Source organism: Phalacrocorax aristotelis, chromosome 6 (genome assembly GCF_949628215.1).
Source record: "Phalacrocorax aristotelis chromosome 6, bGulAri2.1, whole genome shotgun sequence".
NCBI lineage: Eukaryota > Metazoa > Chordata > Aves > Suliformes > Phalacrocoracidae > Phalacrocorax > Phalacrocorax aristotelis.
The window spans coordinates 19,891,161-20,033,024 of NC_134281.1; the positions used below are offsets into that span (position 1 = coordinate 19,891,161).

Genomic DNA, 141,864 nt, shown 5'->3' on the forward strand with positions numbered 1-141,864 from the left:
TTAGAGGGGTCTAATTAATATTGAAAGTGTTATTCTGGCAATGTATCTGTTCCTTACCCTGGTTAAAGTGAAGAAAACTTCCCATAAAATATTAATACTTTCCACGTTTATAATGTTCTTTATTAATTAAGAATGTTCTTCACAGTTGTATCATATTTGTCTCCTATCACCAAGCTTCTTTATTTGTGGTAACTGGCACTTCTGTAACAATAAGAAAATAACTGTTTCACAGCGTCGGGCACCTGAGCAGGAAAGAGCTCTTAAGTTGTAGTCTTAACTCTCCCACAAATGTGTTTCATCTTCTGCTCGCTTCCTGAGTTGTGGAGATGCTAGTACTGTTTCAGCTGTAAGACAGAGCTGTTCAATGTCTTGAAAGGGCTGTGAGGTTCTAGAGTTCTGTAAAGCATCATTATTGTTGCTATTTTTATAGCTAAGAAAAAGCATGTTTGCAGCAAACAACAACAAAGTGTTTCCCAGCTTTGAATGTGATGTATCGAAAGAGCTATATTGTTCAGCTATTATGATACCTCGTAACAGTGAAATATAGGGTGTTCCTCAAGTTGTATTACAGCTGCAAAATGTGTCTCCTGAAATATTAGGCATGCCAACCAGTTTGGATGTAAATAATAAACATGTGCATTGTTAGCACTTTAGAAGCACAGGAAAACCATTTGTTCAAGTGCCACCTTGAGCCTTCACTTCTGATGAGTAACTGGTTGTCTCTCTAGGTGCTCTGGAAATGATCGCTATTTAATGTAGCTGTGAACAGGTTTCCTTTGCTCCCCTTTAGACTATTTTCTCAAGCGAGGTTAAGGGCACTTTAGGTAGCAATGTGCCCTAAGAACAAAAAACAATTTATTGAGGGTTTCATAGCAATATTAATCTGGAGCAGGTGTTTGCATCAAAACATCATGAACTAGGTCTCCTAAAACCAAGATACCAACGCAAAATCTCTGATACTTAGCAAAATACACATTTATAGAAACCACAGAAGTGTACATATATAGTTTTTTGAGCATAATAGACATACATACTGGAGTTTTTTCATGCTTTCCTTTTCAATGAAGTATCCTACAAATTTTATATTAAAATTAAGCTGCTATTTAATTATGCAGTCCAGACACTGGAGCTTTAGTGAAAGCTCAGGTATGGTTAGGATAAAATAGGTGAGCTTTGACAGTGCCTTTTAGGGAATTTGCTTGGATTGTTTTTCCATGCTCCTTTCCTCCACAATGAATTTATTGTAATTAAAGAACCAGTGTGATGGGTGCATGGCCTGTTTGACTGATATCGTGAGTTTAGCGGTACCCTAAAAATAAACACATACAGAAACATATTATTGTGACTGGCAGGCTGTTTGGTCTGAGGGAGGGAGCAGACTTTTAGGGACAGCAGATGAGCTGTGTTATTTTAATAGGGTGGGTTTTTGCTGAGGCTCTCTGTTAAGAGTCTGGAGGCCACTGTCATAAGCAGTATCCTCTCTCCTGTGCTGCAGAGGGATAGGTTTTCATGCAGGAAACAGTGCCTTTTTCAACAAGCAAAGGAAACCGTTCTTGCCTCATTACAGGTGGATCTAGACATAAAGGACCTACAGCAAGAAAAGGCATGAGGACCCAAGTGAGAAGACACTTTTTTCATTCCACATGTGAGACCTACAGCACTGAAGAACATTAGTTAATGCACAGTGGTCAAGAAATAAAGCAAATATGGAAATGTGTAGTACTGTGCGATCTGTAGTCTTCTCACTTCTTCCACCCTCTTCCCTCAACTCTGAGCACTGATCACAGCAAAGTACTTTTTTCTTTTTTATTTTTTTCCCCTTTGCTTATACTGTCAAACCTTCCATGTTCCAAATGCTGTGTGTATGAAGCAGCACCCTGCTGGAGTCAGTGAAAAGCATCAGTGCACACAGTCACAAGAGACACTCGGCAACATCTCCACTGTAAGCTCTGTTGTGCAGGATGAAGAGACAAAAGTAAAAACTCAGGGGAGGAAAAGTATTGGATTTATTTTTAGTATCATGATGCTGGTATGGCTGTCAGTTTCCTGAAATTTGTACACATTAGAAAATATGATCTTTATGACTCTTTATTGATCTTGTCTCAGTGACAGTGATTAATACTATTTTCATCCCAAAATGTCATATCTGCTAACAAACCTGAGTTTTTCCCTCTCCATGCTACTGTTCTTCCCATCCCTGAAGAGGATTGTTATGGGACAAAACTGAAGCTGAGGGGGAATAGTCTCAAGGACCACACCACCACTGTATGTGACTTCATTAAACAATCAAGGTCCTTTATTATTGCCTCTTATTGTGGTAGCATTTTGCATCTGCTAAGTGGGGACATCTGTGTTAGGCTTTTGTATGGGTGATAGAAAAGGATTTCTTATTTCAAAGAATTTAGCACCTAACAAGCTGTGCACAGGGATAGTATCAAACTGTATACAAAGACTATTAGGACTATGCTGCTTGGAGACTGAAGTATTTTATAGGTTTTAGAGGAATATATGTAAATGCTGTGTTTATTTCAGAAGGACTGTAGATTTCATTTCTTGGAGATGGAGGTGATTGCTTTCTAATCACTAATAAAACAAAAGGTGATGCAACAGCAACACATCTGCATACCCAGTGCTTGCCCCTACTAATTTGTGTGTTGAAATGTAGTTCCTGCACGTCTATCTCTTAGTGTTAAAGCTAAGGGAAGCTGCAGTTCAGTAGTGGGTTTTGGCTCAAAGTAGATTATTCATCAGAACTGGAAGACTTGTTTTCTTATCACTTGCCAAAACTGGAAAACACATTTTTGCTTTACTTTTTTTTTAAGTTCAGGCTCAGAGCTCTATGGTATTAGCTGACTACCTTCCTTTGGAGCTTGAGGTAAACTGAGGTACCTAAATATTTTGCTGGCTCTCTTACACACCCGCTGGAGAGGAAAAATAAACATAGTGTGTATTACTGTTCTGCCTGTGAATCTTTGAGCAGTCAGAAGTCTTGCAGCTAAATTGCTATTGAAGCTGAAGGCTGCTAAGGCTTAGGCTGATTCTGGAGTGAGTGATTCTCCAAACACCAGGTGGGATACCAAGAAAGGGAAACCCGCTGTTATCAAATGAAATTATATCCCCCCAATTTCTCCCTTGGGTCAGGAAAAAACTTCCTGGAACAAGGGAATTTGGGATTCTTTTGCCTCTGAAGCAGATAGAATTCCTGGGACATAGGCTGAGAGAACCAATCAATAAATAAAATCACTACAGATGAAATTGAATGCTTTTTGCCTTTGCTCATCAGAAAATGGGAATGTTCTGGGGCTCAGTTTGCCTGCTGTTGTCACAGTTATTGCTGTCTACCAGCAAGCCAGTAGTCTTGGGTAGTATTAACATGTTGACAGGGTAATCTACATATCCATCTCCCCACAGTCACACTTGGATGCATACCTCTTAAGTACAGCTTACTATTTTATTGCTGTTTTTGCCTGTGGGTCTTAGTGAGCAATCTTAAGGTGCTGGGGTCGGAATTAACAGTCTGCATCGGAGGCTGCATCCTCAGCAGAGATTTTTCTCATTAGCTGATGATGAATTTATGTTTCCTAGTAGGTTTGTACATGCCAGTGTGGATTCTCCATAAATGATTATATTATGTGTGTATCCCCAAAGGATGTATATATGTTGTTTACCAGTAGGTGTGTAAAACTATGTTGCCAATTTTGTGCAAAAATATTTACTTTAGATACATCTTCTGAGACTGAAGAGGCAACACTGGAAATAGTTGTGTAATAATTACTCATGGAAGGCCAGTATCTGAACATGTCAGAAATTAATTTGGTGGAATGTGTGTGTGATTAGTCTGGATGCTGATGCTATCTTGATGAGTACTTTCCTTCACTTTTACTGATTCTTTTTCATGTGGAATATACAACAACCATAATGTTGAGTTAATGAAGGTTGGTTTGTTTGGGGTTTTTTTGTTGGTTTGTTTTTTTTTGAGAGCATACATATAATTGCAGGAAAATAAAACATCTGTGCAATGTATATTACATATCTGTATCTGTCCTTAATTGTCATTTTTTCCCCATGGTTTTTCAGAACTGGAGACTGTGGAGTGTTATTGAGTCTTTATTGCTTCTAAGATCCTGAACTGATATTTGGAAATAATAGTGGGCTATATAACACCACTGATCTGATTTTGATTTCTGTGTGTTACAGCTTTAAATTTCTGAAAAGTCAAGGCAGCATCTTAAAATAAGGAGCGAGCGCAGGCTCCACTTCCTGGAGCCTTTGCTCTTGTTCTTCTTTTTTTTTTTTTTTAATCTAAAATAAGTCATTCAGAATAAAAGCCTATTTTTGTTCTTTGTGGGTGGAAAAAACTTACCTCCCTCGGTTCTCGCACTGTGCACATCACCATGATATATGTACACCCAGTGTTAGTATCTGGGAGATACCAGATAAAGCCTTCAGTTAGTTTGATCTATTAGTCATGTGTTACAAGTAGGAATGAAAGTTCCTGTTGAAAATATGGAGATTTTGAGGTATTTGCAGCATTGTGCTTTCCATTGATTAGCATTTTGTAAAGGTATGAAACTAATGTGAAGGGACCACTTGAACCATTGCATGAGGAAGGCCACCCTTACTGTACAATGGAGTTTCTGTAACACATGGACATGAAACACAAGGGCATAGGAGAAGGTGTACTGTGGTCAGTTGAGGGGGCAGACAGAATTTCTAAAGTCCACAGAGGAGATATTTAAATTACAGAAATAGAAAATAGAGCTTACGAGGTCATTTCTTCCTTTCCCTCTGCTCCCCAAGGCAGAATTTTTAGTACCTAAACCATTTTTGACAGATGACCATTTAGCCTGTTCAGAAAAATTCAAATGATGGAGACTCCACAACTTCTCAAAGCAATCTATTCCAGTGCTCAACTGTCCTAACCATTTTTCACATTTAATTTGTGGAGGACACGATAGCTGTCATAGCTGCCATACTAAAAGGAAGGGACTTTTAGAACATGCAGCATCTTTAATTTCAGTGGGCTAGTTCTGTGATGTGAAAGATGGTTTCTTCCCAGCACACGGTGCTTTGTGGCATAGATTGGGCACCTGGAAGAAAGTGGCTGCTAAATCACCATTTCCAGAGCTGTCTGCGAGCCTGAGGACTCGGCAACTGACAAAACTGACCCCTCCTTGTGGTGTGAGACCAGAGCATGGGTGCCAACACATTCCTTGTTCTCCCAGAGGTTTTGTATGGCTAGAACTTACAAATTTTGTCCATTTTTCTGGGATTTCTGGACATATGCAGGACATACCCTGTAAATAAACACACATGAGACACCTACAAGAGGGCAGGACAGCAGGATGTGAAAAGCAACTGCAGCTGCAGGGATATGTAGCACCCACCTGTGATGTATGCAGGGAGGGAAGGGAGAAAAAGGGAAGAGGGAATAGAAAAATATGCTAGAAGGGCTGAAGGATATTCAAAACACTCATATAGAAGAGAGGCAAAGATGCTTGTGGAGGGCTTTAGAGTACTGGTAGCTGTATGCTGTTGTCAAAGTAGAAATGCAGAAGCTCAGTACAATTTGTGTTTGTGTCAGTTCCCCTCTGCAGAAGCACTGCTATGTGAGCTGGAAGTGCTGATGTGGTAAGCTGTCATGCAGGGCATGTTCCAACAATGACTTAGAATTCATGTTACATTTGTATATGATTTTTGAAAAGTGGTCCAACATGGTTCTTCTGGACCAGCAGCTGATAGCTTGTTTTGCAGGGCAGAAACTGTCTCTTACTTTGTGCTATGCCTTGTCCACGCTCTGTGCTGCCACCAAACAAACTGTAAGAGGAACGACATGCTTTTTTTTCTAGTGAAATGGGTTCTGAGAGGAAAACCTGCAGGCCTAGGAAGGTATGCTGTTAGTGTTTGCACTGTCACAATCACAGCTGAGGGGTGGTCAGAATTGTCAACAAAACTTGGATGAAAATAGCGCCAGCTGCACTGCCTTGCTTTCTTATGATAGTTGGACGTCTCAAGGATCAGGTAAGTGTATTTGGACAATGGCCGTCTGGATTTATTCAGATTCTGGGCTAGAGCGAATACCTGGTCTTGTGTTATTTAGCAAGCCATTGCTGGAGATTTGGAATCTGAAGCAAAGCCACCTGAGACCCTGGCTATGTGCCCTGGCTGTGATTCTCCACCCTCCCCCAGATGCACGCAGGGTAGCTGAGGTGTTCCCATTATAACTGTTGTGCCTAGTATATGTCCCGAAACATCCTTTCTTAGATGGCCTGAGAGCTCTCCCTAGCCAGTACCTTTGTTTCTCTTGGAGGAATAGCGTGTGTACTCATCCATACCTTCTACTTCTCTTGTAGTATCTACCTTGCATAAGGTGAATCGGGAGCAGCTGGGAGCTGTGTGACAGCACCCTCTATGACAGGTAGCTATTTTTGCTAATGGTTTCCTGGCATCTTGGACTAGCAAGCCATTTTCAGCCCTCAAAACTTTGTCAAAATTTTAACCAATGACTATTAAATTTTACTGTTGCATTTGGTTTGGATCTGCTGCAAATTAAATCCGACTTCCTCAACCGGTCTGTACAATGCCATCTGCTGGAAAGGATCTGAGACTACTACCTTAGCCAACCTCTAGATCGGGCAGCTTTCCCTGAGCTCTCTTTGTGGCTGAAGCAGATAAGATCTTTCCTCAGCTCTCATCCTGTCAGGTATTTCAGTGCAGCAGTAATATTTTAATTAAAATGGCAAAGTGGAGTAATTCTAACAGATATCTCTAGGTTATACAAATGCCTTAGACCTGAGCACATTTTTAGGTACAAAAGGGTTAACTGCACATGGTTTCATACTTGTGTGGAAAAAAGAATGACACCTTTTTCTTTATCAGCCATTTTGGTGCTGTCTTTTTTTAATCATTTCAGGCTTTGAACTCCTGCTCTGAAAGAGAGTCGTTCTCTCTTCATCTTCAGTGGCTGCCAGGTCTGGAGGCCTAATCAATGCAGGTTATTGATAGCAAATCAATTAATGCAGACAAAGGATCAAAATTAAGGAGCTTTCACTAAATTAATAAGTGATTCCAAGTCTTTTAACAGAGTGCTTCAGATAAGGGCAGCTCAGTCTTCTGGGACAGCAGCCTCCAGTCCTGTATTTCTAAAGACAATCAGCTGGAGAGAGAGAAAGCTCTGCTTTTAGTTTTCCCCCTATTTAAATAACCTGTTTTTTTTCAATAGGAAGTGCTTAAAATCTGAGTCTCGAAAGGCTGCCAGGAAGCATGTCCTAACTGAAAAAAGCAGATTTATCTGCATAAGGATGTCACGGTCTTGCTCAGCTGATTCAGGGAGGATCAGTTATTTCAAAAGCTAGATTTATATAAGGTACCAGCCAACACCAGAGTTAAGGCTCACTTCAGCATCAGATATATCTGAAATTGGACTAGAGATGACCTCAGAAACAACTAGATGCAGGACAGCCTAGAATAATTTGGAGCTCCTGCCAGACCCAGGCCTTCTGCTCTGTGACGTGCCCTCATGGGAGAAGGTGGGCCAGGCTCAATCCACACTCCTTGCAGTTGGTTTCCCTGCCAGGAAAGGTCAGACAAGATGCCTTACACTCCTAATACAGCCAGCATCCCTGCCCCATGGCCCTCAGACTGTCCTTGGGGGCTGGGTAGAGACCTAAAGGCTGGCAACTCCCCACCAGTTACTGCAGCTTGTCCACCATTTCTCCTGCTTCAACCAAGGGAAACCCAGCAACACTGCTGTGCAGGAAGAAGAGAGCATCTCTGGCAGTTTTTGTGCCTATAATGCTGCCTGCTATCTCCTCCTATTTTCCTGCTAAGAAGGGCCATTCTTTGAAATTCCAGAAACTTTCCTGCTGTGACAGTAATTAACGGGGGTGGAGATGGAGCTGGGAAGTAGATTACAGGAGTGCAAATACAGTGTGTAGCTCACTGAAGATGAAGAATTGTTCAGGTCACTCCATGAGTCCTCCACTCAGTGTGGTGGAAACAGTCTCCCGGTTTGTGCCTAACTGGGTCACATCAGGTCCTGGTACCACTGGTGCTTGGTGCAGGCTGCACAGGGTTGGATGCTGTCCCCAGGTGCTGTGTGGACCAGCACTGTGCTCTGTGGGCTGAGCAGTGAGGGTGAGAGCAGTCTGCTGGCACCTGCCAAGGGACTACGAGAAGAGGTCCAGCAGCCTCGCCTTGTTTAGACACTAGATCCCATGATGCCAGGGCAAATTCTGAATTAAATTACTGTAGGTTTTGATTGTAAGCCTAATTGCAAGCCATTTCGTGTTAAAGAATAATGCTTTTTATATGCTGTGTGAAAGATTCCTTATGACTAAAATGGCTGCAGCTTCTAAAACTTCTGACTAGAAGCTTATGCCAGAGGTGCTAATATTTAGATGAATACATGGAGATTTACAAATGTAGCCCTTGTCCTTGCTGATAGCAGAATTGTTCCAAGCTTATTGGGTCAAATTTCATGTAATCAAAGGATCTCTTCTTTCTGCTACACTGTCTACTGCTCTCTGCCTGGCTGTCTGTTGCCACCCATTGCGTATTCTGTTGCTGGCACTGAAATCCAGTCTGTTATCTTCATCTGCCTACCTCTGGACTTAAAACAGCAACACAGCTGATGTTTTTTGATCTAATCTACTGGTGATGATCTGCTCCTGCCAAAGAGTTACAAAGCTGAACACATAGCATGGAGGCCAATGGACGTTGTATTTGGCATTGCAGCCCAAAGCTTGGGTCACATCTGCGAGAAGGACTACATTAACTTATTGCCCTGAATCAGATGGATGACTTGTAATACTGTGAAAAGTGGTTCTCTGAGGATACAGTGCTGCCGTTCTTTGTTTCTGTGCCTGTTGGGGGTGACTGTCATGGCTATACTGCATTTTGCTTACTGCAGGCAGTGTTGCAGCCCTTAGATGTGCTCTGCTTTGCCTGTCTTCCACTGCTTTCAGTTTTCTCCTACAAATGCCTGTGCTGACTGCAGTCTTCTGCAGCCGCATGTCTCAGTAGCTGCTTAACCTAGAAATCCATTGCTAAAAAGATCTGACATCATAACACCCTGGAAGAGACTCCTCCCTCCCCCCTCCCTGGTCCTCTTTTCCCAAGGTATATGAAAAGCTGTAACTAACAAATCAAAATCTATTTGATTTTTGTACTCCCTTGATAACCGGGCAGCTGATCTCTATCACCCGGCTAAGGCTTATCTACTGCCTCCAGCCTCCCTGCGTTAGCAATTGGCTCCTGCGGGGACAGCACTGGGTTATAAACTGAGACTGATATCATGGTCAGGGCCTTTTGCTTTTCAACGGTGACCATTGTTGATGAGATGTTCCTGAGCAAGTGGCTTGGTTTTTCTGGGAAGACTAGAAGGAAGAACTGGGCTTCTGGGATTTAGAGGTTCAAAGATATATTTTTAATCCTTTTTTTTTTTTTTTTTTTCCTTTAAGTTGTGAAGTGATGTCAGGGAACGTACAGGGTCAACAGCATAGGCTAGAGCCAATGTAACGGGTTGGTGGTTTTGCTTTAGCTCTTAAAGTTCTCAGGTGAGATCTTTGCCTTGTTAGGCAGGCACTGACCCACATGTGCTTTGTTCATTTTGGCCTGTTCTGAAAACATTCCTAGTAGAAGAAAAAATGGCAACTGCTGTACTTAGTATATTACTTGCTAATTTTTAATTGTAATTTTTCTTTAACTTTTGAATGAGCTTACCAGGGTGTTGAAGAGGCTGTAGATCCATATCTGCACAGCTGGGTGTAGGTAGCTCCCTCCCAGCTACATAACACTAGTAGGATGTGGGAACAAGAGCGTTCCCACCCCATCCCTTCTGGCTCAGTCATGTCCTAACTGCAGTGAATCAGCTGTCTGGAGCCACTGGTAAAGGCTGCACTCATGTTAGCACTTTTTAATAACCAAGATGGGAGATGAGGAAGCAGGGACTGCCACAGACACAACCATGCTGCCATTATTTACCCTTTTCAGCCATCATGTGTACTTAGATTTCTGTTTCTCTAACTTAGCACTAGCCTGGGGTAAGAAGGAATAGAGTTAAACCAAAATGCCTTTCTTCTCTGGAACTGGGCAGCACATGCAGCTTTTTTGGCAGGTTGGTTCGAGATTAGTTGGCAGCATAGATAAAACTGTATTTTGCTGTCCCAAGGAGAAAGGTAGTTCAGGGTAGTTCTTGTAATGGGTGGTTTAAGAAAAAAGCTGAGTTAGGTGAAGTGAAGCATCTGATAAGCCTCAGCCAAGTGACAGAGATCAGCTACCAAAAGTATGAAAATCAAAAACTGAGGGAGGAATTAAAGCAGCTTCTGGGAGAGGCCTTCCCTCCACATGCTCATTGCCAGCAGAAGTCATTGGCCTATATACCCTGTCCCTGCTTCAGCAACAGCCACTTGGGTTGTATAGGGCTCCAGTGGAATACAGAGGGTCCACAGTCATTCTGTCATCCTGCCCTTCAGATCTTCTGCACAGCTGCTGCTTTGCTGAAGTGTAAAGACAACCCCCTACTCTTTTTATTCTGCAGTGTTGTTTTTAAAATTAGCACAGCCAGGCAGGCAATGTGTGTTTCTGCTTATAGAGGAGGGTGAGGTGGAGGCTTAACTCTTCACTTTTCAGTTTCTCCTTCCCTAGATGTGTTATCATGGTGATACTCTCACCCATCACTAACAGTACCTCCTGGCACAGCGATAGCCAGGCACCGGCAAGCTGCCTCAATTTAGTGGCATGTATATTGTCTGATTCCTCTCTTTGCTGGGTTGGTGTGCCATGTACACATACAAGCCAATCTGTTCATTTCACAGGTTAGCTCATTTCAAAAATATCTTATATGTGTCTAATAAGTAATACAAACAAAATAGTGTAAGAGTTGGCATGTTGAGTACTCCCGGACTGGCTGCTTGCTGTATCAGGGTGTTCTCCCTGATGTGAATTTACACAGGTGAGTTTTAAACCCTTCAGCCAGGCTGATAAATATTATTTTGGCATTGCTCTGAAGCACTCGCATTGACCACTGAGATAAATGTAGGATTTTTTTTTGCTTTCAAGTGGGCAAAACTGTTCCAGTTGCTGGTCTTTGTGTTTGCAACAGCTTAGAGCAAGCCAAAGTCCTAATGTACTGTAGGACTCCATAGCTTGGCTGTGATGCTGATACTCAGACATCCAGCAGCATCGCCTAGATGTGTCTGAAACAAGGCCTGCTACTGAGTGGGTTACAGGCCCCTTTCTCTGAACCTAGGTCTTGGTCAAGGAGGCATTGCGGTAATGATTTGATACACCCTGTCAGTTTTATGGTTTGAAACAAATTCAGGAATAGGTGTTTGCAACAGAGCTGTTCTCAGGAAAAAACCCAGCAACTTCATACATCTTCTCTATAGTCTAGGGTGATTATTTTATACTGTAAGACTGTAATTGCAAGTTGTCAAGATACCAAAGCTCAGCTTGGGCAGTGAACGACCATGCACACTGTTATCCTCACTGAGCAGTGAAGTGCCCTTGTTTAAACCACCAAAATGAAGAACTACTACCTTCCCAGTGATTTTAAACCAAAATGTTCTGTTCTGCATTAGAGTTGAGTTAAAAGGGTGTGTATAATATGTTGCCACAGCCGAGCAAACACAGAGTAATTTGCTAAGCCAAGGAAACTTCACTGTTTGCAGTCACATGGCCATGCCATGTTTCTCTTCTGGTTGAATTAAAGTAACTTGATCACAGCTGCATAAACACTTGAGTTTTAAAAAGCCTTTTTAAAAGCGTGTGCTTGTATTTGACTGCACGTATCAGACCTCAACACTCAAATGCAGGAAGTGGATGTGAAGGCATACTGGCTTCGCATCTACAAAACAACCCATGCCCATTCCAATAGCATATATGTACCAGGAGGGTGCCTCAGATATGTGCTCTTTACCAATGGATTTCTGCAGCAGAAGTAGGATAGTAGGCCAAGAATTGCTGCCATTTGTTGCTGTCTGATATTGCTGATCGGCAGTGTTATGTGGGTAACAGTGAGAATCTCTTCCTGTGAGAAATGTTATGTACATGCCTATTTCATCCTGTCACCCAATGCCTTCTAGGTCCAGTGTAGAGACCACTCAAACTCCAGAGTGTGCTGTGTGGAATTAATTTTGCAGGGCTCATAAGGGGCAAAGCCTTCTGGGTTACAACTGTGATTGAGCTTTCACCTTCCTGTCCTTTTCCCTTCACAACTGGCACACAGATGTCCTTGTGTTCATCATCTGAAAGCTTGTGGAGAGCTGAGACAGCCTTATAGCCCTGACCACAATGAAAGGTCTGAACTTCCACCTGTGTTTAGAAGTGAACATGCATAGTTCAGCTACCAGAAGTGAGTCCTTGCTGATTGTCTGTTTTCACATCAGAAATGGCAACAATAAACTCCTGAGACTTTGTTCTGCAAGTGTTCCCTGGTGGGCAAAGGGTCAGCTGGTGGTAGAAGTGCCAGACAGCTCACGGGGTGGCCTGTTTCTGCAAAATGCAGTTAGGCTCCAGATCTAGAGAAATACAAATCATTGCATTACTCTGCTCCTGGAAAGAGAAAACAAGGTCTAACAAAGGCTAACAGAACTCAGATGCATTCCACTGTCATTTTCTTTCTGTTGTGGATACCCCAAACAGTGTTTTCTTCCCATTAAGGCAATGAACTGAAGTCTGCAAAAGGCAGTAAAATTATTGTAATCAGGATTGTTGGAATTTCTGTAGCGTGGCAGCAAGCCATTGTAGAGCAGTTGACAGAAATAAAACCATTTGTCCTTAGAGTATGGCATCATATACTGTCTCCAGCCAAAATGCAAACTCTCATCAAATAGATGTGTTGGGTGAAAGCTAGGAGGGGAAGGGATGGCACAGAGACAGTGGCAGAGCTAAGAGGAGGCTGACCTTGCTGGGCTGCTGCTGTAACAGCCCTGCCCACTGGAAGGTACAGTTTTGGCAATGGCTGGTTAGTAGGCAGCTGGGCATTATTTTATATCTAGTGTAATTTGAAAGTAGTCAGGATCTAAAAAGCTCTCAAGAGCAATGATATTGAGCAACTGGCACTGCTGCCAGCATTGATAGAAGCACAGATTTGAGCTGGCACTGAGAACAGGAAATGATGCTTTAAAAAATATGTTTGGCATCAGAAAACAAAGAGTTTGCTGACATAGTCGTACTGGGTCAGGTAAGAACTTATCAGGAAAAGCTGAACACAAGTGACTGCTACAGTCCAGCTGCTGGACACCAGCATTGTCTGTAATGGAAGCAGTTCTGATTTTTGCTGGTTTAGCAGTCTTCTCAGTTTTGCTTGCAGGAAAAGGAAAATAAATGAAATAACTTCCCCACCCCCTGCAGTGAGTGATTCCACATCTATGGGTCAAAAAAACAGTGTAGCAAGAGACTGGGCTGGACTTGTGCAGGGTTTTGTTTCTCAGGCCCTGGAGAGTGTTGCTGAAATCCTCAGCACTGAAAGCTTTTTTACTTTATTTGCTAGGAGGGGGCAGGGGACAGTCTTCTCTGTTCACTGTCAAGAACAGGAGGGGAGGGAGCTGTTTTCAGGTGGGTGGGTGATGGTAGCAGTGCAATTAAAAAAAATAATAAAATCAGGGACAGAATCATGCCCTGCATAAGAGTATTTTATAGTGCCTGAGATGAGCAGGAACACAGGTACTCTTATGCCTTTGAGACACAAGGAACTCCCCATTATAAATCCTGCTTTTCTGTCTACTAATGCTTTTAAAAATACCACTTTCCTCCTCTTCCCACTCCTTGCAGAAACAGCGTCTCTTCATTCCTTGTAGAATACACACACACACGCTTCTTTTTGCAAAGTGCACAATCTCTCCTTCCCCTTACTAAATTGAAATTCAAAATTTCAGCCTGACTTCCCAGAAGAGGTGGTGATGCTCAGTGTAAGCCAGTTTATTCCATCTAATGGCTTATTATCATCACTCATTCCAGGTTTCTCATTTATCTCAAAGCAGTTGTTAAAGGAACCAGTGCACCCTCACCATCCCTAGTGGGCAAGAAAACTCAAGTCTCTTTGTTTAGCAGCATAGGTTTTACTAAGGCTATCATTTCAGGGCTGCATTTAGAAGAACGTTCACTATGGCCTGAATAAAGGCAAAAAGTGTGTAGTATGTGTACTCAGAAGAGCTCTGCAGGGACATCCAGGTGAAGACAGAAGGACTGGGGTGGAAATGAAAGACCCTAAATGTAGCCTGGCCCAGTTGTGGGTATAAACTCCACTCCTAACAGAGAAAGAGAAGGGAGCTAAAGCCTGGGAGAGGTGAAACTCCATTTCTGATCTGGATGAAAACATCTAGAACATATATCTAGAAATATGACCTCCCTTTCTGCAGGGGGGGAAAGCTGAGCAACAAAGATGAGGTGACTTGACTGAGACAATGTGAGATAGAGTTAGGAACAGGAGTCAGGAATTTTGTACTTAAGTCTTTGGCTTTCTGACAAGATCACCCATCTGTCATCGACAGACTGGAAACATATAAATTGTGCCTTTGCCTTTAGGAAGAAGAGATTAAATCCAAGTGGGTTATTTCAGTTTGGTCTGAAAGGCTCAGTGGCTGGTGTGAACTTTCTGCTTCCTGTCATCCAGCTCTTAATTGCAGTTTCTTTGCTGTTTGGTGTAGTATTCTGAATTGCAATTACATTATGCTACAGCACGACCATAGAAACATTGCTTTGCTGCTGTCTGGTACCAAATTCTTCTTTCAGGGTGGATCCATCACAGTGTGCACTGCTAAACATGACTGAGTGTCAGGGCTTGACTGCAAGTGTGGGGGAACTTGGTGTAACTAGAGGTGTGATATGACCTGACACTTGCTGCGTGCAAAATGGGTGACTTTAGGCATGTGTGACTTATTGCCCTATTCTCCTGACACCCGTGCAACGTTGTGAGCTTTTCTATAAGGGGACAGGAGGTTGTATCCCCTTGCCCTCCCTCCCCTAGGTGAAGAGAAGGATTGAAATGTGAGTTAAGGTTTGCAGTACAGCCTATCTTGCTGACTCTGTTCCTCTCTGATGGAAGAGGTTAACAAGGAAGAGCAGAAAGCAGGTGATATGTCCCCAGTGATGATATGGGGACTTTTGGAAAGAGAAGGAGGGGAGAAGGAAAAAAGCTTTTCTTAGAGTACTCTGCTAAAAGGTCTGTGCAATCATCACAGCTGCCTAATGCAAGCAGTCACTCTGGAGACATTTGCTGCCCTGTGTTCCCTGAGAAAACAGGAATGATCCCAAGAACAGTGGTCACTATGCCTAGGAAATGCTTGAGCTGCAAATGCTGCATGATCAAAAAGTTTCTTCTGTTCCTCACTCGCCCTGTGTTCAATGGGACAGCTTTTCTGGTGGGCAGAAAATGGAACACTGGCTCTTTGCTAATACTGACAAGGTGTCCTGGAGCACGGGGGTATGAGGTGCTCAGGATCCCTCAGTGTTTCTAATCTGGACTACCATAGTGAGACTGGGCTGATCTCCATGTAAAATAGGTTTTGCTGGTGAGGCAGCTTGTTTTAAGGGAAAGGGAGGTCCCATAATCTACAGCAAGGGTCTTATCTCCTTGCCCTACTCCAGTGGAAGCTGGCGAAATTTGTTGTGGCTTCAGGAGTGTTGCTGCAGCCTTAGGCATCTGGCTACAAAGGAAGGGGAAGAAAAGCTGTGATAGAATGAGTGAGAGGAAAGGGGCAGGAATAGAGATTGAATCCAGCTCTGTATTCTACAGGGGGAAATTAACATTTCTTTTAAGCCAGTGAGATCGTAGAGCCTGGCTGCGCAGAGATAAGTGTGTACAGCAGCTGCCCAGTGGGATTTTACAGGGTGACAGTGTTTAGCATGCTGCATTTAACAGTTTCATAGCCAACATTTCTCAGTGGTGTGACACAAGTTGAAAAATCTACAACGGGAAGGTGAAGTGCGTGTGCTGAATCCTACAAGAAATGGTTTCTCCACTCTGTGGCCTAATGAATGCCTGGATGAAGGAAGAGGTGAAGCAAGCATGTGTGAAAGACAGGTAGTTCATATCACCTCTGTCCAGTGAAGTGACAAGGAGTTTAATGAGGATACCCTGACAACAGACTGTGTATGTGCTGTCTGTACAGGCAGATCAGTGCTGTCATGAGTTAGCTGCTTGGAGTTTGCATGTCTTAAAGATGCCCACCTCTGAGGAGGTGAACATGCCCCACTATTTGCAGCATTGAGGCCAGCTGTTATACTCCTGCCTTCTTGGCTATTTGTTACGACACAGTAAACTGGAACACTGGAATGGTTTGGCTTAAAAAGAACTTTTTCTTCTTGGAGGGGTGGGGGGTGGGAGTGGAGAAGGGAAGTGTTATTCTCAGTGGTATCTGTAACATCTGGGAACAGGGTTTTTGTCTTGCTGCACCTGAGGTGGTTCTGAACTTTGCACAGAGATGGGAATGAGGATCCAGAGGGTGATTGAAGAGAAGCTTCCCCCCACCCCTGATTGTGACCTCCTTGAGGGCAAGGAAGAGTGTTTCTGATTTTAAGAAATGCATAGCTTGCTTTGAAATTCTAGACAGACATTGATAACTGGGCCTGCATAAATACCTGAGCTCAGTGTATTGCTTGGTGTGGGCTACTTGTGCTCACAGTACCTTAGCTCAAGTTCATTTCCTCTACTGCATCCAAACAGGCTGTGGTGACCTTGGGCTCACCAGTTTTCCTATGTACCCTGGCTCCTGCCAGCAAGAGGCCCATGTAGCACTCGGATTTTACCTAGCTTAACTTGATTCCTCCAACTTCATTTTCCCAGTGGAATAATGAGGTGGGTCATTCTGGTGAGACAGAAAGGTGGGGACAAGATAACTAGATCTGCTGGAATTCCTTTGGAGGATCAGTGTGAGCTGGCTGGAACCAGACCACTGTTGATCATGACAAACGGGATTAAGGTTTATGTTTGAGCACTGTTCCACCACCACTTCCCCATCTCACATTCTGAATTTGGCTTGGGAGAGGAGGACGGCTGAGATTGAGGAAGAGAGACCTTGGCTGGTGAGAGAATGCTAAAAATTTGACTCAGATTAACTAGCATTAACTAATGCATCCTAGGAAAAGGTACTAGAGAAGATGTGTTATTTAAGCTAAAGGAAAATGCCAGCATAAGAGGCTGTATAATGTAGTCCTCAACAAATTGAAGCTGTAAATGAGAAGAATGCTTCCAACCATGAGAGTGAAATTGTGAAACATCCTTCCCAGAGGAGGAGTGGAGAGAAAAACTAATTGTCTAGGATGTTGCTGAAGAATTGCAGGGCATGAGTACCAATAGTAGCAGGGCCTGGACTTGGAAAAACAGAACATCCCTTCCAAGCCAGGTCCCTGATCCATGGTTCATTTTCCATGCTAAGATCCAAGCCTTGTGAAAAGTAGTGAGAAATAAGCTTCACCTCTACACTCAGGTTCTCTACCAAGGAGTGCGGTGAGACCACATTGAGGCCAAGAATTTAGCATGGAAGCTTTGAAGAGGAAGAGGTGTTTAATGTTAAGCTTTAGTTTAAACCTGTTTTATCACCACTGGCTTGCTGTGTAAAGAAATTACAAGATGAGGAACTATCTGCTTTAAGTACAAATAAGTATATTTTGCATGTACCTTTTTTTTTACAGAACTGCAGGGCAATATTGATAATCTGAAGTTAGTCTGGGCAGAGGAAATGAACCATCAAATCTCAGCTGAGAGGGTGAAGACTATAACGCTCACTGCTGAGAGCTTTACAAGATCTCTCTTGAATATAAAATGATGATGAGATATTTTCACAGGGTGGATATGCAAAACAAAACAGATACATGGTTCACAGTGAAACACTGGCAGGAATACTTGGTATCAGGAAATCACCTTAATATCTTCTAGGATTCTCCTAAATTAAATGGCTGATGTTTTAGAAAATTGACATGAGTTATTTCAGGGATGTTTCCCCAAGTTTTAACTACCATGCAGTTAGGAGAATGTCCTGGTCTTCTGCAATTAAACAAAGATGGGTAACTGTTTAACATTCTGTGACTGAAGCCAGTAGCTGTATTAAATTACCGTATGTGCAGAAACAGATACCATCCATAGGAATGGAAGTGGCCAAAATAGGATAATTAAGAGGAATGGAGTGACTTACTGCCTCCACTAGATTAGCAGCTGAACTGTTTGAGAAAGGGAAAGAACAAATAGCAGGCTTTGCTTTAACATTTTTAATAGAAGTACTTTTTCTCAGCTCTATTCCATCTCAACTTCTCTCACTCTTCTTTTAAATTATCACAGACAACCTGTACATGTTAAAAAGCCTCATGGGGTCAACAACTTTGTTGCTTTTTAACAACAAGTACTGTGTAAAAGGGACTTGTCAAGCTGGTGCTCTCTGGTGCAGTTGTTAGTGCTAAAAATTTTGTATTGTGTTGCTGTAGTTAATAGCACATCTCGATGTTTCCCTGAGTCAAAGGCTCCCCCTGTGTTGTTACTCGTTGCCTCTCTGCATAGCTATAAAGAGATCTCAGCAAAATTTAGTAGTATCCTTCCAGCGTTGGGCCTGCCTGCATACATGATCACCAATAATCAGCTGCACCGTACCACCTTGTTTTTTGCTATGAGACTTGTTGGAGATGATATATGAAGAATAGTGTGAGATGTTTTTCTTAAGCTATGATAAGCCCACTGTGCTGACAGCAGCAAAACAGAACTTGTTTTGACAAGCAGTTGAGCTGACATGACACAAAAGCTAAATGCAGGAAAGATGAGGATCTCCATCAGACCCTGGTGATTTTTTTTCTTTTCTGGGTCATTTTTAAAAGCCTTTCCCTGGCACTCTCCTAGGTTCCCAGGGTTTATTTTCTGAGCTGTCACCTTCTCCACAATGTGAAAGGGACTCCCTGGGGTTTTTTCCATTGGTCTTTATTGCTTCCAGCGCAAAGGCTTGAGATTTATTTTGAGACTTATAGATCATTACAATATTGGTAGTGTTGCATCTTTATGTGGTTGTGATATGTCACCATGAGTTGTTGCTTCCAAGGAGACTGATGGAGTTCGACAGGAGGCAGACAATGTCATGTCTTGTGACATGTTTCTTCTCCACCATGGGACATATATGAGGAGTTAGGACCCCAGCACAGATGGCTTAAGCCTGTAATCACTCTATGTCTTCTCTCAGGCAAGCATGGGGAATTCAAATCATCTTCAGGGCATGGATCAGAAAGGACTTTCTTTTACTGTAACCATCAAGGGGCAATTGTTACCCCAACAGGTCATTGAACCAGCTCATTCTGCCACAGTCTGAAAGATGGATTGCTTTAGGTCTGGCATTCATGCTGAGATGGGTATGAATAAATTCTGTGCTCCAGTGTGTAAGCTGTTTGCATAGCAGAGGTTGGAAGGGTCCCATTCTCCACCCCCTCCAGTGTTTCATGAAGGCTTTGCATTACTCTGAAGGTTGAAATATTTGAGGTTACAAGAATCAGGTTAATGGGCCCTAAGAGTATGCGACAAATACCGTTAATGCTTTTCTGTTGATCACCTATACTGGGGGATCCTATTGGTTTATTCTGGGGTTCTCTCTGGGCCTGCCTGAGTTCTCTTGCTAAGGGAGGGATGTGAATGCTCAGGTATCTTCCCAGCATGATGCCAGGAGGCAGCCATGTTCTGCACTCAGTAACCAGGGTTGCAGACCCAATTGCAAAGCTTGCCTATTCCATAGTTTAGATTGAGTGAATTTATCTGGGCCAGGATTTCCTCATGGTGCTGGATATTTTGGTTTGAGTTTGGTTGTTTTTTTGGTTGTTTTTGGTTGGTTGGTTAGTTGGATTTTTGTCTATGGGTATTTTCTACTGGGTTGTCTCCTCTGGATAATGGGCTTGCTGCTGCTGTGTAGCAGAGAAACCACAGTGGTACACAGGAGCTGATCTTAACAATAAGGAACCACTTCAGTGTTGGCTGGTTGGTGAAGGTGAGTTGAAAAACTGCATGCTCATAGAAGTGTGCTATGAGAAGTCTTTCTCCCCCAGTAGTTGTTGTTCAGTGTTCACCCATCACCAACATGCGATAACTAAAAATCAGTCATCCCTGATGCCGTGGGGTTTGGGTGACAGTCCAGTTCCCAATAGCCAGGTAACAAATTGGTGTTATATCAGTAACTGGGAACCTGGGAACCCTTCTCCAGGGCTGCATGAGGCCTTGTTCCCTGTGAGGCCATCCTGACCATATTGTAGTGAGGTGAGCTAAAATAGTGCTTCCATCTGTTGTTTCTCTTCTCAAACTGCTGGTCCTCAAACAAGATACTGAGTAAAGTGATAAGTTTTGCTAAAGCTGGGAGCAACATTACAATTCATTAGAATAATTTAGAAAACTCTTTGACCTTCATAATGCCGAGCCGCTTTCTGCTTTCACTGAAAGCTGCAGAGCTCCCCTGACCTCATCTGTGCAGGACAGAGCCAGGAAATGCAGCACTTGTCTTGCTGCCTTGCCCATGGTGATGTCAACAGCTGTCACCAACTGTGAACCTGCTCCTGGCAGGTAGATAAAGGAAGGAGGAGTCCCTTAATCTGAAGGAGAAATGATTAATAAGTTTAATAATGTGTTGTTATAATAACCAGCTGTTTGGTTTTTGCCTATGCGTGTCCATGTGCTTGTGTTGAGCAAGAGACAGAGATGAATAGCAGAGTGCATGCAGCAGCCAAGGGGTCAGTGCAAACCGCTCTGACGGAAACTGTCACCAGTGTAGGTAGGAGCTGGGGAGAAGCTGAAGCCTTGGGGAACAAGGAGTAGGGTGGGTGCAGGATGTCTGCAGAAAATTAAAGGGCTGTGGCAGTTATGTTGGGATGTAGCATAAATGCTAGAAAGAAATACAGCCAGAGGCTCAGCTCATGCAAATGGACCAAGCTCACAGGTCAGTAGAGTCCTAGCAATTTACAGCAAATGCAATACAGTGTGCTGCAGTGAGAGCATAGTCTGAATGCTATCCAGTGCTCCTCTTGGGATCCTCAGAAGACATCACTGTCTCAGCTGAAGGACTAAAGTAGGGAAGAGTGTAAAATAGCCCTCAGAACAGTGAGTCTTACTGTTGGTGGAAGAGCCAGCCTTCTGCTCAAAGCAACTTCTATGTGTGTACTTCATTCAGCTGGAGTTGGTCTATTATTTATAATTTTGTCCCACTTACTCTACAGTCTTATTTTTCTATAAAAATTTTATTAGAACCACGTGTTAGGTTATAGGATGTGCAGGTACTCTTTTACATACTTTTCTCCATCTCCAGCTGAGGTAGGAGAGAGCGAGACGTTTCTCACATATGCAGAAGCTTTGGGGTCAGCATTGCTGTCTCATGCAGGACTGGGACTCAGGGCCATGGCAGTATTACTCTAGGCTTTGCATGAGCACATGGATATGCCTGGATGAAAGAAAACATCTTCAGTAAAATGGAGATCACATGAGCAACCACTTCTGAGTGTGAGAGGAGTTGCTAATATTGTCATAATTGCTAAAGTCAGAGTAACATAATTTCTCAGGCTGAAGATGTAATGGGAGATGAGTGTCAGGTGACCGAGGTAATGGACCTGAATCATCTGAGGTGGCTAATTTGTTGAATGGACCTCTACAGGTGTTCGGTGAGGAGTTGGATCTGCTCCATAGTGTTCTGAAGGACTGTTGTACCCATCCAGTGTTGTCCTACAGGGCATGCAGTTTATGTGAGTATCAAAGACTTATTTTTTCTAACCCATGCTTTCCACTGTGGTAAGGGAGTGTATGAGATGCAGAGCATTGGGTCTCCCTGTCAGATCCTTGTGTGCGGTTCAGTGAAGGACCTCACACCCAGACCAGAGACAGATTATTCCACCTTTGTGGTTATAATAAACCTCCTCTCAGTGGCCAACATAGTCTTACGTTTGACAGTTGCAGCAGTATCACACACAGGCTCAATACTCCATCCAGCCAAAAGCCAAGTGATAAGATAGGATGCTCTTAGCTGTGGTTTCAAAGAGACTTTCACCCCTGTCAGAATCACTCCAATCTCCCTAGGCATTTTCAAATAGCACATGTGTGCAAGAACACACGTGCTGAATTGCATCTCCAGTCTTGCTGAGAGCAACTAGCTCCACATGGGAGTTTGACATGGTAATAATAGATTTCTTTTGTCAGATGAAATTAATCTTGGATTATCTGCTTCACCAATCCAAATATAGGCTTCTACATTAGTATCCACTTTCCTTAGGCTTGAATCTTTCAGGAAATAGATGCAAATTGGAAAATCTACGTAAATTAACTGAGGTTGTAAATCCCAGACACATCACATGTGAGCCCGGGAGGTAGAGAATATCTTTCAAACCACTTCCCACAAATTGAGTGTGAGCACCACACTCATACATCTTATTAAAGCTGTAGTGAGAAACAGGCTTGCTAATACAGTGCTCCTGTGCTTGAAGCAACCACTCCCATTTAAGGAGCAAAAAGTGCTGTCATCTACCTCCAGCCAGCAGAATCCAGATTAACTTCTGCCCTCTGAGTTAACACACCAAAACTTCATAATGAGTCACTTGGGGCTGCACTCAACAGATCTGACACAAGCCTGCTGTGTCAAGAACAATATGGTGAATCAGAGGAGCACATTTCTCTGTCTCTCATTCTCCCTGCCCACATCCCCTGCGACATTTGGTTGCAATTTTGGCTGGTAGGTCATTCTGAGGAGAGAAAGTGTGAGAGGGTGTGTAGTGAGGAGTGTCAACACTGCACTTTGCAGTGCAGAAGTGCCTGAGCTAGCAAAGAACCATTTAGAACTGGAAGCAGGATTGCCAAGGTGAAATATCTTCATGGCTGGACTACTCAGATGTAGGACGCTCTGGCGTAGCTTTATGGATCAAACCAAGATATTCTGTCCTTTGCGGTGCTGTGTGAATGTTAACCGCTTTGTCTTTGCACTGCATCATTGCTGAGCGTCAAACATACCCTAATTGCCCAAGATTTATTTTCAGGAAATGCCTACATTCTCCTGGTTGTTTCCTCCCCCTCACTTTTTTTGCAGTTCTGACTACATCCCTCCAACTGAAGCCTTAGAAACTTTGGAACTGTAGTCCAAGCATGATTTAAAAACATGCTAGGAGTGGAAATGCAATTAAGGTACCTTAACCGCCTTTACTCTGCCCTGCAGGAATGCAAAGGAAAACAATTTGTTTTTAAAGGTTATTGTAATCTAGAGCTTTAAACTCTGCCATGCCTTAATCATTGCCGAATGGTTATTTAAGAAGTTTACCTTGGTCACAGTCATAAACAACTGCTAAGTAAAAAGCACCTTTTACATTCTTATTAGGCAAACAGCACAATAACAATGGTCATTGTGGCCATTTCGTAAAAGACTCTCTATCTAATCTATCAGTTAGCAAATGAAAAACATGTCAAGTCTCAGCTGACACTATTAAATAGTGATAGTCATAGCAAGCACAGGTATGATGCTCCCTACCTTTTTTGGCTTCATCTGAAGGAGGAAAATCAGTGTATCATAAGCTACATTTCAGTACAAACTGCAAGTTTCAGTCTGGTCCTGCAATCACCCACTCATGTGCTTAGCTTGATATTCCTGGGGACTACTCACATGTTTAATGTGAAGACTGACATACGTGTTTTTATAGCAGTCTTCTGTCTTCCGAAAGCTTCTCTTTCATTCCATTTTGAAGCACAGGGATGAAGGGCAAAAGAAAGGTCTTTGCTGGGTGCGCAGCAGGACTGATATGCTAGGACCATACGGGACTGCACTCTGGGTAACTGTTACCAGCCTGTCCTCGCCTGATCTTCCACCATTTTGCTAATATGGTTTGGTAGGTTGTACAGGACCACACAAGAGAAGAATCCACCCCTTAAGTTGATTTACCTTAAGGAGACAGAGAGCCTGGAGTGCATGTTTTTCCATTTTTAAAAGGTGTTTCAAGACAAAGGAAAACATGCTATCTTTCTCAAGGGACAAGGTTTTTAATTTTTTGAGTAAAGTTACATTCTTCATATTGCATGAATGTTTTATCTCTGTCTTCACTATTATGTATCTTCCTGCTGATACCTGACTTATGGTATCACTGTGAGCCCATAGGATGAGGATTTCAAAACCTGTCACTGTTGGTCTTGACTGTTGTCTGTGGTGCAAGGAAAGTTGAGCCAATCACGTACTTGGAAATTTTCCACCTTTGTAGGAAGGGAAGGACAGAATCCAGCGTGGATCTGTGCTGCTGCAAACCTTTCTGCTGGCTGTGCTTGAAATCCAGTTGTACACCTGCAGCTCAACTGTGCTGGGTAAGGGGGTTCATTACACATTACCCTGCTTATCAGGTGCACCATTTTGTCAGTGCCTGAGCTGCCATAATCTGACACTTCATTTGGAAAGCATTCGCTGTCCTCTCCTGACAGCATTCTGTGATCCATATTTTTTTACAGCTGGTATAATCTGAAAATCAAGTACTTCTGGCAGCTTTTGTAGCTCCATATAGAATACTATATTCATCTGAGCAACTGCCATTTGCCTTTAATCTGTCCAGATCCAATTATTTTAAGTATCCACAGGTGAAGCATTAGAGACCACATGTCCTTTCCTTTTAAAAAAGGGAACTGTTTGTTTTATCTGTCATGGCTAGAAGCGGGAGCTCAGTTCCTGGTAATCCACTGGCGTGTGATGTGACAAGCGCTTCTCTGTGCCTCAGGTCTCTCATATGTGCAGTAATACTATGCCACTCCTCCATTTATAACATGGCTAGAAGTCTACAATGTGCTTTAATGTGACCAGGGGAGACTTGTACATCTGGCCTCTTTCATTCATTCAGTCCAGTTTTACAGGAGAACAAAAGTTTATTCCATATTATCTTCCTTTGGAAAGTAAAAGCAGTGATACTGGAGTCTTCTGTGGCAGGCATTGTCTGGGCTGGCACAGTTGATGAAAGTGAGGAAAACAGAAAAAAATCCGTTGTGTTTGTTAGCTGAGTGTTCCGCATGTTTCATGTTGGCAATGTTATTTGAAGTGGTAATAATAAAGTTTAAACTCTCCCCTTGTAAGCTTGCTGTGCAAGTGCACATAGGTACGAGTGGTAATGGAGTTATGCCAGTATAATTGCTTTATATGTTTGTTTTAAGAGGCTGGCAAAGAGCCCTTGGCTATAAAGGGTTAGGGTGTGAAAGGAATGCAAGAGCAAGATTTCTTTTGCCTGAGATAATAGCTGCATGTTCAGCATTTCTCTAATCCTCTTTTCTTCCCTGGACTGTTTCTTGACTTCCTTGGCAGATTTTGATCCACCAGTAGAAAACCCCAACTGCCTGTGGAAATACACCAGATGAAAACCTGATTGCCAACACCTCTGAAATCTTAAGCCAGTCTGAATGAGAGAAAGGTCTCCATCTCTGGTGGGTTAATACATTGCCTCAGTTTCCCCACTGCTCCTCTGATCTGGCTGCAGTCTCTCCTGGTTTGCAGTGCTCAGCTATTTGCAGGTAAAGGACACAGTGCTTGTTTCTCAAGTGGCATAAAATGTCCCAGCAGTTGTTCCACTCCTTTGTAAGGCCAGATGGACTGGGGGTTGCTCTAAAAGAAATCTAACATTAGCATGTGTGCACGCTGTAAGGAGGACCACTGAAAGACAACTTCTCAGTGACTTGCTGTGCGTGTGGATGTGTATATCATAGCAGAGGTGGCATCCTACAGCAGTGGCAGTGCTAGAAACACTCAAAATGTACAAGCATGGTGAGATGCCTAATTTAAGCAGTCTTGTTTCCTGAGCTCTGCAGTGGTGCTGGGTCAGTTATACCAGTTAGAAAATACTGGCACTTCTCTGTGGAAACAGAGCAATGCCTGGAGAGAGAGCTGGGAACTGGACTTTTTGGCATCGATGTCCCCACCAAGAGTCACAGCCTGTGATCAGCTGATAGAGGCTTTCTCCTCTCAGTAACTTCTGATCTAGCAGAAGTTAATACTTTCTCTTTAGGGGCTATTTGGTGATATTTGGCAAAAAAGGTTTGTGGTCTCAGCTGTAAACCAAATAGGCCATTTACCCCCTCACAGTAGTAGCTACCACAGTTGGCAGTACTTATCCTCTTAGTGACTCCAGTCACCTCTCAGCCAGAGAGCTGAATTGAGGCCATGGAGACAGAATTATACCCTTGCTCTGAGACATTTCTGCTGGCCCAACCTGGGAGCTCACCAGCAGCATGATAGAAAGTCGTTTTTGGGCTGTGTCTTCTGGTGCCAGCAGAGCTCTCAGCCAAACACCTTTCACCTGCCTTAGGTTGTCAGTACATCTTTAAAGAGGAAGAGCCTATGGCTTTGTCTGCCTGATGGCTGTGTGGAGGAGTTGAAAGAACTGGGCAGCTGTTTGATATGCCATCACCTCTGCTGGCTGCCTGCAAGGAGACCCAGTAAGTCCTGGACATGCTCAGCCAGCCCAGAACATGTGGGCGCTGGGCTGGCTGAGGGAAGCACCCACCCACCCGGAACAGACAAGGCCCATTAAGAGTTGATGCCTGCAATTAGAAATGAGCTGCAAGAGTTGGAGGTTTCAGAAATATGGCAGTGGGTGTGAAACACTGTAACATTCCCATTAATTTGAAATGTCTCCTCTCTGGCCAGAGAGAAGTGCCCAGATTTTTTAGTCAATATTAATTTTATACTTGGCACTGCAGAGGAGTGTGAACTGCTGAGCTCACAAAGGGTCCATCTAATAAACAGACAATACAAAAATCAGAAAAGCAAAGATTGAGTTCACTTGCCCAGGCAATGAGGGTATAATAACCGTGAGGGCTGCAGAGGGCAATGGAAAATTCTGAGCTGTAATGAGGAGTCACAGCAAGTGCCTGTGCTGTGGCTCTCTGGGTACAGGTAGGAGCAGTGAGAGAAGGTGGGATGGTATAGCATTGTGCAGGAGAGAGGAGCTCTTGGATCTGGAATTAGAGGCAGATGATGAGGAGGACAGCATGTCACAGGTGTGCTGTAGAAATGGAGAGCAGGTTAAGAAATGCCAATTGTTTCCCTGCAAATGAATCCCAAGCCTGATCTCCATCTGATTTCCTTTAGAAGAGAGTTTGACAGTTCTAGATGGGCTCCCATATGCATCCCTGCTGCCTGTCAGGTCTGCTCTGCTCCTTCCTCTTTTGATCACCTCTCTGGCCAGATTACTTTAAGCAAGCCATTCCTGTCTTCTGGTGGCCTGCAGAATACTAGGCATCAGGCTTTCAAAGATGTGGTGATTAGCCAAGTAAATACTGCAGCAGTAAGGGATGAACTTGATTCCAAAGAGCCAAATGCTACTGGCTTTCTAATAAACCCAGAGTAAAGTCTCCGGGAACAAAACATAATTATGAGAAAAACACATTGCTTTGAGGGACATGTTTGCCTGCTTTCCTCAACTTTCAAGCAGCCCGCAAAACAGCCAGAAAAGTCTGCAAAACTAGTTTATTTATTCAATCTTGTTGCTATCATGAGACTTTCCAAAACCAGAACTACTTCATTTCAACAGTTTATTGCAACAAACCCATGGGTACTTCAAGCTTATGTGTGTCCTTGTGCTTCATGCCTCGGCCTCTTCTTTCTTCCTGGGATAGCAGGGTCCAAAGCTGGATAACAGACTGAAGATTCCATTTCCTGCTTTGGCTGAGATGATATTTCAAAATAGAGCTGCATTTCAAAACAGATTGATTTTTCTGCAGAATTGTTCTTTAAGTTTCTTTTCCTTCTTAATGAACATTTTTTATGTCTGTGGAATCTGAATTCTAGCTTGATTGAAAATGCACCACTGCTATCAAAATTCGAAGCCTGTATCTCAAACCCCAAGCCATTGAAATCCCTGACAAACCTAGCACCTGGTTAATGAATACATCTTGAGGAGCCCTGATACCTTATTTTCTTTTCTTTAACACTGTTAGTGTTTTTGGTCTGGCCATTAAAGAAGCAAGGTGAAAGAGGAAAAAGACGCCTGTCTCTGCATTATGGCTGTGACAAGCTGCACAGTGGATGATGGTGCATCTGATCAGCTGTAATATTCAGGACTGATTTCTGGATAGAAAGGCACTGACTTTCTTTAAGATCAGAAGAGGGAAAAGAGGTGTAGCATTTTCAGTGTAGAAAGCAGTTGTGATCCTGGCAGTGAGACGAAAAAAACAGGAAATGCAGGGCATGCAAAGTCCTTGGTAAGAGGGAAAATGAAAGCCCTGGTAAAAAAACACTGAGGGAACAAAATATGGTTAGACAAAGGAATAAGGGGATACATGCAAAGTGCATGTGTCAGAGAAGAGAAATGGGGCAAATACACTCCTTTGAAAGAATTAAGAACTCCTGGAGCCCCTGGTGTGAGAAAGGAAAGGGAAGGTTTGCAGATAATTCCTAAAATGTATGGGGAATGAGGATAGGGTTGGGAGATGGAGAAATCTTACAAGGGCATGGAAGCAGAGTAGCTGGATGCAGAGACCTCCTGTGGCATGAGAGGTCCCCTTCTCTCAGGGGTGGCACGGCACCAAACACTGGAGAGCTGTGCCTGGGCAAAGCCTGCAGCCTGTGTGAATACCGTGGACAGATGGCAGAGTAAACCATTGGGCCCAGGTCTCCAGGCTATCTTGTCTGACATTGCAGCTGCTCAAGTCCTTTCACCTTTTCAAGCCCCCAGGTGTGTTGCTGAAGTTTTCTAGCCTACAATCTACAAAAAGCCTCATGCAGTCTGGAGGTTTTACTGCATTTTCAGTCGAGCTGTAAATACTCCACCTGCGGCAGTCTTTTGGCACCCAAATTTGCAACACCCATAAGCAACATCTGTTTTGAGGTGGGAGTTAATGCCTATTGTGCTTATCTTTGCAGATGCCCTGCAGCTGGTGCATGTCCTTCCCCTGCTTCTTGTTCCTGCAACCCAGGAGAGTCATCCTGGAACTCTTGGGGTGTGAAACATGGACTTGGACCTCTAGTAGCTGTGTGGTCCTGGAGGACCAGTAGAGCTGGGAGTGCCAGCTGCTTTGTTGTTGGTCTATCAGCAGGAAATCCCACTCATAGGAGTGAAGTGCAATACAGGGGACTATTTTTTAACCTTCTTTCTCACCCTGTTTATGAAATGTCTGCTTAAAGGCAACTAGTTATTTTGTTGCACCATTTAACTATGGGGCTAGCAGTGCTGATAGTGGCTCTATCTGGGGTGATGAAGGGATAAGGAAGGCAAGTAAAGCTCTGCCTGTCATCAGAACTTCTGCCCCAACTGTCTTGGTATGCAAGTAGAAGTTTTCCCATCTGCATTTCTGCAGTGAAGTGCCACCTCCTCTTTCAGCCCTTCATTACGTGAAGGCTTCAGAAACAAAATATCTGTCTTCTTCCTTTTCTTTTTTCAAGCATGCTCCCTTTGTCTGTTTATGTTAGCACCTCAGTGTGGGGGTTGGAAAAGACCACACCAGGGCCCTGCTCTCTGACATGATTTTGATCAGGCTAGAAGGGTTAACCTGAATGGTATGCATCTGCTCCAAGATAACCTACTTAGTAAAATGATTCATTTGGCCAAATGGATGGACAATTAAACTACTTGAAAACATATCCCTTTTGTGACTCACGAGCATGTAGAAGCTACTGCTCTGCAGTGGAGCACAAGGCCTTGGTGTGGATTGGTATGGGGGAAACATCATTTATTTTCACTGTTACTTCCTGAGTACAGTGATCATTGATACATTTGTAATGAGGTTCACACCCCTGCTAAGGTATGTGAGAGGGGTTTGTATAGGAGGATGTATATGGGGCTTTATTCCTAGCTCTCACTAGACTTTTCATTCTGAGCTCTTTCACCTGACTGCTTGGTGAGGGTGTTGATAGCACCTCCTTACCCCCCCCCATTCTGTCACAGAACATAAAATCTTGGTAAAACAAATTTGTGATTTGGATCCAGAATCCAACATACGAGTAGCCTTGAACACTAACAAATTACCAGGACTGGAAGGTTTCACCTGAGGTCTGAGGAACTCAAGGATGAAATAGCTGTATGGCTGTATTTCTCTTAAAAATTTCTTGGCATCTGAAAATTGGAGGGTGGGTAAATGTAATATCAATCTTTAAAAAAAGGTTTTGGGAGGATCTAGGAAACTAAAGGCTTGTAAGCCTGGCATCTGTAGTACATAAACTAGTAAAAGCTGTAATAGAAAATGGTTTATTTGACAATGAGATAAACACAATCAGTTTTGGAAAAGTCAATGTAATTTCTTGTCGTGGTTTAGCCGGCAGCTCAGCCCCACACAGTCGCTCGCTCACTCCCCCACCGGTAGATGGGGGAGAGAATCAGAACGGCAACGCTCGTGGGTTGGGATAAGAACAGTTTAATAATTAAAATTAAAAGAAACAACAATAGAAATGCAATGTAAAGGAGAACAACGAGAGGCGCAAAGCCCCGGGGGAAGGGGGGAAGGGAGGGGAGACGAACCGCACGCGCCGCAGCCGCCCGACGCCGCGCCGCCCCCGCGCTGCCACTGCCCCCCCTCAATATACTGGTCATGGTGTCACATGGTATGGAATGAACCTGCCATTGGCCAGTCGGGGTCAGCCGCCCCCACCATGGCCCTGCCCCTCCCAGCCCCCCCGCCCCGCCACGCGGCAGAGCGCGGGAAGCTGGAAAGGTAGCCGACCCCCACAGTGAGGAGAATTAACCCCTTCTCAGCCAAAACCAGCACATTTCTGTAAAAGCAAGAGGTTTATCTTGCAAACCTCTTGGAGTTCTTTGAAAAGTGTGTACATAAGAGTGAATCAGATGATACTAGATTTCTATAAGACTTTTGGCAAAGTTCTTTTACAAAATACCTTATTGGGAACCTGAGCAGGCATTGCCTAGGAGAGACGGTCCCGAGATGATGTATAAATAATTGGCAAAGAGATAAGAAACAAGGTAGGAGAAAATGGGGGAAAAGTTATCCCAAAGGAAGGATGTTACCAGGGGTGTTTCACAGGTTGGTGCTGGGATCTGTAATTTTAAACGTATTCAGGAATGACCGTTGAAAACAGGGAGAACAGTGAGACTTCATATTTGGTGATAAGACTAAGTTATTCAAGACAGCAAAGACAATGGTCAACAGTGAAGTATTGTTGAAAAACCCTATGAGACTGAATGGCTGGTGAGTAAATGGTGGATGAAATTTCATGTGAATAACTGTAAAATAAATAAATGTAAATAAATGTGAAATGAGGCATGCAAAGAAAACAGTGCTTGCTGTGCATATAAAATCATGGCCTTTGGGTTGACCATACCACTCTGAAGCAAGATCTTGCTTCAGATATGTTAGATAGCTCCATGAAAGCATCAGGTCAAGTTTAGAAGAAAGACAAATCACGTGCTAGGAGTTAAGAAAGGAATAAAGAATGAACCAGAAAACACTATTGCACTGTTCTGGGTGGCGGGGGTGTGTGTGTATGTGTTCATTTTTTGTTTTAGTGTTGGTTTTGGGTTTAGTGTTGTTCTTGGTTTTTGGTTGGTTGGGCTTTTCTTTTAAACTAAGCCTTTAATTTTAATTAAAGCCTGGTATACTTTCACCTTGAATACAACACATGGTTCTGTTTTTTCTTTATCCTCAAGGAGTATACTAGACATGTGAAAATTCCAAGAATGGCTTTTGTGTAGGACTGAGTGAGAAGTTGTCTTCAACTTGGAGGAGGCATGACTGAGAAGTAAAAGAAATAGAGATGGAAAAGCATGAATAGGGACTGACTGTTTATCTTCTTCCCCTAAGCAAGAGCAAGGGTTTTCCAAAGAGAACCTTGGCTGAACCTTCACAAACTTTCTTACCCCTTATATTCTAGAGTGATTTTTCTCATGTACAATGGAATTGCCTCTCCTAAGGAATACTGCTCTCCTATCTGAGTTTCTTTCCTGCAAAGGGAAGACAAAGTCCTCCTAGGTAAAATCCTGGGTGATAATTGATGGATTCACTATTCTGGCCCAGCCTCCAAATAGAGGTTTGGCTGTGGAGGGGGTTCCCTCACCCGGGTGAATCACTGTTACTGGTATTTATGACATGCATGTCTGATAATCCTTTTGATCTCTGTAGGCGTCTGGGATTCTTCTGCTTGGGTAACTGGCAGCTAGCCTGGCTTACATGAACTGGCAGCTGCAAAGGTGGAGACTGATCAGAAATGGCTGGAAATTGATAGGACCCTTTCTGGAGACCCCTCTTCCCTTTGTACTTTGAAGGTATTGAGTGCCCTCTTGCCAGGTTTTCACCATTACTTATAGACTCAGCTTTGTCATCTCTGTCATCATAGCATAAGACTTTTCACAAGAGCTGGGTAAGTGGGCAAGTGACAAGGTGGAGATTAGAAGGGGCAGGGCTCAAGGTGTACTTAGAGCACCTGCATATTTAGCTGTAGTCTGTCTTACTGGAGGCTACATATACATGAGCTGCACTTATAAATCCCAAACAATCAATCTGTGGCTTAAAGAACTTGGGGAAAAGCATTGGGGTGGACAGATATGTTAATCACCAGCAGGCTGGCTCCCACCTGCAATAGCACATGGTCCCAACCAAAGGTCCGTTAGGAGGGCTGAGCAAGACTTTTTACATCATGTAGGCTTCCCCTCTTTTATGTGCATCATTACAGACATCAGCTCTGATACCTTGTCTATGTGCAAGGTATGTCTAATATTTAGTTCATAAAGATTAAGGCTTGTGTTTGTCCCTGAACATTTAGCACTTAAGGAGAAAAATGAACGCTTATCAGGGAAGCCTGTGTGAATGGCTCTTGTCCAACCCATCCCTGCTTTTTCATCACTTCCCATTATCTAGTCCTATTTCCCTGCCACAGTCCTATCAACACACCATTGTTGTCACCTTGAATAAATTCACCTGTGAAGCGTGTCAAGCAGAGAGCTGTTTTGGTGGATGTGTATTTGCTTGGGAGTCCTTAGGGCTTTTCCTCGGGGGAAGCCATGGAGAGTAAATGATTTGGCAGAGTTTAGTCGTGCGGCCAGTGTTATGGAAGACAGAAGTGCAATGAAGTACCTGAGATCTCAAAATGGATAAGCCAGAATGTTGAAGTGCAAGGGAGTGAAGTGTGCAGAGAAGAGGGTGGGAAGAAACAAAACAAAACTAAAACCCCAAATAAAACAACAAAAAGAAAGATCCTACAAATAGATTTACCAGCGATTTTAAAATCAGATTTTCCTAGTGTTTGGTTTCTAAGAACTTATCAGGTAATATCCATAGTGTCAAATCAGGTGTTTGACCATGTTTGCTGCTTCCAAGTTGCATGCGTTTCAGTTACTGGTGGTTTTTGAAAACCCTGCCTGCTCAGTGGCATTTATGCTCATGGGTATCTTGGTAATGGGGAAAAAATCCTGCAGATTTACCTCTGGGAAATGTGTGGGGAGAGTGCCACTGTGTGGTGACACAGAAAATGTCATCCTTTTGACAGAAGGTTTAAAAGAGCATCTCTTTGAAGTTAATGCGGGCATTCCTCATTTCTCCCAAGGATTTGAGTTGTGCCTGGTAAAGGAGCAGGAGCAACACGTTAGGTAGTTGTATTTTGCTTATATATTCTTCTTCCTTCCCTTCTCTCTCCCGACAGCTTTTTGACAAAGGTAAGGCAAAATATGTTCTTTTCCAGTCATGTGTTAACATCATGTCTTTCCTCAAGGGATGGTGAAATAGAGGGATAAGAACAGGATGCATATAGATAATGTATGGTGCCCTGCAATTTTCTCCAAACAATCTGTTACAAATTGTCTCAGGCGCGGACAGCACAAGTTCAGGGACTTAGGGCTGTGCTTTCTCATACCTGTGCCAGTGATGCTGTGGCTGTACTGTGATCATTCCTCTATTACAGCATGCGTTCTGTACCCCCACAGTGCTGAGACTAAAGTCATCTTAGTCCCCTGTCCTGGCATCCTCATAACATGGTCATTTGGCTGTACTAAGTAGTCTCACACCTTAGTCTTGCTTTTCAATGCCTTTTAGTGCTAGGTCCTTAAAAATTAAGTCTATGGCCAATTTGCTTCGGCTCTGCTCTGGGAAGGGAATGCTTCCTTCTGAAGCTCAGTTGCTTCTTATAAGACTGAATGGAAAAAGAGAACAGTAAGCAGCAGCCACCTTACCAGGGGCATAGCTTGTATGCAGTACCAGTACTGTAAGCCTGGCACTAGCTTTGCAGCTACTCCATCAGTATACTTATTGGTTCTTTGCTGACATCTTTCCAAAATAGCCTGACTTCATGAGCTCTCCATCCTCATCATAAGAAATATGGTAGTATTTAGAAGTATATGTGAGCTTCCCCCTTTTACTCTTCCCTTCACTCTTTTAAGACCTAGAAGGATTCAAGTAATGGTACCTTAAGGCTGCACATGGGGGATACACATTGCAAAATCAGAGAAGAAAGCATGGTATGCACTGCCACTGTTGTTCCTTTACCATGAATCTACCTGACATAGTGTCTGGGACACACCTCTGATTCTCCTGCTGAGACACAGCACCCTTTTGTCTACCTGATAACTTTCTACAGGAGTGTTGGAAGGACACAATCCCTACAGGAGCATTGAAAGGACACAATCACTTCAGGAGCTCCGCTGAGATATATGTTGCGATCTTCAGAATGGCCATATTCAGACACTAGGAGAGACAGATTTGTCTGTCTCACACTGCACCTCTCTTACAGAAATTTGGAGCATCCAGCTGGGATGCTAGTAAAAATCCTTTTGCCAGCAAAGCACCTTTGGGTAGCTGTAAGTATCAGTTCATGAGGAGTTACTACATTTCCTTTAAATGCTCCACCTTCATGTGGTGCTGCTGTGCCACTCCTTTGGACGCAACCTAAGTGTTAATCACGGGCCTGAGCCGTCTCCCACCAAAACGCACATCTTCCTCCATATATACACCTACCTGCCCAGTATTTGGGATGCTGCTTGCTATGCCTGCCAGTCTGCCCCAGCCATAGGCTTCCTGCTCTGCCTCTTAGAGGGTAGTCCTCTGATATGAGCTGCTTGCTGTGGGTCCCTCTGCTGATGCACTTGGTTGCCACTGGTCACAGATGAGAATTATCCAGCCTTTACTTTTCCATTGGGATCTAGTCCTCATTCATATTCAGTTATCTGCTGGTGGAAGGTTCATTTTGTGTTACAAAGGTCCTTCAAGGCCATCTCCAGGCCATCATTCACAATGTCTCCATGCAGCTTTATCGAACAAGGTGTGAGCTCTTTCTAATTCTAGCTGCACCTTTCTTGCCTGCAGCAAAGCTGTTCCCTTTTCTCATTCTTAGCTGTCCCACCTTCCTCATCTCCACAGTGTCAGGAACAGTAACTGTCTCCTGCTCTAAAGGTAGAAAAGGGTCAGCTTTCTTATCAGCTGATAGTGTTTATGGTGTTGCTTTACCAGGATTCATCCTTCCAATTGCAAGAGCCAAATTCTACCACCTCTGGTAATTAATTGACAACATTTTGGGTCTGAAATAATGAAATACCCTTTAGCTTCTCCCATGTGAATCCCAAGTTTTGTAGCTGTAGAACCAGCTGGATTCCAAAGATTCTAAAGTAATACCCAGCCAGGTCAGGAGATTTTGCAGCCATGGAGAATGGAGAACAAGTAGCAATTAATTCTAGTCCCTATGAATCAGCTATTTGGGCCTTTTAGTACATACAGTTCTACATGAATGTACTTAACCGCAGCCTAGTTAGAAATTTCATGTAATAGAAAAGAGAGCTGTGAGGCAGCCTGAGTAGTTGCCAAACATACTTAATTTTTAGGGGGAGCCTTATTACCATCTGTGCCAATCCTGGTATGTGTGCGTGACCCATTTTTAACTTCTCCATGGGTAGAGGCTCCACAAACTCCATAGCTTGTTCCACTGCTTTGCTTTCCTGACCATTAAGTCATTAGACTTTCCTTAATGTTCAACTTAACTTTCCCTTCTGCATTTAAACTGAATTTTTATCCTATCCACATGTTATTACTTTTCTAGATGCCACATTATTCTGTGTATTTAAAAGCTGTTATCATGTCCATTCTGTTCTATCTCTAGGTTTAACAACCCAGTTCCTCATTCTTTCCTTACAGGTGATGTTTTCTAAGCCTCTGATTTTTGGAGGCTTTCCAGCAAGTCCACAACTCTCTCAAAGTGAGATTTTTGTAACCCTGCATCATCTAGGGAGTTCGAATTGCTGTTGAGCATAATATGACAGAATTAAGAAATATAATATTATGGAGCAGACTTCCATTACAATGATAAAATAGAGCATGGCAAATCTATTTCTTATCTTGTAGAAATCACACCTCAGCCTAATCTCCAGCTAAAATATTCATTAATACAGCCTGAATAATAAGCATGTATAGAACAATTACTATGAAACTAGCTTTCATTACGCTTCCAAGATACAGGTTTGTGCACATGAGAGGTTCAGACAAGATCAGGATAGCAGTGAATGAAGCTCTTTATATACACCTGTCTAACAGAAAGGGATTATACACAAATGAATCTACAGTTGGTGTTAGGCTACATATATCGTGCTATACCACAGTGACCAATCTACTTTCTGGAAGAGTGAAGATAAGGACTAGAAATGCAGGCAGAGATTTGCACTGCATTGTGGTAAAATCTGGATGTTTCCTAAAGGAAACCAGTAACCATCTTGCAGGCAAGCTAGCTCTTCTGTAGGGCAAGTCTTGCTGCAAACACACAAAACCCTCTCAGAACATGAGTATCTTAGCAAGTCACTCAAGAGTGGAAACCTTGCTTTATTTTATTTTATTTTAGTTATTTGTTTACATCCAGGAAGGGGGAATTTGAAGGACTCCTGTCCTCTAGATTTGGCTGCTGCTGTTTTTCTGCTGATTGATCCAGCTCAGGCTGCTCCTCCTTCATGGGACCTCCCAAAGAGAAATTTAATCAGAAGGTGCAATTGTTAACAGGCTTCAGCCCTTGGCCAGAAACTGCTTTTCTCCATAGCAGCTTCTCTGAGGTGCTCTGGGGATGGAAGCAGGATAGACAATGTCGAGGCAGTCCTGTTCTGCATCTGACAATCAGGATCCAGGTCTCCGTTTAGCACAGCATTCTGTCAGTTTGATGTACACTGAAAACAGGCAGCTCAAACCTTTGTCTTTCAGAGGTCACTTCTTGGCATTGAGGCTGCCCAGGGGAAGAAATCGTGGCATTTGAATGCAGGGGTAGAGGGAACAGGGACCGGATCTACCAGTCTGCCCAAGGGAAGATTTGCTGTTATCCTCAGGTACCTAGCTGGATGGAATCAGCATGTGGTAAAACTGTTTTGCTGGCAACATCTTACCTAGATATTGATACCTATGATAATAATCTTAATTCCACTTCCTTGCAAAATACACAACTGCTATTGCACCATAGTGTGTCAATGGACACATTGGTTAATTCATGTTTGTAAAGCAGTTAAATGGTGTGGTAAAGATGGCCATTGTAAAGTCCAGGGAGAACAGATAATTTTACCTTCTGAAAAGGGTTTCAGAGGGAAGTAAAGAACTGGCCAAAAGGATAAAAAGAAACATCAGTGTTTACTGGATGGAAAGGACAGTTTGTGAAATGAATGGGAATGCTGCAGGAAAAAAAAATTGTGTTCTTACAGGGCTCCTGTGATCCTTGGCTGTTAAGCCACAGGAGTGGAAAAGAGGAATTAATTTTACCTCTGTTTTAATGGCAGTCAAGGCAGCTACTGAAGTAGGGCATGCTGCTTTGGTGCCCCTCTTCTTAAAAGGTATTAATATTTGATTATGAGGAGAGGGGCACAATTTTATTATTTTTTAAAGCTTTACAGTGTGAGACTTAAGCAGTTCAGTCTGTTTAACTTTTTAGAAGAATAGTGTGAGTGGACTTGATAACAGTGTAGAAGTATCGTTGAGCAGGGGAGGTAGGGAATATGTAGGCTGGGTGCTTATCTGGGAAAGTACGATAAGAACAAGCACCTGCATTCTGAAAGCACATGAATCAAATTGTAAATTAGGCACCCTTTTTAAAGGGGATTAACCACTGGAACATGTGTCCAAGGGTAGTGGTACATTCTCCATCCCATGATATCTTTAAATCAAGAACACATGATTTTCTGGGACTGATGCTTCAGTCAAGTATAAAAGTTTTGGCCTTAGTCCAAGGATAATCATGAAATGACAGTCATTTAAATACAGAATGATTGAATAATTTTTCTTGGCCTTAAATGCTAATGAAATTATGAAGTGTGGATATGAAATTAAAAGACACTATCCTCCAATATATGCCCAATAAAGATTAACTAGGGCTCCATGTGCCACTTTTATATCTGACATTTCCTAACTAGAAGTTTAATTTCTACAATATTAATAATGTTCTTTAGCACTTGTGGACAGCGAACCATCTCTGTTTAGTGCTGTAGAATCTAGCTTAATATTTCCTTGCCAGGAGGTTTTTGTATGAACTGCAGATTTATTCATTTAATACAAAACATAACAATTCAGCTTTTGACCTAGTCACTATGATACAATATGGTTGTACAGCATGCATACAACTTTGCCTCTAGTGATATTTTAAAAAGAGTGTTAAATAATATTAAAATATCTTTCATTAAAAATTAAAGAACTTTGGGAATTTCCATACAATACAGTAGTGTGTATGCAGGAGGATTTTTGATAGATTAGCTAGATATATTTAAGCATTTACATTAACAGATAATGATTTTCAGGTACTTGACTTCATGCACTATTTTACGATTTTTGGATTAGACTTTCTTGTAGGCGTGATCAAAGGCTTTTCTTAATATTTCATGTTGATTTTGTTTTGTTGGTGATTAGGAGCACCAAATAAAGCTTGAGCCACTTTGCCTAAGACTTATGTATCTCTTCTGAAAGAAAATATTGTCCACATAAGAAAGATGTTACCTGTTTTGTGTGTTTTCCCTGCCTTACATGTGGGAAACTCAGTACAAAGAAAAGGTGACTTTCCAGAGGTCATGTAGGAGGCACATGGCACCCCCAAGTATTGGACACCTTTCCAGAGCCCCATATACATCCTTAACCAGGAGATCATCATTCTCCCATTAATAAGGTCAAGGACAATATTTTCCAGGCTGCAGTAAGTGATTTAGGTGCTCTACTGACATTTTCAGAAATTACAGAGGAACTCAAGTCATTGCAAATCTTCTATATGGACAGCTCTGAGAAAAAGAAAAAATTAGCCTTCAGTTTATTCAACTTTACTGTCACTGTGAGCAATTTACTACTTGACATGAAGAAGAGTCCTCAGACTTTTTCTCTAAGATACTGTAATGAGTTTTATATGGGTGAAGACTGAGATACTTTAATTCTCTGGTTTTGTTAATGGTGATGTGCCAAAAACCCCAATATGTGTCTTAAATACACACCAAGTCAGTAATATGAAAAGTTTGCTTTGCAAAATACTTCTGGGGACTTCTACCAGCTCTAATGTTTGTTCACATAATTAATATAGAATACCTAACTTAGAGTCATGCAATATCTCCTTTCTAAATACATTTATGCTCAACTGAAGTTAGCTTCCCATTTTTATTGGCGGCTTGTAGTAAATGCCTGAGTGCATTTTGCAGTCAGATTAATAACCACTTTGTCATCACAAGATTTCCTGGGACTACCCATTTAATGGGGTTTTTTGTTGTTGTTTTGTCCTGCATTTGGTTTTGTATTGTTTCATTTTTTCTTTCATAAAACAAGCAGCATGATTCTTTCTAGCATTTGCAAAGAGGGAAGTCTGAAATGATCTGTCCTCTTTATTCAGATAATTCATTTCACGTTTGGAAACTGGCCTTATTTTTAGTAAGCTAGGCAGTGGTACAACCTGCCTGGTGTAAGTGGTCTAGTTGGGGATTTTTCTTATTTTTGGTTGTTGCCAGTTTAGTGTGAGACTCCAGGCAGGTTGAAGTGAACTCGGTTTCACTTGCTGTCACTACTCAGGACTGCCATCAGAAGGAGATCACTGGCAGTGCTCACACTGCTTTCCATATCACTAACTGGGAGCACAATAAATAACGTTCGGCTCATTGTAAGGCTCCTGAAATGAATGTGTGCAGGGACTTCGGCTAGCTGCTTCTTTCCAGTGCAGAAGGGGTGTCAACTGCTGGATGCCTCTGTCTTTCTCTCCTGCCTTCATTGCTAGGTCTGCTGAGGTCGGGTCAAGTGGCACTGCCCAACTTCTCAACAGGTAATCTTGTTCCTTTCTTACCACATTAGCAAGCCTGCATTTGAAATGCATATGCAGAGTTCATCTGCAAGACGCTGGGGTTTATTAAGGCACGGGGGTTAATAAATTGCATCTCAGTAATTGAGAGAGACTGTTTGGAAGTAGGTTAAGGTGCAAAACTTGCTGCCCCATATGTCTCCATGCCAGACATGCCTGTCCTCACCAGGAAACGCAGAGGGCCGTTTCCTGGTTTTGCACAAGTGGTCAGTGTTTTGCAGATGTCAGTAGTTGGGTTGAACAAGATAGTAATTCCACAGAAAAATGGAGCTTGATGTTATCTGAAATAAGAGATGACTGTGATTTTTAATTTTGTTTTAGTAACTACCGATTTCTCCTTATCCTTATATTTCGCTGTAGTTACTGTTGTTTTTTTCTCCACTGATTTAACTCTGCAGTGCTTGGTGAGCTTGCTTTTTGGTGAAGGTGTCTGGATGGAGACTTTAAAAGAAGACAGGGTCCTTTAGCAAACATTTGGGTCTTTGGGCAAATACCCTAAGGGAAAGTTTTAGCAGGCTCTTCATGTGTAATGCTAGGGAGTCTGCAATCCACAGAGAGGCATTAAGTGTCACTGGTCTGGCTTGATACTTTTGGAAGAAGTGCTGGAAGGTGTCTAAGACCTCAGGCAGTGGCCTCAAGGCTTGGGGTCCTAAGTTTGGTTGGTGAGTTTCCTTGGGTAGAGACAGTGAGCTGGGCCCTGTATCCCCTGCCTGCTCTGGTTTGGGAGTGGGTGAGAAGTGCTGTGCAGTTCAGCTTCAGCAATGTGCTGCAGTTCTGGGGAACCATAATTCACACTCCAGTGCTGCTCTGTGCCACGTTCCCAGGGCAGGGAACTCCAGCGTACAGCTTTGGGCCAGATTGGTTCCATAAGCCCTCAGCTTCCTCGGGGAAGAGGGCAAGGGTGTGTTTTGCTGCTCAGCAGGATGTGGCTAATCCTGGCTGTACTTCTGTTGCGACAGCCTCTCCTTTGTGCTCCTGAACACGATGACATGGGGGAGACTGCTGGTGCAGTCTGCTAATAATGCCTTACTCTGTTCTCTTCTGCTGGGGGTTCTTAGTGTTACTTTACAAATAGGAATGACTCAATCCTCAGGCCCTCCACCCCAGGTTGCGGGCAAGTGTTAATACTTCCAGTGTTATTCCAAAAGATTATAGACAGAAAATGTGAAGTGCAGAAAAAAGATTACATGACTTGCCCAAGGTCAGAGTCAGGAACAGATTCCAGATCTCCCTTCCTCTCTGGGAAAAGCAGTGCTTTTCCACGTCATCCCTGGGATGGCTAACTGCCTCCTTGCTTTGCCTGCTCTGACCTTAAGAAGCCTGGGGTCTGGGACGGGCTTGGAAGCTAATGGTGCTGAGGTAAGATTGAGGTTGAGCCCTTCACTGTGGGAGTATGTGGCAACCTTCAGGGAAAGTCCTGCGCATACAGAAATGAACAGGGCCTCAGTGCAGCTAGGACTCCATGCATGGCCTGACTCATTCCACAGGCAAGTGCAAAGCCTCACTTTTCTGAGGAAGGAATGAGAATATTTTAGGCTAGCTACAGCTGAGCCGTGGTGGTATTTCTATGATCAGTTGTGGCATGGATTAGGATGAGCAGGGTATTCTCAGAGTAGTAACTGGTTCAGGTATCTGAACAGAGAGAGAAATAAGTTGGCAGCTACTGCATCAGGCATAGGTTAGTTCAAGAGAGTGCTCTTGTGTATTCGTGTTGTGCTCAAGTTGGGCGCTTAGGATCTGGGAAGTAGAAAACAGACTGTTCGTGCCCACATCATTACTTGAAACTCAGTAATCAACAACCCTTCCCCAATGTAGCTGTGCATGTCTCTAATGAAAAAAAAGAAGAAAAAAAAAACAAACCAGAAAATCTTCTGGCACTGTTTCCTAGTAGATAGGTCCTTAGTCTGTGAGCTCCTATCCCAGCTGGTAGCTGTCTGTCTAAGAAGAACAGGCACAGACAGGATGGCCTCTTCCTGCCTCACTCAGATCCTTTCCCCTCAGCCCCATCACCAGCATAGCTCAGTAGTCAGGGAACTAAGCACCATTTTGTGGATGGGGAACTGAAACACATGAAGGCACTTTCACAAAGTCAGAAATGTAACTGTAGATAGAGCTACAGAAGTTCCCGTTCAGGCCTTGAGCTGATCCGTAGCACTGATGTGAAACATGGAAGCCCATATGGTTTCTGGTGGAGGGTTGGTTTCTTTGGGTGTTTTGGTTTTTTTTTTCCTCTGTAAGCTTAAATACTTTGTCTTCTGAACTTGATATGTTATCAGTCAGGGTATGCTGGAGGGGGTGAAATAGCTTTCTGGTTGAATCAGTTTGGAAGCTCATGCTATTAATGTTACACAGGAACTGAATTTTTCATACTGAACTGTTGCTTAGCCCATGCTTCTCAGGTAAGTGAGGTTAACCTACTCAAGCTGTCCTCACTGAAAATAGTTTTGAGAGTAAGACTCCTTATCATGTTCAGAAGTGTTGAGCTCAGATTGGAAAAGGTGTAAATGACAACCAAAATGATCAAGAGATATGATCACATCCTAAGAAACTGGAACACATTGGCTTGTTCAGCTTAGCAAGATGGGGGAGATCAGATTAATGCATATATCTGGTAGAGTGGGTTTAAAAATGGAGCAGGGAGAAATGTTGCTGCTGAAGGACTCTGGTGATGTAAGAACACATGACAATAAGTTGCTCATTTTAAAAAAAAAATCTAACAGACAAGGACCTGGGAGACTTCTAAGCATGAGACCAAAGAATGCTTAGACTTAGCCACTCAAAGTAGTTAGGGAAATCACCGAGATAGGTTATTTATGTTTTTGAGATGTGATTCATGAGACTGTGGCAGTTACCTGCTCTTGCCACAAGCTTGATTTAGTAGACCATAAGTTCCTTATTTCACAGAAAAATCTGGCAGAAAAGGTGCATTTTTCCAGGGTGTTACTACCACTGCTGTTTCCCAAGGAGGGTATTCCAGTGCTTGGCTATCCTGCTTTTCTGGTAGAACAGTCCATGGGGAACCATGACAAGCTGTGGTATTTCTTGATCTGCTGCGAGATCTGAAAAGACGTGAGCATTTGATTTCTCGGAAGGTGAAAGTAATTTCTCATAATGCAAGTACAGATTGTTATTGCTACAGTTATTGGAATGAAAGGTTTCTGTCTGCCTGGCCTTCTTAGTCCCCTTCTTTAGATGTCTCTACTAACAATGTCTTCTATCTTCCTCTGCTTGATGTAGGGCTTGGGCCATATTTTTACCTCCCTCTTCTACTATAGAGACTGAAGAGTGACCACACTCACGTCAGCGAAGTTACCCTGGGTTTGCTTTGTCACACATGACAGCAGAACAATGACACTGTGCTACTAAGTGGGAGTTGTGCTTTGTGGATATTTTTTCCTATTATTCTAGAGACAGCAGCAGAGTTAAGGATATAATGAAGGGTCTCTTATAATCACACCCCTATTATGCTTTGAAAAAGCTTTGTGAGCTTTGTATTTTTTATGTGGGTACTGCTGCTAGACAATCATTTTCTGGCAGCATTTGCTGTGAACCATGCACACAGTTTGGGTGTTTTAGTACGATGTCTCAAGTATCCTTGTGTCATATTTTATTTCTCCCAAGGACATAGACTAAAATTTAACCTCCCTGAGGAAAGAAACAGGAAGGGGTTCTGCCATTTAATTTACCAGCCCAAGTCAGCAGGCTTATCCCCAAGGCTTCCTCTGTAGTCTGTGCAAAAGTCCCTCAAGGACACTACACAATAGCCTGTCTTAGACTACAGCTACAAAGCCCCCAGGAGGAGCTTTGCTTTCCTGAGAATTTGGTATGGTAGAAAAACTGGCTTTGTACAACTTAGCACCTAAATCAGGTGCAAAGCGTTAAACTGTGATAATCCCCTGCCCACTGCCAGGTGCCTGCGAATGCTTTTGGGACACGAGGTGCTTTGTTTTAGGTGATGTCTTTGCAGTATAGCGATCTGAATACTGCCAAAAACATGTATTCACATATCTGCATCATTTGCAAAGCTGTGTATATTACAGAATCACAGAACATTAGGGGTTGGAAGGGACCTCTGGAGATCATCTCATACAACTCCCCTGCTTGACAAAGTACACCTAGAGCAGGGGGCACAGGACTGCATCCAGGTGGGTTTTGAATGTCTCCAGGGAAGGAGACTCCACAACCTCTCTGGGCAGCCTGTTCCCCTGCTCTGTCACCCACACAGGAAAGAAGTTTTTTCTCATATTGAGGTGGAACATAAAGGTGATCTAAGGCCCACAAGCACTTGGATAGGATTTTTAGATCTTGTGCCCTTGTGGACAGTGTATAGGACTGGAGTCCAGCCCTGCTGGCTCCAGTCCCAGCAGGGAGTGCAGTGACCCCGGAAAGCATACATGTTTTTTGGTCTACAATAGGACTTGATATTGGTTTGGGATTTTTTTATATATATAAATGGAAAGCTATTGTTGAGAAATCTGAAATAAAATTGCAGTGGGTGCTTTTGCTTTGTATGCATCTTACCTTGAATCATGTAAATGTTACAAAAGCCTTAAGGACTGATGCTTGTATAGCTTTACTTGTGGTCTTTTTTTTCTTTGCACACCAAGCTTCGAGAAGTGTGTGCCTTCGGTGGGTGATGGGAAGGTGGAAGAGAGATGTACAAAGACAGTGCTATCTCATGGCAGTCTTTGTACATTTGTCTGCAGTCCTGACTGTAGAAAGCTTGCCAAATACATGAAAGACATTGCAGAATGTATCAGTCTAGCAAGATTTGTGCAAGAACTGACTTTCTTTGAGTTTGGGGAAAAAAAAATTCTGTACACTGTGGTTGGTCCCACTTGAATGAGGACATGGAAAACATGGATTTCTGTTACAGTGAACTCATGAGAAAGGTTGTGTCAATAATAGCAATGGCTTCAGTGTCTGTCATGACTGTTTACACTTTGTTACAATATGGAGTGAAGGCTTGAAGTTTTCTTGCTGCATCTGCCAGTGACTTTTTCAAATTCTGCATGTCCAGCCTGAGGTGACCAAGCAGATAGTGCAATCCAAGATTGAAAAATAAAATACAAATACTTACCTCTGTCCTCCTCTTAGGACAGCCTCCTCCAGCTATAACTACATCTGTTTCTTTGATGATACCCGCTATACCCCATCATTCATCCTGTTCCTTATGCTTCTTTATCACCATGGAAAAACATGAACATATGATACTTTTCAAGGACATGTTTATATTTCCTCTGGAATTCTTTCCCACATATTGTTAGCATTAGGACTTGAATACCAGGGGACACTGAATCAGTGCTTTCATATTACTATGAGCCATAGGTAGAAGCTGTGTTGTCATAGCAGCCTTTATCTCTTCTCAGGGACCTGGCTTGGACAGCACTTACACTTGTTCATTCCTATGGCAATGTCTATTCCCTTTCTGCAGGTGGCTGAGGGGAGGCTCAGGCTCAGGAGGCTTCAAGCCACCTTTGCAGCACTCTGGGCTAATCCAGCAGCAGATGTGTCAAGCACGAGCCAGGGCTGGCTTAGACCTGCTTTTGGAAAGAGGCAGTAAGGTGTCTCTGTTCCTAGGGCAGTCCAGGGTCTGTGTACCTCAGTGAACTCCCTCCTGCCTCAGCCAGCCCCAAATGCCAGGACCAGCACAAGCCCATTTGAGCCTCTATTCTGACCAGTAAATGCAGATGCAGGAAACAGTACTTGGACCAGAAAGCAGAATATTTGTTGTCATCTTCAGTTAAGGCCCTCTCACCTTTGGAACTTGAACATCTGATCAAACTGCAAAGCTCTGGTAACAGTTTCTAAAAGCACAGCTCTTCTCTGAAAGAGACTGCAAGAGTGTTTCATGCTTGTATCTCAGGGACTTGGTGGCAACTGTGTGTGACTTGCAAGTACAAAGAAACTTTTTTTTTCCTGTCTCCCCTCCAGATGCAGCCTGAACTCAGAGATCTGAGCAATGGTCTTTCCATTGCCCTCTGATCAGAGGTTTTGATAGAAAAGCTGAGTGTGCAGCAGCACCTGTGAGCTGGGTTCCAACAGTGTGCACAAAGGGACATCCAGGGAGTTCACTAGGTAGGGTTGCTCATGCATGAACTGGAACTGAACACAGCTTTTGCCCTCCAGCATTATTTTGAAGAAAACGGTCACACTCTTTCATGTGATGCAGCTGTACTCTTGCTTGCAATACTGCCTTTATTGCTCAGGTACAGCCTGCCAGAGGGACTTAGGGACATGCAGCACTCAAGGCTGATGGGACAAAGAGCTGTTTAAGCATGCTGTTGTTACCTTTCATTTAACAAGTGAGAAAGGAGAAACTAAACAGGTAGAGCAGAGAGCTGCAAAAAAACATTTCTCAGGTGGAGGCAGAAGAGCTTCTACAGGCAATGCAGATTACACCTGCAATGCCTAGACGAGAAAGAGAAGGCAATGGCTTTGCACGGAAGGTAGAAATGCATTGTTCATCTAAATACTCCTGCTTTCCTAAGCAAGCAATGATGTTCGTTTCCCTGCTGCACTATTCTCAGCTATTTATTTTGTGATAAGAATTACTGACAAAAGAGGATTCAGCCAGCACTGCTGACCCCTGTCCAGCCAGACTCAGTCCCCTCAGCCCCTCTCATCTTCTTGAGCCCTCCCTCCTGTGGAAGAAAGGAAGGAGGGACAAGGTCTGGGGAGTTTGCACCTTTTTCAAGCAGATCAGCAAACTTGGAGCTGAACTCAGAACCTTGGATAAGGTTTACCTCACACTTAAACAAGACCAATGACCCCCACTTCTCTTAATGTGCCTGGGATTCAGGTGCCAGCTGAGCTTCTAGTAAAGCTCTCTCTTCCCTCTCTTCTCTTTGTGCTTTGGGATGTGAGAGTGTAAAGGTTCACAGTCAGACTGCCACCTTCTCTGGCAGACAATGCCAGAGGAGAAACCTCAAGCAGAAGCAAGGAAAGTCATTGGTTTCCTATGTACTCTCAACAGCTCATGATCTTGGTTATTTCTTAGAGCAAACAAGTCAGATCAGGGCTCATTTCAACCACAGCAGGCACTTAGTAGAGCTTAGGGACAGGGAGGAGGCTAACTAGCAAGCCTGATGATGCAAAACTTGCAGCAGACAAACCAGTGCTCAGGATCCAAGCAAACTCCAGGTCTGAGTGATTTCTTTTGTCCTGTAGGAAAGAGTGAGCTTTGTGCAGGACCAGAGGCTGCGTGCTCTGAAACGGGGGTCATACCACCTCTCCAGAGGAACAAACTCTTGAGGGACAGCTCCGGCGCCAAATTCACCTCTTAAAGAGCTTGTACCCTGATACTTGCTCTCTCAAGCATCCTGATATAAGGCTGTCTTTGCTGTGGATTTGGATCTCAGGATTAGCTTTGGTATCTGGTGCTACAGGAGCTCACCACCACCACTTTGCCTCCCACCTCCTTCCTCCTCAGGCAAAGGAAGCCTACAAAGAGGGGAATTCAGAGAGCTGAAGACATTGTCTTTGTCAGTTTGGATGAAACTGGCCAACAAGGGGGGAAAGGTTGATGCAGGTACCAACATACTCTGGCACCTGGAGTAATCAGCTTCTTTGGCCAAAAGCCCCAGAAAGCTGAGGAATGGGCCATGGAAGAGAATGGTTCAGTAATGTTTATAAAGCACAGTTATGCTTCTAAATATCTGCTGTGTCCCAGTCTTTTCTAGCTGATAAAAACAATAGCAAGCTGTCATGCCTGATTCTCTCTCACCATTTCATCCTTGCAGGTAGAGGAGAATCCATAACAAGATAGGAAAAGAAAGAGGACACAAGTTTTCTTTCCCTGTCCATGGAAAAATAACCTGTTGGATTATTGTCTGGAAACTGTGGAAAGTGCCAACATGAGCAGTGAGAGGCCAGTGAACCCTGACTCATCTACACTTATTGAGGGCCTGAAGAGAAAGAGAGGAAGACCAAAGAAGCAGCCACAGGTGAGGGCACATCCTGAGAGGCTGTCTAGGAGTGCTATGGCGTTAGCCTGAAAGGATTTGCAGGAAGCCCTGGGAAGCATCTGGTAACAAAGAGCAAGAGAAGCTAAGGTGTCGTGTGGTAAATATTATTGCTCTTCAGGAAAGCCACAGTATGTAGACCCTGGGACATCTCAGCCACTGGCTTCAGAGATTCCTTTAATGTGGCAGGCCATGACTGTTCAGGCCAGGAAATGGCATGAGAGGAGCTAGCCAGATCTCTGTTCCAGTCTGGAGACTTTCAGGTGTCATCACCCTCTGTTTCTGCACCAGTGGAGAAGGCCAAGGCCTTTTCTCTCCCCATCCAGGCACTATGGTCAGAGTCCTGGGAACTTACTCATTTCCCCAGCCCAAAAGACAAAGGGGTAGGGGTATTGCCGGCCATCTTCTAATGTACTTCACAGCTGGAAAAGCAGAAACAAACACGTATTTTAGTGGTCTGGGTGCTATTATTGGTATTAGATGGTCTAAGACACGTTAGAATGAGAAGCTGTAAGTTCCAGGGGTCATCCTGCTTAAATGATTTTCTCCTTTTATCCCAGGAGGAGGCTGTGGGACCATTGCCAGTGAAGAAACCACGAGGAAGGCCAAAAGGAAGCAAGAAAGTGACTACTGTATCTGGACAAATGGTAAGAGTAAATGGCTTGTATTCTTTTATGGGGGAGAGGGAAGCTGGCTGTTCCTTCTTGAAGCATGGCTAAAGTGACAAGCAGGGAAGCTTATTTTAGCTTAAAGATAGACAGTGAAAGTTGCCCCTAATTCAGCTCAGCTTTAATTGCCACTCTTGGACAAACCAGTTATTGTGGTTTTAGTCCTAACGCACCTCCCAGCCTTCCTGTGTTGCCACTGCCTGTTCAACAGTTTCCTTCTAGCATTTCTCCTCCACCAATGCCAAATAATCACAACCAGTACAGTCTGGCAGGCATGACTTCCTCAACTGTCTTCTCTCCCCAGCTTTCACATTTTCTGATACTTGTCTCACAAGAACTTTATACAGAGGTTACCTTGGACAGGTTCAGTGTATTTGTCACATTGTCCAGTAAATATGAGAGCTGAAAATACTTTTATCCTCTTTGTTTTCAATAAAGGTAGAGCCTTCTGCTGGGAAAAGGCCAAGAGGGAGGCCCCGCAAGTGGGTGAGTACAGTGTTTAGTCCTTTTCTTCTTCTCCAGTCACAGATCCTGGGGGATTTTCAGTTGTGTTTGTTCTTCTCAGGCTCTCTATCTGAAAGGACATTCTTTCAGCCTAGGTGGCCTGGAAATCTAACATGTTAGGGAAGCTCTGACTGGCTTTCCAGTCAGCCCTAAGATTCAGCTCTTGAAGAATTCTGAGAGCACAGGAGAGGTGCTATACTTAATTCAAGACATACTAGTCTTCCATAGTACTTTCCCAGGCTTGGAATGTCAGACCAGATATTCCATCCTTTCTAGGGCAGAGGGTTGTATTCCCAGGAGTCTTGAAAGACTGAAGTGATTGCTTAGCATGTCAGTTTGTCTCAAAAGAAGAAACTTAAAATTAAACAAAAAGAGAAATTTGGTGAATGACAGAACCTTGAATCCTGCCAGCAGGAGGCTCTTTTATGCAGCAAACAAATGAACGGTAAGAATCAGTAGGTGAAGACAGAACATTTCAGACATGAAAAAATGATGAAAGTTTTTAATCAGTAAGGATATTCAGTTCTGTGAACAATTCATAGCATGTTATCTATCATTAAGAGTGATTAAAAAAACCCCGCAACAACCACAAAGCATTATTTGGTGTGTATCTGTTGCCACAAAACATTCTAGACCAAACCCAATCTGTGCACTTGCTGCAGGAATCTGTAGCAGGAATCCATAGGTTCTACAGCTCTGGTGCCACAGGAGTGCTTAGGATGGAAAAAGACACTGTCATGTTCAGCAGAAACAGAGGGATAGAGGAGTCTGTGAGGGATACACAGGAGGCTTGGAAGAAAATCTTCACGAGGGAGGAAGTGCCAGGATGTGGCAGAGATTAGAAGACATTTTCTAACATGACAGTGACCTTGGCATAGAAATCTTACTTGGATAGTGGTGGAGCAAACCTGTCTGCAGACCCAGTGCAGAACTGAATCTCCCAGACAAGAGATCTACTCCATAAATCTGTCCAATTGCTGTTTCTTCTTTGAAATCCAGATGAGAAGGTCACAGACTAGTTAAGCACATAGCTTTTGCTTGAAAGCCCATTGCTTTTTCTAAACCCATTTATATTATCTTATTAAATACACCGCATAAGGAAATCTGGTATCTTACCAGTGCTTAAAGCAACCACCTCTGCAAATTGGGATCTTCAAGCTCCATGGAAAAGCATTGGAGGTAGAAATGGTTGTGTCTTAGATACCAAAACATCTTACCCAGCTGATACCCAGTTACCCTGCTGGTGCCATTCATGGGCTGACAAATCTCAAAGAGAAGCAGGAGGACCTAGAAAGACATGAAGAATAGTGTTATCCCTTTCAGTAGTAGTAGGGTGCCGTGGCCAGGTTGTTGTGAAAAGCCCAAAGTTAATTTGGAGGAAAAAGAAATATCTCAGGGCTGCAAAGTAGGAAAAGAAAAAAAAAAAAGATGCTCTTCTATGAATTAAATGCAAGCAAGCAAGCAAGAAAACTGACTTGAACATGTATAGCTCAGAGAGATATACACTAAAGCCTTGTGCATTGGAGAGATATCAGAAAGGGATAAGGAGGCTCAGCCAGTCCTAGGGCTTGATTCCCTTTCAAGGACAGATTGGGTCAGAAGGAGCTCAGAATCTGTGGGGAATATGTAATTTTCCTGGCCAAAGACTCTATAAGCAGGGATACATAGACTGCTCCCTGGACCAGATGAGGAGCGTAGTCCTGTTCTAAGCAGAGTGTCCAGGACAAAAGGGACTGTGAGAAGGGAGGCATCATCATCTGCTGATAGAGAACAAAGCTGAACATTGCTGAGCTGGACTGAAAATGCCAGGGTAATACAGCTAAGTGTGAGACACAGCATCGGCCTGAACTAGGGCTGGGGACAGGGAGGGACCTGTACAGCCAGAAACCATACATCTGACTTCCCAGGTAACATGGATCAAAGCTAACTTTATAAAAATAAAGTAAAAGATAGCATAGGTGTTCCCTCAAGGATTGTGACTGCAGTGTTCTCCCTGTTCTGAGAATTTGTCCTGAATGAGAGGGTTTCTCACTCCTTCATGGAAGAGCTGGATGCTTGCAGTGTAGTCTTCAGATGTGGTGGAGACTGTTTGATAAGTTATGAATTGCTTTGCAACAGAATTTTAGACAGACCCCAGAGGCAAGCAGATAGAAGTTTCAGGGAGCTCAGAAGCTGACCGTTAGAAGTTACTCTGAAATTGCAACCCAGCTAGAAAGCAATAGCTAGGAGAGGAATATCTGTGCTAAAACGAAGCACTGATGAGAAGAGAGCACCATTGCATGGCATAGGCAAAAATAAGAGTCAGGGACTGGCATCCGGATGGCTGCATGAGGGCTAGCAGACAACTTGAGTAGTGTGACAGTCCTTCCTTGGGAGCAGTGGAAGGTGTCAGGGATTTGCAAGTAGCTTCAAAGCAATATCCAGACTGCTGAATTTGAGATGGGGTAAGAGGGATGTTCATTGGCAGGTGAAATTTGACCTGGCCATGTGCATGAGGGGAGGCAGAGATTGAGAAGAGTGGGGGGAGGAGCCTCAGCTACTACCTTGTCTTGGACAATGGTACAAATGGATGTGTCCTGTATGTGTAGTCATTAACTATAGTGGGTAAATGCAAATGCAGAGGCCAAAGGACTCCAGAGGAGCTGGCAGGCAGTTTCTGGCACTTGTTTATGCATTCTTCATCTACTCTGAAATAGGCAAGTTTAACCCTCAGGAGTGCTACAGTGGCTCTCTGCTTGCTGCCTGGTAAGGGAAAGAAAAGGCAATGAAATTATGTGGGAGGAATGGATTCAGTCCCAGCTTCTGCTGTTGCCATGATGCAGTCTGAACTGGGGCAGAGAAGCCTTGGCTGTGAAACTCTTGTTATTGTAGGGTTCAGGAAAGCCAAAAAAAGTAAAGTGCATACTACATAGAGCTGAGGAACCTATGCAGGATGAGTCTGAGAGAGGGTTTCAGAGCAAGGGATAGTTTATGAAATACCTGCTGGTAGGGCTGTCTTGTGGTTGAACTGACAGTAATAGTGATAGAGGAGATGGCTTTAGCCCTGCTTTGTAGCCATTCTGTGTGACTGACATGGCTGCACAGAGACCCCCACCCTTCCACCCCGGGGACAGCCTCCTGCAGTGGAAAAGGAAATGGGGGCAGCCAGGCAGTGTTGAGAACATGCTTTCCAACATCATGTGGGGCACAGACACCCATGTGTGTGCTGTCAAAAGCTAATGTCTGAAATAAAGCTAGCTGGGATAGTTTTTACAGAATCACAGAACATTAGGGGTTGGAAGGGACCTCTGGAGATCATCTCATACAACTCCCCTGCTTGACAAAGTACCCCTAGAGCAGGGGGCACAGGAACACATCCAGGTGGGTTTTGAATGTCTCCAGGGAAGGAGACTCCACAACCTCTCTGGGCAGCCTGTTCCCCTGCTCTGTCACCCTCACAGGAAAGAACCTTTTTTTTCTGATGTTTAGGTGGAACTTCCTGTGTTCCAACTTGTGGCCATTGCCCCTTGTCCTGTCATTGGGCACCACTGAAAAGAGTCTCGCCCAATCCTCCTGGCACCCACCCTTTAGATATTTATAAGCATTGATAAGATCCCCCCTCAGTCTTATCTTCTCCAGGCTGAACAAGCCCAGGTCTCTCTCAGCCTTTCCTCATGGGGGAGATGCTCCAGTCCCCTGATCATCTTGGTAGCTCTCCACTGGACTTGCTCAAGCAGTTCCCTGACCTTGAACTGGGGGGGCCCAAAACTAGACACGATACTCCCTCCAAATGTGGCCTCACCACTAGGGCAGAGTAGAGGGGGAGGATAACTTCCTTCGACCTGCCAGCCATGCTCCTTGTTATGCTCACTCCTGTCGTATGTTCTCTTTTTTTTTGTGCGTAGAAGTGCAATTTTAAAAAAAAAATCTTCCATGAAAATTCTTATTTTTCTGTAATGATAATCTAATTAAAACACTTCCTTATGAATTCAGTTGGCACTTTATTCTTCCTTGAGACCTTTGTGCCACACAGAAGAAGGAAGACAACAGTTTGGAGCATCCTGATAGCTCCCAGGATCTACTAATAGTGGTATTGAATGTCCTGGCATCCCTCAGCTGTGTGTGTTCCTACACTTCCTTTTATTTTTTTAGAATCATAGAGTAATTTAGGTTGGAAGGGCCCACTGGAGATGCTTTAGTTCAAACCACTGCTCAAAGCAGGTCTAAGTGGATCGGGGTGCTCGGGGATTTGCCCAGTCTATGAACACCTATAGCATGCTAGAAATAATTTATAGCCATCTCTCATCTATAACAGGCTGCATATGAGGTCAGAAAAGACTCTTTCGGCCATTCTCTTCTGTAACAGATTGTAGTAGCTACAGTTCTAGGGTTAGGCTTGGCGTTTTGTGGTTAAATTGATTGACTTGTGTGCCAGAGCTGTGAGTTAGAGTGTTTGTTACTATAAACAATAAGCTGCATAGTAATGTGTAAAAAAAAAAAAAAAAACAAACAAAAAAAACCGAACCAAACAAACAAACGTCTTTACTACGTGCCAATTTATGGAAGTTAAAACTTTTTGTGCACTAGCTCCTTTTTCTTTTTTTCTTGTTTCAAAATGTGTCATTCTAACTTTGGTTAGTAAAGTATTCTGATGTTTCCGTTCAAAATTATTTGTTTTAACAGCTGAGGGGGCAAAACCAAAGCAGAGGAAAAAGAACAGCCATTTGGTTTTTAATTTTCAATGGACAAAGACTTCAGGACAGAAAAATATGTTGAAATATAGAAAGTGTTCTCAAGGATGAAAGAATTTCTCTACGGCTGCATAATGGGGAGATTTTTTCAGTGTGGGGTGTGTGTCTTATAAGACTGGTCCTATGGTGGCTTATTCTAGATTCTGAGAACCATTCAGAGATGCTTGTGAATGTGTGCAGAAACCAGATGTACTGGTGCTTGCTCTTGAGTATGGTTGGTTATAGGAAGTGGTGGTAAATGGGCATACTTTCAGGGCTGCACAGTCTTACTTAAAAAGCCTTTGCTAAATGTTATTTGCTTTCGATCTACTTTGTGTATTTGCAGTTTTGCCTCTTGATACCTAATTTTATGTGGGGGTTTTTGTTTGTTTTTCATGTTTTTTCTTTGTAGCCTCAACTAGTGGTCCAAGAAGGAATGTCCCAGGAAGGAAATCCTCAGGGAAGCAGTGACTTGAATTTGAATTCTGCGCCAGCCACACAAGGTTTGAAATTACATAATCATAATTACACAAGACTAAACTGTGCAGCCACGCTCCTGGCAAACCATGCATATACCCCCAAAGCTCTAGCACTGGCAGCAATCATTCTGGTAAATCCTACAGAGGAGAATTCAGAAGGTTTCCAGGCACATTACAACAGGAGGGGAAGCACATTCTTTTCATCTAATTCAGTTGTGACTACTTCAGCAGAAATGGAGAAAGAAAAGAGGGATGGGAAGAGAATCTATATCTCTGTCTTTCCCAGAAGTCACGTATCTGGGGTTCTGGTCACTGTTATAGGCATGGCTCAGTGAACTTGTCTTGTTATGTAGGCTGTGTTATGGAGGAAGTGAAAATAGTCTATCACAAATGTCTTACCTTACTTGAAAAAAAAAAAAAAAGAGTTTAAGTTCCCTTGACATTTGGGACATCCTTGTATTCTGGATTAACTCCAGCATGCCTCCATGACAGTCTTGCTCTCTCCTTCCTGCTTTGTACTCTAAGGCAGTGCTCTCTGTTAGTGGCTGTCACACCAGCAGAGATGCTAGTGTATCAGCAGCACAGAGAATGATGACACTGTAAAGTTTCTATATAGGTAGGGCTGCAAAGTTATCTAAGCTTCTCTCAGATGAGATGCCAGATAACTGTTATTGTTGGCATAGGAACTTACAGATGCACCACCTAGAGCCCTAGCATGCTGGGAAAGTGCAAATCCAAGTCCAGCCTCTACCATTCAGGGCTGTTTCTGAGGTAGATGCCGGGAGAGCTTGTGTGCAGCTGAGTCCTACTTTCAGTGAGCATGGTAGGAAGCTATTCGTTAAATATTTTCCCTTGAGTGGGAGGAGGAAGGGGCTAGCAACGCAGGAGAGGCAGCTGTTGCCCTGTTTTGCCATGTGGTCAGCACAGCTGCTCCCTCATCCCGTTGCCGTTAGCGCTGTTGAGCATGGCGTGCAAAGCGAGCTAACTGACACTGGGCAGCCAAACCCAACCTCAAGGTTCTTAGAAAGTCCCTGGAAATGCCGCATGATAAAATGCCAGAGTAGTTAACCTCAGTTGCTCGACTCAGTTTCCTCTCAGGCTCCCGCTCCTGTATCACTTCCTGCCACCGAGTTGTGTGATGACATCAGCAGAGCCGCAGGTTCACGGATGATGAGCTCACCTCCGGCCCAGTCGCTGCCTTTATGTAGTATTCTTAAGCATCGCCCAAAACCACAGCCGATGTGGGTACTTTCTTCTTCCTTTCAGTTTGAGTGGGACTGAGGCCAGTGACATGAGGAATACGTTGCCCTCCTGTCACAATGAGGTAGAACCAGATGTGACAGGATAAGCGGATGCTGCGGTCAGTGGGAGACAGCAGTGCTGCACATGATACTGCAGTGCAAACCGCTCCGTGCCTGCATGCTTAGTGCCAGGGATGGAGAAGGGAGTTTTACTGTTGGGGAAGGTGTGCACTTCTGTAAGAAAACAATCCGTTGAAAATCAGTGGGGATAGGCATGTACAGCATGAAACTTGGCAATCCTCTGGAAAATTCCACAACAGTTGTTATTTGCTCAGGATCTTGAGATGGAGTGGTAATCCTGTCTTAGAAATATATGACTAAAAAGGGGAAGAGGAGACTTACTATTCTGACTTACTGGAAACTACAGATCCTGTGGCTTGTTTGCAAGGGACCTGCAACTGTAGCAGCTTTCAGACAGGTATCTTCTGGATGAACCCATTCTGTGGGTCTGGGTTTAACTTAGATATTATGCACTTGCAAGCTTTTGTGCTACTTGTGCAGGAGGTTACTGCTCTGAGACTTGTTAGCAGGAGTCTGCAATCACATAACAAGGCTGTAAAGCAGCCTTGGTTTGTTTCAATAACCTAACTTGGCTAGTGGAGTATAGGTGTGAGAGGGAAAGAGTTTGCTTTATGGCAGAATTTCTAAGACCCAGTCCAAAACCAGAAGCAGCTTTGGGATCTGCCTGTTTTTTGTCTGTCTTTCCTTCCTTGTGTTCTTCTTTTAGTACATTGAAAGTTGGAGCAGCTGCAAACTCCTTTGTCTTGCTATGTTCCTTCTTCTGCCCCAATGGTCACCTCAGCTTTCCTGAAACCAACAGGTTAGCCATAGATCAGAGCAAGCCTGTGTAGCCAGAAAGATTCCCCACCCTGAGGTAATTTTCAGACCTGTGCATCTGCTTTCCTGATCTTTATGACATTGGGTATGGCACTGCTGGTACTTTGTGTCTTATGAGGATCCAGGGTGGCAGTTGGAAATAAATTTAACTGCTCACAGCAGAGGTTGATCATGCATGTTTGCATAGCAGAAGCCAGAAAATTCCACACAGACTATAACTTCTGGGCTCTCAATAGCCTCACACTGAGGCTTGCTGCCAGGGAAGCCATTTGTGTCTGCTTTAGCCTGAAGCTGGTACAAGAATAATGGGAATGCTGTTGTGAAGACCTTTGGTTGTTTGGGCATGGATCCTTGCCACCTTTCAACCTTGTACTCTGTAATGGGGCATTTGGGCAGCTAGGCTCCTGGACCAAGAGCTCTAACCCTCTCTCTCCCATGATCTTTCCCTTTAGGCATCACTGGAAAAGATGGTTCCAGGCCTGGCAAAACTACTGGTCTTAGGAGATCTCTGAGTAACGTCCCTGCCACAGCTCAGTAGCATGCTACCTGTTCATGTTTTGCTGAAGCCAGAGGACTGGAAAGCAAACAGGATTTTTAATTTCATATTTCAGATTATTCCTTTGTGATAATTTTGGCCAAGCTTTCTCCCCTGTTGTCTGCTGGCTTGCCCCAAACATCTGAACAGGGACTTAAGGGAAGAAATGGCAAATGCCTTCTCAGGGAGATGCCTTTCACAGTTTGCAGTATATCTTTTGTGAGGATATTAATCTTTCTTAAAAATACTTGGATAACATGGTGCCTTGCCCTGCCACAGACAGCAATAGTTCAACAGAAACATAGCGGTGACTCAGTAATGCAGATACAGTAAAGGAGATCTATTTACACAGCTAATTGCTGAACTTATATATCATATCGCGTCTGGTAGATTGATGGAGCTGTCCCAAGAGTTAAGTTCTGCTCAGTTGCCCAGTGGGATTACATGTGAAAGAAAGTCTTCCAATCCTTTCTTTACTATATCAGAAAGAAAAGCCTTAATGGCATTTCCAGTTTACCTAATGCTATTGCTCAGTAACTTGGATGCTTTAGAGGACCCTGATTTAGAGACCCTGATGTCTTCTGGACTGATTCTGAATTTTTATCCTAGCATTATCAGCTCAGGGCTACCTCCAGTAACTAGCTTTTGGCCTGGTAGTACTCCCCTGAATTTGATAGCAACTCTGAATGCACAACATTTACAAGCTTAGTCACAGCCACGGGATTTCATCACTTCAAAGGAGTGTCTGTAAAGAACCAGTTACACAAAGGTTGCTTCCTTGCAGAGGCTCAAGAATCAATTTAAATTAGTTGTACCCTCTGTCCCTAATGTGCGTATGTGGTGTCCTCTAGTGTTGCAGCTATGCAAATAAAAGCTTGCTGATACAGTTTAATTTTGGGAGACAGCAGTATTCAGTCGGTCTGAGATTGCTCCTGGCTGCTCTCAGTCTCACATTGTATACAGATTTGTGCTCTCAGTGTCAGGGCTGATCTTGCTAAATTCTGATGAATTGAGGGTATTCCCAATACCTGCAAACTGTGAAATCCCGGTGGTATTTTCCATCTCATGGATGCTCTGCCTGCCTATTAAAGGGACAAAGTGGGTATTTCAATTATCTCTGACAAGATGTAAAATTGGCTAGCTTTACAGTGTTAAATATTTAAACAGACATAATTGGCTTTAAATTTATGGCAGTGCGTAGCAGAAACCCATGAAATGGCAGTATATATCGAGCTCATTAATTATCCTTTCATCAGAGGTCTGTTCTCTTAGCAGGTATTTATTTAACACAAGAAAATGTATGCAGAATTAAGAGGAAGGGCTGATTGGAGAGAGATAATAGGGAAAAAAAAAGATTTTCTCCTTCTAGGTCATGTTGTCCCATCTGCCCAGTTTAGTAGCGATCAGAGTCCCGATACTGTTCATTTTGTGCATTGTCTGGTTTGCCCTAACGGTAGTTTCTTGTGTATGGAGTTTGGTAGTCTCAGCAGAAAACTGCATCACAGATAACCTTTGTGCCTCCTCTACCACAGAGAAATCAAGGATTAAATGGATTAGATCTCAGGGACCGACCTAAATCTTATGCTGTAGGATGAGATGTGCTGCCAGGTAGGAGAAGAATTTGACCCCCTTCTGCTGTGTGGATAAATCTAGGTGGGACATCATGCATGCAAATCTGTAACTGTTGATGGTTACATGAGAAGATCCAACTGGTGTTCCTCTGAATCCAGGTTAGGGAGCAGCTTTTCTTCAGTGGACACACAAGTTCATGTCGGCATTCAAAAGCCACTCCAGTGGCAGACTAAGATATTTTACCAACTTTACCTGATTTACCTGATTTTTCAGGTGAATTGGCAGGTTTAGTACTCTGTTTGCAAGGCTGTACTAACCCCTACTACCTGAGAGTAACAGCTGTTACAATGTGAGACTGGAACTTCAGCTTCTCCTAAATGGATTAGGGATTGCATCTCTAAGAGACTCAAGCTTTTCTTATGACCTAAGTGAGGCCTTTCTCAGCTGGTGGCATGGAGTAGGGATAGAAACTGCCTCAGCTAGATAGTAAATCCATTTGCTGTAGGTCAGCAGTATTCCTCTGGGACATGCATATAAAGTACTTATCTTTCAAACAAACAAAAATCTAGTCTTTGCTACCTCTTAATTACTCTATTGGCAAGCCACAGTAGAAAAACATGTCTCCATAAAAATATAAGTGCTCAAGGGGAAGCAGAATTCCACACTCCTAGGAGCTACTCTGTGTGTAGTTGAAATCCCAATCCATCGCTTCAGCTTCCATGTTTATGCAGAGACTTGGAATGAAAGTCAATGCCTATTAAAGGTGGGCAGAATTCCAACCATCTTCAGAGAGCTAGGATCTCACGCTGGCTTACTTGGATTTTCTTTTTTGAAATGACAAACACTTCTTATTTCCCATAGAGTTAGTTATGTTTTCTGTGTAGCCAAATCCTACCTCTAAGCAAATGCATTTAAAGTGTGTTTAAGCTCAGAGTGTTTTGGTCTGACTCAGTCAAAAATAAGAGGTCATTACAGTTGGATCAAAACACAGGAAATGAAGGAGGTTTGTTATCTAGCGAAATTTGGAAGATCTCATAAATGGTTTTGGTGAAGGCATAAAGAGTGTTGGCAACTTGCGAATTAGTCTTGGAGTTTGTTTTTAATAAAGGAATAAAATGTAACACCTCAGGCTTCTCCTTTGCCTCTACCATGTGCAACAACCTTGGCACACATGCATACCACCAGACAAGGTGAGTTTCTCTTTATCTGAATTGGAGTTTTGGGGATTATGAAACAAGATTTGGTCATTCAGGAGCACTCGCAGATCTATGTGAAAACAAGGAGTAATGAGCATGAGGAATCGCACATGGAGGAGAATCATAGAATGTTTTGAGTTGGAACAGACCCACAAGGATCACCAAGTCCAACTCCTGTCCCTGCACAGGACAACCCCAAATTCATACCATATCTCTGAGAGCATTGTCCAAGTGCTTCTTGAATAGTGTCAGGCTTGGTGCTGTGACTGCCTCCCTGAGGAGCCTGTTCCAGTGCTCCACCACCCTCTGGGTAAAGGACCTTTTCCTAATATCCAACCTAAACACCTCCCCTGGCACATCTTCCTGCCATTTCCTCAGAAAACAGATAGGCCCTTAAACCTAAATGTTGGTACCTAATTCCATCCTCTTGTATACCTTTTAGTACCTCATAACTGGCTTGATTGGAACACCAGCCAATTCTGCTTCATGTGTACATCCAGAAGTCTCCACAGCAGAGTCTATTTATGCCCCACATTGTTCTCTGTGCCATACAACTATTTAGCTTTCCATACAATTAATTCTGTTCCTGCGCATAGCCTCTTCAGTTGACCTCACAGCTTTCCTAACTAGTCCCAAGTTTTGGCCCCCCACAGGGCCAGAAGCTGAGGCAGAAAGCAAATCTGAAATACACCAACACTACCACCATGGATCTACCGATGCTGATGTCCACAATGTTCACTCCAGTGGAGGCAGGCTATCATCGGCAGGGCTGTGGGTGAGCTGATGAACCTTTAATTTGTCCAGGAATTCAGGCAAGTTGGAATTTGTCTTTCTGCACTCTGGATGACCAGGGTCTGCTAGGCTGGAAGCTCCTGCCTTCCCAACTTCTCCACCAAGCACCAAGCCTTCCTGAAGAGGTCTGAGTTCCCATGCTGTGGAGCACTAAACCTTGACCCCTGTGAAGCTTATCCTTCTAAATTTTTCACACTAACTTCAGTCTTTGAAAGAGTAGGAGAATTCACTGCATACAGATTACCAACAGGTACAGAGGATATACTCCAGCAGTTTTCTGTGGAAAATGCAAATGATGGAGGGGGAAAGACAATCACGCTAGATTTCATGTAAATAGTTTAATTATATTTCAATGCTTAAAACACAGAAACACTTGAATTAAATTACATCATAATGCTTCTGCTAAATTGTACATATACTTCCAAGAACTGTGGCAGGAGGTGCTATTGAACTAAATGAATACTCCAGTACAAGCCCAGCAAATACCCATAATATTCTTTTAGTCATCTTATGTGTAATTTAATCTAAGGCCAGTCATCACTGGACAAAGCCTACCATTACAAGAAGAATGGTTAAAGAGAATTCCTCTGTAGGTGTTTGCTATATAAGATATATCTCAGCATTAACGTGGAACAGGGGACATGTTTTTGCACCTGAGCTGGCAGATGTACTGTTTGGCAGCTGCCTGTGCAGCACATGGAGCTGGGTAAAGAGCACAAAGTAGGCTGTTGGTTTGAGGAAACAGCTCAGCTTGCACTTGCCTTTTATCAAGTTTAAAACAACAAATGAAGTGCCAATCCTAAGCGTTCTAGGGGAAACATTGCAATTTAGGACAGCCGTGCACCCCTGCTGCAGCTTGCATCCGTGTCCTGCTGCAGAGCGCAGGAGTGTGATAGGCAGCAACGTGCCAGCTGTTGAAGGAACAAATCTGATGTCTCTATGACTGGCTGCCTTCTGTGAGCACTTGGAGGAGATGGTAGTGTGCATGTGTGTGGAGGGAGTTCAGTTGGTCATGTAGGCATAACCTCTGGAAGACCCACAGACAGTGCCCAAGTTCTAAGGACCTAAGACAGATTATACTGAGTATTTGTACCCATGCACCTTCCTTCCAACAGTATCCCTGGAGTGCAAACACCAGCAGCAACCACCAGCCTGTGAGTGCCTCCTGCCAGATCTCCTGGGTGTGGAGGATGGGCTGTTTTCCACAGGTGATGGCACAGCTAGCCCTAATACCCTCCCAAAATGCCCTGGCTTTAAAAAGAAAGAGGGATACTGAAAAATTAAAGCAACTTAGCCCTGCAAAACTGCCATGAGGGCAGCTGTGTCAGTGCAGGAGGGAGGGCTGGTAAGGAACCGTGCACTGCAGGGGTCAGTGGCACATGCCCAGGAAAGAGTCTGTATTTGATGAATATGAGGGAAAAAAAATCACAGTGGGGAAGGAAAAAAAAAAAAAGATTTGGGAGAACAAAAACTAACTGGCAAGTCCAAACTTGCAACAAAGCACATTATACATGAATTGCCACTCAGTGAAACATCTCCTTGCATAAAGCCTACCTTTAGGTCTGCATTCAGATTTTGGCTTGCCCTGATGCCCTTTTGACTGGTGCTGTGGATAGAATATGATCCCACTGATAAGTGCATGCACTGCAAAAAGATCAGGAGGTGATCAGTGCATGGCTGGGCACTGATGCTTGCATGCAGGCTCTGCTGCTGGCTCCTGGCCACTGTGCTGGCAACCAACAAAAGGCTCTGCAGAGGACAGCCACCATGCTGCACTACAGCCCAGCAAGGTGTCCAGAGACCCCTTCGCACCCTCTCCCTCCTGCAGCCCTGAAGGATGCACAGGCAGAGGGATGCTTCAGGGTTACAGGGAAACTCCTGGCTTACCTGTCTAGTCCCACCTTCTGCATTAGTAGGTAACGTGAGCAAAGGCTAACACAAAGCTCCGTGTTTCCTTCAGCAGGAAGAAGAGAAGGCTCTAACTGCAGGTCTGGCAGGTAAGGAAGTACGAACAAGCTGTTCAGGCATGTCTGGGGGTAGACATGGGGCTGTTGTAGTGTTGAGCCAATACATGCTGTTCCTTATTTAAAAGAAAATACTTCAAGCCTTAATTTTTTTTCTGGATAACACTCTGCACTGGAGAAACTGCCCTGAGCCAAAGCAGGAGGGGGATACATAGTATCAGAACCCCATTTCTGCTCGACCTCTCTCTGTGGTGCAAGCACCATTAATAGCTCAGTGGCTAAGAGTCACTTTGCCAGACATGGACACCCCCTGCCTCTAGCTGTGTGAATTCCCCTCTGCCTACACAGCAGCCCTAATTTGGGATATTCAACCACTTCCTCAGTTAAGATGTAATCAGTCAAATGTTCACCATTTCAATTCTCAAAGCTAGTGAATTGCCTACACTTCAACATCACCTCAGGTGCACATATATCATCAGCCCACATGCCACAAGGGGGATAAGCCCATGGTCTGTGCTTTCCCTGGCATGCCCCATATTACCACTCAGCTAAGGAAGTTAGCTCTCCTTGCTCAAAGGGACTTTGCTGCCAGTCACCCCTGCCCAGGGTCTGCCAAGGCTGTGGTTGCTGTACAGAAAGGCTCATTCATTGCTTTCCTGGGGTCTGGTGGCACAAAGCCAACGGGGAAGCTCTCTGAAACATGCACCTCTCCTTCCCTGATCCAGAGAGTGTGCACACATGCTCTGACAAGTTAATCTACAACAAAGAGGCACTGTTCCTAAGCATGCAGCTTGGTAGATGGTATCATCAGCAGTAACCCAGAAACTGCAGCTCATGACCTTTCAGTGGTAACACATGCACCAAAAAATCACTACTGCCATCACAAACACTTTGCTTCCCAAAGTGACAACAGTTCCCAGTGCTCGTGCCCATTTGTAACACAAACCAACAGGGTGACCAGCTGGGCTCAGTGGATTGGCCATGCTTGCAGGAAGTCACTGGTTTGTTGGCTTCATCCTCCCCAGTCTCAGCACGATCCCAGAGCAGGGGCAGGTACTGTTCAAGCATTGATGGCATTGGCAACATCTGTGAACACAAGACGGCTGGGTCTCTGGAGGGCTCCTTGACTTGTCAGCAGAATCTGCATTGAAGCAGTGAAACATGAGACCCAGCAAGTCTGCCTTTGCTAAGGTGCACGTGCTTGGGCACAGACTGCACAGTATTGTAACTAGATTCTGCCCCTTGCTAAGGGGAGGCTGGCTGCCGTTAACAAGGCTGTGACAGAAAAATACAACAGGCCAGAAAGCAAGTGAGCACATCCATGCCCGTTTAAAATCGCCACGTCATTGGATTACTGGGTCTCACTATTTATATATATGAGGCAGCATGAAAAGACCTGAAACACCAAGAAGGCCTGGAAATATGCCATAGACTGAACTTTGGCTGTTGTTTTAGACTCTCCCTCTCTTACTATGTTATGCCTTTAAACTTGCATACTTTCCAAGCAGAGGTATCTGTGCATTAGCCAGCTCTGGAGGGGTCTGAGTTATCCCGCTGGCCAGTCCCTCTATAGGAAGGATCTGATATTACCGTGCTAAGTTTAACTCTAGCCTTGTCACTTCCCCCTTTTACTACCTGAAGGGAAGTCCTCTATGTGCACTAATAGAGGGATCTGATGTTTTCCCAGTATGTGCTACTGACAGGACAACGTGAGTAGCATTGCTTTTATACAACAGTATTTCTTGCTTTCCCAAACCAGTGTATGGAATATGTTGACTATCTTTCTTATTCCAACACACGCATCTCCTTTGTGCTTTTTAGCAGGTTGTGAAGCACACCTCAAGGTAAATATTTTGTAATTACAGTTGTATTTTTTATCTCCTTTTTTATCTCCTCTTTCCCTTTCTGCCCACACCAAGCTTGCTACAGATTATCTGAAGGTATAAGGTGTGTGGAAACTGAGAATTGTTTTTGAGAACTCCTGCTCCTGGAACTGGAAAAGGAAGGGAAGACAGGGGCAACATGGAGCAGCTGGAGAGGAATTCAAGAAAGGAGACGTCTACTCTAAGGGGAAGCAGCATCACTGGCTAAGAGACGTACCTGTTCCAACCATCCTGCTGGCTCTGTCTTTCAGAAAGGCTTTTTGTGTGGTGGTGGTGGTGGCAAAGGAAACAGAAAACACTGTGAAGCTGGCTACAAACAATGGTGAGATGCCCTTCTTCCCTATTTCTCCTACCTTCTGGTACACTGGGGAAGGAGATAGCCTCTTGTCAAAGACCCATCTGGACCATTAACCAAAAACAACTGGCCAAGCTATCAAGCTCTTTCCTAACTCACAAATGTAGTATCATTTCTCAGCACACTGCATGCCTTTGAACACTCAAAATTGGTCAAAGCAAGGCCTTCTTCCCCTCTCCCCAAATTCAAAGAGAGAGCTCTTTTCTCTTTATGAGCCATGCCTGCTCTGCTCCCAGCAAGGTTGGCCTGGAAGTGCTGACAAGATCAGGTGTGCCATGCCACAACAATGTGCAGGCTCTTCTGCCTGTATTCTTGCAGCACAGTTAACTGCTACAACTACAGGCTTCCCCTTAGCAAGACCTTGTTCCACACTTGCATCCTTAGGCAAAGCAGGGATACCTTAAAACTGGGTGGAGATTATTTGCTTTTCAGAGCCAGGACAAAGGAGCCTCAGTGCTTTGTGGACATTGAAGCCCCATTTTCCAGAAAAAGGCACTCATCCTACTGCTCCCTTTTGGTGCCCTGGGTGGTAAACTGTAGGAAACTCGCCCTTAATTACTGAAGTTGCCCTTTTCTCTCTCCTAGTTGAGTTTGACTCCCCAGGTTCTTCATCCTAGTTACCTGACTCTTCAGTCCATCCTAAGCACTCCAAAATGCTCAAGCCCCCTATCTCCAGGGCTGGCAGAGATGGGGGAAGTCCTCTTGAGGTCTTACATGGTTTCCTTACCCTACAACCCTACAAAAACTCTTTGTAACAAAAGCAGTGCAGGTACCAGTGGTCGTAGTAACAGACTCGCTGGCCCCTGCTGCCTACCTTGCTCTGCAGTGCCTGAGAAGATGCTGCATCTCGCCCATGTTCCAACAGCTCCTGCTCCAGTTCATCCTGTTCCTCGGTGGGATCAAAGTTGTACATGGGCATGAGCTGGTGCCGTAGCTTCTCCAACCTGCCCACGGGAGGGAAGGGAAAGGGTTAGCTGAGAAGGAGAGATGCTCAGGCTGCCTTCATCACCTCACTGCTGAGGCTTTCTGCAGGCTGTTTCTCCTGCTGCACAAGGGATTCTGCTCTCGTTGCTCTTGCTGGATAAGGGTCATGTCCTGACCTGTAGGGATGAGGATAAGAACCTACTACATGCGGCTGCAGGAGTGGAAGATACCCAGAGTGCAGTTACAGGGATTAATTGCCATCACTAATCTGTGTTGGCAGGCATTATGCATAGAGGAATCAAACAGGGATTCAAGTTCCTGCAGACATTTAAAGATCAAGCTTTATGTGGTGGGACAAAAGGGACGGTGGAACATACTGGCTAGGCATTTTGTGTTTCCTCCCCCGTCCCTCTGCCCACAACAGCCAGTCCTGCCATGTCACACTATGTCTGCCAGCAGAAGTCCACCTTTAGCTTCAGTGGCCTATGAGTAGTACTTTAAATCTGGAATTGAAGTACATAAATAGAAAATAATAAACAATAAATAGAAAATAGGAAAGAGGTAGATTCTCATAGGAGGCTGATGCCTGTGGACAGACTGTTCTTGTATCATTGCTCCAAGTGACAGAGCTATGAAGTGTTACCCCAAGGGGTCCACCTAAATACTGGGCAGCTCAGAGATGGAGGATGGGTGGGCGGGCGGGCATGCTCCTGTGAAAACACTGAGCCCTGCCTTAGGCTGTAGCTGAGTTTTAGGGGGTGGGGGAAGTAAAAACACAAGCAGTTACTGGAAGTGTCACCACAAACATCTATTTTGGCAAGTGTTAGGATGACGCATTTGCCAACACAACCATTATCTCTAGCAGTGCTGTATTCACAGGCCAAGCGTTAGCTGTTCCTGTGGCAGTACCCAGAACTGTTCTTCAGGGTCCGGCTTGGAAATCTTACGGTGGGCAGCAGCACTTCTTGAAAGTCTGCAGCCAGGCCAGACCTGCCACAAGGAGTCAGGCAGGGAGGAGGTACCACATCTAATGGATCTTCACCAGCATCTCTGCCATCAGAGATGGAAGAATCAAGACATGCCTCTCCCTGCGCGCTGCTCTCTCTATTTTCAGCCAGGAGCTTAACAAGGAAATTAAGACACTAAGTCTTAGGCTACAAAGCTGCATCTCTGCACTGTGCTGCTGCCAGTTGCTGTGACTGCAGCTAAAGAGACCTTCAGCCTTGCAAGGCCAGCGTCACTGGCCTGGGCTGTTGGAAAAGAAAGGGATCTGGCAATGGCTGAAACACAAGATCCACACCTCTCATGACAGAGTTCCCAGCTTCTTTATACACTCATAACCCTTTCCTCTGTTTTAGTGCATCTCATAGATGAAGCATGAAGAGTTTGCAGGATCCCTAACCTCTTCCTGCTCAACCATGTTTTTCTTGCCAAAGCTGTGGAGGAGTCCTTGAAGCTCTGATTTTAGAAAGTGGGCCAATACTAGGAGTGCAGTGTCCCTAGCCCTGCCTCATTCACACACAGCTGATTCCTTATAGGCTTGTTCTCAGACAGCCATCCCTTACACTCTCCATCTCCCTCTCTCATCCCTAGCGCTCTGTGGATTTTGAAGCGCTGAGTTCCCTTCAGCCAACCAAACATTACTTACCTCTTCCTCTTCCTGATATACAGAACCTGAAGGAGAAAGAAAACCACCATTACAACAGTCCCAGTACAATGGGTAACAGCTGAGAAATTTTGGGCACAAGGCACACAGAAAGGAGGTGTAGCAAGTCTGGTGTCACTGCACACCAAAGCAGGGGGGAGAAGTGACAACTGAAAATGAAATTTCATATGCATCAGTGTAAGCTAGGGGCACATCATGTGTGACACTAAGTGCTCAAGTGGCCTGTTACTAGGTGTGTTAGGAAGAGTATTAGGTGCATTATTATTATGTGTACCTCAGCATATTCCTGGTGGCTGCAGGACATACATTGCAATTTAAGAGTGGATGAAGAACCTTCCCTTTGTGGTTTTCATCTGTAGATTTCCTACAGCTTAGAAGTGCTGTTACCCCCTCCCCAGTATAAAGGCAAGAAACAAAGAGGGCATGCTCAGTGACTTGCCTTGTGTCAGCCAGGAAGAGTGGCTGCACCAGGAAGAAAGCGAGGCTTTTGGCCTCCAGAGCCTTGTTCTGAGAACCACAAATGCTGGCTGTTGCTCTTGGGAACTTATGACTGTCTCCAGTATAATGTTTGAGGTTCTCTTAGGGGCTTTTGGAAAAACTCCTCCTTGGGCCTGCAAAGAAATTTTGCAGTAGTCCCTTTCTGTAGGCTCCTTTGATGGTTGTATTAGTGAAGCTCTTCCTCACACAAGGAATGGGAGCTTGCCACTACCTTGTTTTCTCTTGGCAGATAAACAATCTGGTTATATTTCAAAAGAACTGCAGCACTTGCACTGCCATGTCAGGCCCAGAACTATAGTTTCTGAAAGCTTCTGCCTACAGCATTAATAGCAAGATTAGTTACACAGCAAATCCTCAACGACTTTGCTGATACCTGGCAAATAGAACCTTGGAAATGCAGTCCAGAATGAGTCTAGCTAAAATGGATTCAGGCCACTTTAATTCAAAAAAGCATGCCCACGGGGGAGATTAACATGGTTTCCACAGTCTGCTTGAAAAGTTAATTTGGATGAACTTTCTTGTGGAGCCCCCATGTTGACAAGGTTTAAATCAATGAAGCTGTTCCAGTTAACAAGTCAGAACAGAAGTTGCTTTGTGTTCTTTTAACTGAACTTCCTATTGCTATTAAAAACAAATACTGATACTATATATGGCTTCCTCTAGGCCTGCTGAGCATCCCATTCAGACTAGACCTCAGGGAGACTGCAGAAATATTGGAGCACTGAGTAAAAGCCTTAAAAAGAAAGGCATCTCAGGAACTATCAGTTCTCAGCAGTTCTGGGTGAGCCTTTAGCAGAGTGCAAATAGGTAAGATTATTCAACCCAAATCAGCCCTTTGCCACCCTCCACCCTCAACAGCCAGGGAACTATTTAGCAGGGCTCTCTTACCATAGCTACAGCCAACCCAATCACAGTAATGATCCCAAAGGACAACAGCATTGTGCTCATGCTGTGTCCAGTGCTGGCCACATCTGGGATTTTGGTGCTGTTGAAACTGGTAGTCTCAGTGCTTATGGTAGCTGATTCTGGCACAGTCACATCCAGAGTTGTTCCTGGGTCTGGCTTGGCCGTGGTGGTGGTGCTGTGATACAAGTCATGCACAGAGGGTGAGCTGTAACTCATCCTGCCAGCTCTTGGTAGCTTCTTTTACCAAGCTGTTGTCCTCACCCATCAGCTACAGAAGCAGAGAGCTGCCCTTTGTATCAAGGACCCTCTTGCGAGACCTATCCTCTACCATCATCGCTGATGGTTTTTCTTCATACGAACCACACCTATGGTTTCTGCCTAGGAAAGAATGAAAACAAATGAACAGTGCAGAGCTCTTAGAGACAGGCACAACCTTTTGCAAAGCTTCCCAATTCCCTAGTACAATTTTGGAGAGCAGCTCACAGATGCCCACTCAAACTAAGAAAAAGATTTTTCAGGGATACTGAGAACCCCCAAAGTCATGCCTGATTCACCTGAAGTCAGTGATACACTCTCCCCTCACTGCTTCAGCTCTGCCTCCTTGCAGGCACTTGGCAGATCCATGTGGGGACAACCACAAAACCCTGGTCTTTGGTCTGCTCCAGGCTGAGCGAGGTGGCCTCTATCCGCCCCATGAGATACAGCATTTTCCTGCTTCTGTCTCTTGCTTTTAATTTTTGAAGGTTACATGGATCCCCTTACCACATCCAGTAAAATGGCACTCAGTTGTAAGGCATCCATATCTCTGATGCTTTTTATTGAATCCAAAGTCAGACTCTGCTGTTGTGGTAGTCACAGGTGACTGATAAGTCACTGTGCTACCCATCGCCCCACTGTCGCATGCACTCTGGAAAGGCAGCTTCCTTAAAGCAGTGGGTTGCACCGATCCCCCATCTGCTACTAAAAACAGTTGAGTATTTCTTAAGTTCCCCATGAAAGCACCCACTCAAGCTTAGTCATGCACTGGTAATCACCAATATTAATTTTAATGCAGGTCAAATTTTGGATTGGAGTTGTGAAATTTGATAGATTTATTTATGCTGAAAACATGAAAGGCTTTAATTCCTTCATGCTTCTATTGTGCAAATGATCAGGGGTTGCAACACACCATGGGATGATCCTATGGAAAGTATTTGCACAACTTTATAAAACCACTGTATATAACATTAGTTCAGCAATTGCTTCTGTGAAAATGCAGCTACCTCTGGACTAGACCAGAGCCCAAAAACTACTGTAGCAATCCTCTGATAATTTCTCTGCAGTTAGCAGACATTACATCTCTGGACTGGAATGCAGCCGGGACATAGAGGTTAATGAGCTCTGAACAGGAAAAGTTGTGCCTGCAAAGAGAAATAAGCCATTGTTCTGGTCTGCTCCGTTCTATTCCAGGCAAGGTTATTGTGCATTTCCCATCACTGATGCCTTACTGCTGTCCATAACTGCATTAAGCAGTGTGATTAACATCGGTCACTAACAACTGAAGCAGAGAAATCACACCAGGCAGCCCTGTGGTCACTCAACAGCCCAAGTAGCCACCTTGACTTGCACATCACTTGTCCTGCATCCCTCTGTAGGCACCTCGACTCACACAGCCCTTGTCCTGCATCTCCCTGACAAGGTAAATCTCTCACCAGACATGCAGCTTCTTGTGAACAACTCCATGAAGCAGGAGTTGCTGGGGGATTTTGAAGTGCCTGGGAGACAGTGAGATCTGTCAATCTCCTATGAGTTTCTAGAGAAATGTGAAGATAGCAGTTCTGGTCTGGTCCCGCCTAACATCATGCCGACACATGAGTTCATTACAGCTGAAAGGGACCGTGTCCTTCACTGACCATCAAACTGTGGATGCCTAGTTTAAACCATGTGGCACCTGGGTTTCCCCAGCCATTACTGACCACAATGGAGCTCAGCTGTAGTGCGTGCTTTGGCACAAAGACAGCAAATTTGAAATCTGAGTGCCACAACAGTAGTAGCAGCTACAGCCCAGCAGGGAAAGGGAAGGAGTTGTTGAGCAGGTATTGGGCAGACCAAGCAGCTGCTCAGAGAGACTCATCTCTTCATGCTATTCAGGAAAATTCTCCATTACAATAATTCACATTTTAAAAAAGCCAACACCAAGTAAACAAAAAGTGACAAAGAGCCTAAGTGAAAGCAGTGAAGCAGGCACAAGAGCTTTGCAAAGCATGGCTCTAGATCTCAAACAGCTCCTCAATTTTGGAAACAAAATGGGTTAGGCCTTCATCTCAATGCAGTGTCAGTTTTGGAAAACCACTGAACTTGGATGCTGAAGCTGATACCAAGCCTTTTTGTAGGGACTATGCACCGTGCTGCTGTGCACTGCTCCTCTGAATAGAGTTAGGCTAGGTTAAAATTAGCCAGCTGAAAATCTGGTCCAGTGGGAATAGGGGCTCTCGTTCATGCTCTCAGGGTCCTGTCCATGCTGAAGTGTTCCCAAGCCCAGAGACCTAGCACTACAAGCAGTCCTGTATGAAAGGTTTCTGACATGGCTTAGACAACCAATTCCTGGTCCAGATGAGGATATTTCTGTTCCCAATCCCCTTCTGGTCCAGGTGCGGAGGGCCAGATGGGGAGGCTGAGTGCAAGTATGGCCCAGGGCCCACAGCTGACAATGCTGGGCGTGGATGATCTTCCGCACCACCTTGTTTTCCCAGTTGTCATTCTGGGGCTGGGAGTTTGATCTTTAGGCTGGGCACACTCCAATTCTCTGATAGCTGCTCTAGGGCCAGGGATAGCTACTACCTATCACTGGCAGGTTTCAGCATGGTCCATGCACGAACAGAACAGAAGAGGAACCAGATCCTCAGCTGCTGTGAGCTGGCATTCTTCCATTGCCTGCACCAACATAGCTTCTCACAGAGCCAGGGCTGCTCTGTGCTGGGCTTTGCTGGGTCTGGGAATAAGGAGAACACGTTTGTTTCTCTCCCAAGCCAGCATTTCCAAGCTGGTCTCTGATAGGTGCTGCGGTGGCCAACGCCTCTGAGATGCAGAACATGGTGTCAGGCGCAATCTTGAGGCTGCTGGCTTTTCTGAGTCTTGGTTTTAATCTCTCTGTGCTGCAGCTTCCTCTCAGGTATGACAGGAATAGAGGTTTGTGTCACAGGGATGAAGATGGGTCACGGGGTCTCTGGATGAAGAAGGCAAATAATAACTAGTATTTTTTCTGCATTACTTCACCAAGATGAAGTGTCTCTAGTAATTCAGCAATGCAAGCGGCATTGGGTTGTTGTTGGCTACGGGATGTGGCTTCCCCTCCCCCTGCTGCAGGGCTGGCCGGGCCCCAGCCGCGCCTGCCCGCTGTCCCGGAGCACCTCAGCTGTCACCCTCCCGCTGTCAGAGAGGTGCCACGGTCCCACCCACGCTGGCACAGCGATGTCACCGCTCCTCTGACTCCACACAGACAGAAAACTGAAATGCAAGCTGCCGGCCTGAGCCCCTACCCGCCCGGGCAGTGCTACCCCACGGCTGCCCGGGGACTCTCTCCCTGCGGGAAGTTACTCCTTCCCCGTCCCGGGGAGAAGTTTCCAGGTGGATAATGGGGCACACGGCCCTTCCCGCTCCCTAAAGCCGCCCAGGCGATGGGGGCTCAGCCCGGGGCCAGCCGCCGCCTCCCCGCCGCAACGCTGCCTGCGCCCGGCGCCCGTCGCTCCGGCCCCCCACAGCGCTGCGCTGCGCCTCGCCCGGCGGGGCCGAGGAGGCGGGGTCGGGCACGGCGCGGGACGCCGCCGCCCTCCCTTCCCTGCCGCCGAGGGGCTGCGGCAGCCCCCGCCTGCAGCGGGACGGGACGGGACGGGACGGGACGGCCGGACGTTCCCGCGGCCCAGCCGCCGCCGCCGCGCCCCTCCCCAGAGACAGCCACATTTCAGCGCCGCGCCCCCCCCGCCGGGGCCGGCACTTACTGAGCGCTCCCCGCTGAGGCGTCCGGTCCCCCCGGAGCGCCGCCGGCGATGGGGCCACCGGGGGACCGCGCCCTCGGCCGCGGGGGCCGCTCACCTCCCCGCGCACCGCCGCACACCCGCCGGCCCCGCCCTGCCGCCCCGCGCCCCAGGCGATTGGCCGGCGCCCGCAGGGCTCGAGTCGCGGTTGGTCAGCGCGCCTGTCGCTCACTCGTGTGGTGTCGGCGGCGCGGCAGTTCATTCCCCCACAGCACCCCTTCCTAAGCTCCCCGCCCCGGCTGCGGTGCGGGAGGTGGCTGCCCACTGTCCCGGTGCCCGCGTAGGCCGGCCGCGCCTCCAGCCCCGCCAGCGGCCGTAGCCGCGAGGTGAGGTGTCGCCGTGCGGGGCTCGCTCGCCCCTGAGGTAAAGGGATTCCGCGCCAGCGCCGCGGCGCAGGCCCGGCGGGCCGTGTGTGTGCAGGGAAGGCCGGGCCAGCTGGACGGAAAGCCGGGCCCCGGCAGCGTTCTGTGGAGCTCCTTGAAGTGAGGCGTGGGTGGGTGCGCGGACAGCTTCCTGGCTGCAATGGGGACCTGCACCCCCTCCCTCGGTACGGCCGGCGGGGCTGTGCGAGGGGCCGGTTCGGCCGAGCGCCAGCCCCGCACCGGGACGGTATCGACCTTTACGGCGCAGCCCCGGCTCCTGCCCGAGCCTGAGGGCCAGGCGGGGAGTGTGGGACAAGCCGTGCTTTCCGACGGCCACCAGAGTACGTGTTGGGCTACAGTGAGCAGGGAGCTGGGGGTTGAACGGGCCAAACCACAGAGCTGCAGGAAAACAAATGTGTTCCCCACCTGTGTGCAGACAGGTATTTGCAACAAGAAGTAGAAGGGGCCTCACAGCAGTAGCTAGTCTCATTTATTAATAGCAACAGAAATGGCAGTATTGTTCAGCCATGACTGATTAAAGTCTTATCTGTCTCCCTAACAACATTAACAGTTTACGTCTTATTCCTTTAGTGCTCCTCTTGTGGCAGTATCCCTGAAACAGGGCCTTGGAGTTGGGAGCTGCTCAGGTAAAGGCTGTAGTTATCAGACTGCTTATGCATAACATAAAGGCAAGTTTTGATAGGGACTGCTTATCTCTGCTGGGGGTAATGAAGATGGTAAGAACTGGATCCTTGGTCTCTTAGAGTGCCTGCCCCTTTGTCAGGAGGTAGCAGGTAAGCCAATCTTGAGATCTTTGCTGCAGGGTATTCCCTCTGTTGCTTTCCTGGGCTCTGTTTGGTTTGATTTTTGCAAAGGAGGGCAGTGGAGGCCTGACTTCCTACAGTTTCACTGTGCGGCAAGAGCAGGGCGGTTGTGGCCTCTCCCAGACAGTGATGAAAAGCAGCCATCAATAGAGGAATGGGAATGGGTGCCCACAGGGGCTCCAGGGACTGTGAGTCAGAAGGAGGGGGCCCCCCATTCCTGATGGATCACAGCAGGAAAGCGGGGTGGTTGTTCTGTTTCTCTCCATTAAAACACAGTTCCAGGTGTGATATGTAGCAGCTGTTTTGTAAAGTTCCATCTCCTTTGTCTCCTGCAGTGGTCTTGTTTTTCTTCCCTCTCTGTCTGGCTGTGACTGTTCTCTTTTAAGAGACTGACTTCCCTCTGGCAGGGTTTGCCTTTTCTGGCCTTTGCATCCTTCCAGTGTTTCTCTTCCCTCTAGTTGTACCTTGCTTGCTTTTCTCCTTCCCCTGCTCTTAGCAGCTCAACCCTGGCTCTGTGGCCCCGTGACTGCTCTCTGGGGATGACCCCTGACCCATGGAGTCAAGGTCTTCTGTGAGCACACCCGCTAACCCAGGACTTGTGGTTTATGAACAGAGAGGAATAAAAGGAAGAATCTAGGAGAGACTGAAGGTCTTCCTGCAGGGAACCAGGGTGACCCACCCATGGGGTGGAGAACCAAGGGCTGGAGCTGAAGGTTGGTGTGTGTGGTTTTCTGGGACCAAGGACAGGCAGGAATGCTGTGCCTGTGTGTAGGCATGCTTGCTTCTGCCCTGCCACAGGAATGGACCAGCCTCCTAGTAGCTCTGGCCTGTGGAGATGGGCAGCTCTGCAAAGAAATGGATTGTAGTGGCAGAGCTGGTTAGCTGTCACTTGAGTCTTTTCTTGGGGTAATTCTTTGTTACTCTTAGGGTGTGAGTATTTGGTTTTATACCTGTGGGCTGCGATTAGGGCAAACAGTCTGCATTCTGTCAGGGGGGAAGCTGTGATTTGCTAGCCTGAGGCATTCAGGCTGTATTCTTGCCTCCTTTTCTAGACAAGAACAGCTGCAAAACAGTGCCATTTTCATGCTGCCCTGAGGAGAATCCACTGACTGCAGTCAGCTGGTGCTTAGCCACGGTGGCTTGTGGTAGCACCAAATGTCCTGTGAGTCTCCGCACTGACTAGATCAGCTGATGGCAACAAGGAACACATGTGGAAGCCCGGACTGTTTTCACAACAATGAGATGCCTCACCCACCCACTGCTCAGGAGGTTGTTGGGTCTCTCGCCTCAGCGCATGCCAGGGGTATTGACCCAAAGTCCTGTCCTCAGTCCAAAGTGCTCATCTCTGAGGCAGAGCTGCAGTACAAGACCTGGGCTCGTGACTGCCACCGATGTGGTCAACTACTGGCAGAAGGTGTTTGAGACAAATGGGATCCCTGAAGCACGAGAATCCAGTGAATACATAGTGTCATTTGTCCTGGGAGCAAAAACAGTTAAGTAACAGAAAAGAATAAAGTCTCTATGTGCCTCTCAGTCATTTTGGTTGAATCCCTTACCTTTCTTTTTATCTCACAGGAAGTAGAACAACTTTTCCCTACCTTAGGTGGCAGAGAGGGTGAGGCATAGTTTATTAATGCCAGTAGAACACTTGGGGTCTCTTAAATGCCTTCTTTTGCAGAGACTGAATATACACCCACACTGTACCCTGACTTGCTTGGTAGAATGATTCTTAATTTTATTTATTATTCTGAGCCCTGAAAAGTAGCAGAAGAACAGTTGCACATGTTTGTTTCTAAACGTGCAAGATAGGTTCTCCTAATCATTTGTGGTTTCCAACAGTCCCAGGCATATGTTTGTCAACATGCTGAGCCTCCCTGGAGGATGCTCTTGGGAGGGTGCAGAGGACACCCAAGTGGCACCAGTGGGCAGGTTTTAAAGTGACCTTATCTTCAGTTTCAGAGCTTGAACTCCAAAAGCCTCTGCACTCCGCTTACAGCAGTGCAGCAGGAGAAGATTCAGCAGCTGAGCAACAAGCGTCTAGAAAGGTAGGAGCCTGCTGTTACAGTCCTTCCTTTAGAGGGTTTTCCTTCAGTCTTAATGCAGCCAGAAGAATACTAGCAGAGAGAAGGCAGAAAACCATTAGCAGCTGACATCAAGTAATAGCGTTGTGTCTCATGGTGACTCAAGTGATGGACATTAGCTGTTGTTGACAGGTAGCAAATCACCTGTCTGGGAGCAAAGAGGGTTTAAGGCATATTGCAGAGGAGCAGGAAATAGGCAATACTGACTCTGACTTGGGTGCATTTTCATTAAGCCCTTCTGTGCTTATGAAATTTAGTCTTGTTCCCTTCTGTCTGATTCAGCATTTCTTCAGCTGCCAGTCTGCTACTGGTCTGTGGTGTTGCTGTGCTTTCCTTTCTAGACTTTGACTGCAGGGTATTTCCCTGGTGTTTAGAGGTGTCCATGGCTGTTACAGCTTTGGTCTCCATTTGGCCTCTATGTGCTTGCTCTGTGTGAGGGGTTGTCTTAGCGCAAAAATTAAATGGCTTTGGTGTGAAGGAGCTGGTGAGGCTTAGGCTGGGCCTAGCAAGTAGTGTGTGAGGAGAGGAAATATTCAGGAACTTGGATCATTTAGGAGGGTGAGAGATGCCTGGGAGCATGTTTGGAGGCAGCACCTTCCTCCTTGTTTATATGAGTGTGGTTATGATGTGGATCCTCATTTTGCTGTACAGATTAATTGTGCTATGTCTTATGCAGAATAGGATGTGAGAGTTTTTCAGGGAGTCAGTGTGTTAGCAGTGGTTACTCTTTGTTTGATCTGAGTGCCTTCCCTGAAATTGTTCTGCTGCTCGAGTCTTGTGCTAGGAGCAGAAATTCAAAATTCCCAGAGCTGTCTGACTTGTGAATTGCTCTGTCTTAAGTGCTGTTAAGGTTGCAACAAATGTCTGCTGTTCTGTGTGAAGAAGTGAGGTATGGTGCCTCACAGTAGCTGAAAACTTGGCCCCAAAATTCACAGAATCATGGAGGTAGACAGGATCCTCTGGATATCTATTTCACCTTCCCTGCTCAAAGCAGAATCAGCTAGAGCAAGGTGGTCAGAGTCAATGGCCAATTTGGTTTTTAATATATCCAACGGTGGATACTATGTAACCTCTCTGGACAGCTGCTCCAGTGTTTGGCCACTGACACAGTGGTGGGGGTGGGGGGAAGGGGTGTGGTTCTTAGGTTTAAATGGAATTTTCTGTTCAGTCTATGCCCTTTACCTGCCTTTTCACTGGGTACCACTGAAAAGAGTCAGGCTCAGAGAAGGGCAACAAGGTTGGTGAAGGGTCTAGAGAACAAGTCTTATGAGGAGCGGCTGAGGGAATTGGGGTTTAGTCTGGAGAAGAGGAGGCTGAGGGGAGACCTTATCACTCTCTACAACTACTTGAAAGGAGGTTGTAGCGAGGCGGGGGTCAGTCTCTTCTCCCTAGTAACAAGCAACAGGATGAGAGGAAATGGCCTCAAGCTGCACCAGGGGAAGTTTAGGTTGAATATTAGGAAAAACTTATTCACCGAAAGGGTTGTCAAGCATTGGAACAGGCTGCCCAGGGAGGTGATTGAGTCTCCATCCCTGGAGGTATTTAAAAGAAGGGTAGACGTGGTGCTTGAGGATATGGTTTAGCGGTGGACTTGGCAGTGATAGGTTAGCGGTTGGACTCGATGATCTTAAGGGTCTTTTCCAACCTTAATGATTCTATGATTCTTTATTTCATCTCACCAGATACATATGGTTATTGATGAGATTTCCTGCCCCTGCCCACCCCCCCACCCCCCCCGAGCCTTTTCTTCTGAAAGCTAAACTGTCCCAGCTCTCAGTCTCTCCTTGTATGTCAGATGCTCCAAACCCTTAATCATCTTAATGGCCGTTTGTTGGGCTTACTCCAGTATGTCCATGTCTCTCCTACACTGGGAGCCCAGTGCTCCAGATGTTTCCTACCAGTGCTGAATAGAGGGGAAAGATCCCCTCCCGTTGACCTTCTGGCAATGCTTTGCCCAATGCAGCCCAGGAAGCCACTGGCCTTTTTTGCTGCAAGGGCACATTGCTGGCTCATGGTCAACTTGTCCATCCAATCTCTAGGGCCTTTTCTGCAAGGCTGCTGTCCAGCTGGTTGGTCCCCAGCCTGTACCGGTGCATGGGGTTATTCCTCCCCAATTTATACGTCTTTGTGTTACCTTTTGCTGAATTTCATGAGGTTCCTGTCAGACCATTTCTCCAGCCTCTGAAAAGTAGCGCACCTATATGGTCTATTAGCCACTTCTCCCAATTTTCTGTCACCTGCAGACATGCCAAGGGTACTCTCTGTCCCTTCATCCAGATCATGAATGAAGATGTTATACTATATTGGCCCCACTGTTAACCCCAGAGATGCTCCACCAGTGAGCAGCCTTCAGCTGGACTTTGTGCTGTTGAGCGCAGCCCTCCAAGCCTGCCAGTTCAGCCAATTTTCAGTCCACCTCATTTACTTAGTCCATACTTCGTCAGCTTGTATATGAGGATGTTATGGGAGACAGTATCAAAAGCCTTAGGAAAGTCTAGATAAACAGTATTGATTGCTCTCTCCTCATGCACTGAGTTAGTCATTGTGTCGTGGGTGGTTATTAGGTTGGTCAGGAAGGGTTTCCCTGTTTTAAATCCATGCTTACTATTCCCAGCTGCCTTCCTGTACTTAGTACGTTTGGAAATTATGTCTAGGACTATTTGTTCCATCACTTTCCCCAGTATCAAGGTGAGGCTGACTGGCCTGTATTTCCCCAGGTCCAGTGCTTGATAACAAACTCTTTTGTGGGAACAGAGCTCTTACAGCTCCCTTAAAGCGCACCTGCACATTGCACATGCAGTTGAGAGCCTCAGGGGTGCCTAGCTGCTCACCCTCAGAAGGGTTATGTGGTTAGTAATGAGGTAAGCATAGTATTGAGAGTTCTTCGGTGTTACAGAGCATAGTCATCAAGTGTTCACACTTCCTTTTGCCTTCTACAGAATGCCAGTGCAGTATGTGCTTGGTGAGTGGGACTTTCAGGACCTGACTCTGAAGATGAGACCCCCAGTATTTATTCCTCGGCCTGAAACAGAGGTATGAATGTGGGGAATGTGGCAGGGGCAGGCTTGAATCTGTGAACTACATCATACAGTACATTCATAGCAATGCTATGAAGGTGCCCTGTATATTGTGATGTTGTAGTGATGAGGAGGTCAGATCACTCCACTTCTTTTAGAACAGAGGGAGGATTCTAAGCTTGGGATCTGGAACTGATGCTGGTGAACTTTGCCTCCTGGCTCAGAGCAAGAAATGTTGCAAGCTAGTGCATCGCTTAATTACACAGAGATCCATCTCCATTGATGGAAGGACTCGGCTTTCTTTCCTTATTTCTGTTATAGTAGTGACCCTTCGAAGTTCAAAACCTATAGTGCTTTATCCTAGTGGCTTAGTACTTTGATACAAGGGTAAGAATCTTGAAGTTGTCCAAAGGTTGTTAGCAAAATCCTGCAGCAGTAGAAAGCTGCTGCTGAAAAACAAATGGTAGTGGACTCCAGAGAGCTTGTTTGTCCACGTGCAGACTAAGACAGTACAGGCTGGTAGGAAACGGTACCTACCACCTGTGTGATGGCTCCACGGTGGTTTCTGGACAAACATGGGAAACTGGAGGGTTGTTTCCTGAATGGTAACAAAATAAACACTGGAAATTGAAGGGTAAGTTCTGACCTGTGTTGGGATGAAACATGAATGAATGTCAGTCATAAGAATGTAAAGGACAGCCATACATGACTAAGCTAAAACTCCATTATTCCCATTCTTCCTGCTTCTAGGGAAAAGCCTATGAACTACATGGTGACGCTTTCCCTGACAGTAGCCTAGCTTTCAGCTCCAGGACCATCCTATCAAGGAAGTCTTTCTCTTTACTAGCCTTCAGGAGATTTTAAGTTTTGTTAGGGTTTTCTTTCGTTTTGGGCTGGTTCTTTTTGTGTTTGTGTCTTTTTTTTTGTTTGGGTTTTTTGATTTCCTTTTCTGAGAATTTGTTTTGTTTTGGAGCCTGAGATAACTTTTGGAGATGAAGTGCTCTCCATAGCTTGTCCATTTAGGAGTTGCAGAAGCTTAAACCTGTTTCAGCTTAATAGTAATTTCTTCAGTTGTTTGCCTGGCATTTGGTGACTGTTGTAATGTGCTGGCAGCCCCCTGCTCAGGTCCCTCTAAGTAGGGGCCCATACTGTAAAAAGAATTAAAAGGCTCATTCAGACAGAATGTCCTCTACCAACAATGTCAGAAGAGTTGCCAAGGACTGAGTGAGCTTTGGAGATGGGAAGACCACCTTTGCTTTTTCTGGGGAAGGGATAACATTGGGATTGTATGAAGAAAGCAGCAGCTCACTAAAGAGAGGATGCAGTCTGCAGAATCCTTCATCTGACACCTTTTATGACACAAAAGTTTAAAGGCAATGACAGCCTGTGCTTCTGTTGTGCCCTTTGAAGAGGAGGGTGCTAGTGAAATCCATGAGAGGGTTCCAGGCAATTTAGTGGTAATGAGCACAACTTAGAAGACATCCTCTCATCTCAGCCTGTAGAAGAATATTCAGAGTCAGAGTCTTGATTTAGTGTGGGGCATCAACAGCATTTCAGAATCGCAGAATCACAGAATGGTAGGGGTTGGAAGGGACCTCTAGAGATCATCTCATCTAATGCCCCTGCTTGACAAAGTACACGTAGAGCAGGGGGCACAGGAACACATCCAGGTGGGTTTTGAATGTCTCCAGGGAAGGAGACTCCACAACCTCTCTGGGCAGCCTGTTCCCCTGCTCTGTCACCCTCACAGGAAAGAACCTTTTTTTTTCTGATATTTAGGTGGAACTTCCTGTGTTCCAACTTGTGGCCATTGCCCCTTATCCTGTCATTGGGCACCACTGAAAAGAGTCTCACCCAATCTTCCTGACACCCACCCTTTAGATATTTATAAGCATTGATAAGATCCTCCCTCAGTCAAGCGTGATCTTCCCTTGGTGAATCCATGTTGGCTACTTATGATAACCTTCTTGTCCTCTCTATGCCTGGAGATGACCTCCAGTATGAACTGCTCCATCACCTTTCCGGCGATGGAGGTGAGACTGACTGGCCTGTAGTTTCCCAGGTCCTCCTTCTTGCCCTTTTTGAAGATTGGAGTGACATTTGCTGTCCTCCAGTCCTCAGGCACCTCTCCTGTCCTCCATGACCTGTCAAAGATGATGGAGAGTGGCTCAGCAAGAACATCTGCCAGCTCCCTCAGCACTTGCAGGTGCATCCCAGCGGGGCCCATGGATTTGTAAGGATCCAATTTGTATAGGTGATCTCTGACCCAATTCTCCTCAACCAATGGTAGGTCTTCCTTTCTCCAGATTTTTTCATCTCTTCTCTGGGGGCTGAGATGCCTGAGGGCCTGCCTTAGAAGACCAAGGCAAAGGCGGCATTCAGTAACTCTGATTTCTCTGCATCCTGCGTCGCCAGGGCCCCTTCCTTGTTCAGCACTGGGCCCACTGTATCCACAGTCTTCCTTTTACTGATGATGTATTTGAAGAAGCCCTTCTTGTTATCTTTGACATGCATTGCCATATTTAATTCCAAGTGGGCCTTGGCCTTCCTTGTTGCAGATCTCCATACCCTGACAACATTCCTATATTCCTCCCAAGTGGCCAGTCCGTTTTTCCACACTCTCTTTGAGACCCTGCTGGGCCCTAAATCATGGTGATGACACTTGCGTCCAGAGAAGGTGTGAACTCTGTTGTGTCTGGGTTTGATCACTCTGTGGCGATTAAGTTTGGAGATAGGACTCTAAGGAATAGTCTTGCCATTTGGAGCCCAGCGATGGTTGGCTTTGTTACTGTCAACAGTATTTCTGCTGTGGTTGATTCAAGAGGGTATTTCCAACCTTTAACTCCCCATTAACTTATGGATGCCACATAAGCATTAAAACCAGGGAGAACTCTCCATGCAGTGCCAGGCTTCAAAGGCCTATTGTGTGGAGTGGAAGCTAGGCTGGCTAATGCCTGAGAATATTGGTAACTGCACCTACACGTGTGATTTTGGTAAAAGCATCTCCAGTGGCCCAAACTGAAATGCAATGCTGTGTAACATGCTGTATTTGAAACCACCTAACATACCCTGGTGCAAAAATGTAGCATAAACAGTCTAGCCCAAACCTGTGTCTCTGGGAAAGCTTTATTTGATGTGTTACGGTACTTCTTATGAAGGCATATTTGTAACACATTTATTATGGAAGGCCAGAAGTTTGTGATGATAGCTTAGGAATGGAGCTCTGTTGGCAACTGAGAGTTTTCTTGTGATACGGTGCTGGAGAGCTTACTTGGACAGGAATAGCATGGGTACAAGATCCAGCTATTTAGCAGCACCTGGCAGGACATTGTGTCAGGCATGTGCTGCTTCCAGGAGCTGTGTACTGTGTGTAACCTGTTGCACAAAGTGTGTTGGTGTCCGGATCCTTTCCTTTTGATAGGAAGGAAAAAATGGTCATCTCTGACTCAGAGCTTTGTGGGGTGTGTTTGGGTTGCGGTTTGCCCATGTTTTGTTTCATGAGAGTGATCTTTCCAAGCTTCACTGGACTTTAAAACTCCAGTGGAAATATCTCCTTTAAAAATATTGAAGTTACTTGCATCTGTTGCTCTCTTTCTGTTTAGGATTTGTCTACAGCGTCCTTAAAACCAATAGTGTTGTAACTTTTCACAAAATAATATCTGTAAATAATCCTTGTTCTTTAGGAAGCAGTTCATTATCAACATTGATATCCCAGGTTTAAATTGCTTATCTGTGGCTGCATACACAAGCCACATGGCGTGTCTTGTCCTTGGCTGAGTAAATGTGACTCCCTAAATTGACTTGTTAGTGCAGATACACAAGCAGCTGCAAAATTTTCTTCCTAGTTATATTTATGTAGCTTCTGCCAATACTCCTGCTTGTTGATTCAAAGTATGAGAAGAAGACAAGCCATCTTTATTGTATGGTTACAACAGAAGGGTTATGACTCTTGCTCCCAGACACGTTGGTAATGGCATGAAGGCAAACACAGTATGACATAAACCACCAGCATTGTTTCAGTCCTGGGGACAGAGACACATGCAGAGTTCAGTTGTCTGCTTAATTTTGCTTTTTGTGAAATTTGCCCCCTTTGTAGTATGGTTTCTTCTCTCTGGTAGCTGAGCCCTCTCCCGTTTGCTTCCTCCAGGAATACTTTTTCAGCACATGTGGCTTCATTCTTCTCTTTTGTGGGAATCTGGGTGGGGAGGGGACAGGCAGCCAAAATCAGGAAGCTAGCAGGTCCTGTTTAAGCTCTGAGGGTGGGATAACAAGGCTGATTGCGCTCAGCCATAACTTCTTGGCGTGCCAGGCTGATAGATACTTCTGTGAGCATAGACATACTGCACTGGAGGAGAGTTTTGTTAAGCAGTCCTCAGTCTCACCTTCCTCCAGTTACCTGGCCCTCTGAGCGAAGCTTTGGACTTGCTGCTACAAGCACTGACTGGTTTTGCAAGGGCTTGCAGAACCCAGCGTCCTGCATGCTTTCCTCACGTGACCACCCCAGCCAGGTTTCTGCAATGGGGAGGTGTTTGGAACAAGGTTTAGGGGTGTTCTCGGCCTCGTGAATTATCTTTGGTGTGCAATTATTATTGTAATGTCAAGGAATCCCTGTCTCAACATTGCTAAGCCACTGTATAATAGAGAAGAAAGTTATTTTCCCAAAGCAAGGTTTTCTAAAACTCTGGCTGTGTTACCATCGCAGCAGCACTGCATATCAGAGGTAAAATAGGACAAAGAGAAGGATAACTCAGTCAGCTATGGATAATTCCTTTTTTTGTACAGGCAAATACAGGCTAAATGAAGCCTCACCGTGACTTCGTTAAGGAAAGTTTTAGCTTGGTCCAGGACTTCCCTGAAGTAGTTTGTGGTGTGCGGCTCACCCGTCTTTTACCCCTAGAGGGCACTCCAGGCTTAGGCTCGCAGAGTTCCTGATGGCTCTATTTCCTACTACTTATAGGATTTCCGGTGGTTCTGATCCCCTCCTCTCTCAGATGCTGTTTTAAAGCAAATGAAGGCTTATTTGTTCAGTGGAACAAAAATGGTCTCCTTTTATCTGTTGCAGCTACTGTGCGGTTAGAGTCAGATTCTTGGACTCTTGGAGTTTTTGTTTTTGCTAGAGAAAAGCTGCTGGGAGAGCTCCAGTTCTGCTTGGGAGGATTGTCACAGTCCCGCCATCCCCGCTGACCCTCAGGCCACCCAGTAATCTGGTGAAACCTCCTTGACCTGCTGTGACCTCAGCATGAGCTCAGACCCTACATAATTTTTTTTCTGTCTTGGTTTTGTTGTGATGGCTGTGTCATGAGCACAGTCTGTTGTCCTGTAAGGTGAGAGGAGGCACACAGTAGGGTGAGGATGTGTGCTTAGCCTGGGAGACATCTTAGGGAAAGAAATTACAAGTCTGTGCCATGCTGAACATTTTTAGTAGTCGTGAAAAAAAGATCATGGCTGCAATTTCCTGTGAGAGCAAGAAAAAAGACTTAGTGGGTCAGACTATATTGGTCTGTGTAGTTCAATATACTGTGTCTGATTGGGGTTTGTAGCAGATGGTGGGGGCAAAATTACAAGGGAAAAGGTAGGCATGGAAGGATCCCCCTTTCTTTTGACAGTCAGCAGTTAAGGGCTGTTCTTAGCCAAAGCTGGATTTGGGGCCATCCTGCTTCATAATAGCTAATGGATCTGTGCACCATTAATTTGTTAATCCTCTTTTGAGTCTGTCTGTGTCTAACCTCTGTGACATCATCTGACAGCGAATCTTTCTAATTTTGTATTGTAAGTGGGAAAAGTATTTTCTTTGCTTCTGGTGCTGCCTGCTCATTTAACAGGAAAGCCTTACTTCGTACTGTGTAACACATAAACCATTCACGCTCTCTATAGCATCATTTGTAATCTTTAGTCCTGTTGCTGTTTTTCCACCTATGATTTTTAAGCTTTTAACTTGTTTCCCAAGATAAATTGTTTCTCTCCCAAGACAACATGCTCAATACACCAAAACCATTGCTGTCTACTTGCATCAGTCAGCTGAATGACAGTCTTTGTGCTGGGGTGTTCTGTGAAAGCACTTTAGGCAAAGATTTGCCCAGAGAAACCTTTCATGAAGTTTAACCTTACTGCTAGCTAAACATAATCATTAACCTCTCAAGAAGGTCAAGCACGCAGAGAAGGGAGGATTTTTTATTTCGTGACATATATATGCAAATATACAGATTGCAAGGTGGGGCCTTTTTCTAGTGCTTTATTTCAAAGCAGTGTACACATTGGCTGTTTTGATCAGTGCTAAAAGGAAACTTTGGGTGGAGAATGGCCTTTGATTTCCTTAATTCCATTGCACAGGTCATTACTTTACAGAAAGGTCAAAAGGTAACAATATCTAGTGGAGTACAGCCATGGATCAGGAGTCAGGAGATTTGGCTTGTATATTATTTTAATGGTTCTGCCTCTGACCAGTTGTCTCTTCCAAGGAAGGCTGTTTCTGCATCACTGGCTTCTCATTTTGGGAAATGAAAAGGATGATGGTGCCCTATCTTGTACATAGCTTAAGGTCCTTTCTTGAAATATGTATAGATTCCTATAAGGTATATTGAACACATGCAATAGGGCATTTAGAGATAGATCTAGATTTATTTTTGATCTATAAATTACTGGTTTATAATACATATCTATAATAATAGATTCACTAAATCCAATATTAGATTAAAAATTAACTGCTATCTGTCAAAATGTAGCTGTAAACAAATGTGCTAAAGTTGGAGCGTTGCTGTTGTAGCCTCACATAGATCAGATTTTGCCCATATGGTAGGTAATATTTTATCAGTATGTTGGAGGAAAACGATATTTTCTGAAAGTGGGCTGCGGCACAGATACTGGGGAGTAGAAATTATGAAGGGGACCTGTTGTTTCTACAGAGCAATTGGAATTGTCCTTTGAGCTAGGCACGGGTGTTTAATAGGATCATATACGCAGAATTAATAATGTAGCCTGTGTTTTGTGGCTGAGGGGCTTCCCCTGCCGTATAAGCTTGGAGAAAGATTTGGGACTTTTACAGATATTGGCTGGCCACAAGCACCCATTTTCAGAGGGCTGCCCAGCAGGCTAATGTGATCCTTGCATCTGTTAATAGGGGACTGCCAAGTACAAGTAGCAGGATTAAATAATCTGTGTACTGTAGTAGTGGAATAGGTGCAAAAATATTACAGCCAGTTATGTTACTGACTGGGTTAGAAAGAAATAAAAAACTGGGTTTGGAGAAGAACCAGCAGGTGGATTAACAGCTGGAAAATCTACCTTGTTGTGAAAGACTGTTTAGCTCATCAAAGGCAAGCTTAGGGCTAATTACCTGGCACAGAGAGCAGAAACCTGATCACTGAAGTCTCTCTGGTTTCATAGACAAGTGTATAACAAGGACTATAAATGCAGGCCAGAAGAAAAGATGTACATCTCTAGCAGAGAGTGTAATTAATTACTGTAACAGCTTAGCAGGAGTCTATTGCTGGCTACTTTAAAATCAGGACAGGATGTTTTCCCAGGACAGATTTCTTCTTGTTCAAAAGGAAATGGAGAAACAGGATTGTTCCTGGCTAACCGGCCAAGATGAAGATGAACTACTACTGGCAGTAGTTTTTCCTGGCTTCCAATGTAAGAAAAAAAAAAAGTTGCGCTAGTTCAGAGGATTACTTCAAAGTTGGTGATTTCCAGGAGAGACTCAAAAATGTAAATTTTTAAAGCTAGAATCTGTGCTGAAAGCAGGAAAAGCAACAGCTGTTCTTTCAAGTCATGCACAAACTTGTTCCCCAGGTTAAATTTTACAGATTTTCCTAATATGTTCTCACAGATCTCCACAATGTTGATGTCTCTATTTTTTTTGGCCATAAAAGAACTCTATGAAGTCTTCAGCTCTTTAATCTCCCTTTTCTGATTGAAAGAGGATCTCTGTTTCTGTGAGTTTCAGCTGAGTAGCTTAGCTCGTCAGCAGTTAGAGCAAGATTTTAGGACTAGAACTGGGGAAAAACAAATTGTAGAATGGCTGTAACAGGAGGATGGGGCTTAAGGGGATTCTCACATGAACAGGGAAAAAAATATATTTCTGCCCCATGCGCTCCCCGACCCCACTCCCCCAATCATCCCTCAGACATCTAAGTAACTGGAATTTCAGAGCTAGGAATTAGTAAGCTGGACCAGCACATCTGTCTAGACACTGTACCTGGCAGTGGTCAATACCAGTATCTGCAGAGAAGGAAAATGCCTTGATTCTAGAGAGGTGTGCCTAGATAGACGTTTGTGCCGGAGACCTGAGGTACGGCCATTTAACAGTGACTTCGATCCACTCATTTTGCCCATCTTGGGCATGGCTAAGTTTAGACATGACAACTGTGGTAATTTCTCTTGGCCATGAGCGCATATGGGTTGCAAAGGTTGCTGCCTTTTGGTAAAGTAATTTCTGGGTGCCGTCACAGCCTCTCCTCCAACAGAAGAAGCAGCGCTTGGCTGTGTTTGACATGTGCCCTGACACATCAGGAGCTGCTTCTGCTGTGTGACAACAGAAGCCAAACCTCTTCCTCAGTGTTAGATGTGCCTTTACCCATTTGTCTGTCACTGCTTCTGCCTAAAGCTACCTTTTCTTTCAGGATCAGCAGCTCCTCTGGAGTTATTCTGATGTTTTGCTTTCTAGACACATATACAGGGAGTTCGACGGGCTTTGTGCAACATTTTCTCTTTCTACTGTGGTGCCAGGCAGAAAAGCCCAGGTCAAAAACACCACAGCCTGACTGCCACTAAGCACTGGGCTTGGGTTTGGAAGGAGGGTACGTGGCAGTGATCTTCTAGGGCCATAGCCATGGAGTTAGGTTTCCAGCTTGGCTTCCTGGTGTTTTGTCATGTGCTGATTGCAGCCAGGTGGACAAACAGGAGGGGAGGGGTGATTTGGTTAATATCAGATCAAGCTCTATGGAAAGTCCTGGATTCTGAGAACAGAAGTTTCTGGAAAGCACACAAATAAGTAAAACATTCCCAGGAAGTGTGCAAGAGCAGAGAGAAGGTTACCCAGGTTTTAATGTGTCTTTTGCTTTCCTTGTCCTGTTTGCTAACCTGGGAAGTTAAAGTCTTTTGCCATCCTGGCTTGTATCCCTGGGACCTTGTCTTCCCTGCTTTCCCCAGAGCATGTGGGGCACAAAAAAAGGGTACTTCTAGGGAACACTGTGAATTTGTGACCTCCACTCTTTCCTTTCCCTTTCCTCCCCTTCTCTTGTTTTTCTTAGCCTTGTACTTTAAATTGCAGAAACATCAGATGGGTAATTCACTGCAGTTGGACTGCAGCACATGATTGCCTCAACTCTGGACTTCTGCACAGCTCTGTAGCTGCCATTGAGCAGCGAGAATCTCTGCTGTTTCCTCCTGACTGTCTTGGTGCTGAAAGCAGCCTGACCTTGCGTTGTCTGCTGGTTGGAACTGTGCAGCTGTGGAGCCTGTGGTCTGGGTGCTGGCAGACGCTGTCCTCACGCTTTCTTTGTGCAGCTGCGGTTCCAAGAAATACAGTGAACTAGAGACCTGGCCACAGGGTAATACCAAGAACCTGTCAGAACATGAGTGTGTGCTGGGGGGGGGTGGGTGGGTTGGGGAACAGGAGCTGTGGGTGGAAGGGTGAGGCAGAGGCTCATGGGAAGCTGGAGGTGTTCGCAAAGTTTTGCATTTGTTTCGCTCAGCAGAGAAGATTGGGGGGAAACCAAACAAATGACAGCGTGAACTTAGGGCGAATCTGGCAGTGAAGCAAGACTTCCTGGAATCGCAAGGTGAGAGCAGGCTGTGAGTGGCTTGGCTAAGAGACAAAAGCTTGAGAACCTCTGAGTGCTGGAAATGAAGTAGCATGGAAAGCAAATATTTTTGTCCCCTGTATAAGGAACTGCAGGTAATATGTTTCTTGTAGTCCTTGCAAGCTCTTCCTTTGCTAGTCAGGACCAGCTATCCTTCTCCCTCCCAAAGATGTCCTGCATTTTTCCCTGTAGATTTTAAAATTCACTTCTGGCAAAGACATAGAGGGTCTAGATACCTTCTCCCCACTCAGTTTTGTGCTAAGCAATAGAATGTAGGGCCCTGAAAACCCATTACTTGATGCCTGCATCACCTCCAGCCCAGTGCAATGTAGAAACTCTTCCAGATACTTTGCTTTGCACCTAGCTTCCCACCCTCCTGAATGCACAGGTTTCAGAGGTGGCTGGTGCTCTTGACATCCTCTTGAATATTTATTTGAGCAAAACACTGTAAAATGGCGGAGAAGGGGAAATTCATTGATTACTGCTGTGCAAGGGGAAGTTTGCAACATGCAGAGAGACTGGGATTTAATCATACTAGTAACTCTGCAGAGCCGAGCTGGCCCTGTTCCTAAGCCTAGCCTATTGCCCTGACTGTCATACTGTCTGTCTGTAACAGATGACAAAAAGGCCATGGAGCACACTGGCGTTGCTGGTGTGCCCTGGAAAGGTGCATGGCAATCTTGCAAGCTGCTGGGAGACGACAGCTGTGGGGCAGTTTTAGCCATACATAAAATTTGCTCCAAGAGACTGCAGTGGTTACTGAGCTCACCTTCCCATGTGACTTCCAGCTCTTCCTCTCGCCTGCTTGAACACCCCTGTACACCCATCTGTTGAATGAAATGTGCAGTCTGCCCCTGCATGGGGGAGAGGTCAAGAGCTCCGTGTCATGGGGACTGCCCAAGCCATGGCCGGGACCCTCCTTCCCTTCTACCTTGATTCCATTGCTAGCAAACTCAAAGAGAGGATTCTAGTTTCTCTCTGGTTTTGTCTGTTTGCCATTCAGTCTCTCCATTTCTTCCAAAGCTCACTTTTGCTGGGGGAAGGAGCTTTTTGCAGAGACTAGGGGAGAAAAGATCTTCAAAATGTTCCATTTTGAACACAAATATCACACAGGTATGTGTACGCTGGGCTTCCGGATAAAAGTAGTTCTGCCAGTACCTCTAGCACTGGTCAGCAGGATTTTTAGTGCAGCCTGTTTTGTTACTGACAACAATGACACATACCATAAGCATTAGTTTGAATTTTAATAACTCCACAGTTGAGCATTCATCCTGTCCAGTGTTTAGCATGCTGTGGGCAAATATGGAATCAGGTCACATTTCTAAGATGCTTTTTTAATTCACAATTTTACTTGCTCCTTAATACATTTTGGATGTATCCTTAACCCATCCTTAATGGATTTTTTTTAATATTTACAGTTTTTTTAGCTACAACAGCAAAAACAAAAAGGCAATTCAAAAGCAGCCAAAGCATTGTTTGTTTAGATGATGTGGGAATCTGTTTCTGATCTTTGTAAGTTCTGCTTTTCTGTTGGAGGTCAGTTGCCCTCACGGAACTGTAGACCTGCCTATTCCTAACTGGATTTTGGGAGACTGGTTTCCACAATGTAAAGTGGTGTCATTGGAAAGGTGCAGATGAGGCTTCTGGAGCTGTGGGTTCAGTGCTCTGCTCTGCTGTAGTCCTCCTTCATGGGTTTGGGATAGTCACTGTTTTACAGTTGCTCATGTGGAAAAATGGGAGTTGTGAGGATAAAAAGGTACTGAAGTGCTCAGTATGTTGCAGGGACAAGGCACCTGAGCAAGCTAATTAATTTTCCTGGTTTTAGAGACTATAAAGACACACTGATTGTTAAGTCTTTGTTTTATCCAAAATAGCATTTTTCTGTAGTGAAGGACATTTCTCTCTCTAATGTATTGAATCCTGTAAGTGGTGTGAGCGAAAATAAGCCCTTTTGAACAGCCTGCCATTTCAGTTTAGAGTGCCTGATTATGGAGAATTTACCTAACATATTCCAAAGGTTAATTACCTAGGCTGCCGAAGTGTTTTCTCTTATTTCCAAGTGGAATATTTGTAACTTCATCTCTCAACCTTTAGAGCTAGTGATCAAACTGACAGTTAAGATGGCTTTTAGCAATGACGGCCTTATACTTGCAGGTGTGTGTTTGAATCTGTTCAGTCTGAGAAGATGTGGGGTATCCTACACAATAAAGACCACAGCCTTTGGCTGTCTGCTCTTGTCCCAGTTTCTCAGTGTCTGGGACTGGCGTTTCTTTTTAGCACCTTCTGCCCTTTTGTTGCTCGTCCCCCACTGTGGCTCTAGGCGGATTCTTGTATTGAGGTAGGGAATGTCTGTCTTGCGAGGTCTTTTGTAGTCTTTGTGTGAACACTGTAATGCATGGCCAGGAATACTTCGTCTCCCGAGATGTGATTTGAAAGTGGTTCTGCTGTGTTCTGCGAAGTGCTATAATTTATCAGTTTACAGCGGTGACATCTTGGAGATGATGGTGTGCTTGAAAAAGCACAGATTTTGGCTGGATTCCATGCTAAAAGATGGAAAATACTGAGAAGAATATGAAGAATACTGTTTCAAAACAATTTTGGATAACTTAATTCTTCGTTATTTCTGAAAAGGAAACCTAATGGCAATGGCAGTGAGCTAACTGGACATACTCTGTGTCATGGTTGCTGGGTTTTCCTTATTCTTTTGCAGATGCTGGGGAAACATGATTTTCATGTGAAAGCTCTAAGTCTTCCATACCATGGTATCACAGCCAGCTAATGCGGAATTACGAAATGTCTTATTTCAGTGCATTCTGTTGTGTCTTTACATCTTGCTTTTAATAGATACATAGTTGCAAATTTAAGTCAACATAAAATAATCTGTGCTAATAATTTTTTCCCTAATTTGCCAGTTAGAATACACCTTCTGTTTTGCTTGCCAATCAAATTTATTTCATAAAAGAATTTTTCATAATTATTAAACTTTTTTATTTTAGTGAGATACTAATGTCTGGAAAAGTATGTAGCTTCTTTAGATTGTCACATTATTTTTAATATCTTTTAATTTTCAATTATTATGATAAATGTGTATTATGAGTGAACTAACCTTTGCCTCAGTAAGAAGTATATGAAATAAACAAGACAATAAGGCAAGGGAGTCAGGAAGTAGGATACAAAGCCAAAGTAATACCAATATCCCTTTTTTAACATACACGTGGTTAAAAACTGAAATGAATCATATTTAAATAAGAGCTTTGGGAAGCACTCTAAAAACTCTTTCACTGTGGCATTTGTAAAGTAGATGTTCCATTAAAAACTCCAAGCTTGAAATTACTAATGATCAACTCTAAGGAAGTTAGTAAATGGTGTGACAGTAGTTCTACTGTATGGAAGTTACATTTGGACATTTGAAATCAGTAACTCGTGCTACTCTGTGGTCAGCCATGGAGACAGAAGGTTCTCCTGAGTTACTGGAGAAATTCCCTAGGAATATTTGTAAGTGACCAGAAATGGCTGGTATTTAAAAGTGATTTAAATTAGGCTGAGCATAATTTTTGGGGTGGTGGTTCTTCGGTGGTCTTGGAATTGTCAGCACCTGCTTCCCCAAAGCACCTGTAGTTACAATCCCTTCCATTACAGAAGTGATTTCATACTGATTCATATGGAGCTGTTAGCTGAAAAGCAAAAGCCATTTTCAAACAAAAGTGGGTAGATAAGGTGTTTATTTTTGCCTGTTGTTATCTGAGTGCTGGTAGTCATCTAATGGTTCCCCACAATCCTGATGGGAGCCTATAATAATGTTTTCCTCCATAATTGTCTAGGAAAGGAATCCCAGAGCAGCAACAAGGTATATGATTTTGGAGGCTGTCAGCAAAACTCCCTTATGAGTGCAGTGCCAACAATGATATGGTAACCCGGGTAGGGCATTGCAGCATGGCTTCTCATACCTGGCTGAGGCTAGCTTAGGTATTAGTCACCAAACTTAACTTTGCAGTGCAGGCACACCTCTGAGAGAGGCCTCTCAGAATAGCATCCTCCAGCCTCTTGTTCCCTCTTGAGCTTTTGGGTATGAGCACAGCAGAGCTCATTGCTGAGGAGCACTGAAAGCTGTGGAAGGCAGAGGGCACAGTCTGGAGAAGCACTAAGGCTGTTGTCATTGAGTATCTGGTGAGTAAAGGCATGGGCATCTCTGGCTCTTTCCAGCTCAAAAACTGGAGGAGGTTTGAGAGAAAACAATGAAAACAGTTGAAGGTACTTGTTGCCCCAAAAGGCTGTGGCTGTGAAAAGGAGCCTAAAGGAAGCTGAGGAGCCAGTGGCTCCCAAAAGGCTATTGTTGGCAGAGCCAGAGTTCTGGAAAAGCGGCAAAGCCTAACACAGCTGAGTTGAAAAAGGCAAAGGCTCAGAAAAGCTGATCTGAAGAAGTAGTAATGTAACTAGAGGAAATATGGAGTGTTTACACATTCAAATAAACCAAATCTTTCCTTTTTGCCTATGCTTTTATGCTCTTTCAGCAGGAGGAATCAATAGGCAAAGGGTTCTATTAAAAAGGAGCAGTTCAAAGCTGCCTGGCTTTACAAGGCCCAGACAATGATGAAGTACACCTATTTCTCTGTCCCAGACTGTGAAGTAGTGCAAGCTTCACTTCTCTTTGCTATGTGCTGGGTGTGTGCTTGCATGCAGGGGCACAGTACTTTAATATGTTTAAAAGCAGATCATGTCTTGTGGGAAACCTCAGAAAATACTGTCTGACAAAACAGCCCATGTCTCAGGTGCTCTGCTGCTGGGGATGTTTCTTTGGAGCTCACCTACCCTAACACTTCATTTTTACACCTGTTTGCATCCTCCCTCACTACTTACTGCAGCTACAAGTTTTCCTAGCATGAAGGATGACCTACAGCAAGAAATATCTTCATAAAAACTCCAGGTTTGCACAAGGCATCTATTACACTGCACCCCAGTTAGGGTGATATATCCAAGGAGGGGTTTATGCCCTTAGTACAAGCATACCCAGTTTAGGCTCCTGAAAACAGCCATTGCTTTACTAAAGAGAAGCTGACCTGCCTGCCAGGATGTGTTGCTTTTAAATACTCCTGCTTATGCCAAGAACATGCAAGATTCCTTGTAAAAATGGAAGGCTGGTAATGTCTTTAATTTTTAACTGTTAGCAAAATCAAGCCAATTATTCTTTCTAAATTTTGTTAAGCTTTCTGGATTTATGGGAGAGGTCAAAGAGCAGACCTCTCAAGTGAAATAACCTAGCCATCGTGGGAGCACCTTGGGCAGTAGGCCTTGTTTCTGTACTGTTGTGCCATGAAAGCACAAGGATTGCAGAGAGCTGTGAGCACCTGCTGAATCTGCTGATGCACTCAAGGTGTTTACAAGGTTTCTGTCTTACTGTTTTCTCCAGTGAATAGCACGGGAAGTTCATGCTGCAATCCAAGGGAGGCACATCTGTGGTTTCTCTTGTAGCTAGTCACTCATTTTCACAAACCTTAGAACTGTATATCCTTGAGACATCTCCAGCTGTATTGTATTTTATATGAAATTGCAAAGGGATTTAAAAAAGAGGAGATGAATGGGAGGGAGGAGGCGTCGATGGCAGAGACGCATACAGATCCAGGAGCATGGATGAAAATCTTTTCTGTGTGACATTATACCAACAAAATGTAGTGGGAGTCCACAATCTGAAATCCATGCAGGATGCTGCTCATTTGGATCATTTAGTAATTCATTACCTTTCCTTTTCATCTGCAGGTTGGGTTATTGGTTTAGATGCTGTTAGGAGCTGCCCCTCTACTTCCAGGATACATACCATCCTGAGACTGTGTGCAAATCTTAAATTTTGAAGCTTACAAATTCTGAAAGAAGGAATTTTTGAGTAAATAAAATGGTGTTGCAGAAGATAATGTGCTCCAGCTGTTTGGTTATTGTTTTTCCCAACAGTGCTAGAAGATTTCAGAGGATCTGTAGGAAATTATATCCTGAGGATTTGGTTACTAATCAAAGCACCCTGTGGGGGAGATGGAGGTGAAGTGGATTCTGGCATGTCAGTTCCATTGCTGCCATCTGTGTATTAAAAATTAGCAACAGAAATACATTTAATTGTGCTACAGAGTCAAGAAATTTAAACTCCAGTCCTCAGACTACAAAGGTGTGAGTCAAAACAGCTCCCTTAGAAAATTTTCTTGTTTGTTTGTTTTTTGTTAGGATCTTGTCTCTTTAGTTGTGGAGGAAGAATCTCGGAAATGTGGGAAGAATTCAGGCCTTTACTTCCCAGTTCCTGTCCCTCATGCTGTGATCCTGGAGATTGGCTGTGGCTCTGGAGCAATTGCTCTGAGTCTGTTGTGCAAACTGCCACAGGTAAGCTTTTTCAGTGCTCTTGGTACAATAGATGCCCATGTTACAGGACAATCCCACTCTACTAGTCTTCACTGAGACTTCACAGACAGACTTGTTGGTTTGATGGGACTTCAGCGGCTAAGGTCTCTGACAGTCAGCCTGTGTAAGGTCATGCTAGGTAGAAGAGGGATATTTAGGAATTGCTCTCCCCAGCTGTCTGCAGGAGTAGCAGAGGCATAGTTAGAATGGAAGAAGCAAATGTGCTCATTCTTCAGTTGCTACAGCTCGCCTTAGCTTGAAGCACTGGTGGGTGTTGGTTTAAGCTAATATCCTGGGCTGTGGACAAGAGGGGCTGAGGCATGAGCACATGCTCTATTAGTTGAATATATGGGGCAGTCATCTCAAAAATCACCTTGTTGTGAATCAAAAGATCTTGTCTCTAGGAGACAGAAGACTAAATTAATACAGGGAAGGGATTACCACAGAAGTGTTAGTACTTGGGATCAATATGACAAGCACATATCACACTGCCACAACTGCTAAACCACTTTTTTTTTTTTGAAGTCTTTTGTTCCCTAATAACAACCCACACCTTTTTAAGAGTGAAAAGAGCAGGAAGGGGACTGAGATCTGGGTGACCAAAGCCTTTCTTGCCCTTCATTTTTGTGGCATGTGACATGCTTACTGTTTACTTGTTGGTAAACAGAGAGAGAAATTAATCCAAGATCTCATCACATGTGGTTGAGGGAAAAATGTTCCCCTTTCCTCAGAATTGCAGACCAGGCAGTTCCTTCTCATGAACAAGAGTTGCTGTGGCCAGCCCCTCCTCTTGCAGAAGTATAAGACTTGGTGTGTAAGAATTAGAGGTTGATGCCTATATTCCTCTTCCCAGTGACCTGATAAGGTTCATACTTGAGCTTCATGACTTCAGATTACTCTGATTTCCTGAGCTGTACTTCATGCTTTTTTCCTTGCCTGTTAAGTTAAAGAGCTGTGTCAGTTTGTCCCTGTAACTGATAGCAGTCCTTCCCCAGCTGACTAACACAAACTGCTCTGCCCAGAGAAATACAGAGTCTTGACTGATTAGAGTTCATGGTAGCCACACTGACAGCTAAATGGAGTTTATACTGTATGATCTCTGTAGTGTTTGAGGCAGAATTTGGCACTAGGGTACTGAAAAAACAACAGCAAATTTTCACTTATGGATTCAGCTGTGTCCTTCAACTGAAGGGTCAGCATCATGTGTGTGGGTACTAGTCTCAGGCTGTGAAATGAATCCCCCTAGGAATGATGGCTGATCACACCATCATCTCAAAATGCAAAGCAGTTTCTTTGAGTGTGTGTTCTCTATGTAAATACTTACCAACATCTGTGTTTAGAAAACATTAAGCAAAGCAAAAACAAGTTGGGCCTTTGCCTTCAATTTCCTAAGGTGGAATGGAAGGTCAAACAAATCTCTGACTGTGTAGTCCTATCTTTTAATGTTATGCTGGAGGACTCTCAGATACTTGAGAGTCAGTCAAGTACGTGCAGTGAATGTGTGTGGACTGCAATGGAGCAACTAGGCAAAAGGTGTCTGCATAACAGATGGAAAAATATCAGAACCTCTTTCCAAGTGGTTGTGTTAATGCTGGGAGGGATTCTGTCCACATTAGAGTGGAGAAGCCTAGGTCATGAGCTTCCTTTAACCTGTGTCTACCCCAGACCAGCCTGAGTGTTGAGTCTTACATTTCCAGGAACTATAAATGTATGGGGTGATGTGAGTCAGTGTGACTCTATTGTTGTCAGCTGAGTTGGTCTGGTCAGAAGCCGGCCTATTTTGGTAGACTGCTGGCAGTGTTGCAGAGTGCCCTGAGATACATTCTTCATGAACTATTCCTTTTAGGAGCCAAGAGTGAACATTGAATCATCAGTTCTTATCTTGTGTGTCCCTTTTGGCAAAGCATGTCTGCTCAGGAACCTTGATGTTGTAATACTTGTTTGTTGTTGTTTTTTCTGTCCCAGAGCCGGATAATAGCCGTGGATAAAGAGAAGTCTGCTGTGGATCTCACCAGGGAAAATGCACATAGGTACAAGCCCACATATTACCCATTTTTTGTAAATTGTTGTTTGAGAAAGACCAAAAGTCCTCAATATTTGGGCATGTCATTCATGTTTATCACCACAGGAAACCAGGGGATGTTCCCTTGGTTTCCCTAGGTTGAGCTCCTATAGCATGTAAGAATTCAGAAAAAAAAAATGCTTATTTACCAGAGCATTTTTTCTTTGACTTGTGAATGTGCTTTGTAAAGACAGCAGCCTAAATAAAACAGTAGTACTTAAATGCTCTCTGTATTTCAAGGATTTTCAAAGTGTTTCATGGTAACTACTCTTACCTGTTTCTATGAACTTGGGAAACTCAAGGCAGCAGGTATTAAGACTGTGTATGTCACTGAGAAGGTTAAGGACAAGTATAGCCTGAATCTTTCCCTCTGGCTGCCTATATCATTATTGCTGTGCTTGTTTCTGTCATTGCTCCTCTAGATATAAGCCTGTACATTCAAATAGCACCTTTGCTCTGATGTGCTAGTGTGGTATCTCTCAGCATCCTCCTTGCAGATTTGGGTTTGGTGAGAATAGCACTGTTGGGTCCTGTGCTGTTTGCTTGACACCTGTATTGTGGCTGGATGTACAGAGCTGCTGAATCATAGAAAAGTTTGGGTTGGAAGGAACCTTTAAAGGTTATCTAGTCCACCTCCCCTGCAGTGAGTCAAGCATCTTGTGCCTGAAGTCAGAAGAGTTCTTTGTCAGGTTGACCTTGTCCTTCCTAGAGGCACCGCTTCCTCAGCTGGTTCTTAACACAGGTTATTCTGGACTATCACTAACACAGCAAGCACCAGAGCTAGAATCTTGGTATGCTTTTGAGCCCAGGATCCCAGTCTCTGTAGACACTGTAAAAGGTACTGAGCTCTAGTATGTATTCATATCCTCAGAAACCGCTGGGCCCTAGGCATTAATTAAAGCAGTCTCGGAAAGGATTCCTGTTGCTACCTCTTATGGAGTCTAGTACAGCTGTGAGTTTGGTGGGTGCTCATTAACTGACATTTCTGTCCTCAGGGCCCACATACCCTTTTTTCCCTAGCTGCTGCCAGCATCGGGGCTACAGAGACAGGCTACTTCTGTTTCTGGCTGCACTGAGCTGCTCTTCAGTTCTTGCAATCGAGTCCCAGCTCTTATGTGAGTCTGAAATGATATGTAGGAACAAGCCCTGCTCAAACTTGTCACCTCACTATTACTGTTTGCCTCCTAGTCCAGTTATAAGGAGTGGGGAGCAGAGATTTCCTTCTGATGTGTCAGAACTAAGTTCTGTTGCAACTTTTCATAGATATAATTAAAGCAGGCCAGATCTTTGCCTCCTTGGTAGATTATTGCTCTGGCATCTGGAAAAATAGTCTAGTTAATAACATTGCTTGTTGGCTCAAGAGTGGCTGAGGAAGTGTAAATGCAGGGCCAGAGAACCTCATATTTCTCCATGGGTATTTTCATTGTGTCCTTGAGATTTTGTCCATGGTGTGGTGCCCTGTAGCTCTTGGGAGAGAAGCCAGCAGAATAAGATGTGTTACTGCTTGACTGAAGCCAGCTTGGTCTCTGCTTTCTTTTCAGAGCTCCCTTATCACAGCTGTGTTCTCTAGATGCTTAGATGAATCTTGCTCTCACTAAATCAGTCCCAGTGCCAGGTGGCCCACCTGGGCACATTGCAGATGGATGCAGGAATTCCTCCCTTTCTCGATGCCTGTGTATGCTGACAGGGCAGTACCATAGGCCCTCAGCAAAGGCAAGCAGGGCGTGGGTATAATGCCTTTGTCACAGCATGCTCTAGGAACCCTGTTGGGTAGCCCTGAGGTGTTACACTGAAGAGATGGAGTTACACTCTGCCACCGTGGTGGGTCTCCTGTGAAAGGAAAGACCATGCTGGGAAGAGCTGGGCAGTTTTGTTTTCATTAGACATTGACTGCGTTGAGGTCAGGAGTTAGGGGACAGCACAAACTCTGCCACAATGTGCTGTTGTGGTCAGGGAATGGCATCTCCTGTGGAAGGCTTGGACTCTTCCTCCACCTGCAGATCTTGACCAGCCTTGTCTTTCTGACTTTACAAAGTGCTTCCTCTGATGTCGCTCAAATGCCTTCACAAAAGCCAGCGGCAAACCTAGTGAGAAGAGAGGTATTTTGGCAGATGGACCATGTAGCCAAGGAATTAGAGGTTCTGTTCCTTCCTTGCTGTTTCTTTCTCTGTTTTCTGACCTCTTCTGTAGTATCAGGCTGTCACCAAGCACCAAGGCTACTTTCAGACTGGCCCCTCTTTCCTGTCCTAGGAGCATCAAGACAACTTTGCTCAGGATTCCTAAGGTTTAAGGGGATTGCTGTCTCAGTTATTTTCCCCTGGCAGGAAGCATATTCTGTAGCAAGCTGGGAGCAAGGGATGGATCATGCCAGGTTGTGACAGACTGGAGCACTGTGCAGTGGCAATCTGGCAGTCTCTAGGCTGTTCTGCCTTGGATTAATGCAGTGAGTCAGATCAGAATCTTGACCCAAGATTTCTCCCTAAGAAACACCACCGTGTTTTTAGACCTGTTTCTTAAAAACAGCAAGCCAGCAAGCTTACTTGCTCACTTGTCACAGGTAAAGGAGAGGTGTTTGTGTCTTAATGTGCCTTTAGGGGTTCTGCTGGTGTGAGCACCCTGGGGACGACTGGCTGCAGATGAAAGGCAGTGACCATAACATATGCTTCCCAATTAATGTGCACAGAGGTGTCATGGGCAAGAAAGATCATAAGTTAGAAACTTAGCATCTGAGAGATCCTAATGTGTATTTTAAATACATTATACTGTAGCGTCTGTGCATGAGCTGTCCCCAGAGGAGTCCCTTTTCCTAGCTCTGTCTGGCACAGGGGTTCTAGTGCACTGTATGTGCTGGCCCCCCGGTAAGGTGCAGCAATGTCTTGTCACCTTAACATTGGTATGTGAGATGAGATCCAAAGATGCCTAGAAAATATGCTCAGATGCAAGAACACTGTTAAGATCTAGATTATCAAGGATGCTGGAGAAAACATGCTCATATTTACCACATTCTATCTCCACCTACAATAGCAAAGTTTATGTATTTGAAGCAGGTGATTTGGTTTTTTTTGGGGGGGGAGGGTTGGTTGAGTTTTTTTGGGGAGGGGGTGTTTGTTGGGTTTTTTTAGTGGGGTTGTGAGTTTTGGGGTTTTTTTTGTGTTTGTTCCGCTCCCCCCCCCCCCCCCCCCGGAATGCTGAGCTTACCTGGGGGAGGCCTTGGAGATGTAGTTAATGTGCAGCAGGGTGGGGGAATACTGCTGTATGTATGGCAAAAGGTGATTCATATAGGTTTTGGGAGCACAGGAGCCAAAGCCTGGAATCACCATGGGTGCACAGTGAGCTCTTTGCTTTGAATTTTGTTGCACAGGCAAAGAACAGGTCCTGAACTTCCCTTGCAGCTGTTCATGAACCCACACAAACATGCCTCCTAATCTTTCTTCTTCCTGTTCTTGCATTTGGAATTTTACAGGCTGCGACTCCAGGAGAGGATCCACATCCTCCACCATGATGTTTCATACAGTAAGTCTTTTCACTGTTATAAACCCCTTTGTCCTTCTCCCTTTTTACTTTGATGGGGAAGGAAGGTGTGAGAGACAGCCAAGGGACCCCCTTGGAGTACGGCCATCAGGATGGTGTTGAAGTTGATAGGGAAAAAGGTCAATAAGAAGTCAGCCAGTGAAGCTTTTCCCTTCAGGTATTTCCAGGCCAGATCAGCTGAGAGAAGTCCCTAACTACAGCAGAAGGTGAATTGTTCCTGGCTTTAGGTGTCTAAAGGTTTTGTCTGAGCTGGTAATCCAGATGTTCTCTAGTGTTACTGGGAAGAGGCGAATATATACAGAGTGTAATTCATTCCATGCTGACATGGATGCTGTAGATAAAATATATGTGCCTGTTTCTCCGTTCATGTTAGAGGGAGCCCAGGTACTTAGCTTAGATTAAATGCCCTGCCTTATTCACCTGAAATTAGGTGAGATGAACCAGGGAAGAATACCTGTTGTCTTCTCTGGATCTGGCTGAAACCAGTTAAAACTGTCATTTGGTGAGGCTTAACCAGTTAGGTAGATACATGCTCAGCTGTTTCTCAGCCAGGAGCTGTGGAGCCAGGAGCACCAGCACTGTAGGTTCATTAGTGCGCCTTTCTGACACTATTATTTTTGACACTGTACTACCTCTTAGGGGTTTGTCTACACAGGCTTCTATTTGCAAATCTGAGTTTGTTCTGCCCATACTCCAAACAGCAGTTAGCCAGCCAGCTCCAGCCCAAAAGCCATGTAGCTGTGTTGGCATTGCACCTGCATGGGTAAGCCCTGTGCCAAGAGGCTGGCCTGAGGACAGTGCCATGCTCACATGGTTACATGGTGTCTGATTCAGGGCTGGTATGTGTCAGTCCAGACAGCAGTATGACCATAGCAAGCTGAACCTTGTCTGCAGAAGATAGAACCATTAGATGGTTGATACTGCTGAGAGGGCCTGGCTCTTGCTCATTAGAGGTCCTTCAGCAGCTCTGATAAGGGGAAGGATATACATCCTGACAGCTAGTCTAAGCTCCCACTTAGGCCTTTGTGGGATCTCTCAAGTTCTGGTTATTGCCTTAGATCCAGATGGACACAGAGCTCTAGAGCATCAAGGTCCTGTGCTTTGTAACGTGTTCCACTAAGTGGGACTGTTGATATGAAAAAATAATACTTTTCCTGTGCTTAGTGTCACTCTTGCATTCAAGGTGGGAGAGTGAGCAGGCCAGGCTACCATCCTCTTCCCCCCCCCCCCCCCCCCCCCCCCCCCCCCCCCGCAAAAAATAGGGTAAAATTTTGTTAGAGAAAAGCAGGGCCAAACACACATGTTTGTGTCTGGAGAGACAGAAGATTTTGACACTGAGGTTTATAGGGAAGATTGCTATGGTTGAGAGCTGGTTGTGATTCTTTTTCTTTTCTAGGTTCAGCCAAGCAGCTGCTACTCTGGGGCCCCATAGACTTTATAGTCAGTAATCCCCCATATGTCTTCCGTGAAGACATGGCTTCCTTGGACACAGAAGTTGTCCGGTAATAGATAAATGGATTTTTCTTCTCCTGTTCCTTAAAGCAAGGTTTTCTGCCTGCTTCTTTATACTACACACAATACATGCAGGTGTAATATACGTGTACATAGTGTAGGTGTGTTTATATGGTTTAGAATAACACAGTGTTACTTTGATACTGCTTACAGGTCTGAAACAATATTAAAGTATTTTAAATATTTATAAAAATGAAGAAAGCATACATTTTGAAATAAAAGAGTTTCCAATCCAAAACTGTTTCAGAATGTTTTTCCTATTAGATATTTTTTTGTTAATAATTGGTGTGACTCTATGAAAGAAAGTACACGTAATCTGAGCAGTTTTTTGTGATGGAAAAAAAACTTGTGTGGAAATGCTGTGACCCATTCTTATCCCAATACTTGTCTTAAGCAAACAAACCCACACAAACACAAATAAGCTCTTTTGGGATGTGGAACTACTTTGTGTGTGCTGGTTCTTCCTCAGAATTTTGTCATGTATATCAGGACAAAGTCCTCCACCCCCCTCTGTACAAGATGTGCACCAGACCAGATTCTGAAAGCTGAGCTTTCTTACATCATAATTCGCTTTGCTCAGTCAGAAGGCAGTTCAAACTGGTTGTTGGCATGGTTGAAATAAAGCAAATGATCCCTTGCTGTACAACCCACTCTCTCCCAGTCCAGCTAGCACAGAGAGAGGAGATCCATGTTTTGGAACTGTGAGATCCTGGCTGCAGTTGGCATGTAATTTTCAGGAAGAGTTCAAGGGATGTTTTCTGATTGTGCTCAATGTGGAGTTTCTCCGCCTAGTGGTACCTGCCTCCTTAATCTCTGTCTTTTACATAAAAGCTATGAGTGCTGTCTCCTGCTATAGGAGTACTGGAGTTCAGGTGTGCTAGGTGCACTCTTCTCCATGGATTGTGGGGCAATGCATCCTCAAGGGCATGGCTCATGCCATGTGAATTGCTGTTAATGTCTTTTTATTCCCACACTCCAGCTATGAGGACCTTGATGCGCTGGATGGGGGAGATGATGGAATGAGAGTCATCAAAACAATTCTAGCACTGGCTCCTTCTCTTCTGAAGGATTCTGGGTAAGCACTGTTCTCTGAATTTTATGTCTTTTGTCCACTCACTTTTATAACTTCTATTGTCTTTTCATACAGGAAGGTACAGAGGGAAAACAGTTGCAAAAATATCTCTGTCCCCTGCATTCCATCTAATAATAGCAGTTTAAAGTGTGTCATGTGTATAAGCAAAATTAGCTTGAAATTGGTGAATAAAGAGATATGTTCCTTCCTTGACCAGTGGTAGTGTTTCATAGTCATTAGTGAAGTGAAAATCTTCAAAGGTCAAAGCAGCATAAAAAGAACACGAAAGAGAGAGTGAAAAAAAAAAAAGGAAGCTTTCTAAGCAGAATAACTGATTGAAGGAGAAGCAATATAGAGCTATGTGAGAATGAATGTAGATCTCTAGTTCCCTCCCACCCTTTAATTAGGGGAAATTTGTTTATTGTGCCAGGATACAACGCTGGATATCCCAGGAGAAAGAAGATCAGCCGGGTATAGTTTCTTAAATGTTAAATTTCTCCATGGTTAATACTCAAGACTGAGTGTTCCTATTCTCAGTCATGTAGGATCCATTGTGGGATCCATTTTGTACTTAAAGATCAATATGCTGATACCCAAAAGTCTGTTGTGCCAGAGTATTCATGTATCCTGTTAAAAATTCCTTACATTTTACCAGCATAAGAGAGGCATTGAAAATCTGCTGTTTTGAGAAGAGGAACAGGAATATTGAGAGGCATGCTGCTTGCAGAAGAATTAATTTCTCATGCTTTGCTTGACCACAAGAGCAGAAGATGCTCATCAGAACTTCCAAGCAAGAGATTGGTCCTGTGGGGTTGTTTGTTAGGATTTTTTTTTTTCCCTTCCCTTTTTGCTTGGTTTATAAGATGGAGCCCCCATTGAGGAGTGGAAGTTTTTTAAGGTCAGGAATGAAGTCCACACCCAGCTTGTAGTTAGTTTGGTGAAATTATAGGGAGTATCCTGTTTGGGACTTATTAGGAATTCTCAGGAGAGCATATGATAGAGCTTGGCCTCTTGTTCTTTGCCTGTTAAACTTGTATCTTGCTGTGCTCTCTCAGGCAGCATGTAACCTGCTGCATCATTTCCACATGCCTGTAAGCTAGGGTGGTTCTGCCTCCTCATGGGAGTGGAGACTCAGAAATGGCCCAGTGTCATAAAGCCCATCTGCAGCAGAGATGGAAATAGCCCTGTAGTGTCCAGGCCTAGTCCTGGTGCACTAACTGAGGTTGTCTGATTACTTCCCTTATCACTGCTGCACTCTCCTTTGTGCAGTCCTCCGTGTAGGTCTGAATGCTGGTGGTGTTTTCATGACTGACTTATGGAGACATTTACTGTGGGGGAAAAAAGCGTGTACTAACTTGTACTTTCTGACTCTCACTACTGGGACTTATTATCACCCTGCTTGTACAAAGAGAAACTTCATGCTGCCAGTCCAGTGCTCAGTGTTCATGTATTTGCATCGTAAAACTCGATTCTGGCCTTAAATCTTTGGGGGCTTCAGAAAGACAGACCTGGCAGTACCTCTGCATGGCGTTCAAAAGGGATCCTTACATCTCAGTACAAGGGTTTAACTGCTCAAACAGGATTACTATGAGAAATCCCCGAGATCAACACTTTCTTCCCCTGAAAGAGGCAGTTGGGATCTGCATCTTAAATCTTAAAGCTCTGATCTGGTTTAGGATTATTGGATTGCAGTGTGTTTGCTGACCTTCTCATTTCCTGCACTGGTAGGAGACATCCAGAAAGACACCTCAATTTTTATCAGTTTAGCAACCTAAATGTTTGCATCTCCCCACTTTCTACTCCCAAATGTGTCCTTTCAGGAGTGTGTTTCTGGAAGTTGATCCCAGACACCCAAATATGGTGGAAAACTGGCTACAGGCACACCCCAACTTACGACTTGGCATTCATGCCATTCACAAGGACTTCTGTGGCAAGTAAGTCTCTTTTACCTTCAGATTTTTGCTTCAGATATAGGTCTGTGTCCTTTGTAGGTTAGGTTCCTGCACCCTGATGTACTGAAAGAACTTAACCAGCGGAAGTCCACAGCTGAAGCCAATCTTTAACAAAATAGGGCTCTGTTCAAGTATCTCAACCTTCTCAGATCCTGGGGTAGCCTGGAAAGTGTTTGAGTCAGAAATTCTGAGGCAGGTAAGCATTTCTGATGGGGTGACTAGCTCTGGTGAGATTATCGCCATTGGAAAATTGCTGCTTTTATAGGATGGAGGTAGAGTCATGTTCCCCATAGCAAGAGTTAAAGCTCTGATCATTCTTTTTTCCAACAGGGCTAGGTTTCTGCACATCCAAAAACAAAGCAGATGACAACTCTACCAAAAATAACTCTTCTTGCAGTATGCTGGTGAGTCCTGCTGAACAGCTTGTTGAAAACTGCGTGGCAAAAGGAATCTCCACTTTGTTCCCCAGTGCATTGAACACTCTGTGCAGTCACAGTCCCCCTCATTTCCTGACAGACTTCATCCAGTTGCAGAAGTTCAGCAGAGCATGTAGAAGTGTTTTACCTTCCTTGGGGAACTGCACGCAACTCATTAATCACAGGACCCAACATGGAAGAGTTCACAGCTCCAGATATTTCATTAAAAATACAACTTCTTAACATGTCAGATCACCTATTTGACTTCGAAAGAATTTAACGTCTCTTTGGTTTTTTTGGCCTTGAGATAAATTTTATATAAAATGTGACCAGATTGGATGATAGGTCCAAACTCTGGGTTATATTGGCACATGGATATGCTGGTATAATGGGACATGACTAACCTGCATATTTCAAATTCAGTTCTATTCCAGGATCCTGATGCTCTGGAGTAGATCTCTAACAGCAAAGCAGCCTTCATTTCCCAGTCCTGCTGAGTGACATGTGTTTGAGAGAACAGTGCACATGTTACACCATATGAATCTACAGCACCTGTCACTTGGTGGATGCTGGCAGAAACAATGAAAATTTTGTAATATAGTGCTTCAGATCAGTGTCCTTACAAGAATTGCTGTGCAATTACGTTTTCAAACATGCTAACAGACCTGAATAAACATCTGGCATCCACATATTGCTTCTCATAGTAATAGAAGTGCCTAACTTCCCTGTAAGCATTTAACTGCAAGACTTTACAAAGAAGGCCAGAATTGCTACTCCAGTTTTGCAGATGGAGAAGCTGAAAAATCGGGAGGTGGAATGACTTGTATAAAATCTGACAACAGGCTAAGTTTGGAGTAGGACCCAGTCTCTTGACAGCCATGGGAATAGCTGAGGTCTGTTTCTTTGGGAAGGATGACTCAGAGTAGGGTTGCCTGAAGCAAAACTGAGAGAAGTCCCTGAAATGGACAGTCAACATCATGACATTATAAATAGTGGAAGGATTAAATTCAAGCTGCTTCTTGTTGGTGGTGTTGTTTCCAGTGTTGCAAGTTCCCTCCCTGACCATAGCTAGCCAGGGAAGGAAGGAATGAAAGCAAACCGAAGGATCTGGTCTACCAGTCTGAATGGAAGTACTTGCTGGGCCAGTGGAGGTGAGTGCTCAGTAGAGAGTGGGAGTGTCCAGACAGTGACAGGTGCTATCAGACTCTCTGTCCAGGCTGAACTGGGAGTGCACAGCCAGAAACATTAGGTAGGAGTTGTATCAGCAAACTGCATCTGTTTGGAAGGCTGCAGCAGACTCTGAGAACTTTACATGAGCACTAATGCATCTAGTCCCTTTCCCCTGTACCTCTCTCACACTCATGCTACCTGCTCTTTCATTTGCTTTTTAACTCTTGAACTCTGGCCTTGCTTTTCCACAGATACCTGTGTGCTCTCTGATATACGAGTGTTTAGGTCTGCAGTCGGATCCTTCCCCCACTCTCTGGGCTTTTGCCGCTCTGTTCACAGACTGGCCTTTCACCCCACTGTACCACTCAGCCCTGCATTTGTCCTCCCCACCACTCTATGCACCTGGTAGTTTGCCATGTCCCGTGCACTCTTGAAGTTATGAGCCTTCCCTGGACTGCAGTACCTACCCTGGTTAAATACAGTAGAGGAAACTAGTAAAGGAGAGAACTAAAAAAGTTCAGTTAAAGCACACTTGAAACTAGGTTTAGAAATAATGTTCCAGCACAGCTGGTTTCTGGCAGTTTTGCCTGCAAGAGCCATGAGTAGAAATTGTAGTCAAAGGCAGTTTTTTGTTTTGTTTGGGTTTTGTTTTTTTTAAATACTACTTCAGGGTCTTTTTTTAAAGTTCAGTTTGTCAGACTTATTTCTCTAAATTTAAACTTTTAAACAGTCCACAGATTTCATCTGGGTGTTGGCAGCGCTTATGTATGAAACAGCAACACGCACAGCTTACTTCTTCAGGATGCTTTAAAAGCTGGATAGTTTACTGGCTTATGAGAGTGTTCAGTGGCATCATATTGCATTCTGCAAGGCGTAAGCTGATTTCCTGCAGCAGGCTAGAGTTAGATGTCCCTCTGAGAGTGCTGGTGGCTGAGCTGCAGAAAGCAGCACACCTTTTCTCAGAACCGTCAATCAATCACTTGTCAGCTCTGAGTGGGACACTTTCTCTGTGAGACAGACTCTTGGTTTAATCTAGTAGGAAAAGTGTTAAATTCCTATATTTATAGCTAAAGCAATAATTAAAATGCTTGCATTTCTGTGGGTTTGTGCTGCATAGTAGATACATATCACGGAAAACACATGGTGCTACTGACCTTCTCATAAAGACAAAAATGGATAAAAATTGTTCTTCCTCCCAAGAGGCTGCATTTATTTGTCAGACTCACATCTGAGGGTATGTGCTGGTGCCGTACGATGTGTTCTTCAGTGCTTTATGCATACTGGCCCAGACTCATTTTGGTACAGAAGCACTGCAAAGCTTTTTGGAGGTGGTGGTTTTAAGGAAGCACAAGCACTCCTGTCGTCCTTGCTAAAGCACTGGACCGTGTCTGTGTTGTCTTTGTTGCCTGTGAGCCGGAGGCTCAGCTGATGCTGGCAATATACTGTGCACGTGAGCTCTCTGCAGAGGCATAGCTGCTTTCAGAAGCCACAGAAGGCTGATGCTTCAGATGGCATTTTACGTAATCAGTATCTGACATAGATTTAATTTTCTGGGACTTACTGGGTCTTTGGAACTGTATCAAAATGGTGATTTGTTTCCTGAAGTGCTGCTCTCAGAAAGGGGCATTGTTTTCCTCCAGAAATCTGAAGGGGGGGAGGGGGGGGGTGAGTGTGTGCATGTGCAGGTGTACTCATGTCTGTTTTGGAGAGTTATCAGGTGTGAAGTATCTACTAGGATCATACTGGCCTTTCCTGAGAGGAGTTGGTAAAAGCTTGGGTCTTTGGCAGAGCCCTGAAGATGGTGCTGTGGTCTCAGCTTAGCTGTGTCTGTGCAGAGAACTGTCCTGCCACAGGCCTCCTGCTGTGAGGGGAGCACGGCAAGGTACAGTCACCCAGTGAGAGAACTTGGGTCAATAGAGGGCTTCAGTGTAGATGCAGCTGCAAGGTAGGTCTTTAATCTCTATTCTTGTGCCACTAAAACAGAGTTTTGGTGTGGGGCTCATGTGGGGAAGCTGGGAGGGGACCTCGCATCTGTGATACAGGACTGGGGTTGTACCTCATATTGTTAATGGGAGGCCTGAAGCTTGCATTAGTCCATGGTTTTGGACAATCTAGTATGCTGGAGGACAGAGTACCATTCTTGTTCTGGTGTAATTTCAATGTAACTACCCTGAAGTGCAAGTACCACCTCTGTTTTCAGTCTTCCACCTGAGATGTGGGGTGAAAAGGACTTTCTCAGGGACTTTAGAAAGTCTAAGAAATGCGCTTATCATCACAGTGCTCTCAGCTGAACCTGTGTTCTTGTAGGGATGAGACTCCTTTCCAGGCAAGGAACTGACAGACACAGAGTGACTCTACTAGGGTGACACAGGAGATCTCTGGGGACCCATGTGACTGAATGTGTGTGGATTACTGGCCAGCACTCAAGTTAGTTCCTTGATGCAGGGCCATAGATCAAAATTGGTTGGAAGAGAGTTTGACAGTCATCTAGCCTAATTTCCCTGTCCAAGTAAGAATCAACTTGGCTTACATCATTCCTGACAAATGTTTGCCCAAGCTGATCTAAAAAGCCTGCAATGCTGATAAGGACTTTTGCATGGAATCTGTTCTAGCTCTTTGTTGTTCTTCCTGCTAGAAAGTTATCCTTTGCACCTAGTCTTCCTTGCTGCTGTTAAATCTGAGTACTTCTTCTCCTGTCCTGAGGAGGAGATGAGCTGACCATCTCCTAGCAGCTTCCATGTGGTAGTCTGTTCCCATGTTTCCTCACAGTCTTTATTTCTGAGGAAAGAACACCAACATTTTATTGTTTCTGTAGGCCACTTGCACATCCTTCCCTCCCTGCTTGAGAGATGTAAAGGGGGAGCAGGTGTGCTGAAGGGTAGTGTGCTTCAGATGTGTTGCAGGTGATACTTGTGCCTATGGTGATTGGAATAACAGAGCTGCTACAGCTCATCTTATTACAGGGGAGGAGTCATTTCCCAAGCAGAGAAGACCAAGCCAAAACTTTAATTAACATTTTGCTTGTCTGGGCAAGTTTTCAAAAGCTGTATTTAAGTTTTAATAAACTACTATTTCTACTCTAGGTTGCTTCCAGAGGGATGAATATGCAGTGAGAGAAGGCTTCTCTCACAGTCAAGATGATGAGATACAAAGAGAGACTTTCTCCAGTTTTTAGCCTATTTCCTCTTCCATAGATGTTTTGATATGTTTTGAGTTAAATATTGGAAGTTTCAGATGTTCCTCCCTGTGGAGGGTCATGTCATAGTCCTCCTCTGTTTCTCTTGCCTGGCAGCTGCTTGCAAATCTTAGCATGGTCCATCCAATCCCCAGTGAATGCAGGAGGCTATTTACATGCTACCACCCTGCAGTCCTGGGATCGTGGCTGAAGCATGCTCTGCATTCAGCTCGTGCAATTGGGACACGTAGCAGAAGTTACTGTAGCCTCAAGGATGTTCTAAAATGTGCCCTAGTTTCTGAATCAGACCTTGTACCCAGCTTTCTCCTGCCTTGCAGTCACCTCATTGGTGGTTGTGCCAGATGGGCTTACGCTGGCATACCCAGAGGTGAGTCTGTATCTAAACTGTTCCCAAGATTTGCCCTCTGGCCTGTGGTAGTGTTTTGTAAGGGTACGTGCAAGCAGCAGGTCGTGTCTTGTGGGATGCTGACCTGTATGATCTCTCTGGCCCTGGACTCGTTGTTCTCGCCTGTCACTGCCACAGCGGGTCTGGCAGAACAGCCTTTTGAGGGTAGAATAAAAGTACAAGCTGTTTGCTAAATTTCCTGCTCATGTTACTTGAGTTTTTGACCCCCTCTAGAGAGAGTACATAAGGGTTATGTTACCCCCTAGGTAGAAGGAAAGGAGAAGACCAAGAAACATGCTAGTAGTAAGAGATGTGATGATGCTAACCTCTGTGTGCTGTAACTGAATACCATGATGGTTATACTTCTGAGCTGGATCCTGGGACTGGGCCTTTGGGGAGTATGGTGTGTGCAGATGCACTGGAGTTTTTGCAAAATCAGCTGTTTTTACAGGGATATGCTGTCAAGCAAGCTCCTTTAGATTTCTTTCTCTCATGCCTGAGGAAAGAAATCTACATGCCCATGGATTTCACTGTGGGGACTGAATGGGTAGGGATGACAAAGAAGGGGGAACCTGTTTGCAGCAGTTGCTGTCCAGAAGCAAGGCCTGAGTAATTCCAGCTGTGCCCAAAAGCAGGTGTACCTTGCACTCTTCTCCATCTGCTGTTGCTAGGTCAGAGGCAAATAAGCTGTCATTCCACTTTGCTCCCTGTGGGCAGATTAATGCTTCATTTGCTGGAACCTTGCCAGTGGTTCCATCCTATACTGGGATTCACCAAATCTGGATTTAGATCCCTGCTGTGTGACAAACTGCAGGCCTGACCTTGGGCGTATTATTGCTTACTCTGTTCCCTGCTGTTATGGTTGGAATAATATCGCTTTCCTGTCTTTCAGCCCGTTGTAAGAGTACCTTATATAGAGAATGTGGGGCACTCAGTTACTTCAGAAAGAACTGAGTGCCATATGGCGACCTCTTCTTCAATTACATCCAGAAAGAGCAAAGGATGAGCCAACTCTTATGAAATCCATCTCATCTGCTTCTTGGTGACAGGGCACACCACCCTGCTGCAGTGTGATAAATCAGACTTGCTTTGCTAATTTCCAGTGCTGCTAGTGCAAACCAAAGGATGTGGGAGTAAGCTAAAGTACCAGCACTATTTTTTCTGCAGCAAGTGCATTTCTGAGCAGGATGAGAGCATGATGTACAGACAAATCAGCCTGCTGTGGAGTGCTGAGAAAGGGCATCCTGTTCACAAAAGCACCTGGGGCTTTTACAGTGCATGAATATAAATCTGTTGCTATTGCAGACAGGTCGAGAGAAGTGTTGCCACATGTTGTGGTCTCCATGGTTTGTCTCCTTTATGTGGCTGATGTCAGAATTGTAGCTTTGTTTAAGTGGCAGCTTCTAGCTCTAAAGATCTGCTTCATGTTCTCCTTTTACCAGCAAACCTGAATGATCACTGTTCTGTGTCTTGTGTGCTCATCCTAGCATTTTGGGCAGAGTGGACATCAACACGTCATTTCAGTTGCAGTATTATGATGATAATTATGATGATAACCGTGGCTATGTCAGCAAGGTTACCACAGAATAGAAAGCCTTAGAACAATTGCACATGAGCAAACTGCTGCCTGGGGAGGATGCGGCCTTGTCCCCATTAAATACTTGCTCTGGGTTCAGCTTGCTTCAAAGGGCTACATAAGTAGTCTTGTGCTTCATCCTTTCTTTTGTGACAGCTGGGTTGTTCCGAGATCATCCTGTCCATGGCAGAGAGCATCAGGAGACTCTGTGGGGATTCTCAGCTCCCAGGCTGCAATTTGCAGCATTGCAAAGAAGAGTTTGCCATCGAAATATCCATGGCCAAGAGGTGTGGCGAGAAACTGAGGCACGGCAAAGGAGTCACAGGAAGAGCTTGAATGCTCTTAATGGCAGTTCTGGCAACCCAGCTCTAGCTGTACTTGTTTCTCCCTTCACTGGTTCTTTAAATAGTAGTGCCAACCCAGCTGTCACTTGGAAGGATGATAGTGCCTTGAGAGTAGGAAGTAGTTATTCCTTCCTGTTTGCATGAAGGAAGGATGAGAGAGTGTGACTAGAAAAATGTTCAGTTTCAAGAGCCTCAGTCCTGAGATATGACTTGAGGGTAATCTTCACAGTTTGTGTACTGGCACAGCCATTACTAAAAACTGCAGGACCTGGACATACACAAATGACAGATGTGATGGAGGAGGATGGGAATGGTAAAGAAACCATTACATGAAGTTCATCTAGAGAAGACAAGATTCTTGAGAAACAGTGTGTTAAAATGAAGCTGAGGTTTTAGGAGGGATGGCCTGTGCTGCCTCATTCTTGCTTTGCCACTCTGAAATCATAAGTAGAAGTGTGGGGCTGAGTCTTCATAAGGTACAAGTTGTACATAGGAGGCAAACTCTGAGCATCTCTGCTTAACATCTGTACTTCAGAGAACAAATGGAGCCCCTTCTTCAGTGTGGATGGCTTTCTGGTGGACCACAGGCGATGGGCAAGCAACAGCAGGCAGAGTACAGGACTTTGAGAAGCCTTTTTGATCGAGAGCAGAGCACTGCTCAGAGTTTGTCTGAAAGATGCCACTTGCCCAAGTTTCTAGAAACACCAGTTGCACAGTTACGTATCAGTATATGGGAGGCAGAACTCTGCTTCTAGTGGAATTTCTTCAGCAATTCTTATATGGGAGATTTTGATTTCCACTTTATGCTATCTGCTGCCTATAGTGTTAGCTCCCCACCTGCTGCTTCTTCCTTTTTTGATGGTTAGCTTGTCTCCTGTATTTTGTATGCATGCTATAGCATGTGCACAGTGGGGTGTGCCCATCAGCTTGATAGTAGAGTGACTATTGCAGTGGAGTCCTTACCTGGCAGCCTGAGCTGCTGCAAGAGCTGCGGTACCCAGCAATGCTGATAGCAGAGTGGCTTCTGCCATCAAAATCCTCACTGTTTATCTGAAATATTCATTCAAGATTGTTTAGACTGCTTGTGTTGTTGAAAAAGGCTTGAATTATTATAAAATTCCTGACGAGGCACTTGGCTTATGATTAATTACTTAGGTTTGCATGGTGCGTTTGTATTGTCACAGTGCTTAGCTTTTTTTCACAGGTTGCTCCATCTCTCTCTAAGCTTTCAGTAGTCTATTTCCTTGCCAGTGTCTTGTGTAATTCTCCCCCTGCCAATATTATTGGCTTACATGGATAAACTTCTTTGTGCTAGATAACTTGGAGTAAGCTTGTGACAGAAAAATCCTCATTTAAAAGACAGTTTCATCTTGTACTGACCTTCTCACGATTTTGCTGCTGATGGTTTTTGCTGGGGTGGGAGTCATGGTCCTGGCATGTGCTTGAGAAGAGCATATTAAGATCATACTTTGTGCAAACAGGCTTCTTCATTTAATGTGTATGAGCAACAAGTACTCAGGCTGAAAGTAGATTTTTGTACTTCCAGTTCAGTGAGTTTTTGTCTCATTTGTGACAGCAGTCTGTAGCCCTTTGTTCAGCATCACAACTTTTTCCACCTCAGCAATGTGCACGCAAACACACACATGTGGTGCAGATCCTGAACTGTGCAATAAACTCCACAGTAACTTCTATAAGCCCAGCGAATACATAATCTGTTCTGCTTCAGGGCTTGATTGTGTGCCCTATTGGCCAGCAATAAAGCCAAGAGTATGGAGGGAGGTAGTTATTAATTTATTTTGGCTTTTCCATCCATCGTTGCCTATGTAGGAAAGAAAAGCGGCATAAACAGGAGTTAAGGGGCATAAAAGGAGTTAAAATTGTGTCTTTGGAGAGGTGGCCTTTTTAACTTGTGAAAGCTGGATAATTTAATGAAATTAGTCAAGTATTAAATTAAGTATTTAATTTAGTAATTAAGTAACTTTGTTACTAAATAGGGCCAGGATTAAGGGCAGGATGTGAGTCACGGGCACAAAAATTAAAAGATTAATGCATCCAGATGAATGCCTTGTAGCCTGTTGTTGGTATCTTGATCACAAAATAACTGCTTGAAAACCTGTCTCTGCAGCAGTTGATGCTTGCTAGCACCCTACTCTCTCATGCACAGCCTGGAAAAGCAAGAAGGGAGGCACCATCCCAGAGCTGATGGCATGCCTTTTCCTCTAGAAGGTGTGGTCACTTGCCAGTAAAGCCTTGAGCATCCATTTAAGGATAGCGCTGTACACCCCACACAGGAGCATGACGCTGCTTCTTCTCAAGGTCTGACCTGCTGCTTTTCTGCAGACAGTGGGCAGAAGAGTGAAGGCAACCCCCTCTTGACTTGCTCTTCTAATCTGGTAGTGCCTTACTCCTCCACCAAAGCTCTGCTCAGCCCTGGAGTGCTCTCACACCCAGCTGTGCCTGACCTCCCATAACCTCACAGAATTCCCTCCGTCCTGATCCTCTTGGACTTTGCCCCAGCAAAAAGTCTTGCTCAGGCTTCTCAGAATTAATGCGCATTAGCCTAACTCAGAATTGCCTTTTCCTGGGAAGTTCTGACACTATAAAGCTTGTTTGGGTGTTTTTTTTTTCCACCCTCCTTAATCAGACTTAAATAATTTATTTTTAAAATTTCCTGTGAGGACACCATGTCCCAGATTTTGAGCTTTAGAAATGTTTTGCTCTGGGATTTCTGAATTTTTGTTTTGAGTTGTATCCATTTTAAGTTTTTGTACTGTTTATGCTTACTGCTGATTTGCTAAGTAAAGACTAGTAGTAGGTCACAGTATGTATATTATATAAGAAAAAGCAGTAGTTTGTTACCTCTTTTTTTAAGTTGATAAGAACAGTTGCTGCTCAATATGACTGAAACATGTTCTCTAATCCTCTAGAACAACAAGTCCCTTGTTTGTAATCTAATGAAAGTCTGGCACTGCCATTACAACATCCAGGAATGCCTTCGTCTAGAAAAGCAGGTAACATTTCATTCTGTAGTAAGTAGCAATCCGTCTTAATGATCTAAACAGTAATAAAATATTTCACTACTTCAGGCATGTTAGGGCAAGGTAGTAACGATGCATGTGGAATAAAAACTTCTAAGATAAAATATGTAGAATTTGGAAGTTCTGAAATAGAGCTTCTGAACTGCCAGAAACTAAGCTCTTTCAAGTAGCTTTGGCAGGAACTTTTATCAAAATCAATGCTCTTTCAAAAACAAATTTAAAAAAAGATCTGTTCTTAAAAGAAGTTCTTCCCAAGAGGATGTTTTGATGGTGCTTTTCTGCTAGCTGTCTTTCTGTCCCAGCAAAGGCACTCTTTGTTATGCTGCTTAGCGTTGTGGGAAGACTTAGATGTTTCTCACTAGGACTTAAACCCAAGTGTCCGTAGTCAAAGTCCTAAAAATTCCTTCATTGCACAAGCTGCCCTTCTCTGGCTCCCACATGGCTTTTGCACCACTTGTAACACATCACATCGGGTGTGAAATAATTCTCCTTATCCTGAGGCAGGAGCATACTGTTCAAACAGCTACTGTCTTTCCTGCCCTTCGCACAGGGAAAGGACTGTGTGCTCTCACTGTTGGACCTCTTCCATGGAAGCCTCCCTCCACATGGACAAAATGGCAAATGTTGTCATGCCTGTTTCTCTCTTCCAAGGTGCTGCCCAAACAAGCAATGCAAAGGAGTTCCAAAAAAAAACCCAGGATGGCCTGAGCAGGTAAGATAGCATGCATGACTGGGAGGCCGCAGGATTAATGGAGCCAAAGTTTCCTTTCCCATCATGCTTTGCATTGAGGTTTGATGACTAGCATGGGTGGGCCTTTGCTGCTCTTGTGGAGGAAGGTGTTCCTCTGGTTACCTTTCAGCAGTCATCACTGCAGACAGTGGTGGGAAGCCACAGTTTCGGGAACTAGATTCCAGTGTGATTTACAGCAGAGGTGAAGAGTTTATCAGCCTTAAATCCATGCAGCTATTGCACCATATAGTTTTAAGAAAACATGTTCAATTTGGGAATAGCATCCACAGTGGAGAAGCAGATCTGGGCTGTAGCATGGCAAAGGATTCCTAAGTAGGATATTTTCATGGGAGTTGGTACACAAATCCAGGCATCAATAGTTTTAAGATATAAAGTATCCCAGCAGAGAAGCATGAGTCAGCAGTGTGCTGTCAAAACTGGTCTGCCCTTAGCAAGACATAGCTGCCATGTTCACCCCACTCCACTGATTTAAAGACTTTCTTTTTCTTAATAGTATTAGTGAAAGGAGCACTTCCCTAACAGGGAAGACTAACCTCTCCAGAAGTCAGAACTAAAGATGCTGACAGCTTTGTTGCAAATGCAGAGAATATGAGGATAAGTGACAGTTTTCAAGTTAGTGTAAAACAAGCAGATTTCATGAACCGGTTTATGCTGTGCAACCTTAAGGCCGTTATTACTGCAAGGATCTGGGAGCAGTGCATGAGTGAAGACAGGGTATGAGGGCAGTTTCTGGAACCATGCCACTGAAATAACACTGGACAAGTTCCCATGGGTGTGCTTCTCTGAATTTTATTTCCATAAGAAAGCAGATGTCCCCATTTGCCCCAGTTCACAGAATTAGATTGAAGGCTGAAAAACAGAAGAATTCTTTATTCCCTAGTCTAAGATCTGGATTTAGCTATGTCCAAATTGATTCTTTAAGCAAGTATGAAAATGGCTTTGCTTGTTCTTAAATTATGTTTTGTATGTCATTTTTGCCCTGTCTGGCTTTATACTGAAAGTGGATCTTTGAAAGGCTGTAATCTGGGAGACATCATAGCTATGTGTATGACACTAGAAGCTACAGGGAAACCCCAATGTAACGAACTCAGCAGGAATTTTGCCCATGAGCATGGAACTGGTGTTTCATTAGCAGGAAAGCCTGAGCAGAACTGGTCTATGCTAAGAAAAGGTTGTTCCTGTTGCTCATGGCAGCAGGGAAAGTTGAGTGGATGTATCTGGCCATTCTGAAGAGGTTGTCTGGCTGCATTTTGGAGCTTCTAGAGTCTAGGGAAGGGCTGTTTACTTCTGAATAGGATAGAGGTCTTAGATTTGAGGGCCTAAGGGAGGCTGTCATTCTGCCACCACTGACTGAGCCACAGAAGATACAGGATTGAAAGCCAGAGAATCAGTGGTGTTCAGAAGAGTCTTACCAAAAAGGGAAGGAGGGCCAGGGGGCATAGGATCAGGGGAGTCTTCTGTGGGACTTTGATTGTTTGTGTGTGTAAGAGCGCCCTATGGAAGCGCAGAGAGCGCAGGACTGAGTGCTGGCACCAGCTTCAGGCCATGTGCATCCTCAGCCACTGTGGGAATGATGTGCATGACATGCTGGCAGGTGGGAGTAGAGGAAGGAACGAGCTGAGTGCTGAGGCGGCTGCTGGATGCAGGAGAGGAACTTTGATAGTGATAGGAACATATGGTGGAGAAGTGTCAGGGCTGATAAGGTTGTAGGATAGTTTCAAGGGGACAGAACTGCTACAGATAGGGAGGTTTAAAACCAAGATACAAGACTGTGCCAAGAACACTGTGTACGGTTCTGTCAGAAAAATGTACTCACCAAGGAGCAGGTGCAGAACAAGGCTAGGAGGATGAGTAAGGGACAGAAAGCTTAGCAGATGAGAGAAGGCTAAGCGAGATGAGTTTGTTTTGCCTAGCAAAACAAAGACTGAGAGAGGAATGTGATGTCTCTCTGTAAACACTTCCTTGCAAAGTAAATACTAGAGGGGAGGAAAAGGTCTTTGCAATAAAGATCAATGCTGGCACAAGGACAAATTGGTACAAATTCTCTATTAATAAACTTAGCTTGCAAATTAGATTTTCAACCACTAGAGGAGTGAGATTCTGGAGCAGTCTCTCAAAGGGAGAAATGGAAACTGAAGGAGCTTTGTGAAGAAGCCTGAGGAGCCTGCGGTAGCAAAGGTAGAGTAAATTAGACCGAGTAGTCTAGGCAGGAGGGCAAGTTGCAGTAAAAGGTGGAAGCAGCAGTCAGCAGCCATAATTAAGAATTGATAACCAAGTTACAAGTCAGTTGTAGGAGATGGGGTGTTTCACGGTACCTGAGCTGTGCAGATATCCAGCTTTGACTGTACCTAGTGTTTAAGAACAGAGACTTCACCAAAATGACTAAGTTTAGGGCCTTTTCACAGCATATTTTAGAATGAAAAGTTGCACAGTAGGACTTTGCTAAATCTTCCCTCTCCACTTCCCAGCTGCTGCTCCATTCTGGCACAGATCTACATTGTGGCTGTAGTAGGGTAGCTTTGTCTCTGCGCACCTAATTCCTCGTTCATAAAAGATTAGGCTATGTTTTAGGACATATTTTGAGAATGCCCCAAATTTTGCTGTAGACTTCCTAAGAAAGCCTTTTGGCATGACGTTGTAGAAGGAAGTTAGCATAGTTTAGCAGAGCTGCCTTTGTCAGAGGAGGTGGTAGGATACTTTTGCAAACAAGCCCGTTGGTTTGCAACAAGCTTGAAATTGTGTCCGTAAATTTTTGGATTAAGAGAAAATGAAGTAATTTCTTGAAAGTGTTTTGAAAATTGCAGTGTTATCCCAGGTCAGAACTGAGGAGCACTCACATATAGGACAAGCTGAACTTCTTAGGCTAGAAAATGAGATGAAAATGCAAATAGATAAGCAAAAAACCAAACAGCTAAACCAAGAATGGTGGTACACAGAAATGGCAATTCTTTGGAATTGGGATGAAGAATGCAAGAAGCAAGCAATAACTAGAAGATACATCTGGACAGAAACATGAGGAATAAAAAAAGGGACAGAAGGGCAGGCAGAGCAAGTGGTCTTTTTCAGCTCCAAATCAGACATGAGCATTCAGGCTCAGGCTGCAGACCTGGAGAGCATCAGAGATATATAGGAGAAAGTTGGAGGAGCAATATATTGCCCATCTGAAGAAAAAAATCTGCTGCTGCTTTGAATTTTGCCACAATATCCGTGGTGTAGCTCTGCTGAGTTTGGTTTTCTGTGCAGAATTTTTCTCTTACTAACAGACTTTACTTATTTGTCCCCCAGCATGATCCTGACTTGGCAGTAAAACTAAGCAGAGCATTGGAAAGTTGCCATTAATCAATGGAGCCAATGCATTGGAGGGACAAAGTGAACATAAAAATTGCGTTTCCCAGAGGAAGCTTTTACCCGATGATATGAGAAGTCATAGGTCTTTCAGAAATGGCCAGCTTCTCTCGCCTCCAGCTCATTAAAGCATTCTGTCCTTGCATTTTCAAATGATCATGGGACCAGCAGGGAATTTTGGTAGGAAGAAGGGAAATCATGAGGGACTGACACAAGTGATTTAATAGTTGGCAAGGTCAAGCCTATTCCTCCTCTGCAGCCCAGGTTGACTCCTACAGTCCTTATGCAGAGCCTTGAGCTCTTAGCTTACTCCTTTTCCATGTCGTTGGACCATTTGGCCTACTTACAGTGAAGTTAACTGTCCTGTGCACATGCTGATTTGGAACCTTGTTTTTATATTAGTCCTTTGGTGCACAGAAATGGTGTGAGTAAAGCCAGGCCTCAGGAATGCATGACCTGCAGTTGCTATTGACTTTGAGGGATGTTTCTCCCCATTTGACCTGATGGGTCAAGAGAGACAGGATTGAATTCTGGTCTTAGCTACTGTAAATTAAGACAAAAAGTTGCTCAGAACTGTAGTCTAACATGTTCTGTCTGGAAATGAGCGTAGGCTTACCCTAACTCTTCCCAGCAGTGTCTTTCAACGTTACAAAAAAAAAAGTTATGATCAGAAAAAGTTACCAGTCAACTGGCACAATAAGCTAAGAATGTTTCATCAGCTGAAGGTTATCAAATTCAAGTTATCTGAATTTTTTAATGGAATAATTCCTACAACATTACCTCAATCTTCTGAATATTTGGGGTGTTAAATATTCCAGATACCATTGTGATAAATCTGAATTCCTGCCTGGTTTCCAGAATTTAAAAGCTGTAGTAGGATTCTCTGACACCTAGGTCTGTAGTCTGCAGGAAAAGGGGATTTTCTTTCACTTTTCTTTTTCTGCAATATCTGAAAAATGGAGTTAGAGACTTACTCTGTAAAGACAAAAGTTTTGTCCTCAGTTGTCTAAACAATGCCTGTTCAGATAGGACAAGAATATCTCTGTTCCAAGCTGCCTTAGGATGTTTGCCTGATCAACATAGAGGTGTTTGGAGGAAGCCTACCTACATGCTGAGTAGCACACAGATTTCTCTCATGGCAAACAGAAGAGGTGAATACAACAAATGCTGTTCACTAAGAAACGGAATGCCTCAACAGACTGTAATTAGGATAAATCTATCTCCTTCTGAGATCTCCCAAACTCTTTTGTACTTTCTTTCAATATAACCTAGGGGATAATGAAAACAAATTTCTGTATTTCTTTCCATTTGTTTTCCTTTCTTCCTCTGCCACACCATTCTTTATCTTCTTTCCCTCACAGCTTAAATTAAACCAAATAAGGTGCTTGGTAACTGTTGTACTGTTTCAATTCCTTTTCTTTAACTCTGTTAGTTAATGTAGGAAACTTTTGCACATTGAGGACCTATTTTTTATTATATTAGTTCCAGCAAAGCAGCAATAACAGAAACAAAGAGCTCAAATCTTTGCTTTCCTTTTTGTTATTGCTTACTCCAAACCAGAGCAGTGGATGTAATTGCAGTGGATGTACAAGAGGACTGAAAGAATTCTGAAAAATGAGTGGTTGTAAACTTGTGAATTTTGCCCTGAGTGCATGCTCAGTTTTGAACCTTACATTTTTGCAAGGTGTTTGAGCTTAGAACAGTGGGTCCTCAAGAATTTCTGTATTCCTGTAAATTGCCCTGAGAATCTGTCTCAGCTGTGGACACTCCAGGTTGGCAGTGCTCTCAGAGTAATGGAAATATTTGGAAAATGTTTGCTGTGTCTTTTTACCTTGTGCTACTGCCACAGCTCCTGTCTGCTGCTTGTACGAGTTAGCCACAAAATCACCTTTAGCCTGGTATATACAACCAAAAGGGCTGCCCTACAGACTTGAGAGCTCATAAAAGCAAACAGTGGGTGTCAAACCCCACCTTCAATTGGATGGAAAAGCAGACATCCATAGAGCAACTCAAGCACACTTCTCCAATAAGAAAAGAGAGTTGAATGATATTTTCTAGTTAGCAGAGATAGCTGGGTCAAAAGAAATTTCAAGGCATTTTTTCTAATCAGGGGATCCTTTTTCTACAGGCAAATGCAGTCCTGCTTATCCTGTCAGAATGACATGCTCAGCACCACCCTGAAGCTGAGTTTCAATCTTTCCACTTACTTGTGCCAGTGGTGAGGGTCATTGCAAAGAGGTTCTTGAAACTGTTCAGCTCTTGTTGTATTAGCTTCAGCCTGACAATAATTAAGGTTGGAGTATATGAATCCCAAAGAGTGTATTCATAAGTTCATATTGAAAAACTGGTTGAGTTTGGAGTGTGTTGCACAAGATGTATGGAAAAACCCAGCCACAGTTCCCCTGTAATCTGAATGCTCCTATTCATGATTGTCAAGGTGTCTCTGCACTGAATAATGAAAGGTCTTTATCCTAGAAGTTACATTCCACACTTGTGGCGCAGGACATTTGTGCAACTCTGATATAAAAGACACCCCATGTCCTGTCCTATCCTCCTACCAGCTGTTCCTGTCTCCACAATTAGCTTGGTAGCTGGGGTCATTCTTTGTGCTGGTGCAGCATGTTCACTTGCACTGAGATGGTTTATTACTGCCATGAAGGAAAAGAACTAAACCGAGTTTTAGGAGGCTGATGCTGCTTCTGCTTTGAAGAATTCCAACACCTGATGGACTGGAGCTTGCTGTCTTCTCCGAGCGACAAGCCAGCTATGGGAGATTTATAAATACCCTACCATACAGCAGGCGGGGAGTGCAGTGGGACGGAACTCAGCACACCCCTGTGGCTTGGTTCAGATTCAAGACATGTGAGCCTGCTCTTGAAATATGTCAGTTATAACCAGTGCCATGGCATCATATTTTGTACTGCTTTGTCTAGAACTATCTGAGGGGACAAATCTTGGTCATTTTGCATGTGGAGGGTCTCCCATGCTCAGTTCGATCATTGTTTGCAGTCTCCTGTGAGGGTGCAGCAGATCAAAAAAAAGAGCAGGTGACATTAGGAGATGGATTAATAAAAGGAGGAAGTAGGCTGCAGGCAGTGCGGATTATCTCCATCTTTCCCTTTTCCTGGCTAGGTGTGGGCTTCTACAGTCTTTGCAATACAGAGCTCAGTGTCTAGCTGAGAAGTATGGTCCAGCTGCTGAGGTGGATGTAAATTTTAATGTCTACGTCTCTAGGATTATGAATAATGACACTTCTTTTTAACACCTGAATGCAAGACAGTCTCCATTCTGTGCTGTTGGCTGCCCAAAGATTAGCTTTAAATGTAGCTGAACAGTCAGAGAGGAAGAAGGAGGGATGTTTGTGTGATGCTGAAGTCTGTGTTCAAGGCAGTAGTGTCAGACCCTGGAGGGGAAATCCACTTGAGGAAGCGAACTAATATGTTATAGTATTCTGAGAAAAACCTATACAAATCAGGAACTACCCTAGGTCAGTGTTGTGCCTTTCATTCTGATATTTCTCTGTTGCTGTTGACCAGGAGGCACAATGCTAAACAGTCCCTGCAGGTGATGAAGTGTTTGCCTTTCATTTCACTGGGTTGGGGTAAGGGATATCATATAGAGACAGGACTTCATCTAGTAAAAGTTAAGTTTAACTGCAAATATTGTGTCATATCACAGTGATATTTGTGTGAGGTGCTTCTTTTCTAACCTGTTTCTATGAAAGTGTAGTGCTTTGTGTTTTAACCACTTTTCTGAAGTAGTTACATCTTTGCCATGCTTGAGCCATTCACACTGATACCTGTTGGAAGTATCAGAAATGCAACCATGCATGCTGACCTGTTACACAGTCTTGGTCTACAACACGCCTGTAATTTTCCACCTTAAATCCTAATACTGCTGGGAGGGATTAATAGTCACGTGACTTATGACCTGCCTGTTCCCTGCCCAGTTCTGATAAAATCTCTGCAAAGAGGGTTTGGAGGATCACTTGCTCTGATCATACCAGCTCATGTGGGTGCTTGTCTCCAAACTCCTGTCTCTGCTGGCAGACATCTTATTTGAAGGTTTGAAGTTGACAGCTCACATCAAGCTCATGGGCTTTTCAGTTACTTTAGCAGAAGGGTATCCAAGAGCTGTATTTATGATATAACACATTGTGTGGTAGGTTGAGGAGTATCAAATAGTTTGGGGTTTTTTTTTTCATTCTCTTTGAAGTGACAACAAAACCAATGACCACATTATTTGAAAATATTCTGTTTCTTGAGCCTGTGTCTGTTGGGCTCTGCTACCGCTCTGTGCAGAGCTTGGTCCATGTTGGGGATGGATGACCCCTGTGAAGTATTTACATGATTGGATTGGTAACTGGGGGACGCCTGTGACAAATGGTCTTTTTACGTAGCTTGTGACAGCTGCTAAATACTTGCCCTTCATCCAGGTGCTCCTCAGCACCAGGCAGATTCTAGGTGTAAATCAGGAGTGTGTCTCCTGCAGAGAGCACATGGAGCAGCTTGGGTACAGGTCTGGTTTGCAGTAGTGCTTCTTTAGATCTCTCTGTAACTGTATCAGCACAAGGTCATTTTTGTTTTGTCTCACTGTTCCATTTCTGTTAAAAGGAAACAAGTCCACCCTTCCCTGTGTGCTTGAAAGGTGAGGCTTAAATATAGTCTCACTTCTTTTTTCAGGAAGGAGAGTCAGACCACCTCTGATAGCCTTTGAAAACTGAAATGTCGGGGGTTTAATATATGTAAAAAAAAGAAAAGGTTTTATGTAGATCTGCACAAGAAATGGAAAAATAACCATAGTCCTTAAAAATGCTGGGAGAAAAAATTAGTTTTCAAACAATTGCAAACATTTTATTTTATTTTATTTTGAAAGGCCATTCTTTAAGGCAAAGTTCTGATTTTTTTCTTTACTTGAATTGATTCCATATTATTGCTAATTTGTGGTTTGAACAGCACCTTATGCATTACACTTAACTGTAAGATGGTTATTGCAGCTTAGATCACTCAGAGCTCTGCTTATCTGTAATATCTGTACCTCAGCCTGGTTCAGACTTGCAGCAAACATTTATGTTTATTCGATAGCTGAGATCAATTCTTTATTCTTTGTAATCTAATAAGAGATATAGAAGAGAAACGATAGGGTATAAAATAATAATATGGTCAGCACAGCTTTTATATCAAAAAAGTTGTACAAGGTACACAGTGATCCAGTTTGCAGTGGAGCATGAAGATGGGCTATGCTGAAAGCTTTGGGAAAGGAAAAGTATCTGTAGGAGAAAGTAAGTACCAGGATTGTATGACAAAGTTACCAATTTCACTTCTGTAGCAGTGGAATGACAATATAAACAGCCATTTCTTTTATTTGAAGAGTGCTGCTGGGTTTTAACAGATGAGCATGTTTTGTTTGCAAGGGTGGTCACAGGTTTCAAATAATATCTCAGACATCTGTGATAAAATGAGGACCTCTGAGCTGCTTATTTCCTGACTTAGTTCAGATTAAATACTATGGCCCGATAAACATGGGCAGGCTCAGTTTTGTGCTCTGTAAGTGAGCAGTGTTGGGACTTAGTATCGGTCACAAAAATGTATATAGTCCTCATATTGTTTGGTGGTGTTTGAACTTTCTTGCTCGAAGGATGCACTGAGATGTAAAACCAGGAGAACTTTATGTCACATTTTTACCCCAAGGAAGTACCTCTTTGTGCTACAGGCTGCTATATATTCAGTGGTGTTCATGCCTGAAGTGCACTAGTGAAACTCTTCCCCAGCGGGTGATCCAGCTGTGGCCTGAGCCCCTCCTGTCCTTCTGCTTCGGTATGTACCAGCACCTACTCTCTCTGTTATTTTCTCACCAGAGGTGTCTGTAGATAAACTGGCTCTGTTTCAGCATTGGAGTCATATTTGCAGGGTGCGAGTTGAACAGGGAAATAAGGAAAGGCAAAGCACCTGAGCAGTCTGGCACAGCAAGACTTATAGGACTTTCATAAAACCAGGGAAAACTTCTGTCTTTTTTGAGGTTGATCAGCCTCTACAACAGTAGAGAACAGAGACCCTCTGCTGACTCAGGAAGATGTGTCATGCACAGAGGCCTTTGTGGTGGGCAATAAATGTGCACCATTGGGCGATGCCACAGCACAGAAGGCACTAACTGTACCTGCCAGAGAACAGCATGGCTTGTTTCAGTGTGCCAGTGAGCTGGGACCACAGCTCTGGGTGAGAGGAGTCCATTCTTCATGCTGCTTGGGAAGTTGCCAAGTGCAGTTTACCCTCTTAGGATTTAATCAGGCACAGCAGGGACAGAATGAAGGGGAAGTTGGGGGTATGGTTCCAGAAGCATTGCAACTCCTCCACAGCACATCAGCAGGTTCTCAGCGTTGGGGTAGTAACAGTTCCTGGTTCCCACTGAGTTCCTGCAAGGTCAGGAGCTGCTGCCTCACCCGGGAACAAGTGTTTCGTTCCTTCTACTTTAAGGAAGAAGTGAGAAAGGGTGTGCTGGATTTCAAAGAGGGGCAGTCGCCATTGTCCATATCATACAGCAAACTGCAATGTAAGTCCCCGTACCTCCCAGTCCAGGGGGATTTATGAGCTCTATAAAATGCAGAAACAGGCAGTGAACAAGGAGCTGCTGAAAATGGGCTCAGTTGCCATGGAGAAAGGAGCAGAAAGAGGGTTTAAAAGATTTTTTTGACCAACAGGCCAGTAGATCAAGCCCTTTGCCTCTAATCCTTGAAGGGACAGCAGAATAAGCTTGGTAGAGTCATAGAATATGAGCCTCCAAACCGAAGAAAGGCTGGATCCTCCAACAGAGCAATCTGGGCACTGGCAAATGGGTGTAAGTCAGATTCAGGTGGAATGTCTCTTTCTGTCACCATTGACCCTCAAAGAAGCTCCTGTTCTAAGAATTTCAGTTAGATGTCTGCATTTAGCTGGGTCCATATAGGCAGCAAGTGCCTATACTAGCCTTGTGCTGAATTAGTTGTTGGTTTTTTTTAAAAAAAAGTCCAATGTGTTGTTTAGTGAATCACTTTTTCCTGGAAGAAGATATTCCCAAAGGTTGAGATTACTTATTTTTTGCTTTCTTTAAACCAGTTTCAGTGGAGTGAATGGAACCAAAGTGGTGCACAAGTCTGGGCAGAATCCTCTATCAGCTGTGAATTTCACTCAAAGTCAGTCATGCCCCTGCTTTAAGATCCATACGTGATCAGTGTCATGCTTTGTGCCCTGTGGTAACGGTGTAAAACCTGCAGTGTTGGGGAGAGAGAATGACACACAGTTATGCCTTTTCTGTTCTGATGGGCCTAGCAGGCCTGAGATATCTTGGGGTACTGACCAAATGAAACAGTGCCTAGGGTGAGCTCTGGCAGGTGGAAATCACTGAGACTGTTTCTAATGTGGTAGGTGGTGGATACACAGCTCCAGCCCTACATGCTGCCCTCTGAGTTGGGCTTGCTGGAAGGGGACTCCCTAGGAGTGCCTTAAAAATAAGGGAATGTCATGCAAGGAAAGAGGCAGGGGGATGCCTAAGGCTCTCCCGTCCCCTTATGCTGTGTGCTAGAGGAGTTGTCTTTGGCTGTTGTCTCTTGCATTGTTCTGTGTCTGTGTTTTTTATAATGGGTTTAGTGAACACAATTCCCTCAGAGTTTTTTCTTGTCAGTATGACAGTGACATAGAGAGATGTGGATAAAACACAGACGTTCCTTCCAAAGCAATTTTCTGTGCACAGGAAAATTCAAGGCCGCAGCAAAGCATCACAAAACCCACAAGATAGTGGTGCTGTATTACGATATCAGCTGAACAGCAGTTGTTGGTTGTGTTCAGTTGGCTGAAGAGCCAGGAATTAGCAACAAGTGGTAAAAGCCAATCTGACCAAAGGCTAATTATTTAACAGGAAAAAAAAAAAATTAAGAGCACTTATATGTGATTAGCTGGGATTTTTTTGGCAGAAGATAAAATTGATTTACATTTAATAAATCTGTTTCCCAGGTTCTCAAAAAGCTCTTAATTTTTAACAAGTTATGTGTGTATGTGTGTAGGTAAAAAATGAAAGTGTAATGTTCGTTTGAGGATGGAGTTTATATATTTAAGCTGCAATACCCTTGGGTATCTGGTGAATGGTGATGTAAATATGTAATGAACAAAGGTTCATGGAGAGGAACTTTTAGAAGTAGCTGCAGATCTCCAGACTGCAGAGCTCCATGTGAACAGGATGGATCAATGTGTGACAAGCTGAAGAGATGAGCCTTTTGGCTTTAGCCTGACTTCCCAGGATTGGTTAGTGAATGCTGCTTAAAGTATCTTCCCCCTCTTGGAATTCAGTTAGAATTTCAAGTTAAAGCTTACTTCAGTTAACATCAAGTAATTTCAAATTAAAAAAAGGACTCTATCTGTCATTGCTGGAAGCTAAAAGTACAGCTAGAGCAGAAGTAAATAGACACCTACCCTAAAGGCTACATGCTGCAGCTCAGTAAGCTCCCACAAAACCCACCTTTTCTTATAAATGGCTTTTTGTTCCCTGACTTCTCCTTCCTGAAAGCTTGAGTAAGTAGGAGACTATGCAGCACATCTCAAAGTTAATCAGACCCAGTTACTCAGAAGAGGACAAGACAGGCTCCAGAAAGAAGGACAAAAGCTCTTTGGTTTCCTCCAAGAGGTTTCCCATTATGGCAAGCATTCTCACACCGCCTCCTCCTCTGAGTTCCTTCTGCACAGAAGGGAACCTAACAAAACATTGAAACTATTTGCCTTTCTCCTGGATGAAGGGTCAGGGTGCTGATCTAGAAAACTTTATCCACAAAGACTGCTTTTTACTCTGGACAACAGCACAGAATCCCCTGGTCACTGTTAGTAGTGTTTCATTCCCGGAGACCTCTATGGTCTATAACTAAGTCATGGCAGGTGAGGGGAAAAGGAAGATCTCTTGTGATTTTGTGGTGAATTCGACCCGTGGTGTAAACAGCCCTTCATGTCTTACAGAGTGACGGCACTGCAAGTAAAGACATGTTACAGGTAATGTGTCAGCCAGCTAACCTGACCTAAGTGGTGGTTGCTTGCTAAACCCAGGCTTTCATCAGAGTCTCAGAGATGGGGGGTCTTGGTTTTTTTAAGGCTTTGGGACAGACTTGTCTTGTCTCAGATGTCTCAGATAAGAGACGTCAAGTGAGACCCAAAAGACGTAAGCATTCCACACTGTGGTTTTGTTGTGTAGGTGAGTGTTTCCAATAGATAGGAACAGCCCTGAGTACTATTGTTTCTGTTCAATGTAGCTAGAAGACCATATAGCTACCTACATAGACACTGGTATTGCCACAGTTACCCAGCTCCAAGTCACTCCACCACAAAGCGTTGACTATGGGATCATACACTGAAATCACACTGAAACTGAAGCCAGCACAAAATAAGAGCTGCTTGTTAAGCAGTGTGTCATGGAGAGAACATGTGGCAACAGTTTCTCAGAACTCATATTGGCTTAAGTGGTATCAAAGAGGAATTCAGCCTGTGGTTGTAACCTGTGCCAGGGGTTTCCAGATTTGTGTTGCTCTAATGCACAGGCAGCAGCAATAGCAACCATAGGTATTAGCAACAGCCATCATTACCAATACTGCAGTCAAGGGCAGATCATGAGACAGTGGACACTGGAAATGTGCTGTTTCATGCACATAGGAAGGTGTGCCTCTAATTTCCTGTTTGCATCCTCCAATATGTGCTTTCTAATCCTTAAGATACCATATCCTTCTCCGAGGGACCCATCCTCCCTGTGCTGAGTCAAGACCTGCACTACAGCCTTTCATTTACCAAACCCCATCTCCATCAGCTTTAACTGTGCTCATGGAGATCCTTGCCCTGTCACCTGGGCAGTTCCTCCTTCAGCAACTCCAGTACCACAGCTTAGGAACCACTGGCATATGTGTTCATAAACATACTGAAATGATCTCTTTACCTCCTCACTTTGGGAGAGTACTTCTTTCCCTGCAACAGGTGGATCCAGCTGAGATGTTTCTCTGTGGGTTTTACACAGAGCCTGTGAGAAAGATTAACTTAGGAGGCCAGTTCATTGCTGAGAGCCGCTAACCACTGAGTGCCAGAAATATATCCCTTGTAAACTGCATTGCATTAGTAATGAATTAAATGAATTGCTGAATTACCAAACCAGGGCAAGTTTGGGTGAAATATAATTTGTAAGTGGAAAAGACAAGTGGTGAGTGAAAATATAATCAAAATAAACCAAGTCGCATTGCCCTTTCCTTATTTTTTCTAGGGCTGTTTTGTTTTTTAACAGCTTTATTAGGTCTATACAGGTGAGCTGACTCCAGCGCAGAATTGAAATAAGAACAGTGGATAGGCGCTAATACTCTAAAGTAAAGATCGTAATAGCTTTTTGAGTTTGCCCATGTTCAACCAATTTAAAGAAGACTGCAGTGAAGGTAACTTAAATATCTTCATAAAATACAGGCAAACAATTACATTTAGTAAAGCATGAAAGAAAGGTGCACCTATTGTTAGTTTTTGGGCATGTTGTTTTGGTTTTGACTAAGCAACTTAAGAATATTACCCAGAAATCTGCCCCAAGGCTTGATAGTTATGAGTGGCAGGGCATGTGGGATAGCATGGGCAAATCCCTAGGGCAGTGGGCACCCCCAGTGTTTTGGAGTTTCGCCCCCGAACAAGTGCAGAATCCTGAAAAACTAGTAGAATATTTGGAGAAAATATGTTGTTACGCTGGGAACTCGAGAGACACAGATAACTGCAACGTGCTGGGGCCTGGCCTGTGTGTACCGAGCCCTGCTCAACAGCATTCAGTGCTCCCAAGGGGAAGATAAGGTCTCTGGATTGAAAGGCAAAGTGACAGGCACTGCAGCCACTCAAACACCCAGGACAAGTACTGGAGCTGACTCAGAGAATCAACCTGTGGCAGTATCAGTTGCCCCCATACACAAGAAGAATTACTGGAAGCGGATGTCAACTTGTTTAGAACGAGATGATGAAGAAGCAGGGCCATCACAAGGAGAGAAAGAAGAAGTCATAAATGAAAGAGAGACCACCCGATCCCTGTCCTTGAGTGAGTTGCGAGATATGCAAAAAGATTTCAGCCGTCATTCAGGTGAGCATATTGTCACCTGGCTGCTCCGATGCTGGGATAATGGGGCCAGTAGCCTGGAATTAGAGGGAAAAGAAGCCAAACAACTGGGTTGCCTTTCTGGGGAAAGGGGCATTGACAAAGCAATTGGAAAAAGAATGCAAGTCCTCAGCTTCCGGAGGCGACTCCTGTCTGGAGTGAAGGAAAGGTATCCCTTCAAAGAAGAAGTTACATATAACCTAGGAAAATGGACAACCATGGAGAAAGGCATCCAGTACCTAAGGGAATTAGCTGTGCTTGAGGTGATTTATGGTGACCTGGACGATCAACAGTCATCCAAAGATCAGATGAAGCCAAGTGCACACGACCCATGTGGCGGAAGCTTGTATGGAGCCGCACCATCCTCGTATGCAAACTCATTGGCAGTAATGTCCTGGAGAGGGGACGACGCACCAACAGTGGCAGAGATGATTGATAAGACTCCGGGAGTACAAAGCAAATATTTCTTCCTCGCTAGTCTCTGCTATGGAGAAACTATCCCGAGAGGTCCAGCAACTTAAAGAAGATATGTCCTACTCCCCACCTCTACAGAGTAGTGTCTCAGCTGTTAGGAATAAGCGTCCTTTGGCTCAAAGGAGAGGAGACACACCACGGGCCACCCTATGGTTCTACCTGTGTGACCACAGAGAGGACCTGAGGAGGTGGGATGGCAAGCCTACCTCGACCCTAGAGGCACGGGTACATGAACTGCAAGTAAGAACAATCACTCAGGGAGGTTCTTCCACGAAAGCTGCTGCTCCAGTTTCCAGTGAGCAAGTCCCCAGACAGAGGAGTAGAAGTGCTGATTTTATTTCTGAGCTTAATAGAGAGACTCGTGATCCACGTTTACAGGAAGTTGATTGTGAATGCCATGATCAAGACTAGAGGGGACCTGCCTCCAGCCAGGTGGAGGAAAGGGATAACCGGGCTTGCTGGACTGTGTGGATCTGATGGCCTGGCACGTCTGACCCACAGGAGTATAAAGCTTTAGTGGACACTGGTGCACAGGGCACCTTAATGCCATCAAACTATATAGGGGCAGAACCCATGAGTATTACTGGAGTGACAGGGGGATCGCAAGAGCTAACTGTATTGGAGGCCGAAGTGAGCCTAACCAGGAATGAGTGGCAAAAGCACCCCATTGTGACTGGCCCAGAGGCTCCGTGCATCCTTGGCATAGGCTACCTCAGGAGAGGGTATTTCAGGACCCAAAAGGGTACAGGTGGGCTTTTGGTGTAGCTGCCTTGGAGATGGAGGAAATTAAACAGCTGTCTACCTTGCCTGGCCTCTCGAAGGACCCTTCTGTTCTGGGGTTGCTGAAGGTCAAAGAACAACAGGTGCCGATCGCCACCACAACAGTGCACCGGCAGCAATATTGCACCGAGACTCTCTGATTCCCATCAATGAGCTCATCCACTGAAGGGAGAGCCATCAGTAAGACTCACTCACCCTTTAACAGTCCCATATGACCAGTGCGGAAGTCTAATGGAGAGTGAAGGCTAACAGTAGACTATCGTGGCCTGAATGAAGTCACTTCGCCATTGAGTGCTGCTATGCCAGACATGCTAGAACTTCAATACAAACTGGAGTCAAAGGCGGCCAAGTGGTATGCCACAATTGATATCGCTAATGCATTCTTCTCGATCCCTCTGGCAGCAGAGTGCAGGCCACAGTTTGCTTTCACATGGAGGGGTGTCCAGTACACCTGGAATCGACTGCCCCAGGGGTGGAAACACAGTCCTACCATTTGCCATGGACTGATTCAGACTGTACTGGAACAGGGAGAAGCTCCAGAACACCTTCAATACATTGATGACATCATCGTGTGGGGCAACACAGCGGAAGAAGTTTTTGAGAAAGGAGAGAAAATAGTCCAAATCCTTCTGAAAGCTGGCTTTGCCATAAAACAAAGTAAGGTGAAGGGACCCGCACGAGAAATCCAGTTCTTAGGAATCAAATGGCAAGACGGTCGTCGTCAGATCCCAATGGATGTGATCAACAAAATAGCAGCCATGTCTCCACCAACTAGCAAAAAGGAAACACAAGCTTTCTTGGGTGTTGTGGGTTTTTGGAGAATGCATATTCCAAATTACAGTATGATCGTAAGCTCTTTCTATCAAGTGACTCGGAAGAAGAATGATTTCAAATGGGGCCCTGAGCAACGACAAGCCTTTGAACAGAATAAACAGGAAATAGTTCATGCAGTAGCTCTTGGGCCAGTCCGGGCAGGACAAGATGTAAAAAATGTGCTCTACACCACGGCTGGGGAGAATGGCCCTACCTGCAGCCTCTGGCAGAAAGCACCTGGGGAGACCCAAGGTTGACCCCTAGGGTTTTGGAGTCAGGGATACAGAGGGTCCGAAGCCCGCTATACTCCAACTGAAAAAGAGATATTGGCAGCATATGAAGGGGTTCGAGCTGCTTCAGAAGTGGTTGGTACTGAGGCACAGGTCCTCCTGGCACGCTGACTGCCAGTGCTGGGCTGGATGTTCAAAGGAAATGTCCCCTCTACACACCATACAACTGATGCTACGTGGAGTAAATGGGTTGCACTGATCACCCAGCGGGCTCGGGTAGGAAACCCCAGTCGCCCGGGAATCTTGGAAGTGATCATGGACTGGCCAGGAGGCAAAGATTCTGGATTATCACCAGAAGAGGAGGTGACACATGCTGAAGAAGCCCCACTCTATAACAAACTGCCAGAACATAAAAAGCAGTATGCCCTGTTCCCTGATGGGTCCTGTCGCCTTGTGGGAAAGCACCGGAGATGGAAGGCTGCTGTATGGAGTCCTACACGACAAGTAGCAGAAACTGCTGAAGGAGAAGGTGAATCGAGCCAGTTTGCAGAGGTAAAGGCCATCCAGCTGGCCTTAGATATTGCTGAACGGGAAAAGTGGCCAGTGCTCTATCTCTGTACTGACTCCTGAATGGTGGGAAACACCCTGTGGGGCTGGTTACAGCAGCAGAAGCAAAGCAACTGGCAGTGGAGAGGTAAACCCATCTGGGCTGCCACATAGTGGCAAGATATTGCTGCCCAGGTAGAGAACCTGGTTGTAAAGGTACATCGCGTGGATGCTCACATCCCCAAGAGTCGGGCCGCTGAAGAACATCGGAACAACCAGCAGGAAGATCAGGCTGCCAAGATTGAAGTGGCTGAGGTGGATCTGGACTGGCAACATAAGGATGAACTATTTCTAGCTCGGTGGGCCCACAACACCTCAGGCCATCAAGGGAGAGATGCAACATACAGGTGGGCTTGTGATTGAGGGGTGGACTTGACCATGGATGCTATTGCACAGGCTATCCACAAATGTGAAACGTGCGCTGCAATCAAGCAAGCGAAGCGGGTAAAGCCTCTGTGGTATGGGGGACGATGGCTGAAATATAAATATGGAGAGGCCTGGCAATTTTACTATATCACGCTCCCAGAAACCCACCAAGGCAAGCGCCATGTGCTTACAATGGTAGAAACAACGACTGGCTGGCTGGAAACATACCCTGTCCCCCACGCCACTGCCCAGAACACTGTCCTGGGTCTTGAAAAACAAGTCCTGTGGTGACGTGGCACCCCAGAGATTGCTGAATCAGGCAGCGGGACTCATTTCTGAAATAACCCCATAGACAGCTGGGCCAAAGAGCACGGCATTGAGTGGGTGTATCACATCCCCTATCGCGCACCAGCCTCAGGAAAAATTGAATGGTACAATGGACTGTTAAAAACTACACTGAGAGCAATGGGGGGTGGAACTTTCAAGCACTGGGATACACATTTAGCAAAAGCCATGTGGTTAGTCAACACGAGGGGATCTGCCAATCGAGCTGGCCCTGCCCAGTCAGAAATCCTACAAACTTTGGAAGGGGATAGAGTCCCTGTAGTGCACGTAAAAAATATGCTGGGCAAAACATTCTGGGTTCTTCCTGCCTCCGGCAAAGGCAAACCCATTCGTGGCATTGCTTTTGCTTGAGGACCTGGGTGCGCTTGGTGGGTGATGCGGGAGGATGGAGAAATCTGATGTGTGCCTCAAGGGGATTTGATTTTGGGTGAAAACAGCCAATGAACTGAATGGCACAATGTGAACTGCTAATATTATGTGTCATCTCTGTGTTGTATCAATGATATCATAGTACAAGCCTCCCAATCCATGGAAGAAGCAAAGTACAGCTGTGACGGAATGAAGACTGACTTGGTATGCAGCAACCGAACACCACACACACCGTCTCTCCCACCCTGAAAGACTGATACAACAGATGTAGCCTAGAGTCATGGACTGGGTGAACTCAATGGACATTTTTATGGACGTTTTACAGGGAAGGTCTATAGACTAAGGGAATGATGTCTGTGTATTATGTTAAAGGATGGGAAGGGGAGGGGTGGTGGTTGGTAAGGTTGTATTGGATCATATGGGACCTGGGCATAGTGTAAATGGTATGGAATAAGGGGTGGAGAATGTGCTGGTTTTGGCTGAGAAGGGGTTAATTCTCTTCATTGTGGTGCCTGTGGTGGTCAGGGACCTTTCCAGCTTCCTGCGCTCTGCTGCATGGCGGGGGGGGCTGGGAGGGGCAGGGCCATGGCGGGGGCAGCTGACCCCGACTGGCCAATGGGATGTTCATTCCATACCATGTGACACCATGACCAGTGTATTAATGGGGGCAGTTGTGGCTCGGGGGGGCGTGGTGTCGGGTCAGCAGGCGGTGAGTGGCTGCGTCGTGTGCAGTTTGTTTCAGTGTTTCATCCCCCTCCCCACCCCCCCTGGGTTTCATGCCACTCGTTGTTTTCCTTTCCATTGCATTTTTGTTGTTGTTTTTTTATTTTAATTATTAAACTGTTCTTATCTCAACCCACGAGCGTTACCTTTCTGATTCTCTCCCTCATCCCCACCGGTGGGGGAGTGAGCGAGCGACTGTGTGGGGCTGAGTTGCCGGCTAAACCACGACAAGAGGTTTTAAAAGAAATGTGATTGTGTGGTATGTTAATCTGAGATAATTCTTTTATGACTTTGTGCTGTTCCCATAACTCAAATATGTCTAGCATTCAAAAGACAACCTGTCAATTTTATTTGATATTGATTGCCTGTGAGTGTAGTGTACCATTTGGAAACAACTTAAGGAAACTTGAAGATCATCAGGAAGCCCTTGGCTGTTCTCCCTGCTGGTAGGCTGCTCTCCACATCCAAGAGTAAGCACCAGTTTGGCTTTCAAGAATTGTGATTTAACAGTTGCCCTGGTTTGTAGCAATACTTTCACTTTACAAATGGGAAATGCCCATATGCAAATGCAGCAGTTTATTCCAGTATTTGCTCTATTCATATATGTCTCCTGTTTTGCAGCCTAACTAATTTGCAGCCAAACTAATTGGACAAAGACCTCTGCAACCTGGTCTAACTTGGAGGTTATCCCTTCTTTGAGCTAACGTGATGGACTGAATGAAACCCAGAGATCCATTCCAACCTCAGTTATATTATGACAGACATACTGAATTGCTCTGGTGCTGGTTGTAGCACTCACTTCTTAGTGGCTGGTCGTGTAGTGAGAAGGCTGACAGCCTTTGTTTAGCCACTGACAACTGTCTTTACCTTTAAGTCTGAATCTTCTCCATGGTAGTTTCCAGCAAATGGGTGTATTCTGTGATCTTTGCTATATTCTTGAGGATCTGTCTTTGGGAATTCTTGTGCAAAAAATGGCAAGATAGGAGAGAGAGGGCTGGGGAAGGCAGAAAAGTCAAAGTCCCAGCACAAGACAAACCTTTGAAAGAACCTCTTCCTTAATTCTACGTAATAGATTTTTGTTTGTTTATTTGTTTTTTTACTTCCCTTTGAAGTCTTGGGCACTCTCAGATGTGGGTAAGGATTTGGCTGGATCATAGCATTGATCGTGTTTGGCGATTTTGGGGGGCAATTTTTAAGCTACCCTGATTTTCGTCATTAGTTCTGAACACACCAAGTACCGGGACTCCTTTAAGAATGACTGATTTGTCCAGTGAAATTCCAAACCCAGTTTTTTTCCTACCTCTTTCTACCCTTCTCCAGGACCAGAAAATGCTGTTCTTCAAAGAACAACTTTGAAGAATCATTTCATACTCTGACCTGGGAATATTAGCAAGAGATGTAGGCAAGTATCTGGGTTGGGGCCAGATGTGGTCCCACAGTAAGATTTAGTGAAAACCCCAGTTTCCTGGGCAGAAGGGTTGATGGGCCTGACTTCAGCCTGCTGGAGGTATCTTGTGCAGTTGCGGCTGGCCACTCAGAAGGGGTTTGTCTTTGGCTTTGCACAGGATGGTTCAGTGAAGGTGCCAGGAGGCAGCAGCTTGACAAAACACTTAATCGAATGCTGAAAACAACGATTTCTTGTTGGGTGGCATGAGATATCTGTGATCCTAGAAGTTAAAAGCTTTTTAGTAAATGCAGTTGTTCATCTGACCCTTTTCCATTCTTATTTTTCTCCTCTGGTTCCACCTAGGAGGGTTCTGCCCCCAAATAGAGACCCAATAAGATATTTCTACTCCTTTCATTGATGATCTCTTCCCTTGCCTTTCTTTTTGTCCTTGCTGGAGTCCCCCAGGGGCAGTGGGGTCTCAATCCCCAGCTGCCACCTGCATCATGATTAGCACTGTGCAGAATTCAGGCTCTTACTTTGTCCCTCTCTGCTATTTTCCAGCCATGATATTTTTGTCCCTTTCTTTCACACCCATTCTGGGAGCACGTTTTTAAGGTCTAACTCTAAGTGCAGCACCCAGTCAAAACAGCGGGAGGATGCTCTGCATGCCAAGGAGAGCAGAAATGTTCTCACTTGGTGGTGGGTGTGGAGGCATCTGTTAGTCCCTGCTGCCACATTGATTCAGTGGCTGTTGTGCAACTGGATTCCAGGAATCTGCATCCAGAGAAGATAAGTGCGTGATGGTTATGCAAATCAGTGGGTGCAGCCTCTTAGAGTGGAAGGATTTATGTACTGTGTGGCCTTCAAGGAATCATTGGATAGTGTTTTAACAGACTCAGCACATGGGGGCAAAGGATGTCAGAGCGGGACTGGAAGTTGGTAGCCTCTGCGTGACTGTGACCTCGTTAGAGATAAATCTAAATAAAAAGAAGACTTTCCCAGCTAATAATGTAGCATATAATTTACCTAGTTAAAAGACTTTGTGACTTAAATCTGGGGAATGTTTTGTAGGAAAATGTAGGTATTTAGGTAGATTTAGGTATTCTTTAAGAACAGTGTATTATATGGCAAAGAATTGAGATTCTGCCCTCAGGAAAGAGGCATCTTCATAAAAGCTGATCATTGTTCAGTGGTGAAGACAGCATTAGGAGCAAAAGAGTAAAAGCAATGTGGAAGGGGAAGGAGAGTGGGATGCAGTTAATATAAATTAGAAATGAAGTGAAGAAAACTGGAAATGAAAAGGAATATGTAAAGTTATCCTTGGCTGCTATCTTCAAGGACGATAAAGAATTTAAATATTCTGCTTGAAACAGAAGAAGAATTGTGTAAGGCCTCTTTGAAATGGAAATGGTGCAATTGTTAATGATAATGAAAATAAGTAGAAGCATTTAGTAAGTATTTCTGATCTGTGTTTGGATGACAGCAGAATAATATGCTAGTCATAAAAGGAAAATGAATTAATTTCTAAATTAGTAGGCCTCAAGAAAAAGTATTATAAAACACTGTCTAGTTAGAAGCATTTTAGAAAGTACACATTCAGATAACTTGCAGGAAAGAGCCCCAGCAGAGGTTCTAAGAAGAAAGGTGGTTTGCAGATGGCAATTTTTAATACTGCGGAAATCCAGGACACTGGATTTTTGGCTGGGGTTTCAATATGCCAAAAGGGGAACTGGATTAGTCAAGCAAAACAATCATGTGGGGAGTTTAGACTGAAGGACTTCTTCCCCAGCTCTTCTTTCTCTGTGGGCTTAGAGACAAGCCCTGGGGGAGATGATGCCTTTGTGTACCTGCTGGAGTTAAGGCTTCTCAAGACTCTTACAGGACAGAATGACACTTCAGCTTCTTTAAGAATACTTCATTCAGAGCGATTGAATTAAAAACAAACAAACAAAAAAACCAAACCACCAACCCAAAAGGCCCTGTGTCAAAAAAGACCACAAAGTGTTGCTGGTTTGAGAGGGAAGTGAGCTGGCTGAGATTCAAAGCCATCATCCCCCAAAGCAGTATCAATTTTGGATTAACTGTCAGTGGGAGGTGGTAGCATGCTGGTTATTCTTGGATATTCTGTCTATCAGTGAGTTAAACTCCTGCTTACTTACAAATTAATTTCCTTTGGGAGTGTTCTAATGATGATGCAGATGCTGAAATGGTAATTCCTCTTTTGATGGTCTAGGAAGGGAGCATGGAGTCTGTAGAGCTTCGAGCCTCCCTGCTAAAGAAAATGTATGCTCGTTGTTGAGCTTTTGGGCTTGCCATGACACTGTCCAGCTGCAGGGCTCAGATGCTCTGTAGAGAGCATGCCTTACAGCTGAGGGAATTTTCCCACCTTTGCTCCCACTCCAAAAAAGGATTCATAAGACTAATTATAGGAAGGCCTTTCTATGTGCTGGCTGTGTGCAAGGGCTCTAACAGGGGCTTGCCCGCTAGGGGCTCAAGGCCTGGACAAGGTGCGAAATCCCAGACTGCTCCTATGTAAGAAATTAGAGCGTAAAAGAGTGACATGTTGCCCAAGGAAGCTCTTCAAAGATACAGGAAAGATGTGCCTGTGTGCCACTTACCAGCCAGTGCCTTTGAGCTCCTCGCTCCAAAAGCATACAGCAGTAAGGAAAAGCCAGTTCAAAGGAAGAGCATGCCTTTGGGGAGAAAAAGAAGGGAAGGCTAAAGGTGAAGCTTTAAACTAGTTCACATGCTGATTCCATTTTGAATTGTATGACAAAATATATTTATTGTCCATACGCCTGCACAGTCCCCCATCTCCCCCACGAACTTTGCCTCCCAGCTTCTCATTTACCCTCCATCACAGCTCTGCTGTCCTCAGCTTGAATGGCTTCACCACAATGGCAGAGGTGGTAATTCCACTTCTATTTCCTTAACATTGCCTTAATAGGAAGGTACCTTGGGGTTTTTTAAAAACACTGGAGTGTGTTTCCCTGAATTGCATTTGACAAGTGTTTTTTCAAATGTACTTAGGTCTCCAGTGAGTGTTCCATAATTTAAATGATTTCTTCTTGGTTTTCTTCTAGGAAATACTAGTATCTGTGAATATCAGACAGGATTTTGTGTTGTTAGGTTAACTCGAAGGTTAGGGCAATCAGTTTCTGCATTCTCACACTTTGCAATTTGCACCTGATATTATTCGTCACCCTTTATTACGAATAAGATTCTTGGCCTAATCTTTTTTTCCTACAATCAAGCTGGTATGTTTAATGATGATGTGAAAGCAATGTTAATTATTATATGAATGGCAGAAACAGAACTAGAAATGGAATTACAAATTGAGTTATTAATATTTATGGAAGCTTATTTACACTATAATGTTTTGTAGACTGCATTGAAAAAGGTCTGCACCATACAAGGAATGCTATCCCTTATGTGGCTTCACATAATCAGTTCTTGGTATCTGGAGCTTCGAGTGAGTGATCCAGGAGGGGAGCTAACTGAGCCCTTCCTTCTCAGCTGTCTTGCCTCAGGGTGAATCAAAGGCACAATGGCTGATTTATATTTACACTGCTGTTGTCTGGCTCCCATGTCCTATTTCACTCCTTACTTTCCAACTTCTCCTGCTCTGTCCTCACCTTCTGCCTCCCACAATAGCAGGGAGTGGGAATGCAGTATATGAAACCAGTGCAAAAGAACTCTTAATCTTTCTACCTCATCTGTCTTGACCCAATAGAGATCCCACCTTACGCAGGAAAAATTTGCCAAGAGAAGTCAGTAGCTTCTATATGTGGGAGGTAAATTCAGTCCTAAAACTTTTTTTGGCAAAAGCTGTTTGGAGAACTTCTCTAGGGGTATACTCTACACATGACAGGCTGTTCTATCAGTTTGTAGAACAGTTGCGGACAGTGAGAGCTGATGAGGATATTGCCAAAGCTAGAAAATACAGCTCTGAAATATATTTTAAAAGACCTTCCTCTGACTTAGCTCTGCATCCATGTCTTTGCATGTCCTAACTGGTACTGTGAGGCTTGTGATGCTGATATTGTGGAAATACATGAAGATGAAGCTCCCTTTCATTCACTGTAAGCTGCAAGCTTTGACAGTTGTGGAAGCATTTCAACACTTCTTAAATGTCTGCCTGTATTTCTGCTTAGAGAATATTTTCTTTGTCTTATTCTTCTGGCAGTTGTTAGGTTAGAATGCAAAGAGGAGATTTTTCCTAATAGTAATATAAAAACTGGTGACAGAAAAGAGATTTTTTTTAGATTTAATTGCCCTATTCAGCCCCCCATACAAATTAGAAGGTTAAGAAGAAAAGGACAGAAAATGGAGTCTTCTAATGTATCTTGTAAGACCTGTTAATAGTGAATATGAATGAATGCAGTGCTGCAGGCTTCTGCCTTTCCTCTCTTTATTGTTAAGTGCTGCTGCAGTATGATTGCTGCCTATTTTGTGCATTATGTAGTTTGTACACTGGATTTGTCTTTGGGTCACTCCTTTCTTATATCTGTTGCTGTTCTCAGAAGCTGCTGACAGAAACATATTAGGACTATTGCAGAGGTACCTCAGACCTGTTGTTTCCTTCATCAGTTAAGGATAGGGGTCTGAGGACATTCTTATTATACAGTGAATTGCAGACCGTAAGAGTTGTATCTGCTCAGTAATTCTTTGTACGTTGGTCACACGCTCTGAAGTGTTTCATGCAATCCCTGGCCTGGGTCATTGTGAAGCCACATTTAATTTAAACAAGGGTACATTGAGCTGGCCAGAACGTGTGTTTGGAGTTTAAACTCATGGTAGTTTCCTCCTGCCTCTATGGGGCTGATTGCTGCACATTCCTTTCTTTTAATTTCAGCCCTCTGCAGTTCTAGGAAAAGGTCCTTGATTAAGTACTGAGAAACCAGTCTATTTGCGGGTC

At 44.4% G+C, this 141,864-nt stretch overlaps 3 protein-coding genes across 17 annotated transcripts; 2 read left to right on the plus strand and 1 right to left on the minus strand.

Moving 5' to 3' along the window:
• Positions 1–20,658: 20,658 nt before the first annotated feature.
• Positions 20,659–59,853, plus strand: LOC142058734 (uncharacterized). 4 transcript variants are annotated; one of them, XM_075096427.1, is made up of 9 exons: positions 20,659–20,894; positions 21,603–21,690; positions 24,178–24,277; positions 25,257–25,462; positions 47,900–48,103; positions 48,682–48,768; positions 49,228–49,275; positions 54,415–54,505; positions 57,072–59,853. In XM_075096427.1, the coding sequence occupies exons 5-9, from the start codon at positions 48,014–48,016 to the stop codon at positions 57,155–57,157; spliced, it is 402 nt and encodes a 133-aa protein (XP_074952528.1). In that variant the 5' UTR covers positions 20,659–20,894; positions 21,603–21,690; positions 24,178–24,277; positions 25,257–25,462; positions 47,900–48,013; the 3' UTR covers positions 57,158–59,853. The 4 variants fall into 4 exon arrangements, with proteins under 4 accessions (XP_074952528.1, XP_074952529.1, XP_074952530.1 ...); XM_075096428.1 differs by lacking the exon at positions 24,178–24,277 and having other exon boundaries at positions 20,723–20,894; XM_075096429.1 differs by lacking the exons at positions 20,659–20,894; positions 21,603–21,690; positions 24,178–24,277; positions 25,257–25,462 and adding an exon at positions 39,824–40,121.
• Positions 49,769–73,012, minus strand: C6H3orf18 (chromosome 6 C3orf18 homolog). Of its 7 annotated transcripts, XM_075096423.1 has the most exons (7): positions 72,888–73,012; positions 71,731–72,115; positions 68,893–69,288; positions 67,489–67,514; positions 65,731–65,860; positions 64,779–64,817; positions 63,701–63,819 (listed from the first exon to the last, which is right to left on the minus strand). In XM_075096423.1, the coding sequence occupies exons 3-6, from the start codon at positions 69,124–69,126 to the stop codon at positions 64,809–64,811; spliced, it is 399 nt and encodes a 132-aa protein (XP_074952524.1). In that variant the 5' UTR covers positions 69,127–69,288; positions 71,731–72,115; positions 72,888–73,012; the 3' UTR covers positions 63,701–63,819; positions 64,779–64,808. The 7 variants fall into 7 exon arrangements, with proteins under 7 accessions (XP_074952520.1, XP_074952521.1, XP_074952519.1 ...); XM_075096419.1 differs by lacking the exons at positions 63,701–63,819; positions 64,779–64,817 and adding an exon at positions 49,769–50,580; XM_075096418.1 differs by lacking the exon at positions 64,779–64,817 and having other exon boundaries at positions 61,038–63,764.
• A 77-nt stretch (positions 73,013–73,089) lies between these two features.
• HEMK1 (HemK methyltransferase 1, mitochondrial release factors N(5)-glutamine) lies at positions 73,090–106,622 on the plus strand. Of its 6 annotated transcripts, XM_075096410.1 has the most exons (13): positions 73,156–73,286; positions 73,877–74,079; positions 75,162–75,601; positions 76,063–76,154; positions 79,130–79,223; positions 95,218–95,370; positions 97,354–97,418; positions 100,914–100,963; positions 102,378–102,483; positions 103,473–103,568; positions 105,386–105,499; positions 105,848–105,921; positions 106,357–106,622. In XM_075096410.1, exons 3-12 carry the CDS (start codon positions 75,347–75,349, stop codon positions 105,882–105,884), a joined length of 1,062 nt encoding a protein of 353 aa, XP_074952511.1. In that variant the 5' UTR covers positions 73,156–73,286; positions 73,877–74,079; positions 75,162–75,346; the 3' UTR covers positions 105,885–105,921; positions 106,357–106,622. The 6 variants fall into 6 exon arrangements, with proteins under 6 accessions (XP_074952510.1, XP_074952513.1, XP_074952511.1 ...); XM_075096409.1 differs by having other exon boundaries at positions 73,090–73,249; positions 73,877–73,932; positions 105,848–106,622; XM_075096412.1 differs by having other exon boundaries at positions 73,151–73,286; positions 73,877–73,932; positions 105,848–106,622.
• Positions 106,623–141,864: the final 35,242 nt, after the last annotated feature.

What these genes read in the sequence shown, in the direction of transcription:
- HEMK1 (XM_075096409.1), top strand. Translation starts at nt 75,347, where the DNA reads ATGAGATGCCTCACCCACCCACTGCTCAGGAGGTTGTTGGGTCTCTCG. An exon ending in CCACCATGATGTTTCATACA is followed by an intron (nt 100,964 to 102,377) that starts GTAAGTCTTTTC and finishes TTTCTTTTCTAG; the next exon opens with GTTCAGCCAAGCAGCTGCTA. An exon ending in CACAAGGACTTCTGTGGCAA is followed by an intron (nt 105,500 to 105,847) that starts GTAAGTCTCTTT and finishes TTTTTCCAACAG; the next exon opens with GGCTAGGTTTCTGCACATCC.
- C6H3orf18 (XM_075096418.1), bottom strand. Translation starts at nt 69,126, where the DNA reads ATGAGTTACAGCTCACCCTCTGTGCATGACTTGTATCACAGCACCACC. An exon ending in TTGGGTTGGCTGTAGCTATG is followed by an intron (nt 67,515 to 68,892) that starts GTAAGAGAGCCC and finishes TTTCTCCTTCAG; the next exon opens with GTTCTGTATATCAGGAAGAG. An exon ending in TATATCAGGAAGAGGAAGAG is followed by an intron (nt 65,861 to 67,488) that starts GTAAGTAATGTT and finishes TCCCGTGGGCAG; the next exon opens with GTTGGAGAAGCTACGGCACC.
- LOC142058734 (XM_075096426.1), top strand. Translation starts at nt 48,014, where the DNA reads ATGAGCAGTGAGAGGCCAGTGAACCCTGACTCATCTACACTTATTGAG. An exon ending in GACCAAAGAAGCAGCCACAG is followed by an intron (nt 48,104 to 48,681) that starts GTGAGGGCACAT and finishes CTTTTATCCCAG; the next exon opens with GAGGAGGCTGTGGGACCATT. An exon ending in CTACTGTATCTGGACAAATG is followed by an intron (nt 48,769 to 49,227) that starts GTAAGAGTAAAT and finishes TTTTCAATAAAG; the next exon opens with GTAGAGCCTTCTGCTGGGAA.